Source organism: Tympanuchus pallidicinctus, unplaced genomic scaffold (genome assembly GCF_026119805.1).
Source record: "Tympanuchus pallidicinctus isolate F22 unplaced genomic scaffold, pur_lepc_1.0 scaffold3, whole genome shotgun sequence".
In the NCBI taxonomy this organism is placed as follows: Eukaryota; Metazoa; Chordata; class Aves; order Galliformes; family Phasianidae; genus Tympanuchus; species Tympanuchus pallidicinctus.
In genome coordinates this window covers 103,591,634-103,724,256 of record NW_026294747.1, presented here as the reverse complement: position 1 = coordinate 103,724,256, position 132,623 = coordinate 103,591,634, and the positions used below count along the sequence as shown (strand labels likewise).

At 41.2% G+C, this 132,623-nt stretch overlaps 1 protein-coding gene and 2 long non-coding RNA genes across 5 annotated transcripts; 2 read left to right on the top strand and 1 right to left on the bottom strand.

Moving 5' to 3' along the window:
* The first annotated feature begins 48,867 nt into the window (after positions 1-48,867).
* On the top strand, positions 48,868-53,077 carry LOC128087337 (uncharacterized). Its single transcript, XR_008209795.1, has 3 exons — positions 48,868-49,010; positions 49,814-49,907; positions 50,605-53,077. It is a non-coding gene; the product is annotated as an uncharacterized LOC128087337 (long non-coding RNA).
* Positions 53,078-53,147: 70 nt separating this feature from the next.
* On the bottom strand, positions 53,148-126,243 carry STAC (SH3 and cysteine rich domain). 3 transcript variants are annotated; one of them, XM_052696773.1, is made up of 11 exons: positions 125,754-126,243; positions 103,093-103,369; positions 82,180-82,280; positions 79,628-79,709; positions 77,773-77,888; positions 73,028-73,100; positions 68,111-68,175; positions 67,118-67,206; positions 63,141-63,192; positions 62,873-63,010; positions 53,148-56,178 (listed from the first exon to the last, which is right to left on the bottom strand). In XM_052696773.1, the coding sequence occupies exons 1-11, from the start codon at positions 125,868-125,870 to the stop codon at positions 56,080-56,082; spliced, it is 1,209 nt and encodes a 402-aa protein (XP_052552733.1). In that variant the 5' UTR covers positions 125,871-126,243; the 3' UTR covers positions 53,148-56,079. The 3 variants fall into 3 exon arrangements, with proteins under 3 accessions (XP_052552733.1, XP_052552735.1, XP_052552736.1); XM_052696775.1 differs by lacking the exon at positions 125,754-126,243 and adding an exon at positions 107,785-107,865; XM_052696776.1 differs by lacking the exon at positions 125,754-126,243 and adding an exon at positions 103,650-103,763.
* On the top strand, positions 82,898-108,390 carry LOC128087336 (uncharacterized). Its single transcript, XR_008209794.1, has 3 exons — positions 82,898-83,877; positions 95,047-95,177; positions 106,990-108,390. It is a non-coding gene; the product is annotated as an uncharacterized LOC128087336 (long non-coding RNA).
* Positions 126,244-132,623: the final 6,380 nt, after the last annotated feature.

Genomic DNA, 132,623 nt, shown 5'->3' with positions numbered 1-132,623 from the left:
TCAGTGTACATTATAAGCATTATGTATTATTCACTCTTCCTGGCCAGCCAACGGCACTGCAGTGAACTCGAATCAGAAGAATGCTGAGCAGATCCACCTGGCTTTGTGCATCCAGTGTGGAACTCCTGAACTCAGCTCCCTCCTTGCACTTCCCACACCCTACACTCCAGTGTTTGAAGCCATGTGCCACAGCTCCAAGGTGTGGAGAAGGGCAAAAAAGTCACAAAGGCCTCACCTGATCTGGCAGAGGTTGCCAAGAGGAAATCTTGGGCTTGAAGATGTACCTTAGAGCCTGTTGTCTGTCAACCCACCCTTGGCCTTTAATGTGACTCTCCAGAAGGCAGGAAGGCATTTCAGGAGGTCACTGCTCCTGTTCCAAGGTAAGATGTCTGTGCCATCGCTGACAAGCACTGGTCAGCGTCTTGATGAAGAAGATCACGTATGCTTTTCAGGCAATCAGAAATAGAATTTTACCCTTCTTGCTGTTGGAAAGAGTTTTCTAATTTTCTGAAGTGAGTATTCTGACAAAATCTTAGCTCACTGCTCCCACATACAGAATGGGTTTGGAGAGCAGCTTATTTATTCCCTTTTTCTTTGCAGCAGCCTCTCTGCACGTCTTTGTTCCTCCACAGTCACTTCTTGGGAGACGTAACAGGGCTGGCCTTAGGTAGGAAATACAGGGGAGATGGGTAAAGTCTGTTCTCCTGCAGGATTGCTATCACTTTCTGAGGTATTAACAGTGGCTTGAGCTGATCAAGACTCCTCATTACCATTACTATGTAAAACATCCACTGTGGAGCAGCTTCTGGAGACCCTCCTGGGTAAACTTTTCCTGACGGATATACAAATGGATTGTAAACTACAGCTCACAAATGAACAAAAGAATCCATCAACTTTTCTCAAAATGTAGCTGCTGAAAAGTAATCTTTGTGGAAATTCACAGTGAAAGTGAACAACAAAAAATATTTCTGTAGTTGCTGCAGTGGAAACTTTTTTTTTTTGTCTGCATCATTGATGCAACCTGCAAACCTGGCTTTAAAAAATAGATATGGCTGTAGACTGCTGACAGGAGTTTCAGTATGAAATGCAATATGAAAAATTATGTTTAAGAGAGGGCATACCTTAGATATTAATACTGTATTAACTTGCTGAAAAATGTTACGCTGCAAATATTCTTGAAATCACAACTTGTGTCAAAGTAAAATACAATAATGCTACTGTGTTTTAAAAGCAGATGATGCTTTAGTGATAACTCATCTCTTACCTTCAAGTTAATGGTGTAGGACAGAAAAAGATATCTGAATAGATTTGCACATAGCTTTAAGAATGAAATAGATAATTTGGTGTTTTCTCCTTCTCTCTCTTGCTTGCTTTCTTTCTTTTTTTCTGTCTCCCTTGTTCTTTCTCTATTTTGATATTTCTAACATGAGGTTCATCATACACCTGCTAACGTCAGGAAAAAACATACTCAGACTTCCCCTCTGCTGTCATCTGTGACATTGAAACAAAATGTAATGGAATATTGGCAGGAAGGTTCAGCCTCTTCTGCCATACCCCAACATCCACCTTTGATGTTGTGAGCTGACATAATAAGATGCAGGACTTTCAGAGCAGCCTTTGTATGTAATGTGTTATATATAATAACTTGCCTGTTTATTTTTAATTAAAATATAAAAGGGAGCAACAAAGACATGGTGGGATAACTCACCCATCTGGTCAGATGGGGCTTATAAAGGTCTGGTAAAGAGAAATGATCAGAATTTTGAGTTGAATGATTGCAACTGTCTACATTCCATTTGAAAATGTGCAGAGAATGCATTTATGTTGGCTGCAAATGGAGTTGCAATTTTACAAAAAATTCTTATTTTCAGTTCAAGCATTTCTATACGTTAACCACTTAATTGTTGAGGTGAAATACTGTGAGCTTTCTGATTACCTGATTTACTTTTTCTACAGTTAAAGGGGGCTCTTGACTGTTTTCTTGATGATGTGTGTGTGAAATATCCCCGCCACGTGGCAGAGGGTGCTGAGGCAGGGCAGGGGGCAGCCCCAGCGGTGTGTGCAGTGCGGTGCTGTTCCTCGGGCTGGCAATGAGGGCAGCGTGTCCTGCTGCGGGGTGCGTTCTGTGTGCGGGAGGCAAGGAGGGGACGCGGGAACCTACGTGCAAACTCTAAGGTTCCTAAAGCACAGACACAATCAGTGCTTTTCTTTTTAAAAAACTATTTATTTTGTTCTGCGGTTTTGATTTTATTTTATATTGTCCTTTTAAACTGATGATTGTCCAGGCTTGACAAAAACGTCCAAATGCAACACCTGGGCTGGACCTTCTTGCTGCAGTTCAGCACTTCTTTGTGTCTAAACCGAAGTGTGGTTCTCCCCAGGAGCAGCTGCCTCTGTCCCTTCTTAGGCTTCTCCTCTGGCCCTGGGCAGAGATGAGGGAGGGGGGCAGGAAGGATGGGCTTATGGAGCCTTGTTCTGTCAAGAGGTGGACGGATCCTGGCGCCCCTGCGATGAAATTTGGGGCGCGGCCTCTTCCTGGTTGGCCTGGCAGCAGCAGAGAGATGGCCGGTCTGCCCCGATGGAGGTGGATCCACTTCCATCAGCTCTTCTGCCACGGGTGGATCCACCTCCATGGGCTCCTCTTTGCTGCCAGGCGGGTCCACCTCCATGGGCTCCATGTCATCAGCCTCTTCCAGCAGCCCCCTCTTCTTTAAAGGTGGCTGCTCCATCCCGTCCTCAGAAATCACAAGAAATACCAAGTATCTCTTTCTGATACTGGAAAGTGCTGCTGTCTCCTGCTGTGCCAGCTGAGGGACTGCAGTTGAGGGCAGTTGGGTGCCCATGGCGACAGGATTCTGAGTGCCACTGCAGGCCCAAACATGGCGGCTGGCAGTTGGGGCCTGCGGCCATTTCTGGGAGGCAGTGGCAAGGATGTAGCAAGAGGGTCAGTGGGGGCAGGGGCTTCTCCAGCACCCTGCAGCTGCCTGGGGTGGAGGAGAAGCAAAGCGTGCTGACACCCCACAGGCAGCCGAGGGAGAGGCGGTCATTAAAAGCAGTGGAGTTGCTGTGTTTGTATCGGCCGTCCTTTGCCATCCCTCAGCTCTGGCCCCGGGGCGTGAGAAGGTGGCATCTCTTCTGCCCTGATGCCAAAGGAGAGGGGTGTGGAGGAGAGGGCCTGGCGTCCTCTGGGCGGCCGCACTGGGACTGCAGGGGGTGCGTTGGAGGGCCTGTGAGCTCCTTGGGGCCTGGTGCTGGGGTTTTGCACCTGGGGGATGGAAGGCTGATTAGGGCTGCTGTCCTCAGCCTGTTCTCTCCTTGGCCACAGAATGAGTGGTTGGAGGTGAAGCCAGGCCCTTCATGGCAGTGCACAAAGAACAGCTGGCTATCAGCTGTGCCTCCTGAGAAGTAGTTTGGACAGGTTCAATCTCTGCAGTCTCTGGTATAGCAGTCTTGGGAAGAGAGCTTAGGGGCACAGGATTGTAGGTGGCTGTTCCCCATCAGTTGACCCTACATGCCTCAAATTGTGTGCAAGTGTTCAGATCCTGCCATCAAGTGAGGAGGAAAGGGAGGTATTTGTTTCCTGTGCTCGGAAGAAAAGAGATGCTGCCATGACACAGGGCTGGGGTTTTGAAGTAGATGATCTTAGAAGTCATTTCCAACCTTAATGATTATCCAGTTCTACAAGTTTGCACGTGACACCAAGCTGAGTGATGCAATTGATACACTGCAAAGAAGGGAAGCCATCCAGAGGGACATGGACAGGCTGGAGAAGTGGGCTCATGAAAACCCAATGAGGTTCAATAAGGCCAAGTGCAGGGTGCTGCACTTGGGTAGGGGCAATCCCAGCTGTTTATACAAACTGGGGGAAGATCTCTTTGAGAGCAGCCCTGTGGAGAAGGGAGCTCTTGGAGCGTGTCCAGAGGAAGGCCACTAAGATGATCAGAGGGGTGGACCACCTCTCCTATGAGGAAAGGTTGCCCAAGGAGGCTGTGGATGCCCCATCCCTGCAGGCATTCAAGGCCAGGCTGGATGTGGCTCTGGGCAGCCTGGTCTGCTGGTTGGCGACCATGCACACAGCAGGGGGTTGGAACTGGATGAGCATCGTGCTCCTTTTCAACGTAGGCCGTTCTATGATTTCAGTGTGTTCTTACTTCAGGCAGCTTGTGAATACACACAAAACCCTGCTGCCTTGACATGAATAGCTACTGATGCTATTTTCCCTGATTCTAAACTCCCAGTGTTAAACCTCAAGATCTCCAAAGTTTAGAGATATGAACTACAATCCTGCAACACCCTTCTGTAGAAGCGAGTTTTCTGTGGTCTTTCTTATACGGGATTTTGTTCATTGCTCTTTGTCTGGATGGGTTTCATACAACGCAGGACTTTTACTCTTTGCACAACCTTGTGATTTTCCTTCCCCTTCAGGTCTTTCAGTTGTATTAGTTTCCAGGGGAAGGAACGATGATCGGGGCAGGCCACCTGGTGGTGCTCTTGGTACAAGAATGAGAGCAATTGATGCTACGGGGTGCTAGTCCTGCCCGGGAACTGGCTTCGCAGAAAGGTTTTGCTTTGGCAACAGCATTAATTTGTAAACGAACTGTACCATGAATAGCTGTTGCTTTTATGTTTTGTTTTGCCCTTTTTTTTTTTTTTTTTTTTTTTTCCCTATAGGTTAACTCCGACTTTGAATCCACTTCAGAAAAAAACAGTTGAAATATATAGCTATTCTTCCAGCATCTCCAGAAGGCAGAAGAATGACCAGTTTAAAATTGAAATCTTCTTGATACCTCCTTTGCATATCTGTGGAAAGAAGGCCAACGTTGCAAATGCGATCACTAAGGCAGCCTCCTCACCTCTTCCCTCTGGTGTCTCTCAACTGACACCAAACTGACATCAAACTGATGGGGACCAGCTGAGGGAACTAGCCCCCAATTTCCCCCATTTTTTATCTGCTTAGAAGATGGCCATCAACATCTGTGCCTGTTGTCCAGACAAGATGAGCTGTCAGCGAGATGCCATCCAGTTCCATTAGATGCCAGGCAGGAAAGCAGGAGGATGGTCTTGTAAGTCATAAACAGATTGAGGGCGGACAGAGATGGTAAAGGTAAGGTGTGATATTTTGTTATTCATCTTCCTAAACTGTGCAGACTGTGTCCTTTCCTCCGAGTCAGAGATGAGGAGATTTGTCCCTGCACCATACTGACCCTGCTCTGCTGGAGCTTGGATGCCATGGTGCTGCCTTTTCTTAGTTGAGATACGCAGCTAAAAGAAAGGATTATTATCTCCAAAAAGGGCAACCTCAGCCAGAGTGTCCCCGTGCCCCCAGTTTGCTTTTCTTTCCCATGTCATCCTGTTAGGAGCAAACACTTGGCGTTTTTTTTTTGCAGTCTTCCTTGTCGAGTTAATGCAATTTTCTCCAGAAGACTCCAGCATCAGCATGAGATGATGAGATGCCTGGTAGGGAAAAGCTTTTGAGGTGCTGGTGAGCACTCCTCTGCTCACCACAGGAGGTGGAAGCCAAGATGTAGTTGGTAGCATTTCAGGCATGGTAAATTTCATGGCACTGTGACAGCGATAGCTTCTCCAAATTACTGTCTGTTTGTACCTCAATATAGAGAACAAGGGTAACCAGTACCATTGTCATAGTGGATTATATTAAAAATGAACAGAAACTGGAAGGGAATGCTGAAGCATCTGTGCACAGTCATCCTGAAACTGCTTACCGCTGCTCTCATATGACATCACAGAGAGAATTTCTTTCTTTCTTGCAGGCTGCACTTGGGGAACCTCAGTTGTTAATATTTCACCTTGGAATGGCTAGTAAAATAATTGCAGCCACCTCTGGTACCCAGAGACTGCAGTTCTTTGGGCCGTGCCAGCTATTCTAACAGGTGCTTTTAGCCCAAGTTTTGAGACTTGGTCTCTCAAATCCAGCATTTAAGCCATCCCTCTGCTGCAGCTCAGCTGCCATCCAGGTCGTGGTGCACTCAGAAGTCAGAGTTTGAACCTGAGGAAGAAAGGACCATCACTGAGCTTGGTGGAGTGTGTTTGCTTTGCACGGCTTGGTAACTTAGCTTGCACTGTGTAAAAAGCTTTCTGTGATGCCAAAGAGGCTGTTTTGAGAGTTGGTTTAGGGCATAGGAGTTGTTGGAGCACTGATACACAGAACGTGCTTGTTGCTGTTGTAACACCCTGTTTTACCAGAAGTGTATGTTTTCAGATACTTGGTGAGAACTTGATTTACTGCAACACTGACCACTTTTGCTGTCAGTATGTAATGCACTCAGCTCTGCTAGAAGCCAGCTGAGCCCAAGCTTTGTATGATACACAAGAGCTTTTCATATTAGAGAAATTAAGTTCATGTGCTTTTTTTTTTTTTTTTTTTTTTTTTTTTTGGCTTTTTCAGTGTCTCTTTCTTGTAACCAAATATATATTTTCCCCTGCTCTCTGACACACATCTTTTTGTTGTTGTTGCTTTTTTTTTACATTCTTCTTTCTTGAACCAAAACCAAAACAAAACAAAAACAAGTAAATCAGGTGTTTGTAAGCATTTTGAATGTATATATATATGGATCTGATTTCAAGCCTGTTGATATAAATTTTTACAGTGGATAAACCAGCAGGGAGAATAAACATTCAAAGTGACTATAGGGATGCCTTTCTGATCAAGCAGGACAGGGATGAGCAGGTCCTCTGAGGGTGGTTCCCTCTTATTTGAGCATGAAATTAATTTATAGGAGCTATTGGAGTATCCATACTTGCAGTGCGTTGTTCTTACACAAGAGGTCTCTCCATCTACTACAAAGCTCCCCAGAGCTGAATCCGATATAAAATAGCTCTGCTTTGTGGGAGCCTCTCCAAAGGTCTGGATAGCTGAAATGGTGCCAGAGTAATATGAGATATATTTTGTACATCCCTCTGATCTTTATTCGTGGAGTATCACCTCGTAGCAACATACGTGGTTAAAATGTTTAGATTTTAAACTCAGATGGAGTTAAAGAAAAACTCAGATGGAGTTAAAGTGATCCAGCTTTGACAGCAATAGCTTATGTGATCTAATAGGTCCTCTATGTCTTCTAGCAAATCAAGGCTTTCCAGTTCTTGAGACTGAATGTAACTAGTGCAATTCAGATATACACAAAGGAAGACAACCCTCCAGGAAAATAATGAGTAGAGAAAATATTTTTATATTGACCAATTTATTTAAAAGTTTTTGCTCTCAGGTGTGGAAGCTGAAGAGCTTCTTGTGAGGAAATGCCTGCAAGGCTTAGTCCTGAGACGCACGGTGAGGGAGGATTCAGGCTGTGGCCTTTGGGGCAGCCTCCTCCTGCTCTGGAAGTGGATTCTGCCAGCTCAGCTCCATCTTCATCTTCCTTCATCTCATCCAGCTTCTTGACTCTGCTGATAGAGTCTTGACAAAAGGCACAAGACTGGGGTCTTGGGGTTTCCAAATCCTGTGGTGGGCACTAAAACTTCCTGAGAAGTCCTACAGTAGGCATTAAAAGCTGGCTTTAAAGGCAGGAGCCTATGTGTGCATGAGTGGGGCGTGCATCAGTCTGGAATTAGTGAAAAGACTCACAGTCACTCTGATTTGGTAGCATGGAAATTAAGGGGTGACCTGAATTGTCAGTAAGTAATTTGCTTTAAAAGAAATTTCCTGTCTAGAGAACATTTTTAATGAGAAATTATGTTACTGCTGATGGTTTTGAAAGAGGTAGGAGGCTCTTCACATACGCAGCTTAGGAAAAATAAAAGCCACATATAAAATGTAATTTGCTTTAAAAGCCTAGGGGCAAAAATATTTGAAATCACAGAGGAAATATCTGCTTTTGTGCTATAGGCACTTGCTATCTGATGCAAATGTTCAGGGCAGGAAAATTAAGAGAGTGAGCTTCCTGAATTTGCCACAGAGATATTATTCAAAAGTAGGTTAGTGCATGCCACAGATTCACTATTAGCTGCAAGGTCAGCTGTGTCCCTGCGACAGGACAGGTGTTACAGGAACAAGGCACAGGTTCCTAATTTTGTATGGAAACTTGGAATTTGCTGAGCCTCTGCTCCTTCTGGAACTGCTGAAAGATGGATTTGATCGCCTACTTTGCAGAGCACTGAGCTGCTTTCAGGGTACACATTTTGGAGGAACGTTTTTTTTCCTCATTCAAGCGCACCCAGGACTGAGGAGCTTTAGGGATCATATAGTTTTCCTTAGTTTAATAAGAAATCTTGGGAATAAGCATTTTATCTATTTATTTATTTATTTTGCAGTCCTTTTCATGCTTGCCAGGACCCAGAGGAACTTAAGAAGAGAAAACAGAGGCTCCTTTCCTTCTTTCATGTCTCAATCTGAACCTGTGCTTCAGGCTCTGGCTTTGAGCAGGGTTTGAGCTGCAGTTCATTCCCTGGGTCCTTTAATCTGAATATACAAAAGTATTGTGGGAAAATAAGGCTGCTAAGTAATCTGCTAGAAAACATCTGATTGCACCAGCTCAGAAAATGCCTGGCTTATAGCAGACTTTATTGTCTAGTCATACTTGAGTTTGGGACTATATTTCTCTTGCCTTGAATGGAGCACAAATGGCAATATGGCTCTGCTCGAAGCTACAAAAAAAACCTAATCTGACTTCTTTCAGCTCTTTAAAAAAAAAAAAAAATTAATAAGTATATTTGAAAGGGAATCAAACATAACATTAGAAATAAAGTCCTCTGGATGGTTTCTGGTTTTTTTGTTTTGTTTTGTCTTGTTTTGTCTGACTTGCAGGATGAAAACTTAAGCTTGGATGGGTTGACTTATGAGATAAAGTTGTAATGTGTTATCCTTCAGATATCTCTGATTACCTTCCACTCCATGGAATGTCACACCTGCCAAAGAATTAAACATAAAATATACTTTTATGTATAGCATTCTGTGAAGCACTGAACTTCCAGATGATGGGTGTCTTTACTGCTGGATGAGTGATGATTTCAGGGTGAGTGAAACAATTTGGATTTGGATCTACAAGTCTGATCTTCCTCTTATTCTGTGCCCTGCAGTCAGGAAAATTTCTGGTGTGTTGCAGGCAAAATCTACTTGACTTACATGGTTTAAATAAAAAAAAGATTAAAGCATTTGCTTGATCTGTTCCAGACATCTAATAAACTGTCTGTCTGTGAACTATATGTTCAGTGTCAGTATTAGCAATACAAAAGGTAAGCCCTGTTACTAGATGTTAATTAATGCCTATAAATGTCTAAACTCCCTCTTAAAACTACGTCTTCCCCCCCAACTCCTTTTCTGAAGCCTCATAGGGATTCTCTCTCTTCTGATCAATCTATGTGATCATGCCTGAACCAAACTTACTCTCTTGTTTATTTCCTTGTGGCAAGATGAATTTCTGGGACAGGCATTCTCTCAGCATAGGAGTCTTTATTCACAAGCACTGTTAACTTCTGCATCTCTCTCACATCATCCCTTGTTGCCCAGGTCCCTTACCAAGGAGACTGCGCAGGAACCTCTATAATGAGCTAATTTCTGTTTCTTCTCAGAACTGGAGGTTTTGGCCTTTGTCTCAGCTGGGATCAGCTGGGTTATCACTCCTTGTATTGATTCTGGGGCAGGCACAGCTGTGATGGTTAGGTGGCTGCCTCAGAGCTGCATACTCAAGCACATGTGTGTTATTGAATCCCGCTGAACTGGTGTGGTGATGTCCTGCCAGAAAAAGCAGTGAGCTTTTCTACTTTGTGTGAGTATGGAGGCAAACAAAAGCAAGTTAAGTAGGTGAGTACCTGTACGTCTACCTCAGACCTGAGCTGAGCTTGAGCACAGTGCTTGTCAGGGTGACCGAGCAGTTCTGGTACTCACCAGGAGAAATGGGAGCCCATTTGGTGCTAAGCTACTTTCCAACCCCCAGCCTAAGTTAATAGTAATGAAGAGCTAATCTAAAAGCCAATGGTAATCAATGAACATTTTCTGTGACTAACAGAGAGATCCTTCCAGAAAATGGTATCTACTTTTTCACTCCTGAGATGAAATGGAGTATATGTTTGTATGGATTGCTGAATGGGGACCTTACTCTAGGGAGGGTGCCTTGTATCTTCTCTAGTCATGACTGGAGCCATCTCTCTCCATCTTCCTGCTTAGTGGCTAGTGACTTTGCCCCTTCGATGCAGACTGGGGCAATTTTGAGGAGCAGTGATAATGAATTTTCCCTGCAGCTGAGGTCAGGATGTGCTATAAACCCTGGCTCTCTGCGTATCCCTCAGAGGTTCTCACAGAGTTTAAGGCTAACCTGCCTAAGAAGGAAACACTCATTGTATCTATGCTATAAGGTGAAAACTGGGTGTGAGGGCAGGGTGAAGAAGATTGTTTGCTGGCTGTAGTTCACATTCAATGCATATGTACAGTGAGTGGAAGAACCAGACATGGAATTAAGTCACTCTGGTGAAATTCAGTCACTTTGCCTTTTTTTTTTTCCCCCTGTTAGAGATGTATTCCAGTTGGGTGAAAGCAGTCTGATCCCCTTTTCTCACAAAGAGGTGTGCAGAACCTGGAGTCCTCAGTGCAGGCAGAGGCACGGATGGAGATAAAACCCCAGAGTTAGATGGAGAAGACCAGAGCAGCATCCCTGCTGTGGGAAAATTCCTTGTTTCTGCTCTGTCTCAGCCTCTAGGAAGCTCATCCATCACTAGTGTGTTGAGAATACTTGTCTGCAGGGAGGCTAGCGTGCTGACCACTGACAGAGCAATTTAACTGTTACAAAAAACTGTGTTTGATAGGAAGCCTATTTAATCTGTTAAAATGAATGCTTGCAGCACTTAAAATGGCTTGATTTTTGACCTTGCCATAAATTACAGTTTATTACAAAATGAAGCATGCTATAGAATATATCTGTGCTACCCCGTGCCAGCTGGGAGTGTTCCTTCACACTATCTTCTCCTGGAATACAGGGATTTTCAACATACTCTTTTCTTTGCAGTCAATATTCTATTAAGGTGATGACAAACCTTAGTGACCATAATTTAGCACTGACTCTGAAGTAACCATTATGCTTACCTAATGATGTAATCGATAGGTGCAGAAATGTGCAAGGGCAAGTCTATGTTTTTCTGTTTGCTGCTGGCAAGAAATGCAGTGATGTAGTCGGGTGAATCACTTAAACTGCCTGTTGTGTGACTTGAGAGTCATTAAAGATTAAAACAAATCACCTCTCCTTTGAGGGAAGCTACCAGGGTGCTTTGGAGGGCAGAGCAATGTCACTTGTCAATTGTCACAGGCAAAACACCATATTGCATTTCTTATAGTAGTCTTGTAGGACTCGTTTTTTTTTTCCCTATTACATCTGTGCTCAGTGAGAGACCTGCTGGAAACTCGTCTGGGTTTCCCAATGCTGAGACTTTTCTCAAAAGTAACTAAACCAATAGTCAGGGCTTTTATTGCATTTCAGGGATGTTCCTGATCACTTGAAAGCATTAACATTGTTCACTAGGAACTACAGAAAATACATTAAAATCCTTTTAATTCCTTTCTCTGCTAAATCAGCAGAAGCAGATTATGCTTCCTCAGTGCCTGTACCAGTCCAATACACATCATCATTTGGTAAGGCCTTGCTCACTTCAGTTACAGCTGTTAGTGAAGATCTTTAGTCCTATCATTTTATTGGCCATTTTATCAAATCAGTTTTAACAATTAATTGGTGCCACATCTATGCCCACGGATGAAGAGAAGGTCAGTGGACATGCACTTCCCATGGCATACTGTAGTGACTGCAGTTGCTCTGACCATCCCTGAGTCAGAAACAGGCAACCAGATCAGTCAATGGAGAGGCAGGTGAGCTTCATAGGATATTAGAAAATGCTCAGGTCTTTGGCGTTGACTTCCTCTGACCTCCTATTTATGACATGGCACTGTCAGTCTTAATGTGCCTGAGAGGGAGGTGAGGTATCAGCACCTTTCATGGAGGAGCTGGCTCTTATGTCTCACAGACCATTCTTAATGCTTCTTGTCACACATTTCTGTTTTTCCAGCTGGCTCTCATGTCCTTCAAGGCCAAGATGTTCTGCAAAGCTTGTGATGTATTTGGGCATCCTTTCAGAACAGCACTGACACCTAGTCCAAAATTAATGAGACTTCAGCATGTTGTAATTTTAATTGCATATTTATGACGCTGTATTTAACAAGCACATGTTCCTGAATGGTGCCATTTTTTACTATCTTATTTTAATAGACTACGATAATTTCATAGGAATGTGGAATAGGAGAAAGGAAGCATGTTTCAGCTGACAAATTCTTGCTGAGTGCAAAGAGAGCAACTAGAGCATTTTTTCCACTTATTTGAGAAGATTTGTCACTGTCCAACCCAGGCAGCATACAGCAATTATTTTGTTTTGTGTTGCTGTTCTTCCAATTAGCTGCTAAAATGTGGGACAATTCTGTGGAGATGCATCAGATCAGGTTCTAAAAACTCTCTTAGAGGGGCAAAAATACCCAACAAGTAGATGAGTTCTAGTGGACTTTAATTCTAGTTGCTATTATGCTATTGCATATTGCCATCAATCCATATTGTAAAGGGTTTATATTTTCATTCACTGTAATTCACATTCATAGTAAAAACATTATTGCTGGAAATCATGTCATTGCCTGTGTAGAACAACAGAGTCCTGTATCTTGTAAGGTCTTGGTAGGAGATGCAGCCTGTATGTATTTGGGAATTGCACTGTGCTTAGTTCAAGTGTGGTTTGAACTTTCACTTCTTGTTCTGTAATTACATTGTTCCATTTTGTTCAGTACTTAGTTCTGTTTATTGATTACAAATGAAATGAGTTCACAGAAATTTTACATTAAGCATGTCTACCTTCTATTTTTTTTCTTAAACTGATTTTTGTGAAACTTTTATATTTTTAAATTATATTTTCCCCCCAAGGAGTCAATCTAGCATTTGTGGCTAGGACCTCTGTGTTGAATAGAGGTGAAGAACTATGACAGGCATAAATTTCAGGCCAGAACTCTACTAGGATGTGTGATCTAATCTTTAAATATGTGATGGTACAAGCTGGAGATTGCTATGTCTCAGGACATTTTAATGAAAAGACAGCAGAGTCTTGTAAGTATGGAGAGGTGACAGATGCTTAACTGAATTTCCACATCCCTGTGGTTGTGGAGATGAAGGAGTATTGAGTCCTTCACACTGAGCCACATCCACGCACAGCAGGATATGGTCAGTGTCTGGTTTTAAGCACTTGGTGATGGCTCCTGCAGCAATGAGTGTAAGACCAGCAGGTTGTACCACTTATGCACCTAATTACATTTTCTGTGCTAGAACCACACTGATATGTTGGTATGAAGCAGAAGCGTGCTGGTGAAACAATACTCTTGACTATCTTTTCCAGGGCTGTAAGCTTTTTGCAAACACAAGTTACAATTATTTCCATCCAGAGTAGAGCTGATTCTACTCAGCCTTGGTCGTGCTGACAAGGCTGTCCTAAAGTTAATAAGTATACCACCAGTTGATTTTTCTGAGGTAACCACCACCAAAGTAGACTCTAGCTGACAGCAAGGAAAGAATGCCAAGGATACGGAAGTGTTAGCTGGAAGAAGCAGAATTGTTTTAGTATCAGACCTGCACAAAAGATGCACTAAAAGTACTTGGAAAGATTTCCTGCTCTGTCCCATCCAGACTAACCTGGGAGCCGTCACAATGCATGCAGCAAAACACATGTCTAGGGAAAGCAGTCACCTGCAGTCTCTTTTGTACCTCTTGCTTGTCTCCTTTGTGTGTCCTGGTTGGTTACTGTGCTAATATCCTCTCCTGTATGGCTTGACTTGGTTGAGCCTGCAGCTATTTTTGTAGTACTGCCTTGAGTTATCCAGTTGGAAGCTGCCTGTTTGCCTTGTATTAATGGAAGTCAGGTTCAATTATATGCATGTTGGGGAGAAGTTGTTTCCTTTCACTCGTAATGAATCCTGACCTTTCCCAGGATCTGGCTTGTCTGTTTATTCAATGACACACTACTCATCACGCTAAGGAGAGAAATGGAAAAATCCCTAAACCTACCCAAGGACTGTCATCTCTCTTCTGTTTAAGCAGTTAAAGATAATAAAACACATGTATTAAGCAAGCAGATACAACTGTCCAAGTGGATGGGCTTGACCCTTTGGCAGAATTTGTTGCAAAAGAGAGCTTCCACACAGCCTGGAGAAGCAGCACCAGGCATGGTGTGAAGCTGTGTTTTTGTTTTGGTTGCAGTGGTTTTGTTCATTGGGACCAGTTTCTGAGAGGTCCTCATCCTTGCAGGGAGCATGTCTGTATGCCAGATCTCCTAGGGCCAGAGAAGGATGGTTGTGGGTAGGATTGTCCATTTGCCTTCGTGACTGGAAGCTGTGGTACCAGCAGAGAAACTGGATTCCTGCACAATGATTTGCAAGAGAATTGTAATGGAAAGCTCAAAATTGTGCTCTTGGGTAGGAAACAAGTGTATAAATCACATAGGCTTGTTTGAAAATTTTACCCTCTAGCCTTTGGCCTGGTAGCCTTAAGCCCAATTTTTCTCTCATTGCTTAATCCCTCTGTGCGTGTGTGAAGATGAGGCAGCTGCCAGCTGCTAAATTACTGGAACAAAGGCAAAATTTCTAAAGCATTTTATATAACACTTGTTCCCTTTCATTTGATGAATGATTCATTAATGTCTCTGTTTGAGATAATTATTGCAAAGGCTATAACCTTTTTCATGATTTGAATGAACACAAAACATCTCAAAGAGAAAATCTGGAAGGACAGAATTTCCACCCAGCAAAAGAGGTTTTGTTCTCAGCAAGTTGTCTATGCATACATCAAACAGTAAAATCCTGTTTGCTTCCTGAATTACAGATCAACAAAGTCTTCCTAAATGTAGGTTTAAGAAGCTAATGCATGTTTGTTGTTGTCTAGAAAAGATATTCAGTCATTTCTTCCTTGCTGGTGCTTGTCTGGATTTTCCTTGGCTGCTCTGACTCTGCTAGGCATATGTCTGAATGGACCACAACAGTAAAACCATAGGGGCATATCCAATGTATGGCCACTGATCTATCTTTAGTTCCCATACTTTCTCTCACTTTCTTTCCAGTCCTGGGAGTAAAGGTTTGCCCTGTGGCTGGCAGTGATGGGGTCGGTCTCACCTCAAGAAATGTGAGCATGAAGGGGCTGACAGCTCTGCAGTCTGTGTAGAAGAGTGAAGAGGGACTGACCAGGAGGAGGTAAGGATGAAAAATGGGTTGAGCAAGAAGAAGAAAGAAGTGATGTGACCAAAGAAGAGGTTGCAGGAAAGCCTGAAACAGGAACTTTAGCTCTTTTCATGGTGCCAATGGAGCCTTCTTTTCTCTTCCAAGTATGATAACAATAGACTACTCCATGAGAATGGTGCTCTCCACAGGAACTGCAGTTTATTTTTCTTCTGTCCTCTTTCACTGCCCTCCATATCTACTCAATCACATGGGTAGCACGGTGCTTCCAAGGGTTCTGAGGTGCCAGGCTGGTCCAGTGGGGCCACCCATAGTCTTCCAGAGGAGAGTAATTTGGTTTAATTGGTATATCTGAGTGAAGCAAGAAAATCTCTGCTCTGTTAAACCTGAGCTGGGCCTCTTTGTTTGTCTGATGGTTTCTTTGCCTCCACAAGAATCATGAGGGAGCACAGCCACTTCAAACGCGATGTCCCCTCCTGTCAGTTCAGGTTTCATTTTACTGCATATATTAACAGTTAGAAATGTTTTGAAACATTAGCATCCTAGTTGGTTGGAAAAATAAGAGGTGACAGCATCACCATTCAAAACCTTAATTGAGAATAGTGTTTTCTAATCTGCTGCACAATTTCATTCACTTAAAATATTTCCCCTTGCTTTTCAATGAGTTTCTTGTTTAATATCAGTTCTGAGTCACTGTCTAGGAGGCCAGGAGGGCCATTCAAATAGCTATCCTAAGGCCAATTGCAGTGAGGTATTCCTTGAAGATATTCTTTTTGAAAACTGGAATCTCAGATAGTGACATAATTTTCTCAAAAACAGAAAATCTTTATGTAGTTTCTAAACTTCTGTTGATAGTTTTGCACAATTGAACTTCTCAGAATTCTTCCAGATGAAGCACTTGTCCAATGGTTTGCTGTCATCATTCCATAGTTTGCTTGTATACTTGCCTACAGCTGTGTAGTATAGCAGATTGATATGTTACTGACACAACATCAGTTAGAAAGTCTGTTAGTGGTTTTAGCTACTTGTAAATGGAAATTTAATGTTAAATGTAATGTTACCACATTCTGCATCATGAAAAGTACAGAGACTCATCTCATTTTAATGGATGCTTTCTACACCAAGAGTAATCAGCATTGCTGCAGGTGACTGGGCTCTGGATATAGGGACTCTGGGATGTAATGCCAGAAGAAGCACTGATCTATAGCTGAACACCGTGATTGCACTCTTGCATCCATGATGATGAAGGTTCTTGGTGTGCAGCTCTTCCTTAAATTGCAAGAGCAGTGCAGCTGAAAAAAAAACTCTATGGTCCTTGTGGGTGGAGGCATAGGGCTCTGCAGAGAGCAGAGCATGGCGGCCTTGATCATACAGACACGATAAGAGGGCTCTGATCGACCCTTGTTGAAACTTCATAGATGGAATTGGTGTTCCTGGGTATCGGCCATGGGAGCACAATGTGCAACAGGTGTCACCAATTTGAACTGTGTTTTGAAGCTTTCATTCAGTCACCTGCTACACCTTCCCTTCCCTTCCCTTCCCTTCCCTTCCCTTCCCTTCCCTTCCCTTCCCTTCCCTTCCCTTCCCTTCCCTTCCCTTCCCTTCCCTTCCCTTCCCTTCCCTTCCCTTCCCTTCCCTTCCCTTCCCTTCCCTTCCCTTCCCTTCCCTTCCCTTCCCTTCCCTTCCCTTCCCTTCCCTTCCCTTCCCTTCCCTTCCCTTCCCTTCCCTTCCCTTCCCTTCCCTGTTTGTTAGTCTGTAGAGAATACTAAGAGAGAACAGTCCTGAAATGGGATGGGAGTACAATCTATTTGATTATATGAACATTTAAAAGATTTATTTCTAAAGAAAATTCATCCTTAGTTTATCTATGAAAACAGCTCTCAAGGTTGTGTGAGTTTTTTGAAGGGTATGTATCCCTTGAGCATCTGTCCTATTTAATTAGTCATACTGTTGACTATCAAGTTCAACAATAGACAGAGACAATTAGTGACAGGTCCCAGCAGGGTGGGAAGTGAAGTCATGCATGAAAGCATAAACGAATCTCTGGTCATAAGTAAGTAGTGTACCTGAAGTTAGGGTAGAAATAATAATTTTCCTTGTATCCTCCAGTAATGCCAGAGATGTCAGAGTTGTGAGAGTTTTGAGATAGATGAAGTATCATTTCTTAGAACTGTTTGCAGAAATGCATATAATGCAGTATACTTGCTGCTACTTTTTTCTTTTTTTTTCCTGGTAGTTATTGGGTTTGTTATCTTATCCCAGTATCATGAGTGGAGTTTTGTATGGAGTTTCTAATGGAAGACCATCACTCTCTAAGCTTTTTGGGAAAATTCTTCAAATTGCTTGACTGGGACATAGAAGTACACATTAAGACCTTTGTGTGTGCTGAAAGGGGAAAAGGATATCAGGAAAAACACAGCCATGAATACCTTCCAGCTTGATTCAGTATCATTCTTCTTTACTGTAAGCTCCAGAAATCTCTACAGAAGGAAAAGGATCCCCATCCACTTGTCAAAATGGGAGATTCAGTAGCACCTTAGTGCTTTTGCAGTCTGTATTTATTGTATCTGACAGAACTGGATTTCTGGTTGGAAAACTAATAGTTCGATTAGTTTGGAAGCAGCTAAACAAAGAAATAGATGATGCTCAGTTGGCCAAGAAGGCCAATGGCATTCTGGCTTGTATCAGAAATAGTGTTGCCAGCAGGAACAGGGAGGTGATCATCCCCCTGTACTCAGCAGATGCACTCAGGTGAGGCAGCACCTCAAGTGCTGTGTTCAGTTTTGGGACCCTCACTACAAGAAAGGCATCGAGGCCCTGGAATGTGTCCAGAGAAGGGCAGCAGAGCTTTGAGAGATCTGGAGCACAAGTCTTATGAGGAGCAGCTGAGGGAACTTGAGAAGAGGAGGCTCAGAGGAAACTGCTTTCTACAACCGTATGAATGGAGGTTGTGGTGAGGTGGGGACCGGCAACTTCTCCTGCGTAACTAGTGGTAGAATGAGAAGTAATGCCTCAAGCTGTGCTAGGGGAGGTTTAGGTTGGCTATTAGGAAACATTTCTTCTCTGAAAGAGTGGTGATGCAGTGGCACAGGCTGCCCAGGAGAGCGGTGCAGTCACTGTGCCTGGAGGTGTTCAAGAAAAGGGTAGATGGTACTAAGGGATGTGGTTTAGTGGGGAAACGGCGGTGGTAGGTGGATGGTCAGACTAGATGATCTTGGAGGTCTTTTCCAATTTGAATTCTTTCTTCTTGAATTTCCTTTTGAATTCTGCCTTCCACAGGTAGAAAGCTAGCTATGAAGGTTCTGCTACTGTTCATCCACAAAGCAGGGTTAGAAATGGATGAACCAGTTTGCCTATCCTGAGAAACAGTGCAGCTGAGAATTTTGAACTTGAGTTTTAAGCTTTAAATAAAGCTTTAAAACTCTTTATGTTAAGGAGTTTTTTTTTTCCATTTAAACCATTTTTTTTTCTCTCCCTTGCCTTTTTTTTCTGCTTGCATGTGTGATGTGTAGATGGACAGCAGCAAAATTAGGGAAATATAATAAAGTATTTTAGACCTACATAGTTTCTTGCCTTCACTGCTGTCAGAACATGGCTGTGCCAGAGAAAGTGGAACTATTTTTCTGATGAGAAATAATTTCTGTCCTTTCTTAGTCTTGTTGTGTGAGATAGGAAGGAGCAGATCAAAATTTCAGCGTACTGCATATGTCCAATGAAAGACTTGTTTCAACTTGTGGTAACTGATGGGAGAATATGACTCCATGTCATAATCCAGCTCAGGAATATTTGCATGTTGCACAAGGATCATACTGAGAATTGCAACAGCCCGAGTTTGTTCTTCATTCCTTCAGAAGCTGAAATGAGGCAAACTCATCTGTCACCTTCATGCTTCTGCAAAATGAGGAAACATGTCTTATTTAGGATGAACAAAGCTAACTCACTGACATCTGAAAAGCAATGGAAGTCTCTAGACACTAAGTACTGTATGAAATACAAGAAATGTAGAAGAGAGGCACTATTATAATTGAGACCAATCTTTCTTTTCCCCTATCAACAACCTTGATTTGCTCTGAAATGTCATTAGGATGTATGGTATTGCAAGAGCATCTTTAGCCTGAGTTGGAGTAAAGAGTGGCTGGTAAGGGACAGAGATGTGTGGTATGAATTAACGAGTGGCTGGGAGCCTGGGAAAAGGCAAGGAAAGTTTGCTAGAAGAGTGAAAAGTTTTCTGGCTCATTATGTATTAGTTGGAAAAAATTGAAGTGACACACTAGCGACAGAACTAATGCAGAGCATCCCAGCACGCTGTCAACCATGAGTGCTTCTGCTTCCTAATATTAGCACTTGTCAGTTTTCATCCACTCTGCTAAATACATATTTACTGAATGTTCCTGAGAAACAAAAGGAAAAGGAATAAAAGTTGTACTTCTCCCATTTGCTCACTGCAAACACTAAAGCACCTCTGTGCCTTGCAGAAGAATGACAGGCACAGTTTCCCATAATGGCTCTTATTGGTCCTCCACTGACAATTGTAAGGTACGCCCGCTGATATTCTGCCAACAGCTTGCTAAATCATCATTGAGAGCACCATCCCGGGGCTCTGAACTGGGTCACTGCTACTGGAAGAAGCAAGCTAAATCAGCACACAGACAGTGCTCTGATTGCAGATGTTACCTCTGCGTAGGCCAAGGACACCCTGGAAGGGGCTGCTCTCTCTTCTGTCAACTGGCTTTTGTCTGTAAAAGCGCCAGTCTTTAGTAGCTCTCGTTCAGCTCCTGGCACATTCCTGGCCTGAGGACCTATCAAATCATGTGCCATTTTTCTTCACGTCTTAAGCAAAGACAGGATGTTCTTTCACCGTCAGCTCAAACTAATTCTATATTTGTACATTTTCTTTCTGGTTGCCCGACTCCTCAGATAAGTTTGCCTTGAAGCTAACAGGAGTCAGCTTGCAGTTTTCCTTCAGCCATGGAAAAATTACCTTAGTGTTCTTAGTCTTTTCTGTCATTGGAAATGCAAGAATGGGTGGCCTAGATCTACACAGTTACGGTTTTAATGACAGGTGAGTTGGCAGATCCACACAAGAAGGTTTTACAAGAAAGGGATGTTCTTCGTGGCACAGATCTCCTTCTCCCCTATTGCTTGTGGCTCACGTGATGTGCAGTCATTTTTTGCATTGGAAGCTGAGATTCACTTTGAGTGACTCAATTTTTAATGAATTCCTTCTAATTGGTGAACCCATCTCAGATGCTGACACAAAGTGAGCATCTTTGCCTTTGAGTCTACATTTGCCCCAAACCAAGTTCTACCTCAGAATCATATTTTTGACCATTTTCCATCAGAGCTGATTTCCCATCTTCACTCTGCTTGTTATGCTGAGTGTGTGAAGACTGTGAAACTGACTTGTAGTTTTTTTATATATAGGTAGTGTGTTTAAATCGTGTCAGGATGTGGAGATGGATAAAATCCTGTTCCATAAGCAAAGACCTTTAGAAGTACCTGTGTTCTATTTAACCTTATCTGAAAGTTCAGCCACTCTGAGAGCTGGTGTAAGCTGCCTGTGAAGTCAATAAATTATACTGTTGATGAATCAGATGTACAAAAAATTTGCTTTGATTAAGACTTCACTGATTTGACTCTGGTGATTCAAAGGATACCTGGAGAGTTTAAGTTGTACTGAGGATAAAGTTGACGCTAGATGCTGGCTAGACAAATCAGAAAAGTGTCAAACTGTCTTGTTTTTTGACAAGTCTCCATGGCCATCTCCTGGGGGCACTGTTAGATTCAGGTTATTATGTTAGCTAGGCTTTTGGTCTGACCCAGTATCTCTGTTCTTATGCTTTTTATAGTTTCAGCATAGTTGTTTGCACTTCTTATTTGAAGATAGCTGCTAGAGTGTGAGCAGTATCAGGCAAACAGAATGCGTCTGTCACTCAAGTCCAGAGTAGCATTTTTTTACGTTAAATCACCTTAAATACTGTGAATGAACTTTTTTTCTTCCATAAAGGTAAAAGGGAGGCACCTTTGAAGAGTACTCTGGGGATAAATACCTAAAATAGGTTGAGATGAACTGCTGTAAGGAGATGATGCCAACTATAGAGGAGGTCCAAACCACTGCATTAAAATAGGTGCCTGAATTTTATATCATAAAAGTAAGGAGAGATTATACCTTTTTATAGTGTCATTTCCCAGCTGCTCTGTCTTGATGATAGGAAAAGAACTAGCATCAGTCCAAGACCTAATCTTTATCAATGCCATAATTTACAAGAAGCCCTATTCAAATCACAGTTATCCTGGGTGGAGCTGGAAGTTTTTCTGGTAGGTTCTTCCATCATGTCAACTATTTTTCCTGTCCGAAGGTTGAAATTTGCTGAGCCAAACTATCATGTCCTTGGGAGCATCTCATCAGCAACGCCCCCCCAGCAAACACTGGTGAGAGGTCGATGTTTATTTATTGCACTCTGAGAAATTGCTTGCACTAATTTATGTGGGGAGCTCTGCTAGATGAGTAAGCATGGCAATTCCATTGCTCTCAATGCAGCAGGGGGAGGATTAACAGACAGCTTCATCTGCCATGACAAAATTTCTCTCTGACTTCTGGGCTGTTAAAAGAAATGACAGGTTTTACTGCACTGTCCATCTCTTGGAGGGACGTTGACAATTTGCTGCTTAAAACCCAAGTCACAGCAGAGCATTTAGCTGACAGCTGAGACCTTGGCATCAGCAGCCGATATTGATAGTACACAGCACAAACGCCACACGAAGGGTGGAAAACATCACTCAGACATGCCTTGTTGGAGTAGATCAACAAATAGTGATTCCTTGTGTAATGCTCCAGGGAGAGAACCCTGTTGCTTAGTGCAAGGTAAAGACAGAAGGTTCCAACTTTGGTTCTGTTTTTATTTATTCCTGACAAATTTGATTTATGAATCAGGGAACTTCTTTCATTACAGAAAGGATCTATCTGCTTGATGACCTGACACAATGATTTCCTTTTCTGTCCATGCATTTCCTAGCCACGTTTGTATACTGTCTTGTCAGTTTCATAAATCTTAACACTAAGTAAATCCTTCTCTTAACCTTTTGGAGTGATAACATTAATAATAATTTCCAAACATATTATTCCAGGATTTTCTAGAAGAAAAGACAGGTTGCTCTGTTGTGGAGCACAATGAGAACAAACACCTCTTTGTTTCCCTTTTCAAAAATTGATGGAGTTTTTAACCCTTTGCACTGCTTGCACACAAACTCTTGTAACTGAGAAGTGATCCATCAGTCTTTGAAACTACTTGTGATGTGTATGTGTGAATCATTTTATTAATATTATCACTGAATACAGTTATAGAATATTGGTCAAAGCATCTTAGCAATTTCACAAATTGTAAAAAAAAAAAAAGAAAAAAAAAGTCTGTATTTGTACAGTCTTTGAATTCTTCTCTCTGCTAGCAAAATAATTTGCCGTACAGTAACTGTAAATTTATCTTAATTGTTTTTCTGTATTCAAGAGGATCTACGGGTATGCAACGTGATTCAGTTAATTTGACTTATAATAAGAAAGCAAAGCCTGGAGCTCAGAGTGAAGATTCTTCCAGGAAAAAGAAAAATAAAGGGAGGAGGCCAAAAATCAAGATAAACATGTCAGATCGTCTAAATAGCCTCTTAATCACTTAGTAAACAAAATGACATTTTGAAGTTTAAAAGGATTTTTTTCTTATGTGGTATTTGAGTGCCCAAACAACATCGTGATAGAAGGTATCTAATCCCATAGCTCACTGAAAGGTATTTCTTCTTCTATCCAGAAAGGAGATAACATGTTTTAATTTTGTTCCCATGACTGTTAAGTAAAGATGCAAGAGAAATATTTCTTCCCCACCTTTCGTAATGATATCTTGCCGCCCCCCTTCAAAATTTCACTTCTGCTTTGATATCTGTGAGTAGCTAGCTAATCAAGATGTCTGTGACATGAATTTATTCATAAAGATGAAAACAAGTCAAGAATGCAGATATTCCTTTAAGCATCAGCACCTTAGCAGAAACCCAATCACAATTTTATCCCTGACAGTAACATAATGGAAAACCGCAGGTATGTTGATTATTTCTCCTCTCCTCCTTTTTTCATTTTTATTTTTGGAACTTTCTAGGCTCAGATGGGTCGTGTATCACCCATGCAGAGACGTATTGCTGCAGTGTTTTCCATTACAGAAGTACATTCTAGTGGAAATTTTTGGGGGCAAGACGACTGCGCGGGCCAGATTCTGCTTTGCTTTGAAGAGGCAGGAACAGCACAGAGTGATTTAAGTCGTTATTTCTCCCGATGGCTCCAGTAGCAAGGTAACAGTCATTGTGAGCAGAGGTCACCCCTAACGAGAGCAGTTGCTATAATTAACTGTCATTATTCTGAAATAGAAAGCACTAAAAAAGTTCTCCAATTTCTCCAGGTTTTTTCTTCTTTTTTTTTTCCTTTTTTGGTCTCACTCTTCCAGTATGAATACGGCCTGCCTGAAATCTGTCAAAGGACTGTCAAGCTATGTTTCACAAGGTAATACAGCAGGTCTCTGGCTGTGCTGGACTATGTTCTCTTTTGTAGCAGCGAATCTTTCAACTTAGTGCATCTTTTAAGACTGTGACATAGCACCTTGTCTTTTTTCCTCCAAAGATACTGCATCCATATTTAATGTCCCCTGGAGCTTTATCTGTATCCAATTTCCTCTGCATGTCTAGGTCTAAATAGTTGTTATGTAGCTGCTGCTCACAGCAGTTTTATTCTATCTCCTGGATCTTCCAGTGTTGGGTGTGGTGATTCCTGCATCTAGGAGCAAAGTTTACTCAGTGTTCTCTATAAAGCTTACACGGATGATAATTAATATATCCCTTACTCTATTAATCTAATTGGATAGTGATGGAAAATGAAGGTAAAATAAATGATGGTTGTGTTTTAGAGATAGTTTGAAGTGAAGGATGTCTGTAGCCCCACTGCATAGGTGTCAGCCTGTTAGAGGACCTCATTGAGCTCTGGGACATGAGGACCAGTAACACATGAAAGCCATAAGGCTGTAATGATGTTATTGTCTTCTGGTTTGCCTACAGGGAGAAATTAAACATTGGGTATCCATGATGCGTGAAACCTGTTAGCCTTGAATTTTGTTATCTTGTTCTATGTTCTATGTGTCTTGATTATTAGGTGATGATCAGCTGGAACAACAGAGATATTTGACTCTGTGACCCATATATTAGAGTAATAAAGATGAATTTAATTTTCTAATGGCAAATGAGATGAACATCCCTGAAAAACAAAGGTATTTGCTAATCTTTATAATATTGCAGCAGGTAGAGTTCTGAACACAGTGAAAGGATAGTAGTTCATTCTACCTTTAACCATGGCAAGTTATTGCTTGTATTTTTCCCTTTGAGCAGGAAAGATCTGACCACGTTCTAACGCATGAAGCTGTCCGTGTGGAAGTAATTGTGGCACATTATACTGAAAAACACCCAAAACAACAATGAAGCAGAATTTTATTTGGAGAAGCATTAACTAATACTGACCTCTGAAGTATTTTTCATACTACTTCTGTTGCCCAGGGACCCATAAGAAATTGAGACTTGTTCTTTTGCACTACATAGGAAGGTCAAAAATGCACATTTGCAGTTGTGCCAGTTGCAGTCCTGGTGATCAGTCACCAGTGATGTGTTAGAGGGGTCTGGCAGCAAAGTTGAAGGTACTAGGAGATTAAGAAGTGAGACCTGGATTCCTCCTTGTAGCTGAAAGCACAAGGTAGGAAAGGACCAGCCATCAGGGCAGCCTTCCTGGTGGAAAGCATGTGCAGCTGACACCTGCATGTCTGGGAATGTGGACCAGTTAACTGGCTACCAGTCCCTATCCACATCCATCTCTGGATACAAAGGGGTAAAAACGTGATTTGCACTGGTGAAGTCTTCAGTGGGAGAATTAACCTGACTGGAGAGCCTAATACTGGTACCAAGAAAAAGGAAGTTTTAAATAACCACCACTTCACTTCCACTGTTTTTTTTAGCTGGTTTATTGTTTTCATGATTGTGTCCTAGATATCAGTCAGAGAAAGCAGGATTAATTACTCTCTAAGAGTACCAAATACCAGACTACCATCATGTCTGAATTGTATTAGGACCAGCACTCTGACTAATTACTAACATTACAGTCCCTGTCATGTAGCAGTTCATACATGCTCTGAAATAACTGTTATAATGCCTGCCACTGGAAATCTAGGCATGATATGCTTATATCTGAACTTGTTTATAAGGTTAAAGAATGTGCGAGTCATCTGGAGCAGACATTTTGTACTGACTGCAGCATTCTAATGAACTGTTTCCTGACAAGACTTGAAGGCTTCTAACAAACAGAACATGACATTCACAGTCTCTGACATGATTCTTAAACTCTCCACGTTCCTTACTAAATCTTCTTTTCTGTCACCCAGACCACAGACACCCCCTCTGTGATAATGTTTGTATTCTTTATTCCTCTCCTAAGTGAATCTGCTAGTACGCGACTCATCTTATTCCAGCTCTTCTCTTGTTTTAACATGTGAATAGAGTGGTTCAGGAACTCCCTGGACACTGATCTGTCATCAAGCACATACTCTGACAGTTTTTGGCACCATCAGTGGTAAATGTGAACTGCCCATACTTTCTCATCAGTCCATCCCAATTCACTGCTTGACTGACTCAAACTCCTACTCTGCCATCTGTCAGTAGGCCTTGCTTTGTTACTGGCTGATTTTATTCATATTTTCTTGAAAAGTCAGAAGTTTTTTCAGACTCCTTTTGTTTTGTAGCGATATTAAAAAATACCTGAATGTTGTAGAAATCAGAAGAGTAAGCCATGTAGGTGACAAAGTCGTGGTTGCCCCTCTAACAATGTCTGACCCTTTGATCCATCCTTTCAGCCCTTCTGCGTGGACTTACATAGCATTTCTGCTTCATGTTCCTACCACAGAGTCAAAGTCAGACATGTTTTCTCTTTCAAAGCTTCTGAAAGACTTGGAAGACCAATTCAAGGGAATGTTCTGGACTTTGAATGAGGAACATTTTAGAGCTAGCCAGCAGAAGCATTAGATTGATGTGCCTACAGAACCAAAGATGATGGAAAAGAAAAGGTGAAAGACGAATAACTAGGTTAACTGAAGATTACTCAATCTAACCTACTGCTTTTCTTTTTTTTTTTTTTTTTTTACTAAACGCTGGATTAAGACAAAAAAAAAAAAAAATAAAAGAAGAGGAGAGAGGAGCAGTGCAGAAATAACTTTTATTTCCTTCTTTCGCAATGATTGAATACTCAAGCTTATTCAAGGTGAGGTTGTTTCTACACAAGTCTTTTTATTTGCTCCAGTATTGGAGCAAATATAACTACATAAGTGTGGTCTTGTGCTTGGGTGAAATAGTCCTGTGTCAAGATTAGCTCAGGATCATATTGTTTTAACTGCGAGCATAGATTTCCTGGGAGGAAGCGAGGAGGTTCTCTCCACACTGCTCCCACATTTAAGCTGTAATCTTCCTTCCTGCCCCATCTTGGCTAAAGCTTTGCCTTGCTTTAAGCAAGGCAAGGCAATATCATTACTGTAGCTGCCTACTGATGCTGATGACATTAGTAGTTTATTCAGTAGATAGTATTCATGCTGGCAGTGAGATTTGGTTTACTGTCGGCATTCCATCCGCCAGCTGATAAACAATGCTCTGACACTTGCTAAATTTAGAGTTGTGGATACTTTTTTTTAGACAGCTTTTTTTGTTGTTGTTTTGGTGGCTTGCAGAAAGTGTGCTCTCTTTCCCGCAGGAAAATTACCATTCCATTTTGGTTTATTATCTCCACTTCTTTGTGGAAGGAGAAAGGGCAAAGCAGGATTGCAATTTTAGGCAGAACTACTCAGTCAACATGACAAAGATTGAAACCTGATTTGTGGATCTTGTAGGTGTTAGGTGGTCTTAAGGTCATGGAGTTACGGGATGCCATTTTTAGAATGTCTGCATACGTGTATCTTTCCTTGATTTCAAGATAGATGAGGTTTTAAAAGCTGCAAAATGGAAATACTGGGTACCAGGATGTAGACCTTGAAGTAGAGCTTGGGAAGCAAGGCAGAAGGTGATCAGAACATGAGAGTCTTTTCTGAGACTTGGTAGGGAGTTGAGCTGCATCCTTTGTCTTAGCATGAGGACACCCAAGTTAATAAGTATTTTGCACTAGGGCTGCTCTTTTTTCCCTACTAATCCATCTATTCCTTTCTTCATGCCTTTTCTGCAGCCACAGATGATCAGCAGTGACTTCTCACACATTCAGCACAACATCCCAGGTAAACATGTGTGTGCCCCCTGGAGCAGGTGGCAATGCCAGCTGCTCAGTTGCCCTCTGACAGCAAATTTCACTGTTCACACTGATTCTCCATGCTGCTTGGTGGCCTTGAAGCTGTGCTGTGCCACTCAGGCACTGGTCCCCTAGCAGACATTCCTGTTCCAGTTTGTTAGCTAGGGTTGAGGAAGGTCACTTGCAAAGGAAGAAGAAGAAAAGTAGTCATCTCTTAAAAGTCTGCACCACCCCTTTTCTCGATCTGTCTGCCCACCCAGCACAATAGAGAGAATTGCACATAGGAGACCAAGTAGCGAATCTACTTGGTTGTTTCTACATTGAGATGAGCATTGGGTTGGTTTAGATCTAGGAGGCAAAACTGCTGTTGCTGCAGGCACTGTGAGCAAGGAGAATCTGTGGATTTCCTTGCATTTGGCAAGGCAAATGGTTGAATCATTAGTTATCCTGCCTTCTTAGCACTTTTTTCTGTCCCTTTATTACATTACTTACAGGTTCTTCAAGTGGTGTACCTGCACCTTCTTTGGGTGCATAGCCTGATATGAGGCTGTGTGGTGACACTCTTGAGGTACATATCTCCCTACCTGCAGACTTCTGAACTTCTTGCCAACATCACCCACATCTGAGAGAGAGGTGTCTGTCTAAAAGACTGAAGTTCCTATGAGAGCTATGAACAATAAGTTTGAGTGGAGGAGAGCACTGCATTCTCAGAGAAGAGGCAGTAAGCCCTGCTATGCAGGCATCAGAGAATCTCTAAGGGATGATACTCTGGAAACCTTACTAACGTAATTATTTTTAGAGGGGAATCATCTCTGTTGAGGACAGGGAATTTCCTAATGTCACGCTTCTTTTCTTATGCCTTTATTTATAATATTGATCAGAGTAGTTGGTTTTGGTTTGTTTTGGTATTGTGAAATGGCAAAGATGAAAGCACACTTTTTCAGTGCTATTCAAAGCCTAACACTAGAAGCAAACCAAGGATGGAATAGAGTAAATGCTCTCCTTCTGCAGCTCCCTGTTAAGGCTTTTTTTCTTTTTTTTTTTGAAGTAAAACGTTCAGGTTATGTTTGGTGTCTTCTGTCTAAACACAAATACTGTCCAAAGGAGTCCACAGAATGAGATGTCTGTACCACTGGGATTATCTTGAATGCAAAAGCTTATTGATAGCCCCTTGCTACCTACACCACCTGACCGTTCACCAAATATAACCCATAGGACCTCCCAGATAATTTCACTTTTTCTACAGAACATGAGGTGACTCACAACATTGTGGGTTGGCGTCTCTTAAACCATTCAGGTCATCAAGGTCATCGAAGATCACCACCAGTGTCTTTGGATTTTATAAATGAACCAGTGTATGTGAGGCTAATGATGGCTGGCACTGCAGAACAGTCCCGTATTAAATAAGAGATTAATGTGGGTTCCCATAATCTGGTTCAGCACATAAGAATGTAAATCTGGCTTTCTCTCTGAATGCTTTGCACATTATGAGCTGTCGTTTGTTTCTCCATCTGCCTGAACTGCCCTCATGGGATCTGCAGCTCCGTGTCCCTCCTCCCTGTGCTCCCCTGCTCTCTGGCCAAGCGCCCTTTCTCGTGCTGTGCTCTTCAAGGATTATAACCATCATAAATTGCAGACCTCTGAGCTCAGCACCAGAGCATGAAGGTGAAGAGGACGAGCAGAGGGGGAGGTTGCATGTTACCCTGGAACCTGAAGCAGCCTTGCAGTGTGTCTGATTCCAATGCCAATTCTTCCTTCACACAGCTGCAGGCAAAACATATGCCTTTTCTTTTGCTAACAGCAAAACAAACGGAGAAACAAACCAAAACAGAATATTTCTCTGTTTACCAGTTCATCCAAATCCCATTTTCCAGTGGAAGAATATTTAATTCCTAAAGTTTCCAGCCAACCTTGTTATTGGCTGCCATTTCCAGTTCCCTTCCCACGATATGAGCAGCGTGTGTATTTCACCCTAAAGGTGTGCTTTCATCAACTCCTTAATGTACGTGAGTACATCTTACTGGAAATTACCCAGGCTTTTTGCAATTTGTCTTTTGGAAATGATTTGTAATCTTTTCTGTGTGGCCTCAGCTGCAAAAAAACCCCACTTAAATCTTTGTCAAATAGGTAATAATGAAGAGAATACATTTTTATGCAGTATGGACCTTCTGCCTGCAGCATGCTGTAGTCTCTGACTCTCCGATGCCCTTGCAGTGCATTGAAATGTCAATCACTAAAAGACCTGAAGAGCAGAAAAGAGGAGATGAAGAAAATTCTCATACTGAAGTGAAAGTAGATATGTTAGCTAACAGAATTCTAGTAATGTTTCATATCCTAATAAAGATCGCTTCAAAATGTCCTTAATGGCAAACAAATTTAGCAGCATATGCTTAATTTGGATCTGGTTAAACTGACATTTGTTCAGAAAACACAACCCTGCCTTGAAAAATCAACTTGCAACAGCATATCTGTTCCAAGCTGTCTATAGAGGAGCATCCATGCACCAATACTTGTATCCACAGCATGAAATTTCTGCCACTTAGTGTTCCTTTAGCCACTGTGTTGTTGAGATAAAGTCTTGATAACAAGTGTGAATGCGCTGTGCATATTTTCATGGCACTCGGTGCACAAAAACTGTGCAGCAACCTTGCCTTTTCCTGAAGATGTTGCAGGTGGAAGAGGCACCAAAGAAAGAGAGCAGAAGGGTAATGGCAGTGAGAATATTTGTTAGTATTGACTTGCTGGGGGCTACCGAGCTACCTAAATCAGTTCCATTTTGGTGGGTGCCAGCAGCAATGTTTCTGTAATGATGAACTAACCCCAGAGAGCTGTGGATCCCACCTTGTAATTCATTCAGCATTTCCTGAGTGTCTGCAGGAGCTAAAGAAACTCTGCATCCCATGCATGTGTTGTGTATTGAAAGAAGGTGTTCACTGTCAGTAAAATCAGCCTCTTGGCAATACAGGCCTATGCTAGAGATAGTTTCAAGGCATATTGGTGCATCTTGTCAGCAAAAAGGAAGACTGAAAGCTTCAGTCTCCAGCTCTGTCAGTAAGGTATAGTGAGGAAACTTCATTTTTTCTTTTCAAAGTGTCATATAAAATGGTTCTCACTTGCATGCAGTATTTAATATACAACTTATTGCTTATTGTTATTTGTACATCAGTAGCCATTTAAATTCCCAAACCTGCAATATATAAATATATATATTTCCCCCTGAAAGATGTGCTACTGTCAGTATGATATTTTTGTATTGCAAGGCTTCCCTGAAAGCTTAAGGCTATGGAAAATCTGATTTCTGTGTTAAAAGAAGAAAATGCTGAAGCAAGTGACATGAAAAAGCACACATTATTAGAAGGACATGAAAACAGGGAAAGAAAATATTAGCTCATATTGTGGGTCTTGTAGAGCTGTTTGTCTGCGGTTTCCTTTTCTTTTCTTGTGCACCTGACTCATCTGTAAATACAAAGTTAATTACTGTCTTTATATGGACAAGACTCAGATCAATCTCTCTGTTCCCGATCCATCTGCTTGTGTCCAAATGAAAGCTCAGCCTGCCTGTCTTGCATTTCCTCCTGTTGTGTCATCCTCAGCTCCAGTTCAAGGAAGAAAAAAACCTCAGCTGTTCATCCTTCATCACAACTCTTAGCTGTTAATCAGCAATCTCCCCCTCTTTTGGAGCAGCCCTGCTGTTCTGTAAGTTCTCATATTCAATTTCTCATATTTTTGGAATAGTTTAGGGCAGCTTCTTCTCTTTTGTCTTCACATTTAGGAAATATTAAGCATGCAAAAAAGAAATCTCAAATCTTTTGTTGAATCCTTCAAAAACACCTTCATTTGCTGTGAACCCAAAAAATCCCCTACCCAGCACCCTAAAAAAAAAAGCAAGAACTTAATGAATACCTAAAATATCAAGACTTTTCTGTGCATTTTCTTTCCTAAGATGAGGCTTGCATTATTCAGAATTTTCTTGAAACTTGGTTGTATTTCCATTTGAGCAAGAAACTGGCTCTTGTAAAAGCAGTGTGATTTGGGAAAGAGAACAGCCTGCTGGTTTTCACTATTAATCCACCTACTGTTAGAATAATAATAGGTGGAATTCTTCCTCCAAGGGACTCCCATGGCTAATGGCAACAAAAGCAGAACTCAAACTGGACAAAACACCAGTCTTTTTTTATTAAATCCATCCTTGATCTGATCCCCAAACATGTCTGTGATTTGGCAACCTTCTCTGGCTGGGCAAGGGAGTTGTGTGGTTGCATTAGATCTGCGTCACCTGTCACTGAATTTGTATGATTCTGCCTTGTATGGGGTTTTGTGGCTACAGTTACAATTTGCAAAGATCACTGTTTTCTAATTCATTCATTTGCTTGTAGCTGTTACCATGGTGCTTGTATTTGGCAGGCACAGAGCACTCTTAACAAGTGCACTGAAGTCAAGCTGGAATTAATTCCTGCTTTCTTGCTCTGTCTTTTCCTTCCCCCTCTGGTAGGGTGGTATGGAAGGAGACAGAGATGAGAATTTCTTGCAGTGTATTCCTCACTCAGCCATCAGTCACAGCTGAACCCCTGCTGCCTTACGAGGCACGAGAGCACAGGAATAGCTCTTTTCCATCCAGTGTGCCCTGGACTTTCTGAGCACTCGTAGGAGCAGGATTGAGCACAGCTTTCTCCCCAGCTCTGACTCCCATCTCTTGCTTTTGAGGCCACCAGGGTGTTTTCCCCAGCTTTGCTACATCACTGTGCTATCAGGAATCACTGTTGTCCTCTCTACCCAAGTGACTTTTCCCAGGTTTTTTTTCAATACTGGAAAAGGAATATGCCTGCAGGCCTGCTCTCATCAAGACATCCCAGCTGTGGTCCTACAGCACGTTCTGGGGCAAGGAGGATGAACCTTCCCTCACTGACCAAATCCTGTGCTAATGGAGAGGAATGGCATAGCTGAGATGTCAGCAAGGAGTGACAGGGAGAAGAGGAAAGTGTGAGATTGAACTGGAAATCAGAGAAGTGCTGAACCAGTTGGGAGGTGGACACAAATAAGTGCCACTGGAGGGTGGCTGTGCAGCTTCTGCTTCTGGACTGGCTCAGGAGGAGCCAGCTCAGACACCTCTCCAACAATGGGAAGTTGATCAGGCAATCTGGTTGTTACCCTGCTTGATCACCATTCCCAACATCAGAAAATTTCACCTTTCTGGAAGGTCAATTTACTAAAGCATATACTAAAATAATTTAATTAATGTGAATCTTAACTTTTCCAGCTAATTATGGAATTAATTAAGAGGTAATGCTGTCATATTGGAAGAGATGAAATGCCCTACGGTAAGCAAATTGCAAGAGGTCTTAAACCTGCCTCAGATGTGTGTGAATGTTGCACACTGTGTCCAGGAACTGTGACTTTTACAGGAAATAGCTGCTGTTGTTTCTTAGGTTTCTGCCTACTTAGAGCTACTGCAGAGTGAATGTGGGAGAACTGGATCTCCAAAACTTGGCCTGCTTGCATGTGCTTGAGCTACATATGTGGTTTTAATGTGTAGTCACAGCAGACTGCTCGTGAGTAGCAGACTACCAACGGACAAGTATCTGAGTTGGTTTCAGTGTCAGATCTAAACTATTTTAGACCTTATGATCCTTTCTTCTACATCATAATTACTATCCAATTGTAAGCAGTCTTCTAAACTCCTTTGGTATCTTGACACTGTGTCCAAGCTTTTAAAACCTCATATTCAGGCAGAATCTGACCATACACTTCATAATTTGGCTTTGTATTGCAGCTTGCTGTCATTAACCTGCATTCATTGTTGGCTGACCAAGATTTGGTCCAGGTAGCAAAGTTCACATCCAAAGAAACTGCAATTAATGTTGACGGTATGATTTTGTGACACAGTACTGGAGGTTTTACAGAACTCTAGTGTGTCATACTTTCTCTCTTGCCCTTGTCTGTAACATTTTTCTTGGTATTACCTTACCTCAATACTTCTTGATGTCTCTTGCATCCGATGTCTTCCTTCCTTTCCATCTTTCCTTTTTTTTTTCTTCTTTTTTCTTTTTTTCCCTGAGAACCTGCCTTGTGGTAATTATAACAGTAGGACACCTACTCCTGTGTTTATTATAATACAGTGGAGTAATAACAATTCTTATGCATCTAGATGTATTGACTTGCTTAATAAATATGTTAATAGAAATTACTGAGTACACAGAGCATGTCACAAAGTTAGCCCCACATCTTGTAGCACAGCCCTTAATTATGTAAACTATCCACACACAAATTGTCCCATTGGGCTTAACAAGGATGCATGAGCAAGTGAGGATTTCTTAGTAGGCATTCCCAATTGAACCCAGTGTACAATTTAATGAGCCTGTATTATGGCAACAATAACTAGCAAGATAAAAATAGGAAGAATAGATGGTAGAGGAAAGAAAAAATGATGAATACTTATCCTATTCACATTTTTGAAGCAGTTTGAGTCTTAAAATGAGGCCAAGGAAGGACAGAATTTCCTGGTAACATCCTTGCTTGTCTTAAGAATCTTCGATTTCCTTGGGGGATCAGCTTTAGGGTTTTTTGGTCATTAATTCAAATAGCAGCAATGTATCAGCTTCTATTATGGATAAAGTCACCTGAATATTTACTGTATGGGGTTCTATTTTCAGTTCAGTTCCTATCATCAGATCTTTATTCCAATTCCACATATTTATTGCTATTAGAAAAAAAAAAAAAGTATAGGTAACCAAAGTCTCCCATTGAGAAGCTAACCTAATTGCCTTTGCTCCTGTAAATTGATTATATTGATAGCAATTTCCATTCTGTAGCCCCTTTCTTGGGCCAGATCCTTTTGGGAGCACTACACAATTACAAATCTGAAGAGAGTTTTCAATTTAATGTCTCCTGGAAACGGGCATTGTGAAGCTATGTGAGACTCAGTTAATTTGCCAGGTTTGCTAGTGTTACTCTAAGTAGTGTGGTCTGTCATCTGTCCAAGGTAATTAGCTCAGTGTTTAGGGAATGAATGAGGAATCTTGAAATCCAAACTCCCAGTAGAGTGTGAAAAGGGGCACTGGGGACATACTATTTCCCTTGACTGTAATACTTGAAACAGCACTGAATAAACTGACTGACGGTGAGCAATATGAGACTTCCAGTGCAGCAGCCTGAAGTGTCCAGAGCTCAGAAAAGCAGAGTAAGGATCTTTCCTTGTTTTTTTTCCATATCTTCATGACCACTTGGTTCTTCTTGTCGGATACAAATCTGGTACTCCTATAAAAGTGAGTTTTGCTCATTCCTATTTAAGTGATTATTTACGTGATTATTTCAGTACAGTGTTGCTTTGTGTTACAGAACAACAAAGGTCTGCGCTCTTCTGGTTTCTGTCTTCCATTCCTACAGGACAGTTCTTCCCTTGCAGTGAGCCAAGTGGCTGTGGCAGAAGATAACTCAGCCTCAGGCAGAACAAGTTTTCTTTTCCTACTGGCCTTGCTTGACTTTTTCCAGTGTTTGCTCAAGGTCCAGCAGATACGGGACTCATTAAAGTGAGGAACAGCACAGGGCAGGTTTAGATCTAACAGCCACAGTTCTTGGGAAGAGTCAGTCTGAAAGCTTTACCAGAATTTCATCTGAGCTGGGAATTGTGGAATTCAAAGGGAGAATAGTTACTAGATTACAGTAAGAATTATTAGAAGCGAAATAAGAGAATTTCCATTAGACCAAAGGCTGCTTTTAATCAAATTGTTTTTGAATAAGAGGGGTGAAAAATATATCATAAAGCAAAAGATGTGAATGTGATTATTGTGGAAGTATTACAAATAACCTCCAGTCATTGGAAGCTGCCAACTTTCCTTAAGATTCAGGTATTTACAGCTTATGGGAAGGAAACAAGGTTTTCTATTAATTTTTTTTATCCCTTGCACTGTAAGCCACATTTTCTTGTCATTTATGCAGGTGGAGATCAGCTGCAGTCACAGAAACTGTATTTCATCTAGAAGTTTGTAATAAAATAGTCATTTTAAATACACTTGATGTTAAATGAAATCTTTTTCCATACCCAGTCCTCTTGCATTAGATCACACTCTTCTCTTTACGGTCAAATCATCTCTTGACAGCATGTAGATGGATTGTAAATATCTAGTATATTCTGCACTAATTTATTTGATCAGTGATCTCATCTATTTCCCAAAACACTGTAAGGGATGCAATTTGACCTACAGTTTGACTGTGATCAAGTGAATTAAAGTGATCGCTTTCAAAATGGCCAAATGTTTGTGCAAAGACCATGCAGCCCATCAGCTAAATTGGTTCTTCCCTGAGATCTTGCATGTCATAATCAATCTTAGAGAAAATACTTGTGTGTCTTTCATAACTTTAAACCACTGGAAATGTACTTTCTCCAAAGGAGAGGCAGACAATAATGGAAGGAATGGAGTTTGGCTCCGTCCAAAGGTCCAGGGAACTGGAGATCTGGATATTTCATGGTGAGCTGTTGGCTTTGATTTTTTTTTTTAGTGTCTTGGTCGTTTGAGACAATGTTTTATCGTCCTTGTTCTTTTAATTTCTTTGGTTTTCCTTTCTTCCTCTTACAAAGGATAAGGGTCACATAGGGCCACAGCTCAGATATTCCATGAGGCAAGTTGTATTAATGGGAGAAATGAACGAGCTGTGCACCTTGTTCATCAGCTTCGTTAAAGGAAAATTAAATCACAAATATGTTTTTTTCAATAGCCAAACCTGAAATGATAGATTTCTATCATGCCTGTCTTGTTTACTGCTGCACAGCCCACAAGGCATGGAGGTCATGTTGCAAACAGACTTTGCTTTGAAACAGATGCTTATCGCACACTCGCTGCCTCTTTACAGCAGAGAGATGGAAAAACAGCTCCTGAATTGAAGAATATCTCGTATGTCGTGTGAACTGACCCTGTTCTTCTCTGTATTTCAACAGGCTGCAAATCTAATTATAATTACTGGGATTTGTCAAGACTGTGAAGTGTTTGTGGATATGCATCGTCTTGTTGGACTGAAAAAAGAGGGCTATGCTTATCTTCCATTATTTCCAGCCCCATGATTGGGCTCACCGTGACAGGTATATGGCTGTGATATCTGGAAGAACAAAGTGAGAGGATGTTAGCAACAGGTCACCAGGCACAGAAAACTGTGCTGTCAAGAGGCCCAATGATCAAAGTCAAGTAAATGCTGAATTCAATCACAGATGCAAATATTTTATAAAGCTCCGTATATGGACAGTAGTGTTAATTGTGCACCTTAAGAAAATTGTGTTACACTTAAGATCCCAAATTCAGTGTTTTCGTATGACATGTTGTCATGCAAATATAGAATTGCATACACCTTTGGAAACCCATATGCTCATGGTTTGAATGATGTTAGTTCAGGGTCTCTAAGTGCCATGAAGTTAATTTATGGGTAGAAAAACAGTCATAGATTTCCTTTCTCTGGGATCAGCACAACTTCATGGTCAATGATGTTCATTCTTTTGACTTCTTGCTGCTAATGTATTTTACAGTGCTTATGTCCAGAGACCCATGAGGCTATATTTTCATCCCATTTGCACAAATGAAGATAAATCACAGCTGCTAGGAAAAGATGAGTTAATTCTGAATATGAACACCAGTATAGGCAATGCAAACTGAGCTACTGTGGAAAGGCAGAGAGGAGAAATGATAAGCATGGCAACTCACAATCATCTTTTTTAGTCATGCTTCAAAGATTTCTGCCACATTGAACCTGAAAGGAAACAGCTATCGTTCCAAAAGCTTTGGATAAAGGTATGGTCATGATGTCAGAAATGTGTGGGTGTTTCAGGGAACCAACACAATTCAAAGGACAGACGTTAAAATACATTTTTAACTATGTGGGACCTGCTTCCCCACTCCCATATGTTTCGTAGATCAATATTAGCTCCTCTGCAGTCAATAGAGCTCACTGATGTAAAACTGCTGTGTGCATGTTCTTAATGATTCATAGTTTTGAAGCCTAGCCAGTTCTATAATTCAACCCTCGCAAAGGCAAACAGCCTCCTGCCAATCTGCCCTTTATTCTCCCATCTTGTTATTTGTTAGGCATCTGTAGCCCATTAACTGGCTTACTATGGTATTAGTATGTGGTATAATTATTCATAGTCAGATCTGCTGATAAGAAATCGAATGCTCCAGTAAACAACTGACTGCTTATTTTCCATGACATCAACAACAAGTTAAATGGGGTACTGGAAAAAAGATAATTCCCAGGATCATGTTAAAAGATTACGTAGTTCTGTAGCAGAAGGGAAAATCTGTTTCCAAAGCACGCATTAGGAATTTCCAGCAGACACACAACAGCGTATCTTCTGCTCTCACCAGGGGCAGATAAATACATGTGGCTGATGAGTACGTACTGGATCTGTCTGACTTACAGAAACAGGTGGAACTTCATGGTGTAATCCTCTTTTTTTTCAATCTCCCTCTTCCCCCTCAGTGGCAAATTTATCTCTGGCCAATACTTCCTCACTCCTGTCCCCTTAAGATAAAAGATTAAGTCTGTGATGACTCTATTAGCATAGATCAGTTTTTCAGTGCGATCAGTGATATCCGAGGTTGCAAAATGTAACTGCAAAATTAATATACAGTATACAATCCAAATGTTAATCTCACCCACTCTTGGGTTAGTTGGGGCACACATAATAGCAGTGACAGAAAGACAGGCATGCATCTGACCCATGGGGACTTCTATTCCCCTTGTCCCTGTGCTTCTATAGGCTCACATCTGGCCAGGTCAGCACCTGTGACTCAGAGATGGTGGTTACACCTGCAGGGGTGGTCACAGGGCTGGCCATAGAAGGAACCTGCTTAAGCTCATCATCTTCTGAATAAAACTAGTTCCTCAGTGCCTATTGGATCGGTTCCTGTCTCTTCATTTAATGCCTCTTTTTCAAGTGCTTGGTGCTGCCCACCAGCTATTAGAGCTGGGTTTCTGTAAGCCTGTTGCCTATGCAGAGGTGGCTGAGCAGATGCCTGTTTGCCCAGATAGGAGTGTTTCTCACTGCTCTTTGTCATTGTGCCAGTCATATTGGCATAAGTACAATCCCCCGAGTCAGAACATGCCTTCCCACGTGTTTTGCACTACCATGGCTCTTCTGGCTTTGTCAGGGCTGCTGTGCACCGACACTGGTGTGACATGAAGATCCCTTCCCTTTGCTTCCCATTGGCTGGCTAACTAATAACGGTTTTTGAGGTTGAGATTAACGTGATTAGACAACTGAAAACTGATTAATGCTGCACACACTTGGGCAACACTTACTGAAAAAATAAGTGCCATCTTAAGGCTTAAAATAATTTCCAGTTCTTGTTCCTGGATAACACGATTGCTCCTTTTTGTTTCTCTGTAGTGTGGCCAGTAACTTAGTGCAAGGCTACCTCTAATGGAAGATCTCTTGAATACTTTGAGTGATTCACTCCCACTTTGTACTTCATGTTAATGGTGATTTTCAACAACAGTTCAGAGACTTCAAGTCCAGTTTCAGAACCAACCCTTATACCACCTCCCACGTATCCTTTTTTTCCCCCTAGTTTTGTAGCGTTACTTCTGTCTTGAAGCTAAAGTTTTGGTACTGGTACTTTTTCTCTGTCATCTCTTTCCTGGATGGAAACTCTGCCATTCTAGCATCTTGTCCAAAGGCCAGCTACCCTTACTTCTCAAAATGCGAGTTTTATTTCTAGTCTGAATTTTTTTCATTCATCTTTGAGTCCTTGGTGCTTTATTATGTCTGTCTTGGAATAATGACCCTGTCACTGGCCTTGGGTTTGTTCTCTGAAAGTAATAACCCTAGAGGAGGAGATTTCTCTGAAACTATCCTTTCAGAGAGCATCTGAAAGACTGGGAGTCATTTTTAACATCTCCAGTATCATTTTTTGATGCCTTTTCCAGCAGCAGTTTTTTCTCAGCACCTAAATTGCAGGAAGTTCTGCAGCTCATGTTCATCTTATCTGTGTTGTCTGCATGAGTAACACAGTCTCCAACACAGTTTCCCTTACAGTTGGCCATATACTCTATTTTTTTTTTAATGAATCCTTGTATCTTTCCTAAAAATCCCTATTGCATCTCACTGAAGTTTCTTTTGTGCTGTGTGTAAACTCTGTATACCTTAAATCCTTTTCACTGTGTTTTGGTATGCAGCTGTCCTGATCTGTAGGTTTGTGTTTTCCCTAAGAGAAAAATGTCTCTGTTCATCAGTCTGGGATACAGCTTGCACCTGTGGGTGCATGTGCAGAGCATATTCAAATTCACACAGGGCTGTCCAGCCTCCCCAGAAGCCTTTCTCAAAGGAAGATCTCTACCCTGTCTATTGATTTCCCCCAACCACTACTTTTCATTGTGTTTTATTGGAAACAGTGCTATTTCTGGGTGGGTAGAACCAAGCTGAATAGTTTGGGGAGCAAACAACTGTACAACAAAGGTTTTGAACCAAACTTGTATTTCTCTCCAGGAATGAAATCAGATTTAATATCCAACAGACTTTTTGCTGCTGGTGATTAGAAAAACATTGCAACTCTCATGTGAGTGAAGTACCTTTTGCCATGTAATTAATAGAATTGTAGAATGATAGTCACAGAATCGTAGAATGGCCTGGGTTGAAAAGGACCACAGTGATCATCCAGTTCCAACCCCCTGCTGTGTGCAGGGTCACCAACCAGCAGACCAGGCTGCCCAGAGTCACATCCAGCCTGGCCTTGAATGCCTGCAGGGATGGGGCATCCACAGCCTCCTTGGTTGTAGAACATCTCCAAACGAATGAGATGTGCTTGTCTAGCACTGAGCTGAAACCTCAGCATTGACATTAGCTCCAGTTGTTAAGAGTATCACTCCCACTCTGGCTGTAGGATCTCCTGAGACAGGTATACATGCATTTCACCAGATCCACTATATTTTGCCTTAAGGAGAGTGTATGCAAGCATTCAACTTAAAACGTTCATCTAATTGTAATAGTGTGCATGTTGCTCATTATCTCAGTACCGTGTTTTCTTCCAAAAGCATCACCTCCTGTTGCTTTCTTCTTTCCATCCTCCATCATGTATTTAAATTTACTCTTAACGTATCCTGTTTAACCTGCTCCTTAATTCTTTCTGACTCTAGAATGCAGACAGTGGGTAGCTGAATAGCATTCTTACAGGGAGACTGCAGCTGACTTCCATGGGTGCAAGACTAGGATCAGTGCAACTTCCATCCTGGAAGCTGGACCTTTCTGTTCACAGAAAAGCCTCCAATACCACAGGGGATCAATTCACTGGAGATGAAGATAATCATTTAAAACAAGGATGGAGTCTACACATTTAATCTACTCCCCTGGGATTCTTCTGGGATTTACATCTATAGGAAAGATGGTGACTACTGCTGGTGCCCAGTTGTTTCATGGGTGCTGATGAAGTGCTGTTTACATAGTGAAAGAGACAGTCTTTTTGGTGGTATTTATTCAACAAAAGATGTCTGTCGGGTGGGAGGACATGTGGGTGTGCCAATACCAGATGATTTCCCCGTGCACTTACATCCCAGCATTACTAACAAGTGTCTCTGACTTGCTTCTGACTACTGAAAGTGATACAGAACAAAATGGCAGATGGCACACCCTGTGCAAGTCTAGTATGCCCAAGAGATGACAAATAATACATGAGTTGCATGAATCTTTGCTTGCAGAGCTGTGGCAATTTGAGTGTGAAAGCTTAATGCAACTTACAATAACATCAGATTATCTTTTGCTGGAATGGTGCCCTTGTTCTGGGAAAAGCCATTATGAAGCTATTGTCTTCTTTTAATTTAATTTGAAACCATCCACTCTTTTATAATGTCAGCCGCTGCATCTTACTACCGAGAGAGTCAATTTGAAAGAAACCCACAAAATGATTATGTATGTGTGTATGTATGTATGTGTGTGTGTGTGTGTGTGTGTGTGTGTGTTTATCTACAGATCCAGTGCATCAGCAAGACATTTTAGAGGCCTTCTTTCTCTTTGCTCACTGATATCTTCCTGATCTCTTCCTTGTTTTCCTCCCAGTTGCCAGACTAGACTTGGGCTCTCAAAGGAAGCAACAAAGATAGTGAAGTGTGATCTGCTCTACTTGTGCATTTGTACAGACATAGACACAGGAAGGATCAATCTTTTCCTTAAATCAGAACAGTGTTATCAGGAATGTATTTATTAGTTGTAAGCAGCACCTAGAATCATCCAGCAGTATAAAAGACACCAATTACTAAATACGACACTCATGTCACAAACTACAACAAAACTTCTCACAAGTCAGACTTGAAAGTAAATAACAATAATAAATAGGTAGGAATGCAGTGCTTACACTCTACTGAATGACTCTACTGAATGACTGCAAGGGCAAAGCAGCTTTTGTCCCCACTGTCCTTCATAGAGCTGAGCTGAGTTTGAGGCTGCATGGGGCTGCAGGAACTTTTGGCACAGTGGGCAGTGCCAGAGAGCTACTGGTTTGGCTGTGAGGAATAGAGATGTGTGGGAGGATAACTGACAGCCCTTGAAAAGAATTGTGGGAGAGGTGCTGGGGAAAAGGCTCTGGGAAAGATGGGGAGTTTGGGAGAGAGGTGGATGGAGTCAGGATGCATCTGAATGCACCCTGGATCAGAAGTCCTGGTAGACAACATCTAAGGATCATAGGGGTTAGAAGGGACCGTTGGAGATCATTTTGTCCAGCTCCTCAGCTAAGGCAGGTTCCCTTCAGCAGGTTGCACATGAAAGCATTTGGATGAGTCTTGTATATTTCCAAAGAAGGAAATCTCCCACAATCTCCCTGGGTAGCCTGTTCCAGTGTTCTGTCACCCTCACAGTAAAGAAGTTATTCCTCACTGTCCAATCAATGAATATACAGATGATAAAGTATATCCAGGAGTTGGCTGATGTAATTATTATACTAGAGTAGGAAAGAAGGACACGCACACTATCCTAGGCTTGTGTGATAAACTCCAGTAGAGAACTGGGCACAGCATTCCAGATGTGTCCTCACCTGCGCAGAGTATCTGGGGAGTATCACCTCTTTTTAACAAACCCAGGATATCATGGGCCTCCTTGGCCACAGGGGCACACTGCTGTCTCATGGCCAACCTCTTCTCCACCAGGACTCCTGAGACCTTCTCCGCATGGTTTCTTTACAGCAGGTCAGCCCTGACCTGTACTGATGCATGCAGTTATTCCTCCCCAGGTACAGGACCTCACCACTTGCCACTATTGAACCTCATCAGGTTCCTCTCTGCCCAACTCTCCAGCCTGCCCAAGTCTCACTGAATGGCAGCACAGACTTATGGTGTGTCAGCCATTCCTCTCAGCTTTGTATCAGCAGAAAACTTGCTGAGGGTCCATTTTATCCCTTCATCCGAGTCACTGATGTAGATATTGAACGAAACATCACAGATACTGCAGACTCAGCTCGTTTAACTGTGGATACAACAAATTTTTCTGCACCTTTCTCTCTCTCTTACAGTGTGATTTTCAATTTAGCTATAACTCCTGGTTCAGCTGTTAAATGCTCCAGAGCCATGTGGTACATTTACAGCATTTTACCCTCAAGTTTTCCTTTGGTAGCTGCCCATGAGTGCTCTGTGATTAGTTGCACCACTGAGGTATTGTTGCCTACCGTTTTTATTATTCCAGCTTACCAGGGACTGACAATAAGGCTGTACTGGGGAATATACAAGTCTCTGATCCTTAGCTATCAGCACATCTTGACTTGGTATCAGACAGCCTCATGCTTCACTTTTTTTTTAATTATCATCTCACACTTGCCATAGGATATTAGGAAGATAAAGTGTGTCCACAGTCCATTACCAAGGGCTACATAACAGGCCAAAACCAGCTCTGAGACATCTAATTTGTATGCTCTGGCCCTATCTCTCTATACTATTATTTATTGTTGTGGCTTTCCCCCTTTAATCTCAGTTTTCAGAGGTTCAATTTTCCCTAGCTATCATGTGTTGTGATGTATCGTGATTCACGCTCCCTATACTGTGCAGTAATAGTGCATGAGTAGAGAGTTGAGTGTGCCAGCCTTATCTGGAAGAAGCATTGTTTTCAGAAAGCTGAGTCTGCCCTGCTGCAGCAGAGCCAGTTTCAAGTTTCCATTCCTGGATGAAGTTGCTACCTGAAACTCTGGTTTCTTTTGAGATTTATTTTGAACAGATGCCACTGCAACAGCACTGGTATCTTTTATGATGGCAGAATCATTTTTTCTCTGAAGCCAGCAGCTCTGTAATTAGTTTAATGTCCACTAAATGACAGTCCAGTGTGTGAACTTTAATCACAGCTGCTCTGGGTGTTATTGGTCCTTCAGGACTTAGACTGAGCCAAGCCATGCAGAAATGGTGTTAATCTTGCACTGCAAATGTGATTGAGAGCTTATTATGAACTTCTCCAATTTCCTCAAGATTGATGCTTTAGATCAGCCTGGCTAGGTGCTGAACTGGGTATTTATACAAGGAAATTATCATACCAAATACTGAACTTTGATTAGAAGTCATCAAAGATATCTTAAAACTGGCCTTTTATTCAGCAAGAATGAAAAAAATCAAAACTGGATGCTCCACACATGTGGCACAGGGAGCAGTTGCCAGCTGCAGGAGGTAAATTATTTTTATGTATTTTGCCATCTCTTGCAAAGGCAAGGGTGCCCTTTCAGAGCAGTTTGTTTCAGATGAAGGTGCAAGGGGGGATGATGCTAAGAGGCTGCTAGTTTATCTGGAGACCACCAGCTGGAATAGACTGTTCCAAGGTGTATTTACCAAAAACCTTCCATGGCTTGATGTCAGGATTCACAGAGAGGATGAAGACAATTCTGGGTACCAGTGCCCCACTGTGAAGACTGTAAGTTGCTCTGTAATAAGTAAGAGAGAAATTCTGACTTCTGAACGCATGGTTGTCTCTGAAATGAAATTTACTCCTGTTTCCCTTCTTAACCCACAGAGTAACAATTCATAGCCAGCTGATATTATCAGCAAATTTAATTAATTTTTCGTTTGGAAATCCTTCCTTTCCTCAGTTTTCCTCGGAGATAAAAGCTTGTTTTGACAGCTGCTCAGGTGACAAACTGGGATCCTGTCTGCTCTCTAGTGTGATTTCTGCCTGTAGCAAGTGGACCTCAGCCAGAAATCCAAACGGGCTCCATTGTGAAGCTTGGCAGACCCTGCCAACAGAGCCTGACACGCTGCAGCCCTGCTGCGTTGCTATGAGGTCTGGGTATTTAAGAAGCAGCACTTGTTGCTATTGCTGCTGAACAAGGTAGAGTTCTCCTAATGCCATCTCTCCTACAGAGACTGCAATGTGTAAACACTGAAACGTTTGCTGTGAGATTTTGTTTACCTTAATGAAACTTCAGCTCTGAATGTGCCATGGGGAAACTGTCTCTTGGGCAGATATAGCAAGCTTAACAAAGAGGTAGAAGTAACCCACATGGAAACTGAAAGACTTACATGTTGGACAAATCATACCTCTCAGAGACTCCAATGAATTCAGGCTTTTCACCATAGAACACCTGTGCTCTACCCTACTTGTACTGATCATATTATTATTCTGTGTCAGCTCTTCAAAACAGGTCATTTCCCCACAAGCTGGGGAAAGCTCCTTCAGCAAAGCATCAGAACTTGACGGTGTTCTGGTGGTACTGCCTGCCTCTGTACATCAGCAATGAGTGTCTTCGTCCTGACCTGAGAGAACAGTGTGGAAGCAGAAACTTCCTGGGATTTCATTCACACATGGGTGTGTGAGGAATATGGTGGAGGGGATAGTGAGTGCCAGAAGGCCAGGGTGGATTGCATGTGAGCAGCAGCTTGCTAAAGAAGCATAGTGCTCAAGCAGTGGAGTCTCTGACGCTCCCTGTCATACACAGTACGCCTTTAACGCAAGCACACATCATCAAAAGGATGGCATCCCTGAGAGATCAAAAAACGGATTGAAAACACATTTGTTTATGCAAACAGCGGATTTTCACATCAAAAGAGGTAAGCAGAAACATACAGGCATAACCTTGCTGTGTGGTAGGGAGACAGGATGCACATAACCAGCAAACACATAATGAGAGCTCATGCAACCCTGCAGCTGCAGCAGTCCAGGGCATATATCTGCACTGACTCCAGAGTCCAGCAGAGACAGAAAACTTTGTCACAGAGATGTATAATGCAATTATTGTCTGAAGCATCCTTCTTCTGGAGCCTCAAAGTGGTTGACGTTCAGCTGATACTGCTTTGTCTGCGCAGTGCTGACATGGCTAACACGGTTAGGAGGAGAGATGGGGCCAGAGGGTTCCATTTGAATAATTTAAAGCTACAAATAAACTGGGGATTATCACCTTGAGCATTTTTCTCCATTTCTGTATTGTTGGTTTTTTTTCTTTTCATAACTCAGTTTTTACTTTTCTTTCTGTCAGCCAGGATTCCTCACTCAATTTTTCTTAATATCAATCCAAATCTGCTACCTATCACCTGCTACTTAGTTCTGTATAAAGAGTCTGTCCTCATCTTACTCATTTCAGTTAATTGCCATGCTTAAATGATCTTTTCCAATCCGTGCTAACCCTAACGCAACTCTTATCTGCTGTCTCAATAGGTGATTAATGACTTTCCATTCCTGGAACCAACGTGAAAGACAAAAGAGAAAGAAGACAAACCAGAAAAGACTCCTCCTAACCTTCCTTTCATCTCAGTCTTTCAGGAAGGGAGGCAAGAAGGGTAATAAATGTTTTGCTCTTCGGGGAACACCGACTCTGCTGGTGCTCAGTGTTAATTACCCAAGGAATATTTAAATGAATGAACACAACTGATAAGAAGAGTCATTTTCTCTTGCCAAGTTGAGCTGGTGGTAAAAAGAGATTTCGTGTGTGTTGATACTGTGAGCTTGTTTTGCCCCCTTTGAGGAAGATCTTAGCTGCTCCCCCAACCCAGCCCAAGAGCAGGAACAATGCATCTTACAGGTGTGATTTTATGCCTGTGTCTATGACCCTGAAACTAAAGTAATTTTGGTCTGTGGTGATCTACAAAGTGCTTCTTGCTGCTGCCAGACATCTGTGTTGAGATCATGCTTTGGACTCCAGCACTACCTTGGGTACAAGATTCTCAAAGTGCTTTGCAGCCATAAATCACTTTAATGGATTTTTATCCAGACTGCTCATTTGTTCTCAGCTCCCGGTTGCATGAATGAAGGTGGATCCAAGCACAAATAAAGTCCAGTTGTTATTATGGTATTGCACTTGAACTTGCTCCACACAGTCTACCTGGTTCCCATCATCCTCCATAGTCCAAAGTCAGGTCCCCAAATTTGTTGATTATTTGTCACGCAAGGCTTTACAACAGGTGCCTGGCTGTGATTTCACACAGGTGCTGTTTTTCTGCACTCCTGGTCTCCCTGTATCATTCTGACTGCAGTTCTTGTATCCAATCAGGCAAACATCAGCTGGGACTCGCTTCTTACAGCAGCCTCAAGCCTGAAGGTAGCCAGCACATCCCTAGTGTGCAGATCAGCATGGAGTCACTGTTCCTCTGCAGCTTCATGCAAATGTGAGTTTCTGCCTGAAGTGTTTACCAGCGCTGACAGAGGCTGTTCCCATGTCCTGACTTGGGATTTCATGCAGTCCCAGCAATGCAAAAGGTGTGAGATCCAGCTTCGCGTCCAGAGGAGCTGGAAATGGACTGAGAAGGTACTGGGGTTGCTGCAAAGCCACATGGCTGGGGAGAGGAGGACTTTGGTTTGGAAGTAAGGGGCTTGTGATGAAGTACAAGCTTAGAGGCAGAGTCTCATGAAGCAAAAGTCGCATATCTATTTTATTTAAAAATGATTTATGATCTCATTTTCAACTCCTGCTGGGACTCCCGCAGTGTAAGGGCAGCCGTAAGGATGGCTTTGATATTGCCTAGAGGGTTTTGGTTTGAGCTATACCAGCTCATTTTATGACAAGCTGTGTCTGGTGTGGCTAGGGGGGGTATCATGCAAAATGGCTAGCAGGTGTCTCTAATAAAGCAGTGAACCCTGAAAGCAACATCTGTCTCATCCTACTCATGTTCTCAGATGATAATTGCATCACCTGCTCTGAGCCTCATTAGCACTGACAGCCCTTGCTCCCAAGACAGTGGGGGAGGCACTTATCTAGTTTGTGTTTTTGGGGTTCTGCTAAGCAGGCACTGAGCCTTTGCCTTCCATGGAGAGCATAAAAGGCTACAAGAGCACAGGAAGTGCTGCTCCCTCTTTCTCCCAGATCTGTCCTGGCTGGACTGAGGCCAGAACCATGGTGGTGTTGTTTAAAAGGAGTTCGGATCATGGAAAGCTGGCTTAATTCAGACAGAGAATCACTCTGTGGGAGTTAAAGCAAAGATTGCCATTCCTGTCTGGACCTGACAGGCAGAGGAGCTTGTTGCAGAGGCAGCAGTGCAGGCAGGATGCTGCTCTGCCTCTGGCCTACTGGAGATTGTTTCATTAATTGCTGTCGTTAAATGTGACAAGCGTGCTAAATCTATGAGGGGGGTTAATTGGGACAATGGAGCTTCAAGATATTGTGGACTTTCCTTCTCAGTTAGCAACTTTTGTGTAACAAAAGACTAGGAGTGAGCACAGCGCTGTCAGAGAAGGACCACCTGTCTGCTCCAGCATCCAATCACATCAGCAGCTGTGCTATTCTGAGTTAATGTGGTTTGCTTTTTTGTTTGTTTGTTTTTTTTTTTTAAGGAGGGAAGGGATATTACAGACAGGCAAACTATATTTTTGCAATCTTTACCAGCACCATGCAAACCAAAATAAAGGCTCCTGGGATTTTGGAGAAGCAAACCTAGAGCACTGTGACCTGGGAAAAAAAAGGAATGCAGAAATGGTTTTGGTAGTCTTCATGAAGAAATCCCTCTTTTGTTTTGGGAATGTGAGACCTTTGGCTCTTCTAAGAAAGGTGGTGGAAAATGTCATTTACTTCATATTATGGGAATTAAACTGCTTATCCTTTCCTGGGAGTTTTTTTTTTTCAGGATGTGAGAGAAGCAGGTTTGCCTGTCATTTGTGCTAATGGTCCCTATGACAGTGGCCTCTAGAGGTCGCAGGACCATACACATCTCAGAGGAAGTCAATCTACAGCAGTTCAGGAGCTGCTGTGTAAGATGATGGCTAGGAGCCAGGGAATAATTTTGAATTGGGCTACTTATATGTAGAATAATGCAGTAAAATGCTGCAAACTAGGTAAATACTGATGTATGTGCTCCAGTCTGCTTTTCAAGGTTGTCTCACCACAGTATTAAATCTGTGATAGCTCCATTACTATTGGATGAAGTTCCTTATTCATGGTTAAGGATGAAGCTGAAGCCATGGTGTTATTTTTATAGGGTAACCTTCTCCTTGGACCATAGCAGCCTGGGCTTGCTTCTTCTTGCTTCAGCGAGACATGCTTCTGATGCTGCCAGCTTAGTGTCCTGTCTGCCTGCTCATGTAGGACAACGTACTTCAGGCCTGGATGCAAGCACGGAGAAGTGGTGAGCAAATCCACTGTGTGTGATTACACTCAGCCCCACCAGTTAAATAATTTTCCTTCCCATTTGAGGTCTAGTGACTTCTGATTGAGGTGTGTACTGAGGTTTATGGTTTAGGAAAATGAAAGAGAGAGGGGAAAGGGAAAGAAAAATACTCAGCATGAACCTACAGTTCAGGAAGGATCCCACACAGCAGGAATGAATTGCAAAGAATTGCTGTGCTGGCCATTTTCAGACCTGACTGCTTACAGGTATGTCAGTGGGGCCAGGCTCTGCTCAGCTGGAGGTCAGTCTCTTTACACTCCAGTATTCCAGACAACAAAAGCACTAATGAAGGTCAGTGCTCCTCTCTCCCATCCTTCTGCTTGGACACTGATAGACACATAGCGAGAACTGTGTGGCAGGGAAACTTCTGCTAAGCACTCTGAATGTAGATAAGCCAAACCCAACATCTTGCAATGTCTGCAATGTCCCATTGCAGCTTGAATTGTCTCTGGAAGAAGTATTGCCTTTGGTCACAGGAGAAAGGCTTGGGAGGAGAGACCTTTGCAAGACACAGGGATGTGGCTGATGAGGATGTGGAGTGAGTGCAAGAGACAGCAAGGGCAATTTGCATTTATGTTGCATTTTTGGAGTGAAATATGTTGACAGAGTAATAAGCAACATGAACAAGCTGGTCACAAAAGTTTATTTTGTTTCCCATATTTAGTATGACCCAATAACACTTGGGCCTTAGGGAATCAGACTTCTCTCAGAGGGTAAAATAAGTAGCATCTGGTTTTCCCCTTCCATTCTTGATCATACAGGCGTGGTCTCTCTCCATCCCCACCTTCAGTGAGAGCTCGTAACCCGCCTGCAGAGGGTGCTTCTGTGGGAAGGCTGCTTGAATTTGGAGAGAGAGTGAGTGTTAAACACTGGGTAGATGGCCCTGAAAGGCTTTTCTCAGTGGGACAGAACATGAGATGCCCAGAGTGCTGGTGACAGAGGTGCTGCAGGGAGGTACCGGGGGGTGGTCACTTTGCAACACATACAGGAAAGACTGTGCTTTGGGGAGCAGAGCCACTCTGTCTACTCTGTCTGTCTTCTGCTTGCTAGGGGTAATTTTGGCATTCTTCTTCTGCCCTGCACAAGGGCATGCAGTGGCTGGCCAACACCACGACCATTTGCTGAAAGGAAAGTGGTGGACAGAGGCTCTGCCAGCTATGGTTGGGCAGGCTGGGAAGGGCTGGGGCCAGGGTGTGAGGCTGGGGTTGATGCCATCCTCCCCAGACCCCCACCCATGACAGGGCTGCAGGAACCCAAGGCACGTTGAAGGGGTTGCTTCAGTGCTGCTATTGGGCTGTGTCCTTTAAGTCAGTTTTCGCACTCAGCTGCATCTTGGTTTTTCCCTGTTTGTGATGCAAAGCTGAAATAACTCCCACAGTCTTGCAGTTTCATATAGTCAACCTCTGACCCTACCAGCTGGAAAGCCACTGGTAGCATAGTAATTACTCAGACGATGATTTTCTTTATTCTAATGAAGGTAATATATGATCTCTCTTCATAGTGTGACTGACTGACTGCTTCTTTTTTGTTGTTGTGTTTTGTTAATTTGAAGCCTCTGGGAATGCACCCAGTCTCTTCCTCCTGCCTTCCTCTCTTTCAAGTCTTCAAGGAGAAGTTATCCTTTATTTTCCATACCTCATTATTTGGAGGCACCTGGGTCAAAGAAGTGTGATTTACATCTTGTTCTGACACCTTTTCCAGGCTGCCCATTTGTATGCAGCATGCAGCCCTACCTTTGCTGGATAGATCACACACAGTTTGGAGCAGCAAGTGTCTTGACTGCCCTCAGTGCATTGCACATTTGCAGTTCACTTGCTGATAACTCTGAGTTTTTATGCTATATGCTTTGTCTAACACAGCTAATGCTTGACAGGGCTACACTTCTCTGCCTGTACAGCTCTCTGTCTCAGTACCTGTAGGGAGCTGACAACCATCCCAACCTGGTGCTGAGAATATTAAGATAAGGAAAAAAATCAGTTGTGATAGATTTTTAAGGGAATGTCCTCTTGCCTTCAGCTTCACATTACTAAGTACTGTTAGTGAATGTAATGAACATATGGAGAGAGATACGCATATCAACCTAGCCTTGTGTTTATGTAGTGTCTGTTTGTACACATATATGAAATACCAAACGAATGTCATCTTATTTGATAGAATGAGTGATGTTAATTTTACTAGAGCTACTCAAGAAAAGGACATACATCAGAACCTGACGCAGCCCTGATAGAGATTTTCTGGGCCTCTTTGTGGTGAGCCTGCCAAGCGCTCATTCCCCAGGCACATGGCAATTTTCTATATAAAGAACAGTTTTAAAAATAACTTATATACCCCTTACGTTCAGATTATTTTATTTTTTATTTTTTCCTGCTATGGAAAACTCAGCATTGTGATGACATGTAATCCCATGGGGGAAAGAGTATTCACCCTGCTTTACAACTTCAGTGCGCACAGTCTGGATAATAATTTGGGATTACATTCTTCTGAAATGCTTGAAATAAGAAATGAAAACTCGAACCAACCTTCCTGGGACTACAATCAATGTGTGTTACTTTTGCTTTCAGGACTTGTGGGCAGGCACTATACTTGGAGGCAGACTTAGAGCCAGGCTAATATTTCCTGTGTTCTGTGTTTTAAATTAAGATGCTGTTAGGATTGTTCAATATTGTATTAAATGCAACATGTCCTACTGAGAAGGCCACTCTTGCCCACCGGCTACTAAATGAAATTCTATAAAGAGGAAGCAGGGACAAAAATGCAGCTCTTTTTTCATTCTTAATAGTAATGACTAGTAACTTCTGAAGTGTTATAAAAAGCATAAACAAGCACACAATACTCACATATATGTATTATACCTACATGTCCAGAAATGAGGGCTAGGAATTCCTCTGTCCTGATACAGAGCTTTGCTCTGCAGAGGTCTGCATCCCACTGGCTAAGGCTCTCATGATTGTTGATGCGTAGAAATGGGCACTTGAGAGGCACAATAAAACTCAAGCAAAAGCAGAAGGCTTCCGTAGGTCACATGGACCATAATACTGAAGTGCCCATAACTCTCTTTTCTGGGGAAGGAGGAAAGCCAACTGATTTACTAGCTTAGTTGTAGACATTTTCAGTTAGATTAGATGAATTGCATCATAGAGTTTTGGAAGAATGATAACAGTGACCAGCCTTTTCCAGTGTAATAGATGAGCTTCACTCCCTGTGGCATTCAGAGATTTTTTTTTTTTATGGTGAACTTAAATGAGAGAAGATTGATAAGCTGAGCTGCATTTATTCAGTATCCTTCAGGGAAAGAAATGTAATTTGAGTGCTCAGTAAATCAGACTTGTCTGCATACATTTAGGAAAAACGAGTAGGATTCATTTTCCAAATATTTCTGCTTAATGCCATTTTGGACAATGTACATGGTCCACAAAGGTTTCTTTATAAGGCATCGTTCTTCCAAGTCTCCAGTGTCACTGCCCACTACTCTTGCAGTCTCCTCAGTCTATAGTGGTACTTGGTGCAATATTTAGTCAACTGAATCTCAACCAGTAATTACAAAGAAAAGGCTGGTGCTAAAGACACGTGGTGTTTGTTGGAGTAAGTGTCCTAGTCCCCCTGGTGCAATGAGCCTGCGTCTGACCATGCACTGCAGCATCTGTGACTGAAGGAAATGACCAAGACAAAGTGGCCAGTTGTTAGAGCAGGATGATGATATGCTGAGAGAGATACCGTGCTGTTTTGTGGATGGGAATAAATCACGACTCAGGCAGTTCACCCTCAGCTCACGTTGGTCAATCTCCCTAGCGCTTATGAAAATATTCTGCAGCCAATTTTATGCTGTGACGAGATGCTGAATGGATTAAAATATAATCTGATCTGCCAGAAACAAATGATTGGGATAGCTGCACTGCAAAACTTCACTCTGAGTCTATGCATGCTACATACATTACAGAAGAACCACTTTAGAAATGGTTTGCTAAATATGGCAAATGCGAGTGCTGTAGATTTGAAATGGCAGTACTCAGTGATGTCTGTTGCTGATGACTGTAGTAAATGCTCTCAGAGGTGGCTGACTGAAAATGATAGCAGCTGAAGCCAAGAAACATACACTTCTATTCTCCTTCCAACCATTGCACATTCTTTATTAAGCAGAATATTAAGTGTGAACAGTATTCATCTCCTAAAGTTCAAATTTTCGGAGGAAACGTCAGATAAATTCCACTCCAGCTTCTTTTAACTGCTTGCTAATTTAGTATCTATTGCAAACTGCATATGGTAGGAAAAAAAAAAGGGATACTCATCTGGATTCAGAGTAAGGCATCCAAAATTAATTTGAGGAAAATGTCCTCGATTCAGCAAAGTGCTTCAGCTTTAAGCGTGCAAATAGCTAATGAATCACATGCTTAAAGTAAGACTCATGTATGTGCTTCTTGCTAAATTAGGTATAAATTACATCTCCATATCAAACAGCAGCAAAAACCCATTAAAAAGGCAAAACAAAATACACAAAGAAAAGATAACCATGAAAGCTTTGGTTCAGAAGCAATGCTTACTCAGACGTAATGCAGCCAACATAAGGTTTGTTTTGTTTTACTCAATCACTTTATTATTTATTGCTCAGTATCAAAAGGAATCAAACTGACATTGATTAAAGGCCATTGTGAGTTGTAGGTAATATTCATATCTTTGAATTCTTTGAATTCTTTCTTTCTTGATGCACATTGTAGGGATAAATCAAAATCATAGAAGACTCAAATAGGGAATCACAGTATGATGCAATCATGTAAACAATAGCACATATGTATAGATTAATATTAATTAATATTCCTTTGCCCACTTGACAGGTCTGATCAAAAATAGCAAATATTTCAATACTAACAAACATTTGAGTTTTTTTCTTTGAACTAGTGAATATATATATAAAAATCATATAAAGCAGAGTGGATTATCATGACTTTACTTTTTGTCTTGATCTTTAAGGCTTGTCAGAATCCTCCCTCTTCCCACTAAGTTCACTGGTTACTTAGGAGAATGAGCTGAGCAAATGTTCGTTGTTTGCTCTGTAGAAAAGCCATTTATGAATTGCTGATATTCCCATAGAGGGAGATATGAAATCAGATACTTTTGGTCAGCCAGAAGGATGTGAATTATTGGTGTAGACCGTTTGTATTACGAAGGACGATGTTTCAACAGTTGACACCCCTGTAACTTCCTCCTCAGCAATTAAGTGATAAGAGCTGCAAAATGCATCTGGAGAGGCTGCAGCCTGACCTGCTCTGAGAGCTTCTGGTCATGTGTAGCACAGCGCTGGATTTCATAAGGCTTTGCATAAGGTCAGCTGTTGGGCATCCCAACTATGAGACCTGGGCTGTGCAACACAGATTCAAACTGCCTCAGTATAAGGAAGCAGACTGGACAGCATCTTTTTAGAAACAGTGTCAACTTTGCAAAGGCGTGTACTAACCTGGCGGCATCTGGATTTCTTCTTGCAGCATTGGCATATAGGACATCCATTTGTGGCTAATTGCAGTGGTATTAAAGACTGGCACTCAATCTCAGGCTGGTCAAATAAGGCGTGAATTCACCAGGGAGCTTTGGGACAGGACTTAATCTCTATGTCATAATATATACTAAGCTGTTTAAGTGTATTTGGTGCAATTACATCCAATCAAATGCTTGGAAATTAGGTTCACTGTTTTGAAACATCATAAGGCCCCTGCTCAGCAACACGATTGGCACCGGCTGACTTGTATAAGTTGGTGAAAATCCACAAGTCCCACAGACTGCTCTCCAGATCTTATACCCTAAACATATTTGAAGATGGAGGCTTACATGGACAAACCAGACATGTCTGTGCAGTTGCACTGGGACTGAGAAGGCTTATGGGAGGCTCACAGTTGTTAATGCCAAGGAGGTACTCATGTGAGTGCATTTACTGATGAATCTGCAGAACTATTAGCAGATGAAGACGACAACTTTGGTGGGTGACCACAATGCTAAGACACTCAGTGCCTTACTGTCACAAGTTCTGGGTTTAGGTACAATCTTCACTTCTGTGCGCAGTCTGTCCTTTTCCTAGTGTTTTCAGTCTTCCAGGGGGTTAGTTAACTGTCTTTTTTTTATATATATATAAATAGGATTAATATATAAAATCTCATAAGTGCAATAAACACAGAAAAATACAAAACGTTTCAAGCCTGTGGCTCTCTCTCAGCATTCTTCCCATTTTCTCCCTCACCAGATAAGGATGCAGGAAACACAGAGGGACACTTCCAAGAAGGCTCTTGAATCTCAGGGCAGGCCATTTTTGGGAGCTATGAGAGCAGCCGTCACACCTGGCACACACTGAGAGCTTTTGTTTGTATACAGAGAAAACAAAGGACATACAAGGTCGCTACTCTTTCATAAGGTAAGATTGCACAGAAAGAGAAAGCTGCTGACCTCCAGGGCACAGTGCACTTTTTTGAACTGACGTCCACATGGTGACTCCAAACTGCTTTGATATGAGACTAACATCAGGAATAAACGCTTAAACTGATCAGTTGATACAGGGGACAGAGCTGTAGAACCACAGCCACACTTTACTACAAGCATTGGGCTGTAGTATGAGGACAGTTTGACTGGTATTCTTCCCTCCCTCCCAAACACACATCTCCAACAAGAAAGTAGTCCAACAGTTTTCTAAGACATGAGACTTGAGTTTAGTCCTTTAGAACAGCTGTCCATTTCCATCAGGGTTGCAATAGCCATCTTGCACCAGAAATCACCCCAGACTTCTTTTTCTTACCTTATTCCTATTAGTTTCCAAGGGCCTCTCATTTCCCTAGAGGTTTCTAACTATATTTTCTTTCAATCATTCCACTTTTCTTATTTCTTAGTGTTGCTGCGGCAGTCTAAATGTCTTTTTCTTCTTGTAGTTGCAGTTTTCCCACTGTTTCCTTGAACATCTGCAAGACAGCCCATCTGGATTGACACGGTGTGAGATGAGGCAGACAGGCATTGCCAACAAAGGGCTCCTACTGCAGCAAGCGGGCTGTTGCAATCAGATGTTTTCTAAGACGTCTATGGGGACAAAGCCTTTCTTCTTCCCACTGTATACTTTGATGAAGCCATCGTGTTCCTTTTCTGAAGTCACGCAAATCTGGATGCAAAGAAGGTATAAAAATAAAAATCTCTTTGCTATGATGAAGAGATAAATTATTGAAATCTATTTGGCTGGTAGGCTGGACACTGTGCTGGTTGCTTCTACAGGTAGTTTAGAATCACTGCTTTGACAAGAAATTCAAAGTCATATGCTCAGAGCATTACCATTCCCCCTGACTCTCTGAAGTGCCACGTATGAATGAGAAATGTTAAAATCATTAACACCCTCCTACAGGATCAAATATTTTGAAGCTTGAATTACGACTTCAACCTAGTGTAACTATCGTGATTTAGTTGTCTGTGTATGAGAGATGTGGGTAATTCAGATCACGAGCTACCAGGCTCCCTCAATAGTTGATGAAAAATAATCACAATGCCAAGGTGGGTCACTCGTAGCAGCTGATCTGAATGCAGGCATATTCTCTTTGGCATATTTAAAGAGCCAAAGTGCTTCTCAGATGGGCAATGGGTCATTTTATTCACTCAGCTCTCTCACCTACAGGTGCCTGTGTCTATTTTGGATACCAAAGTATGTGACCTGAATACAGCTCAGCGAGTGTGTGTGCACAACTCCTGTGCCTAACAGAGGTAAGCATGATGGAAACGGTATGGTCTTCACAATAGTGCAATATATCACGTTAAGGATCTGCATTTCCTGAAGACCTTTGTGAAGTCAGGTATTTCCTTCCATTTTAGGGCCCATCTGAGGCTACTTTGGCAATGGATGAGCCATTTGAAAGCACTAGTACTTTGACTGGGCACTTGAGCACAGAGGCATAAAAATTAAGATTTTTTTTTTTCAAACATCTGTGCTAAAGAAAGATACATTTCCTACTACAATTCAATTACAGTTGAAAAATAGGCAGAAAGCTAATGGTGCTATTGAGATCATCTCACTGATTTCTCATGATGAAAGTGCCAGGTCTTTTAAGCTCTGTATCTGGATTAATACTCACAAAGGCTTTATCTGATGGGTCTTTACAGTGTTTAGTTACAAAAATTCAGAGAGTATGAAATGACCCCAAATGGCTAAAAATGTTCCTGACTAAATGCATTTCAGCATGACTCTTACAAATCGTACCTAAATAACATATCTCAACTGTGGGTCGTATTGTCCTCTTATTGCTACATGCCTAAAATTTGCTTGCAGTACTGATGCTGCTAGTTGGAAATGAAAGGCTATATGAAGGAGGTGAAGATGTTTCATATTTGCCACCTCCGGTATTTGGAAATGGTCAGATGTATCTCTGTAGCTGAAAACAAGGGTTTGAAAAACATACATGCTCATTAATATTCTTAACATTCTCATTAATATTCTACCTACTTAATTCTATCTGAACTGCATTCCTGGGTCAGAATGACTGAGCACACCAATAGAGTTGACATCCAATTAAAACAAAATAATATATTGTGGTTTGGGCTAAATCACACAGAAGGGGAGAGAGAGAAGTATGCAATTGATGCTGTTTTTGTTCAGGTACTGTTGCAAAAGAGCCAAGCTAATTTTGTGTGATGGATCTCTAGCACAGTAGCAGCTCCCTAGGCAGTCACATCATCATTTGAAGCAGAAGTGCGTGAAGCAGAGCTATACAGGAAGGTTCTTCTGAGTATTATGAGATGTTGCTCTGTCTTTGAGGAAGACTATGAACACCTCAACAACTAGAGAAAAAGCCTACAAAGAAGCACCAGACTAAGGATAAACGAGCACAGCAGAGTGTTCAAAAGTAGGGAAGAGCACCTTGTTTGAAAGATGCCCATTCTCAGTTGATCCCTGCATGGGAAAATAAACTTTTGCAGGCTCTCTGTAATGGGCCTGGCTTGTTAAAAGGAATGCCTGACTCCATCACTATGTTACCTCCTGACTAAAAAAGTCTGACAGACCTCTTCCCTGATGTCTTGCACTGTCAGCAGAATGATTTGTGGGCAAAAGGAAAGTACAGAACTTTCTGAACAGAGGTTTTCTTTATCTTTGGAGTGGAAAAAGGACAGCAGATTTGAACTTCAGAAATTTTTTTCATTCTGCTGCTGTTATTCAAGCTCTCCCTGATATCAGTGGGAATGCTTTGCTATAGCAAGAACTTTAGATCTTCACTGGGTATGTGGAAGACAGGGTCTTTCTGCAAGATTTTCTCTCGCTTCTCATACTAATACATTAATACATTCATCAATCTGCACTCTCACAAACTGCAGCTGAAGTTCTCTCACACTAATACTCTAAGCCCTGCCTTTGCCAGCCCCTGAATGGCAGAGGCTTTTCCCACTCTTTCCCAAGGAAGGGGTTGAGTGAAGGGCAGGTTGATCCCGGCTGCAGTATAACACCCTTTACTAATATGGTACAAGTCAGGAGGTCCCCAAGGCTGTAGCAGCTGCTGGAACTTTGCACAGCTCTGGAGATTCTCCAGATTCTGCACTTTCAGAAAAGGGGGAATGCAACTCCATCTTTGGGCACGTTTGTCCTCATTGCCTTTTGTGAGTATTGCCAAGGGTTTCATCCACAAGCCTTGGGATCTGGGTTTCTTAGGTGGGTGTGAATCAGGAGGAGTACATGGTGGTGTACAGAGTTTTGGGCTCCACCTGATGAATCAGCTGTAGCTGAGGACTAGTCCTGGTGACAGCAAGTGTGGTGGTTGTGAAGGCATAGCATGCCTAGCTGCCATCAGACACCCACAGTTCACTGCATCCAACTGGAAAATGCTTGAAATGACAGCTGCTCAGGCTGGTGTGTTCTGGGGGCAAGGTGGCTCAATTCCTCTGTGAATTCAGCAGTAACACAAATGGAGACAAACAGTGTGGTTGTTTTTTTTTTAGAAAGAAAACAGAAAGTGCCCTGGCTCAATGGAGTATGAATGGAGTAAGTCATGGGATAAGCAATCACATCTCAGGCTATTTCTCAGTTATCAAGGGATCTACAGAAATAACTGAAAGTGGGGTCTAGTATTATAAAGTCACTTTCTCATTCTTTCATCTCATTTTTCTTAAAAGAGAAAAACCAAACAAAACAAACACATGACAAAAATAAAGCAAACTACTGCTCAGATCCTGATTGATGTCTGAACTTGTCAACATCTGCCCTCGGGATTTCTTTATCCCTCAGCAGGGGAGATAGAAGCAATCAGGAAATGATCCTTCAAGCTGCTCTCAGAACTCTCCAGTGCTTCTAAGTCCTGTGGCAAATTCTCTTTGTCCCAGAGTAACTTTGAACTTGCTCTAGTTTTCTGTTGCTGTCTTCTGCTTATCTTCTCCCTTTCACATATTTAACCTGTCAGTAACAGGCTAGTTGTGATGAGACAGGAATTTGCTAGGGTGCTAGAAAAGGAGGAGCAACAGACATACAAACAATAGAATGTTATTTCTTCTTTAAAAACAAGGCTAAGTCTGCCTTTCTCCTGCACTTATCTGATTGAGCCCAGCCACTTCTACACTGGTTTCAGGCACAGCACACCCTGAACTCCAAGATGTTGCTGTCTCTAAGTACTGCTTATTCCCAAGCTGAATTTCCTATTTCATAATGAATTTTTCAAGGAAACCTTTGTGAAGATAAACCCTTGCATCTTGCATAAGACGTGCAAATGTGCTGCTTTGTTTTTGCCTCCATTTTCTCCCTGAGTATTGGCCTTGACAGAAAGGTCTGCATGAAGCTGAAAACCCAACACACTATTCATAGGACATGAAAACAGCAAATGATTCCAGAGAAAGCCTCACCTACTGTGCTTCAAACTTTGAAAATGTCTCTACTCACATGAAATGGAGCCACAGATTGCTTTGTGTAAAAAAATACCCATCATTTTTTTTGCCTCTTTCCTTACAAATACAGACTCTCAACCTGAGAACATTCATGTAAGGTACAAAAGAGATGGCAACCTGCAGTATAAACCATGGATGTTATCAAGCATTACACTGAAAATTCATATTAAAGGAACAGGATAAGTTTTCCTGTTCGCCTTCATTGTAAGAATGGCTCTGAACTCCTGTAAAAACACTGCAGAATTTACCCCAGTGAATTAACACAATAAAATGAAGACAATCTGCCATACTACAGTTACACAAATTTATGAGACCAGTTAATGAGTTTTTTCTAGCTAAAGTGAGACTTGACAGGAATTGGTAGCAATGAATAATTTCTCCTCCTTGCTAATCTAAAACAAGTCAGTGCTTTGCATGTACTACATATATTGTGCTCCCAGGACTCTGAACGCTGTGAGACAGCTAAAATGGCTGCTTAGACCCACAGAAATCCCCAAGCAGAATGCAAAAAAGAAAGAATTCTGCAAAACTTTTTCCAGAATTCCTATTCAGATTATTTTCCTTTTCTTTCTGTGCCCTCCCTTTTCTTCAACTCTCTCAATGGGAGAAATAAACACTGGGGAAATAAAGGATGGAAAATAAGAGAAACAGCTGAAGAAAGAAGGAAGGGAGGAAAATTGAGCCTGGAAATATAAAATAAATGTTTGAAGTAAAAAATTCCTGGTAACAAATACATTTTCTTTCACAGCACGCAGTGTTGTTCCTCAGGAAAGGAAGGACTGTTCTGCTGAAAAGAAGAAAAAAATAAATGGTACCCTTGAGGAAGTGATCTCTGAGGCAGGCACACATCCTGTGGTCTGGTCTGGCCCATGGCCCTACGCTGCTACCACATGTTGGCCCTGTGCAGGTTGCCAGCTCTCACTAGGAACTGTCATAGGGGGCTCAGTACCTGTATGGGACTACAGGAGCAAGCAGATGAGTTTTTGGAACTCATTCCATCTCAAAATTACTCAAAATGGCCTTGAAGTTCTTTGAGCATCCCCTTTTTAAGATAATCTGTGCAAGGATGGAACAGGCTCTTACCACCCTGAGCTCACCTGCTGCTTCAACCTTGTCTCTGCCCCCCTGCTTTAACCAGATTTTCATTTCACATTAACCCTCAGCATTTGTTTAAGATAGATAGGGATAAATAAGAAGGGAAGGGAAGAGATAGACAAATAGGATGGTTTCATAATCCCATTTTTACCCCTACCACAGACAATGCCTCACTCCTCACTGCAAGCTCCCTTGTGAGCCTATTAGGAACTAGGAAACAATAAGAAGCCATTGTGCTCAGATGCTGCTGCCAGACCTGCCCACTTAACAACTGTGGTCTTGTGAGAAATGAGGCAAGAAACTGCACCCTCACTGCCTGTAGGAGCAGCCACACTGACAGAGAGGATATGGTGTGCCTGCTGACAAGAAAGGACTCAGACTGCAGTCCTTCCTTTGTGCTGGCAAGCAAATCTCCACACTCCCATTTCCTCAAGCTTCTGCATTGTTAATCCTAGAGCACAAAAGGTGCCAAACCTCCAGCCTGGCTTTGGTAATGACTTCTTCCCTGTGTGCACAAATATAAATAATAAAAAGAAGAGCAAGGTGAAAAAAAAAACAAAGGCACATTATCTCTTTCCAGTAACTTGAAGGTTGCCAAATGTAGTAAGTGCACAGGGCAGCTGAAATACATTCCTGTTACTGTATACTACGCCTTCCTTACAAAGCTGTGTATACTCAAGGACTGTTAGCATTAGTACATTATGATGTGCCACAAGGCAGCAGCAAAGGCACGAGTTAACCTTACCCACTGCTGGAGTGATGTATTACAAAAGTTCTGAGTGGAAAATGTGTAATCCTGGAGTTCGCTCTAATGCTGATTTCTGCTCCACTTTGCTAAAATCAATGGCTTTTCAGGCACTGAAAGGCAAACACCTCCTGGTGACGTTATATAAACTGCCAAAGGAAAGGAAGGTGGAACAAAACTGGGCTTCACAAAATACAGTGATAGAAAGCCAGCTTCCTGTTTTGTTCAGGGTTTGGAGAATTTAGCCTGTGGGTGGCTGTCAGCCAGCCATCCTTCTATCTGCATGACCCTATGCCACGAAACTTACTGTTTTGAGCCAAATTCTTCTTTCACTTTACCGCAGCAAACATTTATAGCAGTATTATCAGATATACGGAAAGACTGGCAAAAATTCTGTTTACAAGTGCACTTAAAATCAAATCAAAGGCGTAACAGTGGCTGTGGTTTCCACCTTGTGAACCCACCCGAATAACCCAAGCCAGAAGGAACTGCTGAAAATATGCAAGGTGAATGGACTTTGTGAATCTTCACTGTATGTGGTGTACTATAACTCCCACTTGCTGCTTAAATTATGACTTGTAGAGAGAATATGCAAGTAGCATCACAAGCTATTAATGACTAAATATATTTTACAACCAGTGAATAAGGGATAAATTTAAGATTTACAGTTTTCTCAGTGATGTCTTAACTCTGCTCCTGCTGAAGCTGAAACAATGTGCTGTGTTTATGTTTAGGAAAGGTAAGGTCTGGGAAGGGAGCTACTCTGTTTTATTAGATTAGCTTAATAGCGTGGAGGAGAGCAGACCATGTGTTAGGCACTCAGGCCTACCCCTACAACTCTGTTTTCCAAGCTGTCCCTCTGAGGTGACATATAAATATCTTTATGAACATCTGTAAGCCTGTAAACTTAGACCACAATAAATAGGAAGAATGTGTTAGCTGGTTAGTACATCATTACCACGTTAATGGTAAATCTTGAAAACAGCTGAACTGCAGTGAACAGCATCTGTCTGTGTCCATTTTGCACCTTCCCTCTGGTCACATCAATTTGACTGTGGGATGCTCAAGTCTGCTGGGAATTCAGCCCAGTGGGTCTCCTTGCATTTACCTGGTTCTCTTTCAGAGTTATCTGCCCCTGCTCCTTGCAGCCAATGAATGTCCTGATACATCTGTAAATCTTCTCATCATGTTGCACTCTTTGAACGAAGTTAGCAGGAAAAAATCCAGTTCTGTCATCAATTTTTCCCTGTGGAGAAAATGTATTGACAGAAGAAAGCTGTTAACAGCAGTAGCTTTAATGCAAGCTCAGTATTGAAAATAATGTATTTTTTCCCTTTGGAAATGAGAGAGATAGATGCACAGTAATTAGAACATACCTTCCACCAGTCTTCATTGGAATCTTCCAGAAGAGTAATCATATCCCCTGGCCTGTAATTAAAAGAGGAAGAGTGGATTAGGATGACTCTTAATAGCTATGCTGCATCGGCTCCCACAGTTACCTTCTAATAGGTAGGTGGTCCTTCCTTGGTCATTTTATCTGAGCATTTATTGCAGGTAGACTCAGTGAGGCAGAAAAGTTTTCTTAAATCATACTAAGTAAAGTAGGAAGAGAATTGCTGTATGCTGGGGCTAGAACTTTATTGTGAGACAACACCTTCTGTGAACAGGAATTTCTGCTTCCTGTTTAATAAGAAACTGTTTAAAATGCAATCCCTATTTGTTACAGGCATTATCTTGTTACTTCAAGACATTTTGCATTGTTGGGACACACTATTTTATCATCTGTGTTTTCAAGCTGTGATTGCAGAAGGAAGGCAGCAGGAAAATGGTTCTATTTAACTGACAAAGGCAATTAGTCAGCAGGGATATAATTTTGCCCAGGAATCTTTTTCTTTCTTTTTTTTTTTTTTGAATGGCACATATTTACCTCTATATACCTCAATGCAGGGTTGTAATTGCTAAGTATCAGCATCCAGCTGACTAGTTCCAAAGCAGAGCTAAGAGAATAATTTGGCTGGAAATGCTAATAGTGAAACATGCCGCGCTGATTTTGTACAGGTAGTTGAACAGTTATTTGACTTCCTTTCCCCATTGGTGGCACTTCATTAATGTTATTGTGTAATTATAATCGCACTGTGTTGCAGAATGTAAGTGGCAGCCCATTTGCAAATGGATTAACCTCAGAAATCTGTCTGCTTGATAAGAGGCATCTCTTTGATCTTAACAGAATTAATGGTTGACCCTTAATTATTTAGCTTTCCTTGCATATCATGTTAGTCTCTTTGTATCAGTGAGGTATCAGCACAAGAGTCTGACAACACACTGAGGACATGTGATAAATAGAGAATTTAATGGGCTCTTGCAGAACACATGTAGAAGACATGCACTTGTCCAGCTGGAGAGCCTCTCTGGTCTATTTGCCCAACAGTTATCACTGCTGCTAACAAATGGAGATACAAGAATTTAGTCTTTCCTCTAACACGGCGGGGTTTGAACCTGAATTTTTAGGTTTCAAAGGTGCTATCAATAAGGCAATAGAGTAGGCTTTTCCTTCTTTGGGAAGCTGTTCCATTGTGCTTGGAATAATTAAATGTTCTTGCTGTGAGAAAGGAAGCTAGAAAAAAGAGATGACTTGGTACTCTTGTGGTAAAAAAATTCTTCCAAAGGAAGAATTCTGTCCAAAGGAAAGGACATCCAAGTCCAGTTAATATTTAGTATAAGATACTTCGGTTTTGAAGGAGCCTAACGTGTCACTCCAAAGTGAACAGGCTGTAATGTTACTGGCACCCTGACACTGCAAGGAGGAACATCTTCAACAAGAAAGATTTAGAGAATTCCAGCTTTTAAATACCTTCCAGCCTGTTGAGTAGAAAAAAACTTTGAAGAAGAAAAATTTCAAGTTGTCAGAGGAAGAGGGCAACTGAACCTGAAGTCTTCCACATCTGAGTGATCTGAGCACTGAGATTTTACATACAAGACCTGCAAATTCAGCTGATACTTTTTAGTACAGGACTAACATTGATTTCTCTAATCTGAAAGGATTCATAAATAGAAGTTCCAGGTGAACCTATATTATATTTTTCTGCATAGATTTAGGCTGCAAAATCCCTAATAGGGGGCAATCTGCTGGGTGTTTACTGCTTATTGAAATGGTCCTGTGGACTTACCCTATTTTTTTAATCCCGGACAAGTACTCTGCTCTACCTCAGTGTTCTAGACGTCAGTAGGTGCCAAGATAGGCGCTTATAATGCAGTATCTGAAACCCTGTGTGCCTTACTCCAGAACTTACTTCAGGCACTGTAAAATATGGCTATCTCTTAGAATAAGCTTGTTACTGGACTATCCCTTTTTACTGAAGCCAGAGCTCTGGAAAGCAAGACTGATTGCTTCTGCTGCTGAGGAAGGAATCAAGGTTATGTCAAATACAAATTGCTGCTGAAATCAGGACTGTCATCTCTCAGCTGCAGCAGTCTCCTGCCCATTGCATGCCCTCATATGAGTGCTCAGATCTCCACAAATCTCCCTTAACATTTCCTTCCAGCTCACCTCCTTCCTCTACAAGTTCTCTTCCTTCTGTTAAGATGATCAGCGTCCAGTCGATCCCTGACTTGGGCTGCCAGGACAGTACATATCAAATCTTCACAATACTGCTGTGCTGAACCCATCTCCAGAAACTCAATTTTGTTGAATAAAAATTCATCCAAATGACCTGAATCCTGCCCTGCAGATAGCAAACTGCATTACTAGCTATTTAGCATCACTTACGAAACAGTGTTAATCCATGTATTACTGAATTTCTGGTCATGGGACAGATAACTTTGTTGTAGCCTAATGATGATATTCCAAAGCCTGACTCTTTTCTCCATGAAAAGAGCCTGTCACTAATGACCATTCAGGTTGTAGGCCATAGGTTGTTTGGGCCTTCCATAGGAGGGACAGGGGAATTTTGGAGAATGATGCATTTTCTGGTTTTCTGTGTCTGGCTGAGGATGCCAGAGGATATGTGTCTGAATGCACTTCCTCTCCAAGGGAAAATTGCTCAAACTGAAATACACCTATTAAGGACTAGGATGCAAAGAGGGATCCCTCAACCAGAGTGGCTGGCAAGTTGCACTAAAGGTCACCATAGCCTGTGGTTATTTCCTGAAGAGCTGTCACGCCTAAAATAATGATCAGAAAATGCTACTAAAACAGAATGACAGGGAAACTTGTTATTTCTGCCTTACATCTCACCCATTCTTCCCAGAGCAATGAGAAGATACAGCTGGGAATACTAAAAAGGAGATGCTGACAACAGGGGCATTTCTCTGGCAATTCCTTAAATTTTGTGGCAAATGCACGACTGTTATCATGTAGAGAATGCCTTGGAGAGAACTGACACATTTAAAGTCAGCAGCTCTGAGAAGGCCCTCAAAATATGAACAGCATGAGTCAAGCTTATTGCACTCAAAGAAAAGTTGCTCTTACACTTCGGTGAGTTTGGATTAGACCATGAGATGCTAGCAACTGATGCAGAGCTGAGGCAGGAAGTGTTAAAAACTAATAATTGAGAAGGACACTTTGCAAAGCTCAGGATGCATTTTCTAGCATGAAAAAAATGCCATCCATCAGCTGGAAATCATTCTTTTTTTCTCATCCATAATCTGAATGAGGGGGAAAAATCAAACAAATTCAGCATTAGCAGGACAGCGGGCGAGGAATTCCTAGTTGAAAATTTATGTTTGAAAATGACAAAGCAACTGAAAACTGCATATTTTCTAGTGGAAAGCCCCCTTAGTCCTTGCACAGGAACTGCCGAATCAAGGCCTGAACCTCTGATTGACCACCTGAGGCAAGCAATGAGTCAGCCCTCAGAGCACAGGTGAAGGCTGTGCTATTGCACAGCTGTGCTGATGGACGGGGTGGAGCCTGGTTGCACCTCTCCTAGACCCATTTAAGAGCTGACTACCACGTGGCAAGGGTTTCTTTTGGAGACTGCTTCTCTTGGAGCCTTCTCAGCAAGCCCAGGACAAAGGTAAGCTTTCTGTTTATTTTTCTTTGGTGTGATAACCTGTTTAGCCTAACTTTCTTGTATATTTCTTAATTATAATATCTGTATAGTCATTGATTATACGCTTCTGAAGTGACATAAGTGCCTTTTAAGCATTTCATCTGTTGTGCCTTTGCCAAAAAAGAAGCGGTTGCTGGATTTGTTCCTATGCCAATAAATTTGTATCTGCACGTACTTATATTTAAAAATGTCCGGGAAAAAGTCAGAATAAATCTCCTTTCCTTCTCTCTCAAGTCATATATAGCAATATAAGCCTTAATTTGCATGCATTAAATCAAATAATAAATATTTGGGGGCTTTACCTCATCTCCAAGTCTTCATTTTCTTGTGGTACAAATTTGTACAAGGCAACATAGGTGTTCATTTGTAACGTGCTTTTATAAAATGGTCCCTTGAAGAAAAAATAATAATGAGAAAATGTAAACATCTGTTTGTCAAATATTTAAGTGTAATATATGGCCCCATATCTGGAGCTTATTGATACTGGAAAACCCAGGGATTTTGTTCACACTGGTACAGTGAGGAATCAAGTTCTGTAATTCCAAGAGATGAGCCAGAATCTCACAATCTTGGAGGACTGTAAATGTCTTCATGGAGAAATAAGAGTTGTTGAACCCCCAAATCAATTTTCTGGCAGAAATATTAACTTGGTCTTTTGGGTGAGACTGAAAATGTGAGCTTGCTTTTTACTCATTAACATATGAATGTTGCAAGCCCAGCAGTATACTGGGCAGCATTATATAACGTGTCTATTATAAAGGTCTCATTATGGATGAGTTCAACCTGTACAGTGCACAAGTCCAATGAATAGAGAGGGAAAATCACTTTCTTAGATAGAAAGTTATTTGCACTGGGCTTCCTGCAGAGAAGACTGGCTACTCTTTTGCCTCTCTGCTGGGAATCTGCAGGGGAAAAAAAAAAAGCACTGAAACCAAATGCCAGATAATCTTCCAAATTATGTCAGGTCTGTGATTTTTATGTTACTGCTGTTCTGTTGGATTGACACAGCCTCCACACTGGATATTTTGTGTTTATAACATGAAATCATAATAAACACAGGAACATAAAAAGGTCCATTTTTAGTCAACCAAAAAGCCATCCAGTCCTGTATACTGCTTCCAACCAGGGCCAGGGGCCCGGAAATGGAACAATTACATGACAGGCAGATATTGATGTTTGCTCTATGTAGTGCCCCCTGCAGTTCCACCACAATTTAACAGCTAAAAGTCCTCCCCAGTTTATATTATACATGTCTTCCCATCCACACTGCGTTCTCAGAAAGTTTTTAGCCGTACCGGGGAATGTATACTTTTTGGTTCTTCTCCAAAGTGTTCTGTGCCATTTTCGGAATATGTAAACACTAAAATAAAGCAAACACATGACATTTTAGAATAGGTTAAGGCTCTTCACTTCACCAACGCCAGCTTAGTTTTTGTTAAGCTCTTCCCTCAACAAAGCCAGGTATTCCACTGAACTGGGCTCATGGCTCAAAACCATTTCTATCCTGAAGAGTTTACGGTCAAGCTACATGACCAGTTTTGATCAAAAGACCTATAGGTAGGTGCAGCACAGAACTTAAGTCTCTGAATTGCACTACTATTTAAGGTCCTGAAGCCTTTTCTTCACATTTGATGCTGTGTTTAAGAGCGGAAGAATTTCCATTTAAAAAGCAAGTGCAAAACATGATGGTTCTATACAAACATTATTGAGAGAATTTTGCAGCTAAGAACCCTTCTTCCTGTATCCTCTGTCTCCACATATTTGGTGGGCTTCTTTGCTCTTTCTCTTCAGCAACCTCTGCCTGGGTGCACTGGCTGTGCCCTCTCCATCTGATCACAGAGGGATACTAGAAACACCTCAACCATAAGTTGAGATGGGTTGTCTGTTTGAAAGATATACATATGGTCTGTATGTTTGAAAATGTGCTTCTAAGTTACTAAATCAGAAACTCCTGGAATAAACCAAGAATCACAGATTGTAACTGACCTGATTGGTACCTGATACAAATCAATTATGCTATATTCATAATTGCTTTGCGATATGACAGATATCTGTCCTCAGTTACCTCCTTGGAAAGACCATTCTGGCTTTATTAAATTGATTGAATCCGCCTTTATGTTTTAACAATTGCTTGGTGTTTTATGCTTCTGGATAAAGTCTGAATATGATTGTACTACCTGGAGTCCTTTAGCAGCTAGAACCACCAGCCTCACCTCCATCCATTTACCCCTGCAAGTGTTTCAAGTGGTTTAGTAGTCTCTAACAAGAATTTGGAAATCTCCAAAACAGTAATAAGTAGCAGGATGATTGCTAGAGTGTATTTTCTTTCTTTCTTTGTGAAACGCTTTCATGTATTTAGAGAAAAGAAGAGGCCAGGAAATCACTGAATGGCTGAATTCCCTTCTCTCTCTATCCTCTTCCACATTCTCACCTTTCTTCCATGGAAACATATTACTGTGGCTATTCTACACTGACAATGACAGCCAGTCAAGATCTTTGAAGAAGTTTTTTGAGTTAAATAGTAAGGCTCCTTGATTATAGGCAGTTGTTCTTAGATTTTGTACTGTTCTTCCTTGTAAAGGAGGAGATAGATAAAACAGTAGACACAGCATGAGTGAGAGATTTCTGCAAAGGGACACATAGCTATGAGAACACAAAACCACACATACTCTGATAAAATGTAATACAATTTTGAAGTCATAAAGTTTAATGTGTGAACGCCAAGTCTGTATATGAGTTGATGCATTAGCCTGAAACTACCCCAAGTTGTCTCCAAGTGCTTTTGATTGTAGCTGACCTGGAGGCCTCACTGTGCCTTTCACCAAGTCCTGAGATGGAGGGACACTGACTGTGCACACTGTCACCAGCACTAGAAGGGAGAACTTTTAAGAAAAAAACACTTTGCAGTATCCTTTAGCATACGGGTATGCATATTCCTGGCATCTGTGTGGAGAAGTCCTACTTATGTTTCTATGTTCCACTTTTTTTTCATTCAGTGGAGAAGGAGGTAAGAAAATTGGACAAGCTCTAGTGAGTGAGTTGAGTAACTAGGAGCCATTTTGACTTGCAGAAAGTCTTTCAGAAGAAGATATAGAGGCATTTCAACAGAGGATGTTTGGGAAAATTTCTGCTTGGTTCAGAAAACAAAGCCTGGTTACTCACGTGTACCTTGTGGTCGGTGAGCCCTCCACAGCTCACATCTTTGTATCACAAGGCCCATACAGAGTCATAGAATGATTTGGATTGGAAGGGACTTTTAAGATCATCTGGTTCCAACCCCTAGCTATAGGCAGGGACACCTCCTTCTACACCAGGTTGCTCAAAGCCCCATCCAGCTTGGTCTTGAATGCTTCAATGGAGGGGCATCCACAGCCTTGCTGGACAACCTATTCCAGTGTTTTCACCACCCTCACAGTGAAGAATTTCTTCCTAAGATCTAGTCTAAATCTACCATCTTCCAGCTTAAAATAATTTCCCCTTGTCCTGTCACTTAATGCCCTTCTAAAAAGTTCCCCCCCAACTTTCCTGTAGGCCCCTTTTGGTACTGAAAGGCTGCAAGGTCTCCTCAGACCATCTCTTCTCCAGACTGAAGAGCCCCAGCTCTCTTAGCCTGTCCTAAAAGAGGAGGTGCTTCAGTCTTCTGATCATCATTGTGGCCCTTTCCTGGACCAGCTCCAACAGCTTCATGTCCTTTGTGTGTTAGGTGACCCAGAACTGGATGCAGTACTCTAGGCAGGGTCTCATGAGAACAGAGTAGCAGAGCAGAATCACCTCCCTCAACCTGCTGGTCACTCTCATCTTGAGACAACCCAGGATACGGTTGGCCTTCTGGGCTGCAAGCATGCACTGCTGGCTCATGTTGAATCTTTCATCAACCAGCACTCCCAAATCCATCTCCCCCGGGTTGCTCTCAAGCCATTCTCTGCCCAGCCTGTATCTGTGTTTGAAATTGCTCTGACCTAGAGGCAGGACCTTGCACTTGGCCTTGCTGAACTTCATGAGATTGGAATGGGGTTCACATCCTTGTGTATGTAGGGAAGTGCTCACCAAACCTGGCTGTGCCAGGAAATTGTCCCAGGTTTGCTGAAATCCCTGCTGATAGCAGGCTCGTACATACTTTTTAAAGTATAATTTGGCCTGGGGGGCTTCTGATACAGATAGCAATTGACAGCAGTGCAGGAGCGTAACTGGCTTAGAAGAAGCTGAAGGGCTGGTGATTAGGTATGTCATCTTAGAACTGTAAACCAGGCAAGTTTGCTGGATGGTTTGTGTGCCAGGGCCTGGAATAATCCATCATCCCCTGAAGTTGCTGTCACATGCCTATAGAGTTGATTCCATTGCCACATGTGATGAGTCCTTTCTGCTTTTTCTCTTTAAACAAAGAGGCTCAAATGTGCGTGTTCCTGAAATCTTGTTTGCAGAATGCAGGTTTTTATTGGAACAAAAATAACTGGAATAACCTGATTCATCAAAGCATTAATGTGGAACTGCCTCATAAAGAGACAGTGGACAACAGAGGAAAAAGGAGTGTTGAATCACCCTGCAGCAACATTTTGAATTTACTTTGTTAAATTTTTAATCTCTGTTTAGTTCATGGTCTCTGGATATTTCTAGGAGGCACTGGAGTCTGAAAGCCATGCAGCTCTGTTGTTCATGTCTCTACAAAACATAAATCCATCTCCTTTCATATTTGCTTGCCCTAGCAGCAAAAGAGGAAAAAGGAAAGAGGGGAAAAAAAAAAAAAAAAAAAACACAACGAAAAGCACCCTGAAAAGCCGAGAGATTTTGACAGTCTGAAAAGTTTTTTTTACCATTTCCACAGCTTGTGCAAACAGCACGGGCAGTTTATTAAAAATCTACCAAGGGGAAATTTTCTGGAGTGACTGATGCATAATTTATATTCCGAGCCTCTGAAGGTTGGATTGTAAAAAGCCAGTGCTGATCAAAGGAATTGTTAATGTGCCACGGAAGTTATTTGGGGGTTTGACACATGCTGGGTTTTTAAACTAATCTCTTTGAGTAAGTTCCTTGAATGCCTCTTAGTGCATTCAGTGAAGGCAGGTCTTACAGCAAAAAAGTTTCTTTTGGTTTCAGAAATTAAACTGTTGCTCAACAATGAAGGAAAGTTATCAGGAAACTCAGATAAGGCCAAATTAATCTCAGGTGGTCAGGATTAAAAAATGTGAAGTAGGTTAAATTTTTTATCTTTAATCGAGTGAGATCAACACACATTGGTGAGATAGAAAACCTAAATAAATTGTCAGAAGAAAGAAGGTAACATAGAGGGGATGTTCATAAAACAGAAGGGAGGAGATGACTGAACACGGTGAGGAGAAGTGAAAGGAACACTTGGAAAGGAAGGAATAAGAAGGAGACAGCATGAAAGGGGAATGAACAGTGATAGCTGGCATCTCACCTACATGAATTGCCAGCTGTATGTAAGGAGCGCAAGGGGTCTAACAGAAGAAAAGCTATGTTCTGTGTGATTTATTTTTGCAGTGCACATCTCATGTTAAATTTACCAAAGTAGCCTCCTTGTGCTAGAGAAGACATTGATGGTTTGGGCCTGAAGTTTTATTAAAATGCTCCAACCCGCTTTGTACTTATTGCTTCCCTTGCCATGACTGAATTCAAAAAGGAGGTCATGTACAGCCATCCCAAACCAGCTGAGATTTCATCACTCAGCTCTGGTCTGCTAATGTAAAAGCATTACTTCCTAAAAAGCAGACAAAGGAATTGGCTATTAATATTATGGGGGCATGTTCTGTGGCTGTAATAAGAAGATGCAATTATAATCAGGATTCATTGTGATGTATATTTTACAGACATAGGGATATTATATGATTCATTTCCTATACCAAAGAGATTGTGGTATATAGAGAGATGTAGACAAGTCAGACATATGGAAAGAGGAAAAAAAGTCTTATTTTTGTTCCACTTTACCAATGTGAAACTGAAACTTTTTAAGTGACTAGTCTAGAGTCACAAAGCACAGGAGATAAGGAATAGACCTGAACATTGCCCAGTGTCAGGTCTGGACAGAACAAATGGTGGAAACCAGTGGCTTGGATCTCCCCTGGCACTCAATAAAGCATTCCCCAAATTTTTTCACTAGCTCGTTGCCTCACCCACCTCTCCCTTCCAAAACCAGGAATAGGTTCTGCACAAGGCCAATGCATGCAAAGATGCCATCCTGGCCTAGCAGCACTCACCACTGTTGCTCCGTTTCCTGCTTATGTCAAGGCTGCTATCGGCTTCCTCAGGAACTTCAGCCAGATCAGCTGTCTGCAGAGACAGAGCAAATGAGATGGGAATCTGGTGGTGCACAACAAATACCTGCTTCATAGAGAGCAATAAAAGCAGACAAAGGACCCTAGAGAAAATTTCCTGTCTTCAGTACAAAACATTTCTGCAGAGTAAAGTAAAAAGAAAGTTAAGGAATATTTGACTGTCTTAAACAATCTGAGTGTCTGTATAAAACAGAAGTTTGGGGAGATTGGAGATGATGAAGAATTTTAAATAGTTGACTACAGAAGAGACTGGCCGTGAATTGAAATTATTGACCAACAATTTATTAGTCCTGAACACATTTTTCAATAATATAACTGTAAGAGAAGTGTGATTTTAATTCTGTTAACATTCTGGGGGGAAAAAAGAGGAGAAGTACATTGGAGTCGTGCAATCAGCCTCGAAATATCACAGAATCACCCGGGTTGGAAGGGACCTCAAGGATCATGTAGTTCCAACCCCCCTGCCTAGCAGGGACACCAAACATACACATTCAGATCAGGTTGCCCAGGACCCCGTCCAACCTGGCCTTGAACACGTCCAAGGACGGGGCATCCACAACCTCCCTGGGCAGCCCGTTCCAGGGCCTAACCACTCTCCTTGTAAAGAACTTCCCCCTAACATCCAACCTAAATCTTCCCTCCTTCAACTTGGATCCATTTCCCCTAGTCCTGCTGTTGTCAGCCCTTCTGAAGAGTTTACTCCCCTCCTGGGTGTAGGTTCCCCTCAGGTATTGATAGGCTGCAATGAGGTCACCCCGCAGCCTTCTCTTCTCCAGGCTGAACAAGCCCAACTCCCTCAGCCTGTCCTCATAGGGGAGGTGCTCCAGCCCCCTGATCATCTCAGTCGCCCTCCTCTGGACCCTTTCCAAGATCTCTACGTCTTTCTTGTACTGAGGGCTCCACACCTGGACACAGTACTCCAGATGGGGCCTCACAAGAGCCGAGTAGAGAGGGACAATCACCTCCCTGTCCCTGCTGACCACCCCTCTCCTGATGGAGCCCAGGATCCCATTTGCCTTTCGAGCTGCCAGAGCGCACTGCTGGCTCGTGTTCAGTCTCTCGTCCATCAGGACCCCCAGGTCCTTCTCTGCCGAGCTGCTCTCAAGGACCACTCCTCCCAGCCTGTACGGGTGCCTGGGGTTCTTCCGGCCCAAATGCAAAACCTTGCACTTTGCCGTGTTGAACCTCATTAGGTTCACCCGAGCCCAGCCCTCCAGCCTGTCGAGGTCTTCAATTTCTTTTTAAAATCTGGCTGGTATAGTTAGGGATAAATGAAGCTCAAATATTGTTGTTGGAATTACTATTATTTCTTACGTGTAATCATGGTTAGGAACCCATTGTTCTAGGGCACAGGAAAACACGGGATGACAAAATCCCAAGCCTCTCAAATGCGCTCTGCGTAAGGCGCTGGATTCCTCAGCTGGATAGTTGGCTTCTGCATGTATATATAGCCTGACAGGAACCAGGAGCCACGCCAAACAGCTCTGTCCGAATCTAACCTTAAGGAGCTTCTCTTTCTGAACTTCCCACCTACAACTTTTGGATAAAACATCACCATACGAACAAACAAAACTTTAAACTGAAAACTAGGACTGAAGATAGTGTAGCCAATATGAAAAACTTTAAGTCCTCATATGGTCCTCAGCATTATTTACTTCTTGTTAACAGACTTTTAAGACAGACAGAAGGATTTAACTTAATTATTCCATGACACTCTACAATTGTATAAAATACACTCCTGTATCTGGTGTTTTATAGACCTCTGCTTGCATTTCATTAAAAAAAATAAAATTGAGGAATATCCACTGCATTTGTGTAGGGAGTACAGAATCTGAATTGCTTCATAGTTTTTTATATTTTTTTTTCCTTTCACTAGTGTTGACAAAAATACTTTCATTTTAGAAAATATATTCGCAATTTATTATATTTTCTAGGAATTTTATTTCTTAGCTACTTCTCACTGCAAGCATATTGCTGAATGACAAAGTTAACAGTAGATTTATGCTGTAGGTATCCTGTGATTATCATGTCTCTCTTACTATTTTCACAGCCTTCCACTTTATTTTCTTTCATGCAATGTTTTTAGACTTCACCCGTTAGGAAAAGGTCATGCTTGTCTTGCACCCTTCTCACCCCTGGGTGAGAAGGGATAGAAATGATAACGATGAGTCAGAGTAGAGCATAGCCAGGGCTTGTTAGTCGCTGGGTGAGGGAGGAAAAGACTGGCCTTGGTGAAATAGAAAGTTGCAACTATTTTTCAGCCTGTTGTTGTGGTATTCTCCTCAGTTTTCGTGAACTAGCATCAGAATTACTGATTAGCTTCATACTTTGTTGGATACTACTGTATATGGGATGTGCAGTGACTGTCTCTTCAGCATACAACTAATCCAAAACCTCCTGAAATAACATCACTTACATTTAAGGACTTTTCAGACAAGAAGTATATGACAGTGTCTAGTGGAAATGGTAGAGGTACAGAGCTGCTTTTGAGAAGACTAATAAGAACTGGAATCACATTTATATCACCTCAAGTGACTTTCTGTATAAATGTGGGTTGCAGAAGCACATTTTGAAGGAAGCAGTAGGTAGTAAATCTGGAACATATGGCTACTTTCTTTTAAAGGAAATGCAGAATCCAGGCTGAAAATCACAGTGAGTGCATCCATACCGCTCAGTCATATTAAAAATACCTTGGCTAGTTCAAAGCAAGATGATATCTCCACTCTGGGCAGACATGAACTTCAGTCCTGGAAGTTGTAGAAGCAGGGCACGGCTCCTGGGCTTGCTGCCTTTGCTGTTAACTATTCTTGGCAGTTACAGCTATACTGCTCTGAGCCTGAGCTAACCCTCTCGTGGCTTGGACACATTTGTGAGGTGCGGTAGGAACCCAGTTATCAGCATGTCCCTGGTTTATCCCATGGCAGAACGCTGAAGCACTCTTCAGCTGCCAGGGTCGGAGCACAGTTGTGCTGCAAAGTCTCAGTGATGCTGTGAGCCTCGCAGGTGCATTACTGCTTCTGTTTCCAGAGGAGAAAAGCAGCACAGAAGTGAGTAGGGAGGACCACAGGGAAAGAATTTTAGTCCCTGCGTGTTATTAACTGCATGGGCACTGATAGCTTGCTTGCTCTGGTGCATTTTCACCTGGGCTCTAAGGGCTCTTTGTCACCCTCTCCTCTGGCCACTGGTCAGTGCCTGCTCCTCGGTCACACATTGCAGTTGTGAAACTCTATGTACTCATCATTTTGATCAAGGTTGGGTCCCTGTTTTTTGTTCTTGACTTAATCCACAGGCTTGCACCAGCAGAATTTGTGGTTTCATATGCCTGTTTATTCAGTTCTCTAGTGTTTCGTATTTCCTGTATGCTGACACGTTTTACATTCGCTCTCAGCCTCACTACCCTGCAGAAATTCCCATAATGAACCTGCGTTCCTCATTCTACACCCACAGCCTACTTAGTTACGATCACTTCTCTAGGGAAAACACAGCATTCATGATTTCTACGCTTGAGTAGTCATTCATAATTCAATGCAAGGCTTTATTGATTTAGAAAGCAATAACTGCATTTGTAGAACTTCTGTTTCAAGTAAATGAAATAATTGAAAGAAAGAAGTGTAATCACAATGTGACAGGTGGTAAAGTCACTTTGGGTTTTAAAAAAGAATGAAAATTACCAAATTCCTTCTAAGGCGCAAACCAGAGTGGATGAAGGACACGTCCTTTAATAAATCCCTTGCAGATTTCACTTAGTTCTTGGGTAAATTTGTGTTCTTCCCATCTGAGAAATGAATATCTGTTTAGGGACCACCTATGTCATCTGAAGTTACCACTCACTCATGTGAGTGAGTATACTTTTAAATCCTAGGAAGACGCTCTACCAAACGTAACTATATTTTAGCTCAACTTTAACTTAAACATATAAATATTTGCACAGAGGCCTGGAGACAAAGTCTTACCGTTTTCCTGTGCATGGTAAGTTTTTTCTTTGATGTGAGCAAAGGAAAGATTGTCAGATAGCTTGGGTGTAATTTTTAGACATGATAATCAGCTCCAGTCTGTGGAGCATTTAGTTGTGACTGCTTTTTGAGATGTGGGAGAATCTCTTGGTAAAAAAAATGGAAGAGATAGTCTGACCTCATGGACACCAGCAGTGCTGAAATATTGTTTTTCTCTTTTGTCAAGTGGTAGTGTTGAACTAAGCAGGGATTTACAACGAGCAGAGCTAAAGGAACTCTTTCTTCCCTTGTCCTCATTCTCTGCTCTTTTGCCATGGTCCTGAAGAAACTGACTTCAGTGATGGGGGAGAATGAATGATAAGTTTTAATAGGGAGGTGAAAATCTCTTTGTCTGGTTATAACAGGTTGAGAATACCTGTCAACATTTGAGGTTTGGCGAGAGAAGCTTAAATCTGTGACATTTCTCTCATGAGAATAAAAGATTATTCACTTAGCTTGTATTTTTCTCTTTTTCTCAAGAGTCATCTAAAAGATACTGAGTTTATATAAATAGTGTTTTCTTGTTTCGTCTTGGGAGCTGGGAACGGGTTTGTTAGTGTTTTCTTTTTGTGTGTATTCGTTTTACAGCTTGAAGTACAAGTTTTGTAGACTCTTGTGAATGAATAAGTACTGTTTCTCCACGAAGAAAATGGCAGAAAGATGTGGGATACTTACAGAGTTCCGATTAGGAGAATCAGACCCACTTCCAGAACTGCCTTTCTTGGTTTTCTGGGCTAATGAAGTCCCAAAGCGAAGAGTTTCATACACAGGATCAACCTTATTGCCACAGGCTGCAATGGAAGGAGGAAAACATACATCAGTGCATCAGATATTTCTGCCCTGGTTCCTGCTCCACTGTAGAAACACCTGCTTGTACTGACGTGTTGGGATACATGTTTAGAAATACAAGTTGAGAGACCATCCTTATAAGAAGCATTTGAAAGTCTTAGTAGAATTGGCTTTTGCTAGTGATTTTTTGCTGTATCTTTGCTCACATTAAGGCTATGTTTCCTTCAGGCTCTCTGAGTCCCTGTCATTGCCTCATCTCAGTCCGTCTGCAATCCTCATTCCCTAATCTTCACCAATGCTGTCTACATTGACATGAGTGAGTCGACATACCAGGAGGCTTTAATCCATGGTCCCTGCCTATTCCTACCACTAACTTCTTAGATTGCATATCCGTGATGCATATTTGATGGAAAAAAACTTGCATCTTCCCTGAGCTTTAGGTGGTGTGTGCAGCCTTTCACCTTTATGCCATTAACCCTCACAGTGCTGTTACTGGGATAATGTGGATAAATAAGATGACTTTGGATCTTCCTGGGAAGGTGTTGATAGCACCAGTGTGAGACCAGGGGGGATCTGGGGGTAGTCATAAGAAAATAACTGCCATAGGAAATGTGTTCCAGGTTGCTCAGCATAACCTAGGAGTAGTCAGAAAGGTCACCAAACCCCACTGGCATGTCTGATCATTTTCACTCCCATGCTCTCCCTCTTAGCTAGTCCCAAAGTAATCTCTCATGAAAGAGAAATGAACATCTTCAATTGGCATGAACAGATCCAGATGAAATTCTTCTATACATACTGCCTTGTTAGATTTCAGCTTCCTATGTCATACCAGGCAGTAGGTGCTTAGAATACAGCATCTTAGTAACATTGTATGGGAGGGAAATCTGAGCAAACTACTAAAAAAATGCTTGGGATTTTGATTTTTGATGGGAACAAAGTACATCTCGTTTTTAAGTCAGAGATTGCTCAGAATGCTTCAATTACTTATGACAAAAATGACAATGATGGATGATTTTTAGAAAGAGAAACTTAAATGAAATCTATGTAACTGACTTCCTTTTTTCTAAACAACAAAATAAGTGTTCTTGGATAAGCCATTTTAAACTGTCTGTTTACTTCTGGCATTCCTCTTTTTATACTGCCAGGTTTGCCTGTTCAGACTACTTCTGACTGGGGAGAAGTATTATTGAGGACCAACTCAATTTCTCCATTTCAGAAATCTTTCTTTCAGGTATTACAGTGAGCAAAATGTGGTCTTTTAACTACTTGACAAACTGCAGGAACATTTTGTAAGAAAAAAAAATTAGAAAAGTAAGAAGGGTGGGTGAAAAAAAGAACAAGAACTTTACAAAGTCCTATAAGGGCAAGGCCAGTGGTTTAAATGCATCCACTGTTGTGATCTTTGTCTCTCACGTAGCTCTTCCCAGCTCCGACCTTCACTTCAGTAATCCACAGTTTCTTCCTAAGTTCCTTACTTTGAGCTCATGTAGTTATTATTATAAACAGAATGACTACTAGGAGGTTACATGTAGGGGGTTTTGAGTGAAACACAATAAACACACCCTCTCCTCTTCCAGCTTTGTATCTTTGAAGTGGTCCTTTCCTGAGATGGCAGAAGGACATCCAGTCACTGAAAGGAGCTGGAAGGCAGCTGAGGGCAAATACCATGGCTGGAAGTCTGCCGCTGCTGTTGCAGAGCACTGCCAAAGGGAGACTGAACGGAAAAGCAATCAGAACCTACCAATAGGCATCACTTCCTTGATGCAGCCAAACTGTTCATGAATGAGAAGTGGTGAGCTGTAGTACCGTCGAAATCCCTTTGGCTGGAGGGAGAGAAAGCAAAAACATGTGAAGCGCATTGCTGCCATGATTGACATAGTAGAAATAACCTCAGCTCCTTGGCTAGAGGCATAGCAGAGCTTTTTTATTTCTTCTGCAAAGTGTGGTGAGACTGGAAATTTGCCTTCTGTTGTTGAGTCACTGTGGGGTGCAGAGATCAGGGTTTTATTTAATTTTTCTCCTGGAAAAAGCTAATTTCCCGTATTTGTGTGGAAAAAGGAGGAGCTCATTTCCAGCCTTTCTTTTCTTTTGTCTTACACAAAAGCAGCACTAATTAATTACAGTAGAAGTGCTGAATCATTAGATGTTCTGAGAAGTTTTATGTTCCCTTCTCCATTTCTTCTTATGTGATGTGCATTTGCACTGTTTTGCATTTGCTAAATGTGCATCTATTCTTCCCCGTGTTTTCATGTATCATTTCTTTAGGTTTTTCTAAAATTTGCTGCTGACTGACCACAGTTTCCACTCTTTTTTTTTTTTTTCTTTTTTCCCCAGCTTTACAAGGCCTAAAAACTCCCCGGGTCATCACCACATGCCCCCTAAACATCTGTTTGTAGAGAAATGCACTATAACAACTCAAGCTACATCACTAAAGAATACCCAGCATGGCCAGTGGTGCCCTATATCACTCTATAAATGATTCTAAGAAGACTGAATATTTCTTGTTATTTTCCTGTTTACCATCTCAGATTGGGAATGCTTCAGGCAAAGGCAAATGAAGGTGCTAACACCTAAGTCATTGGAAATGCTATTCAAGGCATTAGAGATTCACAAAAGTTCTCTCTGATCTCTGCAGGCTATGAGAACTTCCAGCCATAGTGAGAAGTGGGAAGGCAGCATGAGGATGTGCATCTTTTCTGTATCTTATATTCAGTATGAAAAAATTATACAGTACTAGTTCTTTCACTAATGAGCTGCAGTATGGAAGGAGAAGGAGCAAGGGGGCTGATAAATTTGGTTACTGACAGAAACAAATTCCAGATTCCCCAGCTTCAGTTTAAACCCAAACTAAATTCAGACACCACATGAACTCATAAAACTCCCATGACTCTGCTGGAATTCTTCCTGCTATAAATTTGGCCTCTTGTTTTCTGTTTTTGTACACTGATCTCCACAAGAGTTGAGGCTGGAATCAGGCAACGTGTGAAGCAATTAATGTGATTTAATATTTGGTTTGTCCCAAGCCTGCAGTGAGATACTTCCTATACCAGAAAACACCAAACCAAGACTATGATTATGCTTTAAAAGCATAAAGATTTGCTTCAAGACTATGAACAACAATAGCAATAACTGAATATACTTGAAGAGACAGTAGGTTTTCTAGTCTTTCTGAAGACAAGGCATGGGCTTTTTTAATCATTGAACATAGCAAGGCTGTTTATGCTTAGTTCAGATTTGCCTTCAGCTGACATATGTTTGCAGGAGAACCGAAATCATCTGAAAAGCAAACTGGACAATTACCAACCAACAAAGCTGTACAAGAGCAAGTGCCATATTCTGCACTGGGAGTGCAGCCCTGGACATATGTCCTCCCAAGGACGTGGGGAGAAGAGGCAGGAGAGCCACCCCCACAGAATGGGGTCTGGGGGGGTTCAGGCTGATGGGCAAGTTGAATTTGAGTCAGCAGCGTGCTCTGGCAGTCCAAACCATGCCTGGGTCAGGGAAGGGTTAGGGGCAGATTCTTCATCAGAGGGTGGTGGGCATGGAACAGGTTCCCCAGAGCAGTGGGCACGGTCCTGAGCTGCCAGAGTCCTAGAAGTACTTGCACAACACTCTCAGACATAGAGGGTTTGGATTTTGGGTGGAGCTGTGCAGAGCCAGGAGTTGAGCTTGATGATTCTTGTGAGTCCCTTCCAATTCTTGATATTCTATGGTTCTATCATTCCATCAACATGTGGACTCAGTTTTTATATTCCAACAATTTTCTTAAGCCATATTGTCATTTTTTTTAAGTCTTCCCCCCCCCCAGGAGTAACCAAATGAATCATTTTCCTGTAAAAAGCCACCAAGGTAGAATTTTTTCAAATACAGTATCCTGCCTTTGCCAACAACACAGGCACTAAAGTGCTGTGCTCCTTACAGGGCAGGGCTCCTCCAAGCCTCTCCTACGGAAAGACTTCTGCAATCTCTGTAGGGTCTCACTGTGAAATATTTTTCAGTTTTCTTTTTAAGCTGAATGATGCTTATTTTTCAGACCCTAACAGTGAAGGGAAAAAAAAAAAAAAAAAAGATTTTTCATTTGCTAAAATCCACTGAAATATTTCGACTAATTGGTAGCTTTCCCCACAGTGATTTCCGCTACAGTAAGTGTAGTTCAAATCATGGGAATTAATTCTAATATTCAGCTCAGTTTAGATTATGTAACTGTGTTTTCAGCTAAAAGCCAGCCAGGGGGTCTGACCCACAAAGCAACGTGCCCCCAACTGCACTTGCAGCCCTGGGCTGCTTACTTACCAGCTTGCCCATGCAACGCTGTTGTCCAATACTGTCTGCACACTTGTGGTGGATGCTCATCTTACAAGCCTTACAGCGCAGTCCGTGCTTAGCATTTGTCCCTGTGAAATGCAAGGAAATGATTTGATTAGACAAAATCAATAGTTTCCGTGCACTTAACAAATTTCCATGCATTTAATGAACGATCTGAAAGAGCTAATAGGGACGTCAGTGGTGGTAGTGTAAATACTGATGGCTAACTTTGCCTCGCTTGCTTTTTAATGCATGTTTATACATGTTCTTTTTTCTTTTAAAGTCTTTTCATTTCAGTCACTTATCCTCCAGGCTCCTTCCCAGGCTAGTGCTGCCTTTAGATATCTATTAGATTAGGCTCTGTTGTGTGATAGTGTGAGGATGCTGAGCCAGCTTCCTTAGCGTTGCCTATTGATGTACCCAAGGGACTGCCACTGTTGCTTCTTCAGATCAGTGTCCAGTGGCGTGCAGGAATTGCTCCTTGCACATCTGTGAGCTGGGCAGCAAGGATGACATAAACCTGATTTCATTCTCCTTCACTGGCAATGGAAAAATCTGGTGACACGGCAGGGAGCTTCGGCAGAAATACTGCCATGCAGAAGCAGAAGACTTCTCCCAGTACTGGAGAACAGTAGCTCTGAATTACGCTCACTGTGGACCTACTCTGAAATAACACAGTATAGTCTGTCTTCCAGGAAGAAACAGTCACTCTTATTCACACACCCATAAGACTTCCTGAACTACGTAATAGCAGTTAAGCTGCAGCAACTCTTTTTCTTTTGCCACAGGACTGTATTAAATGGGGTGAGTAAACAGCATGTCAGTTCATTGCCATCGACTGAATAAGAAACAAGGTAGTAAAAATAAAAACAAAAAAACCTCTTGACATTTTAAACTGGCCCTCATTAGTCAGACGTGATAGGAATATTAGTCAGAGGAGTCAGAAAATCCCACATCTGAAAGTACTCATGTAGATCTTGATTATTTGAGTAGTTAACATCATGTACACGTTGCTGACTGAATTCAGCGAAATGCTGCTTCTAAAAGAAGCACTCCAGGGTAAGATGTATCAAGTTGGTGCCAGAAAATGAGCCTTATTGAGACCACTTTCAGGGGAAGAGGTCCCTGAAGTGGCCACTTCCAAGTCAGGTGGAGGCAGGCTGCAAGAGCTGACGGTGGCTGCGCTGAGACAGGCTTGGATGTATGTATCACTTGCATGCTGTTTGCAGGTCAGGTAATCAGCAAAGTCACTGCTTTCCGGCTGAGACTGCTTAAGAGCTGAGCAGTGAATGAGGCTTGGCATTTTGGGGTGCACTCCAAGGGCCCCTGGGTGCAGACTGCATGACCCCTCTTGGCTGAGTCAACACATAATGCCTCACTGCTTGGTTAATGTGCAGTTAGCTTCACCCTGGGCTCTCTTTCCAGATTTACTGCAATATAGCCCTGTTGGTTTTTATTTTCTTTCCCCCCTCAGTGGTTGCACTTGGATTACTGTGCTCTGACAATTTTTCTTCCTGTTACACTTTCTTTTCAATAACAGATGCTCAAACAAATATTGACTTCTGTGGCTTTGTGCTTGTGTTGCTGAGAATGAAATGCTGTATCACCCTTTCTGATGGTCTATGGCAAACACAGAGAGCTATGAGAAAACAGGACTTCCTCCACATTGTCCTATTAGAGCTACAGGTAAGAATGAAAAAAGCAAAATGCCATCATATTTTGCATATAACAGGTACTCAAAATCAATGTTTACACTGAGTCTAATTGTCTTAGGCTGATCTGTGATGCATAGCTCTTACCTTGCTTTACATGCTGCTCCTGAGATTCAGCTGAAGGGGCAATCAGTGCCACAGTCCTTTCTGCCAGCTCTATTACGCTATTCTGCCCACATTAATATGTTACAAGCTGGATATTGGTCTTTATGTGTCATTACTGTGTGATCACAGGAGAGACACATTCGATGATGTAGCAGCACATCCAACTGATGCACAAAATGCACACAGAATGTGCTATTTAAAAAAAAAAACAACATTTTGGAAGAGGAATCTGTGGTCATGTAAGAATGAGCTACTGTCCGTCTTATACAATAAACTACAAAAAATGTAGTATTATATTTCAGCCTACAGGTAGGTAAACAGTTGCTTCAAAGAGAGAATTCAGTCACACGTTTCAGTCTACAAGAAAGATTTTAAAATCAAAATGAAACTGCCTTTAACCATCAAAAGCTTCAATCATCAATTCATTGTCACTTCTAAATACTTGGTTTACTGTGGGAATAAGCAGCTTGGAAGTAATTTGCATGTGTCTCCCTCCCTCCCTCTGAGGAATAACCAAAAGGCTTAAAGAAGAAGAGTTAATTCCATATTTACTTACCCATCATACCTCAAGCTCTGAAAAGGACATTTATATGGGAAATATTTTAATTTTCCCTCAGGATAACTCTTCCTTCTCCAGTTTCTGATCTTCACCACACTAACTCAAACCTCCTCGGAGGATTATAGCTAAGCTGTTTCAAAAGCATGCCAGAGGTTAGATAACTGCATATTGACAATGTATCTGCCCCCTGGATGCTGAGATTCAGAACTGAGGTGGAGCCACAGCTCACAGTGCAGAGAAGGACCGATATATGTGTTGCATAGGTGTGAATGAGGCCAGGATTTATACTGCAGTTAGGTTTTGCATGCAAGGCTCTGCAGTCGCTTGAATGGGCTTGTTTTTTGTAGGCATCTCTGTAGTTTGAAATGAGGAAAAAGCAGGTAGAACATGGGTGTTGTAAACAAGTTATGTGGTGCTAGGTAAGCATGTTGACAGTCATGCCAAAATAAGAGAGGTGTTTTTCATTAGCCTAAAGAGGTGGCACAGGAGATAGCAATGTCTTGAAACCCTACTGGCAAATACATTCCTCCAGAGAGCATGAAAAATCCCTCGTGAAAGTGAGGGATTTGTTCTAGGTATAATTTAAATAAAAAAAAATCTAAGTGGTATTAATGACTAAAAGTAAAAAAATGATAATAATGATGTTAATAACAATAATGATTCACTGGGGCAGACTATTTGAGGGGAACTTGGGCAGTTCCACTTGTCCTCCCAGAAGGTAACAGGGTGTGTGTGAAGTTAAAAACCACTCCGTGGTCTGCTTATTCCCACTGGGTTAATCTCTTTGCAGACTGAAATGTGGGGATCAGAGAGAATTCAGATGGTCATAGCGGTGTCTGGATGTGACACTACTCCTGTGAAGCCTGGGACACTAAAACACTCTCCTCTGGGGCTTCTGTTGGCCGTATTGCTCTCTGCTTCCTGTCCCTAAGTAGCTGGCAACCTGACTGCAGCCCGCCATTTATTCCCACTAGCAGATATTTCTCTATGCTAATTTAACAGCATAGCAGGAAGCTACTAGTATAAAGTACTCAGTGAAATGCCTTTATCCACATGGAATGTGCCAGTCATTTCCATTTGTGATGGATCAGAAATACAGGAGCTGAAGGCTTAGCAATTATGCTAAACTTTGAGCACACTAGCTTCAGTTTGCTCCAGTATTCTTTCAAAGGAGGAGGAGATTAATAGCTTTGATGGACTCTTTATCATTACCTTTAAAATATAATTATCTCCATTCATTTCTCCAAAGGCCCTTATTATGGTTACTTAATCAAATTATTACAGGTTGAGCACATTAGAACAAAAGTTCTGCTTACTCTTTTTTTTTTTTGCAGTCTTGGAATGTGAGATTTTTTTTATTCAAGGCACATTATTACCTTCAGTGAACACAGCAGTCAGTGTTCAATGAGTGGCCAGCTCTATTCAACACTCCTTCATTGGTCTGTATGCGTTTGCTTTCATCACCTCTGGAGTATCATATTTGCACTATTTCCAAACAGCAGATGATTAGTAACGTCACAGGCTTACCTGTGGGCTCACTATTTTTGTCTCTTTACGCCTTGTGATATGAACACATTTGCCAAAACTCAAATAGCATGGACCCCATTTGATGAATCAACGGTAAAATCATCAGAGGCGTCACTGATGGGCATATTTGGCCTAAATAATTGCAAACTGTTAAAACTGGGCTTTAGAATGGGAAAATACTGGATCATGTTCAGCAGATTCCTACTGCATGTAAACTTAGTAGACGACAAAGTCATGAAATACTTATAGGAAGAAAGCACACGTGCATGTGTTTTGTATTCTGTTTATTAAAGCATTTATTCATTTTCTCATAGTCAGTAAAATCTGGTATTGTTTTGCAAATGAAAAAGCCAAAACTGTCAAAAGAAACCACGTTTCGCTTGGAAGAAAATGAAGAAATTTCATGTCAGGACACTTGAGTAGCTCTTAGACTTACAAATGAGGTTCTGTCACACTCATTTTCTTCAGATACCAACTAATACATCCAGACTCCCAGTACTAAAAGGACACACTGTTTTGAGAAGCAGGCCATATTTAATAACACCTTGCTAGAAATACTCTACGACTGGGTCAGCTCCCATTTGAATATCTAAACCAGTGGCTAGGCTTTTCAGAACAGGCATGGAAAATTCAGTCTTGAACTGTTCTGATAATCTGACCCTGAATATTACCCAAAGGACACACGACATCACTTTCATAAATCTAAGCTTTTTTTGGAGGAAGCCTTAATGGGATCAGAACACTTTAACTCAGGTGAATGGAAGAATTTGAAGGCAGAGAGAAACAGATGAGACAGAAGGGGCAGAATTTGATTTCAAGGCTTTATGCCTGTCTCTCCAATAAAAGCAGTTTAGAAAGTACACTGCCTTTCAGGAGAGTGGCATTTATCTCAAGGAATGCAAATGAGAATTATATTAGTCACAAGCTTGCAAAAAGGGCACCTTTATCATCCTCTTGGCCAGCACAGCTATGGCCACAACACTGCTGGCTGGTGCTTTTTGCCTGTTGTTTAAAGACTCAGCATAAGATTAATAGCTAGTGAGTGAGAATGATCTTTGCAGCCTAAAGAAATCTGAAAGGAAACCGCAAATGCTGGTAACAGCATGACATTATGCTGAGTGTATAAAGATATCTATATTAGGCACTTGGGCTAAATTTAAAAAGAAAAAAAAAAAAAAAAGAAAGGGTAAAAATATTCAGGTCTCTATCAGAAAGAAGGGCAAAGGCATGGACTGTCATCTCCAGCTAATCAGCTAATCCAACTGCAACCCAATGAATATTTGTTGTTGTTCCAGCTGAGACGAACATGCCAGTCAGAAATGGTTTTGATTTAAAGCTTGCATAAATAAACACATTTAAAATTACATATTTTCCACAGAACTTCAACTTCTGCTGTGGGAGGCTGATAAAAATAATGAGTGCGTTGCCCCTTTCTCCCAAAGCACATTTGGAATTGTCACTGGAAAGCTGTCTCTGTGCCAGAATTTCTGGGAGATGGAGGATTTTAGGCAAGCTGGGCCAGTACTATAACAGTGAGAGGTTTGGGATGTCACCTTAGAAGGAGAAAGAGAAGTCCCTGCAATGGCACTGGTGCGTTTGTATCCATCTCAGCCTTGGTCCAACCTCCCTTCCTTCTCTCTAATTCATTTTTTCAATTAATTGTTTTTGCATAACAGCCCTGTTGCTGAAAGGATGGAGATTATCTTTACAAATTCATCTTTGGCTACTTCCTGTCCTCTGAGCTGGCTGCTGCTCACCTTCCTCCTTTGCACGGCCTCAGAGTATGAGAGCTGTGGGCAGAACAGATGACAAGAATGGCATTTTCTGAACAGGATACCCATCCCTTAAAATTAATCTTGATTCTCCCAGCTGACAGTGCAGAGAGAGCAGACATGCAAATTCCCAGCTGGCCTACAGACTGGAGCCCAACCCCATGCTTCCCAGACATCCCAGATGCTCACCACTGATAGTCATTGGAGCTGTATATTGTTGACTGACACACAAATATTCACATTACAGAAAATTACCAGTACTATTACAAATTGCCCCATTGTGCTTTCTACTGCTAAGCCCTTGACCAAATGGATTATTGAAAAAAGGGATAAGGAAAGGAAATAATCAGTTTGCAGTCTGCTGTGTATTTTTTTTAGATCGCCTACAGATAAATGGATTACAGCAGCTCTTGGCATTTCCATTTCAACAATTCAATAGGATGTTTTCCTTTTCAAGGAGAAGAAATTACACTTCACAAGTAAGCTTCTCTTTTGACCTGACTAGGTGGCCTACACTCATTTCAACACTGCAGCAAAAGCTCTCCATGCTTGACAAGTTAGATGAAAGAGTTCAAAGTACATACAGAAGAGCAGGCAAAAATCTTATTTAGGCAATTTTTCATGAGTAACGAGAACATGGGATTGACTTCAAAGATTCTACCTCCTCGTTGGTATCTTTTTTACAGTCAGATTTCCCAGTTCAAAATGTAAAGAGCTGCAAGTAGGTTAAACCTGTAGTTCCTCAGGGATGGGTACAATGTACAGGCAGATCTAAAAACACATAGGATCTATAAAGGGAATCCCTCCATTTGCATCCAAGCTGCCAGGTCTGGACCTGACATCTCATCTGGTTGGTATGAGCATCCCTTTGTCATGAGTCCAACTTGTGTCAGTCTAAACTGAATTGGTGGGAGGAGAAGACATTTGTTTGTAGAGTAGAACCTGATATCCAACCACAGTACCTGTTCTGTCCAATTAACAAATTTTAGACTATATGCCAGTGAGCAGTATGGGCCTGTTTGAATGCCCACCCCACCCAATTTCCCTGTAACAATATCCAATGTTTAAATAGCACAGAAAGTTGTCTCATATGTAGGCAGGCTACAAAGCAGCACATAAAATTAGAACTGACTTCCCAGTGACATAGTTTTCTTTAGAAACAATGTGCTGAGGAAAAGAATCTGAGGCAGTAGTAGGCAGGTTTTTCTCCAGGGGCTGTTCCAGAACAGAAAAATATGCCTGCTAAAGTAAAGTTCTTCTAACTTCATGGTTTTAAAGCATACATATCTGGAAGAGAAAATGCCTTTATTCCTCTTGCAAGTCAACTTTGTAATTCCTTGACAAAGAATTTCCAATGCTGCAAGCCTTCTTATTCTTTGGTAAAGGAACAATGAGATTTACTTACAAGGGAAATAGACTTTCCCTTTGGTCTTTTGGTCCCAAAGAGATTCTCATTCTTAGTGTATAGTGATAAGAAAAGGACAAAATCCACTGCCCTGTACTGAAAAATTTGGCTGTGAGAGTTTCTATTTGCAATGCACTTTTCACATATTCCGCAGCTTAGCTATAAATGTCTGCCCCTGAAAGGAAATATCCACCTCCGTATTTCTTAAAATATTTTCTCATGTTTTTGATCATCTAAATGTTAGTTAAGATGCAGGGACATCATGATAAATAAACTAACAGCTAACTGCATTATCAGAAGAAAAAAAACGCAGTCCTCTAAAACCCAAACATAAATTGTCTGTAGCGTTCTTCTCTCTAAACAAACTGACAGTGATATCTCAATAACAACTACTTTATAGACTATTGCCAGCAATCTCAAACCTGTGTTTGTGGATTTTTGCACTGGGTTGTTTGGCTGAAAAAGAAAATAGTTCAGAGGTGATAGGCATGGACTTGTCAATGAGGGTTGATACTAAACTGCACCATGATGACTGTACCAGAGCTGAGCAGGACAAGGCAACAGGAAGAAATTAAGCCTGGCATAGCGCCTCAAAGAAAGACTATCAGAGATCAGTGGCTGATCTTAGTCTCAGTAATATTAGCAAGTATAATGTGGTGGTCAGTAACTCTTCCTGACGTGAGGACGATGAAAGATTTCAAACAGGACTTTCACATTGGCAAGCTTAAGTTATTTGTACCTGTGTTCTTACATATGCTGAAATGAAATCCAGTTACAACTTTTTTCTTTCTGTTTTAAAACGCTTTGAAAAAGGATTCGCGTATTTTAGGGCCACTTAGAGATGCTGAAATTGTGATGTTTTAAGGGTTTTGTGCCCTTGAAAGAGAGAAGTTGGAAAGTAGAAAGCCGATATCTGAACAAAGACTGCACTGCAAAATGAAGAGAGTAGCTCTGGACTTGCTGGAAATGTGGGAGAAGAGTTATAGAATAAAAGAACAGCCTGCCCTCAGCAAAGGAATTTAATATCCTCTCTGCTCTACTAATGGATTTTTAACATTGCTTGTTGCTTACAGAGCACCATCATCAATAGGCTTGAAATGAGAGGCTGCTGTGTGCCAGAAGATTAGGGCAATCTGACTATAAAAGGTTTAGTTAAAAAAACCTGATATGTAAACAGCCAACTGCTCTCTGGCCTTCTGCTCTTTCAATCTTACCGAGGGCTTTGGCTCTTTCATCCTGCAGCTCTCTCATCAGCGCAACCTCTTGTCATTGTTCCTGTTCTTCATTAGTGCAAACAGACTGGCAACATTTGCAGCAAAGGGCCTCACACATAAAACACTGATGTGCAGCTTGCCACAGACAGAATTCCTTTCCCTTCCACCCTCTTTTCCCCATTTCAACTGGCAATGGAGATGGAAAGCATAGAGACAGGATAATTGTGCTCTCCTCTGCCCAACACTCATTGCATAGACAGGATGTGGCCACAAACAGGCTCCTGCTCCGGAGCCATTTATGCCCTTGGATGCACATGTAGCTGGGGAAGACCTTGTCAGAGGCTGCAGGTGGAGGTAACAGCAGGATATGGCAAGGCTAGAGATGACTGAGGGCACACCATGGGTAACTGGGCAGCTGTACCAGTTTCGTATGGAAGTTATTTTTGCAGTTAGTCACAATGTGCTGCTTCTTCGTAGAATTTTACAATCACATTTCATAATGAGTTGTTTCAGTTCCTTTCTCACAGCATTTCCATAAGCAAAAACATGAAATGCTAAACGTGGAGAAACATTCAAATGAAACCTTTCAACTCACGTGCAAATGCTTGGAAAAATCTTTTTTTGAAACAAACTTTTGCTTAAACTGACAATTTTCAAGAGAAATTCTACTCATTTCAGTGACATTGACGTAAGCTGGATAGAAAAACACTTCTGAATACTTCTGTCATCTGCTCAGAGAGGCTCTTGCAGCCTTCACTGTTATGACCTGAGACCAAATTTAGTCCCTGACTCATAGCAGTTCTGGCTTAAAGCACACTCACAAGTGCACCTCTATGTGGTATCAGTTATTATTTAAAAGAACAAGGAAAACATCCGCCAAATGATCATGAATAAGCTCTTGCAGCTCAGTAAAGCAAAAAGAGCGTTATCTGTGCTGGGATCTATCTAGGAATCACAAAGAAATATGAACATTTCGTTGGAACTTTACAATATTGCTACATATTTAAAATTTTAAACCAAAAATGCCAAACTGCTAACATTTTACCCATCAACAGGAATAGCTCCAAGGCATCATTTAAACTCTCTGTGGTTAACAATGATTTGCATTATCTGAATTCAGCCTAGACGCAAGCAGGAAGAAGCCAAACCCATCCAGGTCACGACTTCCCTCATTTACACATGCAACTTGCACCAGCACTTATGTTTTGTTATGGTTTTTTTAATGTTTTTCCATGACTTTATTTGTTATCTGAAAGTCTGAATTAATTAATTAACAATTAATTAATTAATTAACAATTACTGACTGTAATTGTTACGGTACCACTATCAGAGATATTGAAAACGACAAGGATAACAACACAGTGTAGCTACAACCGACTGGCCTGCAGAACAACATGACCTGTAAAAAAAAAATGCAATAAATTCCAGCAGGCAACTTTGCTTTTAGCAAAATGATATCCAGTGCTGTTTGTTGGGAAGGCTCAGAAGTCACAAACTTTCTGGAGGGATGGTGGCAGAAGATCTTTATGTCAGAAGGCACCAGCAAATATCTAGATCTCACTAATGGGCAATTGAGTCAATACATACATTCAGATTTAGGAACTGTCATGAGGAAAACATAGCTGAAATAGTGAACACCATCAGGGAACAGATAACTGCATATGAACATGACTAAGCATCCAAAAGTGAACTCGTGAACTCTAAAGCTTGTTACTTGCAAGCTTCTACCAGTATGGGCTGCTTGAAAATCATGGCAACACAGACTAAAGCCAAGTGGCACAACCAAATTTTTCCAATTAATAAAAAGACATGTGGGGGGCATCTCAGTTAAAAGGTTAATAGTGGATTGTGCTTCTTTCTGCATATATGCTACTTGGACTGGAGAAACTGCTGGCTTTTTTTTTTTTTTTTTTTCTTCCAAAAGAGCTGCTGCCAAAAGATGAGCATAAAGAGACGCTCTCAAAAATAACAAGGTCAACATCCAAAGTAAAGAAAACATCCTGGAGACGACCACAGAATAATGTAATCATAGGGGTTGGAAGGGAACTCGAGATCTTCTAGTCCAACTCACTGCTAAAGTAGTTTGATGAGTAGGTTGCACAGGAAGACGTGGAGATCAATGCTGTAAGATGTCCAGGGATCTTGGTCCTAGATCATTCAGTGTGGGCAGTATCACTACAGGAACATCTTTCAGCCCAAACTTCCTGAGCCAACAGTGACCTGACTGCAGGGGAGGGAGATGAAGATCTAGGGAGTAAAACATTGTGGGTGTGGGAAGGATGCAGGGAGGGAGGGAAATAGTAAGCAGGATAAAGGTTGTAACATCACTGGTTCTTCAGTAAAACCCAGTATCCAGATCTATGTTGGCATTTATACTGCCTTGCGATAAGAGGTCAGCATTATTTCCATTTCTTTGGTTTAGAAACAGCCTAAATTTTACAGATAGGGCACTTTGAAGTGCATCTGTAAGAAATGTCCCCAAGAGATGAATTTTCTGCTCTCTTCAGAAAAACTGTTTCAGCTAACAAAGAGTTCAATGCCCTGCAGGCCTGCTACAGTGTTCCTTCAGCTTATCTTGGAAAACAACTGCTCATCAGAGGTCATCGCTCATCCGCTGCTCTTCAAAAGAAACCATCCTTGTTCCCACTCTTGGTGACATGTGAGATTTGTTATAGTCAGAGGTTGTCCCATCCAGAGATTACAAATACAAAAATGGACTTACATGCTCAGCTGCATTGAAAGACAAAGTTTATCAAAACAGATTTTTGGTATAAATTTTCTATATTTGTTAGCTCTAACAGACACTGAGAGACAGATAGCTCAGTAAGCAGCTGTAAACAGACGTGCAGATGAGCCCTTCACGATGCCAGTATGCTGAGTTCGTGCTTACAAAGGAAGGCCACGCATCACTTTTGTCCCCCCCACTTTGTCTCTCTGTTTCAGAAAAAGACAGAGAACTACAGAGTATGTCTGGAAACTTCCATGTAACTCAGATAATCATGGGATATAAGAGCTTGCTACACTTTTGAGAGGTGCAGCTTGTAAAACAGGCTGTATTAGCACTGCAAGTACACATTCCCACACCAATAATCCCAACACTCATTAATGTGAATGCTGAGAAAGCGTAGCAGGGAAATACTGACTGTAATAGTTTAGTTCACAGTAACTTAAAGGTTATAGCAGCCATACCTTATTTCCTCTCTTGGCTAGGAAAGTGGAATTGTTTTGGAAGGAGGATGATGGACACTTTCTTTTTCCTTCCCTCTCTTTCATTACGCAGGAAGTAATGCCATGGTCTAAACAAAGTAGGGCAGGGGGGTTGGACTCGATGATCTCTGGAGGTCCCTTCCAACCCCTACAGTTCTGTGATTCTGTGAAAGTACTTCAGGATTCTCAAGATCATACATCACATGTTACAAAGGAAATTACAATGAAGTCACAATACAGTTGGGGCAGTGTGGTTGGGTTGTTGTTGGACTTGATGATCTTTTAGGTCTTTTCCAACCTGAGCAATTCTGTGATTCTGTGATCTCGCTTCAGAGCTCATCTCCTGAATTAAAAGACGAGGTAATCCATACGTATGCAACATGCTTCAAAATATGCTGTCTATTGTACTCACATCAAAGAGGAAAAAAGTTAGACTGCAAATAAATTGGAAAATTAAAGTGAATGCAGCTTGGAGTAGATAATTCTTTGAACTTCTGTTCCTTGCATTCATGTTACAAAAACAGAAGGAAGCTGGCAAAAGTGGTAATTCTCAGCTATCAGTGCTCTATATGAGCCATGAGAATCATTGCTCTCCGAGACATCCTTTGAAGTCAAAGAAAAGTAACAGGCAAGAGTGGGCAGGGATTTTACTCTATATAATAGCAATATTCTATTTCTTACAAAGGCATTTCTACCGCTTGCCTCATTTTATGGCTTTTGCAACACTCTGCATGGTGAAGTTTCTAATGAGTTTCCTTCCTGATAATGCTTTTGTCAGCTATGTGCCAATTTATTCTCCACATATCAGTGATTCTCTGGTAGAAAAAGGCTATAAAAATAATATAGATATATTTCACTAGAAGGCTGGCTTCAAAGATGCATTTAATTTGCTTATCTGAATATATCTGATCTCTCATATGAGCTCAAAAAATACATAGCAGGACTTAAAGGTGTTTTACATTCTTTCTCATCCCCATAAAAACTCAAGTTTACCATAATGTTCTTCTCTAGGTCTGATCTCAGGAGCAACAGACATTACTGAGCAGTCACAAAGACAGTAAAAGAACATAAGAAAAGCATTACTTCAGCTATGTTGGCTTTTCTCAATATAGTCTTGTCAAAATCGTGTAGGTTAATATCACTTTGAAATATAGATTGGATACGTACTGGAAATGTTTACTGTTTTCCATCTAATTAGGAAGTAAATGCTGGTCAACATATTTATATAAGTTGCTCCAAAAGTAATGCCTCCTATTTCTTTCCAAAGAAACTACAATAGATATGAAGAGCACAATCTCAGCTACAAAACTGTCTTTCAGCATTGTCAGCACCACTAACTATACATCTTCCCCAGTGATGGACAAGAGCCTGCATGCTGCACCCATAAAAATCTCTGTGAGTGGAGCTGTTTCACAGCTGCTATGAAGACATGTGGTCCATCTTTCATCAGCTTGAACAGATGAAGTCAGAAGGCACCAACATATGGTAGGTATGGTAGCACAGTCCATCCAGGATCTGGCCTCTGCACTTTCATCTTCAAACTGGTATGGGTCCTGGTGTTATTGCATGGCAAGTGAGAGGTTGCCTTCTTCTCTGGCCTAACTCTGGAAGCTTCAGGTTGGTCAGTCTCACAATGTAACAGTCTGAGTTGAGGAAATCTAGAAGGATCACTCCTTCCCTTTCCCAACAGACAGTGCACATCACTTGATCTGTATGGACTGCATCCTGACCATTTTCTTAGATGTAGGAATTCACATGCCATCACTCCATGGACTGCTGTTTTGGCTCTGGACTATAATGGTCACACCATGTCTCATCACCAGAAATGACACAATCCAGGAAACTATCACCTTCAGCCTTTAGTGTTTGTCCAGTAGGTCCTGACAAACTTGCACAGTGTTTTCTGTTCCTGTGTGAGCATCCATGGGACCCACCTGGTGCAGACTTCACAATATTCAAACATTGCCACCATCATTTCCTACACACTGAAGCTGATATTCAGCTCTGTACACAGTTCCCTGATTGTAAGCTGTCAGTTCATACAAATGTGCTGACACTTTGTGTGACAGCTGCGCATGGCCATCCAGAACATGGTGTGTCTTTCTGTCACCACTGCTGAAATACAGCACCCACTGCCTCACTGCACTCTTTGGCCTCCATAAACATTCAGCAAGTGTCAATTGATATCAGCGGGTGCAATTAATTCCACATGGAGGAATTCAGTGACACGCCTGTTTCATACAAACTTCCATGTCAGATGCCATTTGGTCAGACTGCCCCTCTGCTGCCATCTGTTACATGGCAACAAAATGTAATGGAATGTGGGTGGGAAGGTTCAACCTCTACTGCCATACCACCAGCATTTGCCTCTGATGTTGTGGGTCAGCATAAAAAAGGAAGCATTACTTTCAGAGCAGCCCTCATAACATCTCTTTTCACTAAGCATTAACTGCAAATTCACATTAATAGCAATTTTTCAAAAACTACAGTGAGCTTGAAAATTACGTAGTAACAAATGTGAAACACGCTTAATGATGTTCAAGGACAAATTAGAATTTAAAATATACTTCCACCCTCTTTTCTCAACTAAGCAGTTCCTGATTATCCAATTTAGTGTTAACATTCTTGCCTCATCTCAGAGGAGGAAGCCCTCCCAGAGGATAAACAGACTAAATACTTGCCTTTCAATATTTGCTTTAAAGTAAGATTAACTATTTATTACCAAAGAAAAATATTAATTTAACAGATGGATAACGTTTAGCCCTCTGTAGCTACTTCACAAATACGAGCCCGCGTGGATAGGATATTTCTCATCATGTTTAGAAAAAAATGGGAGAGGTATCCACAGAGCACATCTATAGTACATATACCTTGTACGCATCTACTCTCTTTCCCTCTCTTCATCCACATCTTCAGTATTTTTGATGTACAAACTGTCCACTTTCTGAAAGTTTTAGAGTCCAGATGTCATTGTCTATGTTTGAGTAACGTAGTTGACCATGTGCTGCATAAATTGATTTGTGTAACACTTAATCTCTAATCTCAGCAGAGTTTTGCTTAGCACTTGTTATAAGGTTCCTCCTGGGAAGCATTACTGAGTTAAGAAAGTTGTCAGTGGAGAAGGCAGGCTCAATGTCAAGCTAATAAATAAATTAAAATCATTATTTTGCATCATCTTTTTTCCTACATTAAAAAAAAAAAAACAAAAAATGCACACATTTCTCCTAAACTCTTGCCCAGAAGGTCAGAGGGGATTGAAGTAATTTTCATTTACCCACTGATTCTCAGAAGAAGGTTTTGGTGGCCAGAACTATTCAGAATCAATTGGAGTGAGAATCTAAGTCTCCTAAATCGAGGACTATCTTTACAGAAGGGAAGATAGAAATCCTTGTCTTTTCATCCATTTAGATAGGTCGGCACCCAGTACCAGTCATTGACAAGGCTACACAACTGCCCCTTTCCCTCACAATCAAAATTAAAAGTCATTGAATTCCAGGGAACCAGATTTTGGAGGGAGGTTGGACTAGATGGTATCTCCAGAGGTCCTTTCTAACCCTTTGATTTGCTGATTCTGTGTCTCAGATGCTTTGAAAACTCCTTTCCATAGGGAAACCTGCTGCCCGCTTGTATCAATAATAAATAATACAGACAATGTTACACTCCACTATAATCATCTGGAAAATGCATTCAGGAAGGCTCAGCTGTGACCACGTAAGCCCACTTGGGGAGGTGGTTACAAACTGATCCATGGGCATCTCCTGTATGGTGGTGACAATATACACCTACTGCCTTGGTCATCTATGATCGAGAGATGGTAAGAGGGACTGGGAGAAAGGAAAGGTAGGATGAAAACCAATACTTTTTTTTTCCTTTCACCTGAAAGAAAACCTTCAGAGGGAAAAAAAAAAAACCAAAAAAAAAACACCAAAAAGCTCTAAGGGAATCCTCTAAACTGCGAGCCTTGAACAACATACCCTGCGTAGATGTCAAGCAGTCACGATCGGCCTGTGGCTTTTTATTGCATCCTTATCTACCTTTACAGGCAGGTTTTGGTGAAACCAGAATATCTTCTTGAAACAGTAAGTCAGGAAGTTGCAATGCAGAAGTCTTTCTTTCCTTCATTCCTGCATTTGAAAAGCTGGGGCCAATTTAGCAGTGCTGATGATGCTTTGAAGGGAGAAAAAGGTTGAAGGTTCCAAAAGCTGCAGCAGCACAATGAAATAAAGGATTTATTTTAAAGATGTGTCCAGAAGGAATTATTCATTGCACTTGGATGGTCGGTTGGAACTCCAAATACCCTGGCTAAGCCAGAACAGACAGTGGCAGAAGTGAATCAGAACTGAAGATACAGCATAATTTCACCATTGAAGTGCACTAATTAGCAGACTGGAAGTGTGGCAGGGAGTTATTATTGGTTTTTATCTTTTTGTTGCTCTGTCTGGAACTGAGTTAGCTTCCTGAGAGTGAAGGTAGATGAATTTACATGTAAAGGGACTGCAGTAGTCTAGAGAATCTGCAAGTGATCTTCTAAATAAGAAACTCATCTGTCCCAAGATGAACTATAAATGCATGTATCTAAGTCACAGGTTCAACTTGCTCTCTTGAAGTTTCAGACTAAGTTTAATCTCTGTATTATGTCTATATGTGGACAATCATGGCAGCACACAGTCTGTGAAAAACAAACACTTACCCAAAAAATATTGCCTATATTATTGCCTATTGCCTACTTTTAATGAAAACATTGTCCCTGCATTTATCTGTAGTCCTGTTACTGCTCCTAGTATAAATACTAGAAAATGTTTAAGGGCAAGGTGTCAGTGGCACAATCTAAAAAGACACGTTTTTAACCATTGCTGGACATTGCAGACCAGTTTCATTTGGTCATTCTGAATCTTTGTGGTCATCCACCATGTCTTTCCAGACAAAGATACCCCAGTAAAATAAGTGAAGTGAATAAGGTCAGAAATGTGTGTCAGTGACAAGATCAAACACAGAATGAACCTGCTAAGTACACTTCTGAAACACAGAGACACACAAGGATGCTTATAAACAAGCAGGAATTCCCTCAAAACACAGTTTTAAAAGGATCAACTTTCAAGTCAGCTATTTTTGAAAGCAAAGTGGCTTACTTTTTTTGCTACACTACTTATATTTGACTTAGATGGAAGCATATTAATTATGTGTAATATGCTTGGAATGTGTGGAAAATAAAAAATTTTCCATATGAGTCAGCACAGGAAACAAACTGCAAATGAGTAGAATGGTGAGAAGTCTACAGATGGAGATTTTTTTTTTAATACACCAGAGCAGAGTACTGACATCATGACTTCTTATAGAGCAAAGTACCACAGAAATGACTGATGACACACCAGAGACTGAATAAGAGCAAACAAGAACTGCCTTCTGATCTGCATAGTTTAAGCTTCTCATCTGATGCAAACATTAAGAGTTTCTGTCTCTGTTGATGTCAGACAGCTTTGCCTCCTTTTACTTGCCAAAGCTTACCACATTCTTGCTGAACACAGAACACTGCAGATAACACCAAGCCAAAACATCTCCAAATCTGCCTCATTTTCTTTTCAGTGATAGGAAATAAACAAACCAGCATCTTCTAAATAATGACCTACTGATACATTGCATGAGATACTTTGGCTTCGAGATTTTTCCCTTGTTGGAGTTAGATATTAGAATCGTAAAAGAACAGTAATAATAGGAAAATTAGGAGCAAGAACAGCAACTCTATCAATTTCTACAAGTCATGCTGTGAGAGGATGTTCTTAAGCAGACATACTTAAGAAAATACATAACCTATCATGGAGCTGAATCCTCAGTCCTAACCCTACCAGTGCCTGGAGCTCACAGTGGCAGAAGTGGGGGAATACAAAGCGGTGTAAGAGTGAGTGACAGAAGTGAACATGTATTCCAACAAATTATTGAGTTGCTCTGAAATCACGTGAAGTATTACTACTGACTTCAGTATTAGAACTGGAGATGGTATCATGGTATCTCACAGTAGTGGAAGGCCCCATTAACAAATGGATGTTCCATACACATCATAGTATTGCTTTGGATCCAAAGTTATCTCACATACTGTATTAGGCAGCAAATTACTGCTTCTGTGGCAATTTTTTCTTCTCCTTAGAGAGGTGGAACTTAAGGCACAGCCTAGTATAGTTAGAAGAAACACAGCCACTCCTGTCTTTAATGTAAGGTAAAAAGCACAGTGTTAATATTAATTAATATTGCTTTTTCTTTTGAGAATGAACCAGAGTTTATGAGCAAATTTGCATTACAGTCATCCTAGTAAACACCTTCCTTTGAGTGCTTAAACCTATTCCATAGATTTGCCCTTTACCTTACGACTGTACTTCTGTCCAAGGAACAAACAGGAACACGTGCTGTGTTCCAGTGGCAAAATTCAGCTCCTGGTGTCTTAACAACCAAGGAGGGATGATGTGCGTATTTTTTGTAGGTAGATAACATTTCACACATTTTAATTTTGCTGTCACTGAAAAGGGCAGCACGGGGATCCTGCTGTCTCTGTGCCAAACGTCCTGCTCTTGTTGAAGCTACAGACAGGCTCTGCCATGCTAGCGAGTCCAAAGTGCGTGCTGCATGCTCGTGCCATGCACAGTTCATCATGCTGCCCCAAACAGAGCTGCTCAGTTTGTGAATTGGAGAACCATTTAAGGTGAACCTGGAATCATTCTTGGTGGCAAAACTGAAACCATCTAAAGTCAAGCTGGGATTTTCCTGGACACTTTCCCCCAGCCTTCAAAACACGCATGTAGCCTTTGCCTTTACTCTCATCAATAAGGAATTTAAAGCCGGAGACACATTACTCTCAAATGTCACTGCCCTTGAAAAATGCAAATAGAGGGAACGAATAGACTCCATGTTGCAAGCATAAATACAGGGTTCCTGCACAGAAATTACTTTTTTTTCTCCTGTCTGCTTGAGGGAGCAGGCTTGACATAATTTCCTGAAGAGTTGCCTGTTTTGTTTCACCAACCCCATGACCAGCAGTTGCGCAAATCACGTGGATTAACTGAGCTACAAACAGCTACACCCAAGTCTCCCATGCTGCTTAAAATATAGTACAGAAAAGCCAAGCATGACTGTAGTAAGGATCAAAGATAGAACACAATGGAAGTAGACTTCTGTCTATGAAAATAAGGGCATTTGACTCAAATGCATTATGAGGTAACATTCTTAACATCTTTTCTTCTCCACTGTACCTTCAAGCAAAGATACGCTACAGGAGATCAGAGAAATTCACCTGACTCAGCCTGCCACCAGCCAAAGTAGGTTGCATTAGCTTCTTCAGCAATTACTAAAAGCTTCATTGCCTAATTAAGAGGCTAAGACAGGGAACAGCAAATGGAAGCCCTCAAATGATACAAAAGAAAAGGAAAAATTCAGAAAATTGGTGGGGTTAAAGCTGATGTTTTGAATCTTAGTAGATATGCTTCAGGACTTTCCTACCTCAGGCAGGACATAGAGAACCTAGCAAGGCACAGATGTTTATGAACTGGAGTTGCTCTCTGCAAAATTTGCTGCCAGTAATAATCTGTCTTATGCAGCAGTGTTTTGGAACAGTTTTGCTGAGTCATGCAGATTTGTGATCATATTAATCTCCATACAATTTTCATGAGAAGTTGCCAGAAATGAGAAGCACTTGTATTTGCAGTATACGCTTGTGAAACTGAGCTATGATAGAATATTCATTCACATTATAGGAGGAGACAAGTTCTGAGCCTGCTTCCATACAAGAAGCTGTTTTGTCTGCCTATCTTCCAGACATCCCTTCAATCTCTGGACTATACAGTTTCCCTGATATTGATGCTTTTATCTTTCTCCCTTTGACTTTTTCTACCCCTGAAATGGAAGAAACAAATATATGAAATCAAAACTCCTATTCCCCTGACTTTAGTAAAGCTGGGGTGGACAAAACCAAGACTCATGTGTTTGATTATTTTATTTACAGAAGCAGGATTGTCTTGCATTGGATTTAACATTCTGCTGACTGGCAGCTGCCTTATGTAAAGAATACAATTCCTCAAACAAGCAGGGGGACACCAAGCACCCTTGTGTGGAAAATAAGGTACCATTCTTTGAGAAAGGTCAAACAATCCTATCAGCATCTTTCAAGGGCTTACCAAGCTTTCACATGCAAAGCAGTTCCACAACAAGGAGCATTGCTTCTTACAGTAAGCTAAACAAACTGCAGACAATAGTTTGCACTCATAGACTTGCTCTACTCCTATACAAAGCTAAACCAGCATTTCATTCCATGTGCTGCCCCAAAACATGGAAGTTGTCACTCACTTTCACACTGGTACACTGCCACTTACTGTGCTGGGGCCAGATGATAAACAATGAGGCCAGATCATGTGCATACTAAACTAGCAGCAGAGACACGCATTTGTAGGACTGCGTTACTGAACAGCAGCTCTTGCAGCTTCCCATAGCAGTGACCACACATGTAGTCCATCTCTAGTCACTTGCCAGCATTTCTTTCCTGATCTCTACCCATACAAATAACCTGCTGTGTGAAGGATGCCTTTTTTTAGATCTTCTGCTCTGTATTGAAAAATACTTTATGAGCAGAGCTCACCATGAAGTTGCATTTTGGAAGCTCAAGAGAATAATAAATGATTAGTTCTGTCCTCTATTTCTGTCAGAGAGTTAGTCCATGGCAGTAACTTATATTAACATGGACATTTTCAGAGATGAGGAAGAGAGATCCTTCAAAGGTACGAGGTTTTTGGATTGTCAGAGACAGCTAGAAGAGACACACCTAAATCAACAAGCCCAAGAAAGCCTGCAGCATGAATTCAGTTCTTATTTGTTCAGTTGTCCTACTCTGCCAACGCACATGTTCTGAACAGCCAACATGCACACACAAGTGGCTCAGAGCCTACCACCCAGCAGATGTTACTTCTTGCTCAGCTGTCAGCTGAGGTAGTTGGGCATTGTCATCATATTTAATGGAAAACGAGGGGCAGCAGGGTTGGGGCAATCATTAAGAACAAGAGTTAGAATTATTGCTGTACAAAAGAGAAAGAATACCAAACACAAATTTTCAAGATGAATTTCTGCAGTTTCTAGTATAATATATAACAAGGCTTGCACTTGGTGCTCAATATACCCTAAATGAGCACAGAATTTAATGCTGGTAGAAACCCTCACTTGTTATTTATGACTACACACATCACCAAGGAAAGAGAACCATGAGTGAATATAGATTCTACGTTCGTTTACAGCAGATGTGACTTAAACGCAGACCCTTTTTGTATGAGAACCCTCAGTTGGACATCTGGGCTCTCACAAATTACGGAAAGTCATCCTGCACATTCTAACATGGATGCCCACAGAGAGTTTGAAAATTGTTTCTTACCAACAATCATGTGGTTGCAGACATCACAGAAGGTGGGCTTTTTGAAGATGTGCTCCTGGAAGATGTGAGCCTTGTTGTTTTCTGACAGCTGCTGGGTTCTGGTGGGTGAGGACGCCTGGCTCTCTGAGCTGGGGAGCTGCCCTGTGCTCGTGCTCACCTCCGGCATCAAGTCCACTTGCAGCTTCACATCACTGTTAGTCCTCTGGAAGAAATTGTCTGCACTTTTACTCCGCAAGCTTTTGGTCTTGAAGGAGAGTGATCGTTTAAGTTTCTGCAGCTGCAAGAAAGAAGCCAATCACAATTAGTTCCTCTTTCTTTTCAACAGCAAGGTGAGGCTCTTGGTTTTGGCATTTGCTGCTGCTAAGTAAGCAAAAGACAGTTTCTTGTCCCCTGGGCACCTGGGAGCCATTAGCAAACCTGGAGCCACCTGAGAAATAAAACTGACTCTAAAATTTAACTAGCAATTTCAAAATTAAAAAAAATAAATAAATAACAGATCCCTACTTGAAAATAAACCACTCTTCATATATTTTCTGATGTGGTAATAAACTCCATACCCCTAAGGAATGCTATTTTTCTTTCATGTATGACCACCAGGAGATACTGTAGAGAGCTGCACACACACTCCCTTGGAGAATATATTCTTTGCATTCAAGCATAAGAAAAGTTAGAGCCATTGCATAGCCTTCAGCAGCCTTTAAAGCTATTTCAGGAACAGATGTTAAATAGCATTACAAGAAGAGTGGATTCAGTAAATAAATTCAATATAATTAAACGCCTTGAATTTGGCAGAAACAGACTACACACAGTTTTGATGAAGGAATACTTGTTCAGTTTTTTTTAAAAAGGTTAAAAGGTTGAGGAGCAATAACAGTATAGTTAACTAGTCAACTGCTAGCTAATGCATTAATTAATTCATACTAATTAACAAGCAGCCATATAATTCCTTATAAAGAGCATTGTATATTCATCACCAGATGTTACTTCTGGAAAGATTACTGCGGTGAAAATTGGGAAGAAACAAACAGGGAAGGAATGCTCACCTGTATCAAAAGACCCAGGTTCGCAGAAAAGACTCCCCAGAGAAGGGATCTCCAGAAAAGACCCTTCCTCTGTGGCAGTCAGCCCTTAAATGGGTCTAGGAGAGGTGCAGCCAAGCTCCACCTCTTTGGTCACACAGCTGAATCGCCTTCACCTGTGCTCCCAGGGCTGACTCAGTGCTCGCCTCAGGTGAGCAATCAGTGCTTCAGGCTGTGACTCGACAGGTCCATACACCAGAATATTAAGTATCAGAATTAGACATAATCAACTCAAATTTATACTGTTTCTTTGCCCACAAAGTGTCTTGTACCCTATCAGAGCTCCTCTCATCCTTCCCCCAAAGAGTTTTATGTAAGGCTGAGAAGGGCACAGAGGTGACCCACAGAAGGCATCAGATTATCAACCACATCATTTTGCAGTTTTGTCAACTCACCCATGAGTAGGATAAAAGGAAAGCATCCTGGGAAAGCCACCTTTTATCCACTTTCTCTTTGCTGTCTCTGAAGTGTAATACCTCCATCCCACCTTTCTCCTCAGCAATAAATCAGCCATCACAGAATCACTTCAATCTCTGCTGCAATTATCTGGATATAATGTGATATAACATCTGATGTTTTCCATGCCTCATTGGCTGGCTGTGGCAAACCAGCAGGAATGGTTTATATTAGAAGCTGTTTATGTTAGAAACAGTGACGATTGGGAATCATAATTCACACTGATTTAAAGGGAAGAGTTCACATGCTTTCCCAAAAAAGCATAGGACTGTCACACTGACATAGTGGCCCCAGAGTACTTGTTCTTCCCAGTTCTTCTTTCTGATCCATCCAGTCTCTTTGCAGTGCAGCCATAACTGCACTATGGGATAAGAGCCTGCAGGCATCCTGAGGGAAACCTCTCTACCACTTCCACACATAGGCAGCTTGCCCTTGAAGAAGGGAGGTTCTCCAGCTCTCTCCCCACTTTGCACAACACCGAACTCCCCAGTCCCAATAAACGGGCAAAAACCATCACATCTGATTAACAGCGTTTGCGTTTGCTACATGGAAGATTTCCCACATCCTGCTAGAGAAACCTTCTGCTCCCTGAGCTGCTTCTCCATAGTGGATTTGAGAGCCAGGGGGATCAAAGCTAGGGGCTTGTCCCACATCTCTCTCTGGGCACAACAGGAGAAGTCCTGGGTGTAAAGGAAAGAAATTCCCACCAGTTTGTCAGAAAGTCTCAGTGGGGAAATGGCTAAAGAAGAGTAGTTAAGTAAGTCAATAAATGCCAACTTTGAGGCAAAAGTGACTTCTGTTTTCTGAAAATCATTCAGCTGAAGGATAAGTAGAGGACTTGCTGAGCCTGAAAACCACCTTACAACAGCACCAACAAAATGTGAGATTCTTCCTCTCCTGCTTAGATGTTAAGTCACTGGCACTGTGGTTACTAAGTGCTTGAACTACTTCGTCTTCCCAGTGACAGCCAGAAGCTCAGTAATAACTTGCTCCCTTGCTACCGAAGTGCTTCCCACCAAAGTCAGACCTAATCAGTGCAGAAAAACACAGAATTACACCACCACAGGGTGACTGAAATGGCATTCATTATTGATTTGCCATCCGTTTCTATAGTGTCACATGAAGTTAATTAAATTTCAAAATACTGCTTCTGCCACAGAAAGAAGAGTAAGCTGTGCAATACAGTATTTGTTGTATCATGAATCAACTGTTTTTTAAGCTCAGCAATGCAGTATGTTTCAAGGAGTTCTGCTTTTACTACCTTTATAGCATTCTACCTTGCAGACATTTGCCAGTTTAGATATATTCCAGCACCCTTTTTTCCCCTGGGCAGAAAAGTCAGTAGTTTTCCAAAGGGGGGTAGTATAGCATCCAGGCCATGCATGTCCAAACCTATGCATAGGCACTCAGGTGAGTGTGCAGCTGTGCATACAACAACTACAGCCTCAGTGTTGAGAACAGAACACAGATATTCATGAAAAATTAGACCAAATTACATCTACAGGCTTGGCAGGCATCTCTGCATGAGCTAATAATCCTGAGCACTATCCTGTGTTAAAATCATTTTCAAGGTGAGCATTCGCGCTGTTACTCAAATGGAGAATTCTCATTGTGAAGTGTGCTATGGCCTGGCCCACTCTTTAACTGGATGATTTCAAATGTAAACACTGGCTTATAACAGGCTTGGTTTTGATCTGCCATTAACTGATTTAATGTATTTGTGATGCTACTCCTAAGGGAGAAGCTTGGAATTCAACTGGAACCAGCTCTGTCAATAGAGAGAGAAGTATGCAAATTTTAGTATGATTAATTTCCTTCTGCAGAATTAATTGAGTCCAAGGTTACGACATAGGCAAAAACACTACCAAACTTTGCAAAAATGTAAGACTGTAATTGCTCTGTGTTTGACCCTACTCCAACTCCAGTGAAATATCACAAACAAAATCATGGACTGAACGAAGACCTAAACCAATCACTAAAAGGCTCTAAGAAACACACTGGAGATAATTCTCCTAGGCCTTTCACATTTTCTGTCCTGCAGGGAAGGTTTCAAATAAGCTTTTGCATAAATAAATAAATAAATAAATAAATAAATAAGATCAAATTAAAATTCCCACAAGCACAAGAACTTTTCTAGAATTACGATAGGATCACAAGGCTTCACAATACCAATCCTTCAGAAATGCAAACCTTTGGTATCAAATTCAAGATGTTCTGGTGGGTTGGAATTAGATGGGGAAGAGAGTTTGTCTCTAGTCAAAAGCTTTTTATCGGTCACACAACTCAATATATTAAACTTGTGGACAAGGAAGAGATAAGTGAAATAGCTAAACCCTGGATCTTTATTAACCTTTTTTTTCAGCATTATCCAACACAATCTCCATCTTCTTCAGAGTTATTGAATGTTCGTGCTTCAAGGAATCAGGAAGCCCTGATGAACTACAGCTTATCAACACCTCCTCTTCTTCTGAATTCCCTTTACTACAGCTCTTCAGCTGCAGGCTGAAAGCAGCAGGCAGAAAAAGAACAGCTACTGAAATTCATTCCTAGTGTGGTGTTGTTGCCAGTGATATTGATTTCAATGGGAGTTGCACCTGCCCTTGCTGTGGATTTATTTTACGTGGAAAGCACACAACTCTTGTCTACGATTTTGGTTTAAGAACTTTGAGGGGAAGCTGGAAAGATATCAGAGGTTTGAACTGCTTTATGTAACTAACTTTGCAATTGAAAAGATAAATATATAAATTTCCAATTGTATTCTGCAAAGAATAATTTGTTTGGGCTCCTAATCATTTCCCTGATGTCTAGAAGCTTCTTTCCCAAGACTCTCTGGCTCTGCCTACAACTGCAGACAATGTGGCTCAGTAGGAGCAGATCAGCAGAGTGAAATGGAGGGTGTTGAAATGCATACAGCATGGAAACATTTCAGATCACAGAATACTCTGAAAGAGAGCAGCCCATTAGCCCTTCTGTGCAGTAAGTGTGTACGTGGAGCACAAGCAAATCCCCAAGAGAAGCACTCTGCACTCAATGAGGCTGTGAGTTGTTCCACAACTGAGAGGTTTGCTTTGAAATTGTACTCCCAAACCAAATTAAAATGCTAAGGTAAGTTTCTTCTCCAATTCTCTAGAAGAACTTCTCCATCACAGCTTCTTACCATTCAAAGCTCAGAGAAAGCCCCGCTTCTTCCACCTGAGTGCTTCACTCCTCTTTCATAAGCTCTCTCCTTAGTGATCTCAAGGTGAATGGTAGTTAACTGGAAGGACAAGCAATTTGATTATATTGTGTTTGCTTGGACCATTAGCTTTGGCATTCAGAGCAATCCTGATGGGAGTTATTTACTTCCCAACATGCTTAATCTTGCTCCCTGCTCAGCCACTGCTAGCCATCCTTGGCAGTAGTAGAGGCTCCTGGATGGCACAGGGCCAACAAGAAGGTTGTTTTTATAAATTTCCACACTCAACTTTATCTTCCACAAGAAAAGAACAAATGAAATAAGCTTATCCACTGTGCTTTCTGACAGACCACATGACAAAACCCTCATTTTCAGATGTCAGCTGTGCTACTGTCCTAGTAAAAACAACAAAAAAAAGTGATTGCTTGCTCTTCTCTATCCCTTTCTTCACAGTAGAGTTAGCAACATCATTAGATGGATTACAAGTAACACGAGGCATTAATGGTGTTGGGATGAACCCTTAGGACAATTTGATTGCTGCAATTCTTATACAATGTACCTCATTTGTTTAGCTATGGAGACTGTAAGTGCTGTAAAATAAACATCCACCTTCTATAAGGAATTATTTCTTCCTTCTTTCGGTTTTTTAAAACAACTTTCCAAATTATTTCACTCCTGTGTTATTATAAATGAAGGACTTCAACGTGCAGAACTGTTGCACTGATTAACTAGAGATCATATCAGGTGCATTACCAAAAGGGACTCAAACCAAAAGTGTTTCAAAAAAGGGAAAGAACAACAGTGTTGACAAATGAAATCTATTCTACCAAATGCAATCCATTTTTCTGGGCCAAAGAGCATTCATTTTGTACCAGCAACCCCCGGAATATACTTCAGATGTTAAATGGATTTGTTGAAGGACTACATGTTACCAGGGTGTCAGCCAGCCTGAAGGCATTGCTGGACTTCAGCATGCTGCATTGATTAGAGCAAATAAGGAACTTTCTCCAATAGAAATGCTGCTATTGTGAGCATGGAGGCTCACAGTTTTCTTCTTAAAATTGAGGGACACAAAAGCAAGTGATTTTTGAGCACAGATGAGAGTGGGATCGTTGTGTTCTTCTCTAGTTTCGATGTAAAAATGCAATGCCTTGGCATTTCAGTGAGCAAAATAAGGTTATGACATGTCCGAAGCCAGTATGCAGTTTTATAAATAATGTGTTTGTTATCTGTTGATGAGAGAAATACCATGTCTCATAGAATTAACAAGATAAAAGGACATTTCAAACACTTAAGGGGTTGGTGTGTTTTTTGGCAAAGTATCCACGATAAAGTTTGTAAGCAAAGCTGATTCCTTTTCTATTTTCTCCTTTCTAAATAATAAATAGTACAAATACACTGCTGTACAATAGCACAAACTGAATTAGCTAGATTGACTTCAATTGCTGCCAATTTATACAGTCTGAGAATCTAGCTCTATCATGTATTTGCGGCTGCCCTAGACAGCTTTCTTAGAAGCCTTTAATTCCTCTTAATTCACTACAGACAAACAGAGAATGCTCATCACTGCACAATCTGCTACGTAATATATCTGTGTTTTTTTCCCAGAGAGATTGCAAAGCCATTAGAACAAATACATTTGTTATTGCTGTAAAAAATAAATAAATAAATAAATAAATAAAAATCATCTGTCTTCTCAAATACTGTACTGGACTTCTCAAAGGTAAAATCTTTTCTGTAATACCTAATAATAATGTTACTGATTTCCCAGGTACCTCCAGGTACTCTGATTGGTTACTGTTGCTCTGACCATCATCCTGTTGCTCTGACCATCATCCTTACATTACCCTCCCTGAACTCCACTGTTTTTGATACTCACCCACTGATCCTCACACCAGTTTAGGATATAAACCTTTCCATGCAGGTCTCTTACTGTGATTTTCTTTCACATGCTGAGTCCTAACTACAATGAGATGCTCTGATTGGCACATCAGAGCATAACAGCAAAAATTCCTGAAAGAGCCTCAGGGATTTTTTTCAGAGCACGCAATCTGAAGAGATGCTCAGTTGTCACCATTCCCACAAATGTCACTGTGAATCACACGTTCTCAGCCCTCTACTGATATACTACATCCTTGGCAGCTGTGTGTTTGCATATCTAATTGGCAGACCTCTAAATTATCAAGAGGTACAGTCTGCACGTGTAGTCAAACTGTGTTTGCTTAGCAGTTTTGTCCCTTCTGTACAACTCTCTGGCTTGGTTTAAACCATCCTGAATACCTAGATCTGAACAATTCCTTCTGCTGTTGGTCCCAAAATCTGTAGTTCGAGGTACATTTTCTAACACTGCGAAGAACCAGAACTAGAAAAAATGTGAAATAAAATGCCTGACAATATGAAATGGTTTGCCTTTTGCTCTAAATTCCTTTACATAGCCTTGAAATTCAGCATAAGCTGTAATAGGACAAAGTACTGCCTTCCAGGGAGTGGCACACTTGAGGAAACACACACAGTTTATTAACTACAATAATTTCTGTCAAATTTCAAGGAAATTCTTTTTGTCTTCATGATATTCTGAGCAGGCTACTTAGTCATAAGGCACAAAAAAAGTAAACTCTATGTGAGATATTCTGCAACTGTGACTTACCCTGAGCTTATATCATCTTCCCTGCCAAATATATTTTCATACTAGCTTCTAAAGACTCACTGTTCTTTAAACATTTTAAAACAGCTTGTAATAAGGAGGCAACATATGCAAAATAAATATAACAATATTTGTATGCATGTGAAAACCAGAAAATTAATTTTTTAATCAAACGCTAAGCAATTTTTTCTCCCCCTGAGAACAGCAAAATTAAATACATTTATTTATCTAGCTAAAACTCTCAAATGTTCTATCTAAAAGAATTTTTTTCAGTTAAGTTTTCAAGCAGCCCTATTTCAATGTACTCAACATTTTTTTCTTTTAATCTAGCTACACTAGAATCAGTAATCTAAAAAAAAAGACTTTATGTTACACTTCTGTTCCCAAGAGATTTCATCTCTATTAGTATTGCTTCAAATTTCACAACAAGTTGAGTTTGAGAAAAATGCTTGTGAATGAGTGGTTGTTTTATCATTGCATTCGTGTCACTCAGTCATGGTTTGAGCTAGGAACAGGTATGAAGCCTGTTTCTAGCAGAGAGGAAAACCAGTGAATCTTTCTCAAATCTGAAGCATTGCAAGCTCACAACTCACAAGAACATCTTTCAGAGAATCTTCTCATGCAAATCATGAAAATCAGATTTAGAGCCCCAAAGTCAGATATGCTGAGTTCACTGTGTTTAGCCCAGTGATCATCAGTTCTTCCTCCTTTGTGAACTCGTGCACAGATCAAAACATGTTACAGATCAAACTAAGCAATGCTTCATCCATTCCCAAAACGTGTTGATTGCTTTTTGTTGGGATTGGAAAATGCCTTGTCCCTTCTCTTGCCTCAGCTAGCAAGGAGGAGATGCTTCTTTCCAGAGAAGGCAGCAAGACTATAAATTCTGTATTTAATCACAGGAATATATTCTCCCTTCTACCAAACAGCTGTTCCAACATGGGTGGTATCAACTGTGGGAGATCTCCTGTAATGCAGGTTATGAGAGGTGGCTGGTGGAAAGACTGGCTACAAACTTTCTCCATGGCTCCTCTCTTCATGGCCAGGCAATTTAATCTCCAGTCTTTCCTCCTGGTGCTAGCAGACAAGCTTACAACACAAGCAAGAGATGATGAGGAACAGTCCTTCCATTTCTCTAAAATCCTCTTCTAACTTTAGGTTTCAAAATGGATGTTTCCTACTTCTTGGTTGATAACCCTGGGTTCACCTCAGGCATCTGATTGCTAAGCATCTGGTCATCTCCATACTTTGTCCCTATTACAGTGATGTGCACGTGTGGTTATCTCCTAACTTTTGACATAAGAGGAATTTAGACTGTTGTCTCTGAGGTCTCATCCACAAATCCTGCATTTTGCTGCTCCATTTGGATATCTCTTTTCCATTTCACCTTCTAAACGGAACAGTGATTTCCCTTTGGTAATTCCTGAAGTACTCTTGTAATAACCTTTGCAGCAGTGGAAGAGGCACAATGAATTTTGGATATTAAAAGGCTGGATTTCAGAGTAATGTAAATCCAGGCAGCCCTGCTGAGGTAAGTGAAGCTACACTGCACGCACCTGCTGAGTGTCTGCAGCAATAATATTAAGGCCCGAGTTTTGCTTCTTTTTCTTCTCACGAATAATCTGTGATGAATATGATTGTGAATGTAGGATTAATCATCTACGATTGTGCCTTGTATCTGTCCACCTATGAAGCATGCAGCATTATTTTCCATTATTGTTCTTTTGTGAAAGTAAAGCTCACTCAGATCATCTTAAAAAAGACAACTTCTGCTAAGAAGTGCTGGTCTACCTATGGTATAAATTTTCACCAATTCATTTTGTTCATGTGTTCTTTTTTTCTTTTCCTTTTTTTTTCCAAGCAGAGCTGTTTAGCTGTTCAGCAAAAGCAGACACTACTTTAAATGGTAGTATGTCTCTTGAAACAAACATGGAAATACATCTGGCAGGGCGGCTGACAGTAACGGAGGGGGACAATTAACATCAGCACCAGGTCCCACGTACCATATAATCACATTTGTACTGTCCACAGAAAGGAGGAATGAGATCTACTGGGAGTTGTGATAGTTAATATTTTAGCGTATCCACTCCTCCTTCTGGGGTTCCAAAATTAGGCTGTTAAAATTGCTTCATGATGAAAGCATATAAGTGCTCAGCTCTAGAGTTGTTGTCACTGGGCCAAATCCTAAGGTCTTTGCTCACTCCTAGCTCCAGCTGACTTCAGTGAGCATGGCTCCCAAGTAAAGGTTGGGGATTTGGCAGGACTATTGTATTGCTTCTTTTGAAGTGAAACTTTTTGTTTTTACTTTTTTGCTTTGTGCATTAAAAGCAAAGGATTTCTGCGTGTAGCATGAATAGCCACCTGAACACATGTGGCATCCTGTTATCTGAAGGACCTTATTCATCCTTCCTATTTCTGAAACCCTGTCAGTCAATCTCTTCTCCTCCATAACCAAATGCTGACAGACCCATGGAACACCTATGCCTCTTGCTTTTGTTTTTCCCAGATGTTTGTTTCAAATTTGTACCTAGTGTGACTTTATTCTGCCTAGATTTCTTGCTTAACTACTGTGCTGTTAGTCTGAAACAATGCTCTCTCATTTTCTGATCACAGAAAGAACAAAACCATAATGCCAGGATTTGGTTGCTATATGGCCTATTAGCTTAAAAAAAACCCTACCCAACACACAAACAAAGCTATTCTGGCTTATTTGATCCAATAGGTTTCTGCACCTCCTTCTTTCCTGTCAATCCACAAACAGATTCACGTCTGAATTATACAGCTTGTTCCCTTCTTTCCACTTCAAACTCTTTAGTGGGAAGATGATGCCTTACAGAATATTAGCAGTGTTTGTTGGCTCATTTTCAGTTTCTCTGTTTTCACAACCTCCTTCCCCTCCAAGTGCTTATTTTTACAACCTGGTAGCAAATTTTCTTCCTCCTCTCTTCTTTTTATTCCTCCCAAATCCTGACACTGTCCCATTCCAGCTGCTCTGGAGACCAGGTTACCAGCACGGTTATTTTGGCAATGTCTGTTCTGAAGCCCAGCAGGACCCCTGCTGTCCTGGTGTGCAGATTTAACACAGCCTTGGCACCACTTGATCTGCAGCCCAGGATCTGGGAGGAGCATCAACAGCACAGGTCGAGCAAAGACAGTTAATGCCTTCTCAGCGCTCTACTTGGGGCCCCAGTGAGTTTCTTTCATTCTTGTTTTTTCCAGCTTTAGAGTCCTACAGCAGCTACCAGATACATGGCGCATACTTTCATTTATAAATCAAAATCTTTTTCCACCTTGGTAACATTTTCATTGCTATACATCTAATTACTTTACTATCGACCATGGCAGAGATCTGTTTATTTCCAGATCCAGTTCTGATCTGGCACAGTTTTCTCACTACAGGTCTTCTCATAATGCAATTTAGGGCATGCATTTATACCTTCCAACACATCTACTCCAGTCATTTTCTAATTTTCAAACCACACTCCCAAATCATTTGAAGGAAAATTACTCCTGTATTACTCAGTTTTCAAGGAACCTTTTAGTAGTACAGAAAGTTTCCATCTAATTAAGTCTGTCCTTTGTCTTACCTTCATTCCAGGTAAGTGATGCTCAGCAAAAACTGCATTCAGTGTCATACATAAAGAATAAACCAAATATCCACATGAAGAGTTTATCTTGATGATGATGTTGTTGTATATATGGAATTACAGTTACTTGGCACTTGATGGAGATACTTTAAGCACTGAATAATGCATCAAGTTTATAATGTGAATGTATATATTTGGAGGTGTTAATCGGCAAGTTTTGTATGAGATTTATGGTACATCTTTTACTCCTTTTACCTCAGGCTAATCTGTTTCTTTTGTATTTTTCCTAAACTTCCAAGCTGCTGAACATCTTCAGCCAGCTATTGTTTCAAGATCAACCCTGCAAAACAAAAACATTTTATTTTTATCCTCGCCAGCTGCACAACTTTCCTTCTCAAATTATCTCTATCAAAGTTTCAAGACAAAAAAATGACTGACTGCACTGTTATACTGAGACATCTAGCTTCTAAAAAAAAAAATAGTTATACACAGAACATCACAAACAGAAAGGGAGAATTTAAGACTGTAACTTTGAGGTACTACAGCTTTTACTCAGTATTAAAAGGGATCTTTAAGACCCTCAGAATCTAAGTTTAAAGTTTAGCTGCTGCTACTGAAAGCCTGTGCACAACGAGCTAAGAATTAAACAATAAATTAATAAAAGACTTGTAACACAGTCACACAGGCTCTCCAAAAAAAAAAAAAGAAGCATATTTAAACTTCAGATTGTTGGTGTTGAGAGAGAAAAGAGCTTGGTATTGACATACGATACCAACAGATTTTTACAGTAATTGTTTTTATGATAGGAAAGTGAGGGATTTCAAATGAGTAAAACACTGTTGTCTGACAGAAATAATGGGAGTGACTTCAGTGGGGTTGCGTGAAGGATTCAAGCAGGCAAGAGAGCAGTGGGGAAGAAGAGGAAAGGAAAGCCAAGTGGGGACTGAGCACGTTTGGAAAAACGTGAACATGAATCCTGGTTACTTCCATGAAATGCACCACTTTGGCTAGGCTGCTGTCAGAGTAGCTACCATTCTTGTATCAGCAGAGTGGCACTGATCCATGAGGAGTGTGGCGTATTATAGCAGATATCAGAGGCTGAAGAGCAAGCAACCACTGTTGAATTGAAGAGCAAGTGCACTGATAACTTCTAAGATTTATACCTGCTTTTTCTCATCAACTGATTTTTTTTATACACAGCAGTGACTTTGAGTATGACTGCGCTGGAGGAATGATAACTCATGGAAAGGAGATCTTTTTCTGGAACAGAGCAGCTGGTAGTAAAGGCCAAATGATGTTACCTCACTTGCAGTAAATACAATAGTCCTGAAGTAGCAATGTGTTCCCTGCAGAGTCAGAAAAAAAAAACAGGCTGGTTTCCTCATGTTGTTTAAAAAGGATCTGGTTCTTTTTATCTGACCTGAGGGGCTCCTTCCTGTGGCCACCATCTATTCACAGCTGAATTCTCCTCAGAAATTTTAGGTTTGGTTTTCATTTAAAAAAAAATATATATCTTTGTAAAATGCTTTTAATTCACGTACATTCTAGCAAGCTTCAAGTAGGTTTGTTACAACTGTTGGAATTAATTTTAGATTTCAGTATCTACAGATATGTTTGTCCAAACATTTTTCTTAGATGCCAGGTAGGAACTGCTGAAAGAAAAAGTGGTATCAAGGGCAGAATAGGAGCCCAGGGTTGTATATAGGAGACTACAATGCTCCTGGACACAGGAGCTCAAAAGCCCTCCATTGGCAACAGAGTTAAAAGATATCTCCTGAGTTACATTACTATCTACCTAGATAGGAGACCCAGACAAGTGGAGATGAAGAGGGTTCGATTTCTTCTTGCAAAAGGAATATTTCCTGTTACCTCATTGTCTGAGTTCTAAATTTATGTATAGTTTCCTTCATATACATTATGAAGAGAGCATGATGTTACATTGAGAGATAAATAGGCACCCACACGCAGAGCCCAGACAGTATAATGCCAGACAACACAGGGAAACTAAAATGCAACTTGAAGAATTTATTTGTGAATAAAACAAGCCCAGCCTGGAGACAGATGAAAAGGAAAGTGCAGACAGTAAGGTTTGCTTTTTTCCAAGAGTACTTATGGCATGAGTGCCAGCATCCACGTTAATTCTAAGAGGTCCCTTCCCTGACTGAAGAACCACCATGCATTTTCATAACTCGCACGTTTAAACTTGGCTAACCTTGGAAACCTCGAAATCTGCTCCCTAAAGACAAACCTTGCACTGTGTCAGAGAGCCTAGTCCTGGATTAAAGCATTTGGGTGAGAAAAGGTGCAGAGAGAGAAGTATTGAAAGGCAGAGAGAACAAGCCAGCAAAAAAAGTTAAGTGTTCATCTGGATCTTTTGGATGGCCATGAGAGTGAAGTTCATTTGTCATTATGAATAACTACAGGAGGTAGATCTAACTGCTGTGCACCTGCCAAAGACTACTCTGTGCCCATACTTCATGAAACGAGTACATGATTGATCTTGTAGCTAGAATTTAATAGCAGTGCTTCATATCTTGAAGCCTGGATAGGCTCAATTTTTTTTCTCTTTTTGTCATAGGTGCATAACTTTCTATTACAGGACTGGCTGCAGAACAGCAAAAAACGTTCTGATTTTGAATGATTTTTTATTTTTCACATTGACATAAAAAAACAACTGCAGCCTTTCAAAATGTCTATGAGAGGACTGTGAGCAGAAGAGTAAACTTCCAGGGAAGGAAACAGTTAGCCAGTTTTTGTCTGTAAGGTTCAAGACCTTGCTCTGACAGATTCAAAGAGGTGTTCACCCTACTTAAATTCAAGCTCTTAACTCAGCAGTAGCTGTGTACTGTTGTAAAAGGAAAGTGATTTCGTCTCAAAGAGGCTAATTCAGAACACATTAGACAGGCTTTTGCTTTAAATTATACCTGTGATAAAACTGCTTCTGTCTGTGTCTGTTTGTAACACAGGGAGACTGAACTACTAACTGCCAAAAGTTGGGCTCTGATTACCGGTGGGTCTATATGAATTAACCTATGATTTTTCTCCTCTTTTGACTGTTTCATCTGCAACGAGGGAAAGGTTCCTCAATAAAGTGTACACATTCAGTAAGTACTTCTCCAAAACAAAGGCTTTGACCAAAAAAAAAAAAAAAAGAGCACTTGACAAACACACTTAATCAAAACATTCATTATCAGGCATGTCTGGCACATCATCACAAGTCACGTTACCATAGAATCACAGAATGATTCGGGTTGGAAGGGACCTTCAAGATTATCTAATTCCAACCTCCTTGTTATAGGCAGGCTTTTTCTGTTATAGGCAGTCTCTCTGCTCAATCCTGAGATATTTTGGTTTTCAGAGTCAGTACCACAGCTTTTAAACTGGCAGGAGAAAAACTGGCATATCAGTAAGGAATATTACACCTATACATATGATGTTCAAGGATTTCTGTGCCTCGGGTCAGGAATCTGACTTGGACTATAAAAGCTGGTCATTCCTCTCCATTTTGCATAAATAATTTTTGTAAAACTCAAATGAAATTAAATGTTGGGGGTAACGGAGATGTGAGTGCAGCTCTAAGACCATATTTAACTATATTTGCTATAAAAAGCTGCAGGATGACTTTGCTCTCTCACCAGAGCTATGTCATTCTTTGACTTACTCTGAGAAAAAAGCTATATATTTATATATATAAATAATGATTTTAGTAGCTTTGCGAACACCAGCTTGTAGTATTTTGCTCCTTTCTGAATCAAACCTAATCATCAGTTACCGTACTTCAGATGCATTTTGCTCTCTTATGCAGAACACTAGACTGCTAAAACGGACTTAATAAAGCAGTGCATGTGTGGCATTTCAATAAAGCTTTTAAATGGCACTCAGAAATGAAGCATATTGTGTCTCAAGAAAAGAAAAGCATTCAAGCAATCACTGTTAACTCACCTAAAGGCCTCTTGTCTGTAAATTCATATTGAACTTGCAGTGTTCTGCAGCTAGGAAACATCCTTTCCTCACAATTATTAATTGATTGGTCATTCGCCTATGCAACTGCAAATTGTGCAGGACTGAATACAGAGTCAAGGATATCAATTTGTGCATTCACTACTGAAAATTTAGTCCTCTGCCTGACAAATATGGGGAAAAATATCAAATATGAGACTAATGCAATCTTCTACCCATCATAAGCGTACAGTAATGGCTCAGATAGGCAACAAGAAAAATACTTGTCATAGGACTATCAGAAGCAATAGTTTGGGATCAAGTGGTTATGTGCTACTTTCATTTAAATTAAATAATTTGTGAGGGAAAAAATAAACGTTCAAGCAAAGTTTGGGACTTCAAGAGGATAGCGTTTGATGTGCTTCATTCTCTTAAAAAAATTCAAAGTCTTCAGCACTCTCAGATCCCTAGGGATTTATTTTATACCACCATGGCACCCTGGAGTGTGACACAGAAAGACCCAAGCCAGAGTCTGTCTGAACTAATACTTCCATCAAAAGCAGCATGGAGGTCTTAGCAGTGATCTAGAAAGCAGCATAGCTATGTAAGCAGGTTGCTACGTTGCTGCTAATGAGTGAAGGCTGTCAGCAAGTACTGAGAGCTGATGAATTCCTATGGCCGTGGGGTGTGGAATGGCCTTGGCCTTTGTTAGAATAAGGTATCAGGTTAGAGACATGCTTCAAAGAGAAAGGAGACAGAACAGAAACCATTAGATACTTGGACGTGCTTGGATGTGCAAGAGGTGTAGAATTTCTTCAAAGTAAATATGTTAATGCTACTTGTAATATGAAACAAAAAGGCATAAAAAGATCCCATTGATGTATGTTCCTGGCAAACTGCTTGAAAACAGTTACCTCAGAAAGGAAATCGGGAAAGAGTGGAATCCACAAAAAAAAAAACTGGTAAGGAGTGGAGTAAGAAAGAAGAGTAAAAAAGAAAACTGGTATGCAAATGAAATTTGAGCTTTCAAGTTGAGCTGCTAAGGTTTAAGCACATTAATTGCCAAGAAAAGCTGAGAGAGCCCTTGCAAAAGGTATTTAAGGAAATGTCAAAGGATTGATGCAGACTAGGGAATGGAAAAGAAGAAACAGACTGTGGTAAAGCAAAGACAAGATAAAAGGCAGACTCAGAATTTATCAAATGCTTCATCTCACATTCTTCCCAGAACAATGATCCTGGGGTAAAATAACAGGAATAATAGGAAAGTATTTGCAGAAATTGATGGTATGACATCAAAAAAGCAGTTCAATATACCTGCTGAGGTGAAAAGGAGAAAAATCTCTATTACAAAATTTTACTTTGCAAGTCTATGACCAAGTTTTCTTAACAAATTTTATCAAGCAGGAGATGACACAGAAAATCTATTTCAGGAGGGGGGAAAAGGGATCCCAGAAAATGAATATTTATTGATCTGATCTCAACAGTGCATCCAGCAACAACAACAACAAAAAAACAACCAGATCCTCCTAGACTAGTTATCTTGGACAAGATGAAAAATTTTCTAGTCAAAGAAAATTTGGTAGGTCAAAGGAAGATGTGGTCTATTTCAATGTTCTATCAAATAGGAATCTATTAGCCAAGACTAAAGAATGGAAGTAGTGGAGAAATTGTAAGATGTGAAGGAAGGTGAGTCCAACAGATGAGAGTTTCTGCTGAAGGAAGTACTATCTTGAAGGAAGACCATTAGTGGAGTGCTTCAAAGAATAACATCATCATTTTAAGGCTAATCTTGCTTTCTGTATTTTCATTACTGAATGTGATGAGATGAAGAACAGAGTTTATGAACAGAGTTTATTTTATATCAGCCTGACTTGTTTGGTCTAGAAAATGAAAGGCTTGGAAAGAATATAAAAGTCTACTCCCAAATGATGGAAACACATACTAAGAATGGTAAAGACCTGTTTCAACTAAAGTAGTACTATCAAAAGTACAGTGCCACACAAGCTAGCCAGAGATGAAGTTAGACTGGAATTAGAAGGAAGGAGAGAGCAGAGGGCATCCCTTAGCCATTAGAGCATCCAGGTGCTGGAAGTCTTTCAGAAGGAGTAGCAATAAATTCTGAGCATTACTTTAAGGCAAACAGTACAGGATAATAGGCTGTGATGCTGGATTTGGACTGTCTTCCAGCTTTGAAAACAACTTTCTTTGTTTCAGTGAAAATTCACACTTCTAGTAAATCCATTTCTTACCATGAAGACTTGATTCAAGTCATCTTTACTTGCTGAAAGATAATAGACATTTTCTTCACTTTGGCAAGATAGAAAGTGTGGATAGAGGAGAATGAAGTGATCACTTTTCTGTTTTGCCTCAGATATCTCAATGCACCTAAGAAATGATCTGACATATATCTCAAAGCAAAAACAATAGCAGTGTTTTAGTCAGGAGAAAGTCAAAATAAATGCAAAAACAAGAACTCCGCTCAAGAAAATATTGATAGACTATTACTTTCTTACTGTTAAGGAAATCCTCTAGTTACTTAATCTGCTACAGAAAGTAGCACCTTAAAAACACTTCAGCACATTTATTTCCCTTAGTCTTACTTCACAGCATGTACTCACCATTTTACGCAGAGGCATGTGGGTAAGATTAAGGAGAATCCTTCCACAGGATTTTTTTAAGCTCTTTGGTATTCCTTTGAAGACTGCAGCAGTAGTTTACATACTGGCTATTTAGCAGTAGTGTGGAGGGTGAAACACTAACTGCACACCATACTCTCTGCCTCTTTAAATATTCATTGTTGAGTAACCATCTATGGAGCCTCATAAAGAATTAACTCTTTAGATGGGGAAGATCTCTGCTTAAGCGCATAGCACAAATCCTACATGATTTAAATCCCATACAATCCTATTTAAAATCCAAACAGTTTCCAGCTGTTTGCGTTGTTCACTCTCTAATATTAACACCTGGTTTTGAAATCCTATGCAAGCAATATTGCTCTATTACACTAGAAAAACAGGAGAAAGTAAATTCAACCTTCTCCATTGATTTGGGGATGTAAGTAAATTACATCTAAATCTTGAACCTCAAGGCTGAATCAACTTCTTGGTCAACTACTTTTCAACAACTTCCACCTTATGTATTACGTATCAGGTTATTCATAGAGCTTGAACAATTGAGCTAGATCTCCTGAACTGACATTTATGAATTTCCTTGAATGCTGGCTAACGAATAGTATGTGTGCAGAAGTGCCAGACTGAGAAACTCACTTATTTTGCGAAATTCATATTCCAAATGTCATATTCATTGCGAGGATTAGTTTCTACTTTTTTTTTCCTCCATATTCAGCTGTTCAACTTACCTAATTGACCTGAGTGTAAGCAATTCGTTAGGCTAATGAAATTGTTGGTGTGAAGCTATTGCATCAAAGATACATGACTGCAGTACATCATAATTATGCCCGAACTCTAAAAAAAAAAAAAAGTAGATGGAAATGGGCAAAGCTGTGAAAGAATATTTGGCCTTCATAGATATTGACTACTATCTATAAATAAGTAAATTTTACATGAGAGATTGCTTCCAATGACAAGGGTCAAGGCTTACTACTCCTTCTAGCAAGAACCTGACGTGTTTTGCATTCTTTAAACAAGACACTAATGATCCAAAGACCAGCGCTGACCAATCCTGCAGGTACTAGCTTAACCATCACAGATGCTCAAGCTCCCTTAAAACTTAAAAACAGGAAAGGCATTTTCTAAGACGCAGTCCCCTGTCTATGAATATCCCCAGCCATTATTCACAATATAGCAATAATGACTTGACTCAAACCTACTCAGAAATCATCACATGGTCTCCTTCCTCTTCATATAGATGTGCAAGTTAAATGTAAAAAGGATAAAGGTAAAGGAGTTATGTGCCAATTATGCCAAAACATACAGAAATATTGTCAGATGTGACAATATTTTCTTCATACTCATCTTCTGTCAAATTTTAGCTTTCTTTACTACATTCAAAGTACCTTTATACATAAGAGACATCAGAAATGTGATTTGATTGCTGCCACCACATTTCTGCCTCTGTTGCTAAGTTAGTAGTTGTGCAAGTGTGTAGTGCGTCTTTAATTGCTACCAACAGGAAGAAATCATTCCTTAGAATTCATTAGCCAATGAATTCCTCACTCCTTGAAATGAAAATATAGAAAATTCTTTTGCAAATTGGCTATTTGCCTTTTGGAAGGCAGATGTGAAGGACCTAAGCAGCTAGAAGGTGAGATTACGAGCAGATGCATGTAATAGAATTAGCAACAATATGCATCAATTTGGTACCCTCATATTCTCCTAATATACTTCAAGTATCCACTTAAGTCATGCTTAGATGTGAAGTAAATGGTTTCAAGAGTCAACAGATTAATTTAATAAGTTCATTATTAGCTTTGCAGCATTCTTAACCATTCCAGCTCTAGGGCATTTAGCACAATAGCAGTACATGTAGTGCTACAGGATGGCCCAGTTACAGTGTTTACTACCCTTTGGATATCTGTTTGAAGTTGTATTAACAAGGCGTCACAATGGAAGTGCTATCTGTAAAGTATGTGAGGGCACTCAGTCCAAAAGACACATTCACAATATACAGTACTGTATCTACTACATGATAAAGTTAGCAGAACATTTACTGTTTACCATCTATTTACCATCTACTACTTAGAACAAGTAAAATGGGCTTGCCTGTAGAGACCAGGCAACATGGTGTAGTTAAAAGAGTGTTTGAATTTCCTTATTCTGAGCAGCTTTGTTGCAGTTCGGGCATGAAAATGCTCATGATGGGTAAGACATGCAGAAGAGAAAATGGCCTTCCAGCTTTCAGTGTCTGTGTGGACTCACCAGTAAATATGCTCCTAATCCATAGGAAAATGTGGTGGGAAATGTTAGGTTTTATTACAGGCTAGCTGGTTTCCTATGGCAAAGGTGTGTACATGCAAGTCATTCTTTCAAGTTTTAGGTCTTTGGTAACATCCTAAAATTCTGCTTCTCAAACTCATGCTAGTCAGGAATTGTAGTATCTCCCCTGTGTCATTATCTGAGTACAGCCTGGAGTGTGCTAGAAAAAACCCTTTTTCTGGACTTTGTTACTGTAAGGGACTATGTGTCACAGTCTATGATTACAAAAGGCTGGAAGCAATGTCTCTGCATTAGCTCTACATTAGGTTTTCAAAATTATCATTCCACTGAAATGTTTTCAAATGCATTTTGAAGATTGCTGTTATCCACATTGTTTCCGTTTCTATATTTGGAGTCATAATAATGTTTTACCTCAGAAACAAGCTATTATGAGGTAATTAGACCCTGCACAAACTGTTCTGCAGTAACTGCAGAAGGCATGAACTTGTTAACTTACACAACAGAGGGTACCTGAAGAAAGCAAAGCCCTCTGTGATTGACAAGACAGCAGCCTAGGCAGAAGACACAGTGGAATGAAAGCTAGTGCACAGGCCATTGGCACTCACTGACATATATCTCTGTCAGAATCTTTAGCTTCTGAAGTACATAAGCTCTCCTGGAAAAAAAAAAATAAATAAATAAATCCTGAAGTCATTGATAATTTTTCCATCCCTCTGCTTACTAGGACAAAAAAATCTTATTAACCTGGTCTAGTATTAAATGTAGAGGTTGGTGTCCCTGCATGTGGCAGGGGGGTTGGAGATTCATGATCCTTGAGGTTTCTTCCAACCATGGCCATTCTGTGATTCTGTCAACCTAGTGATCACAGGGCTTTTTTGACTCCATCTCTTGAAATGACAATACAGAACATTCTCTGTTCTTATGTGCAGTTGTAGACGTGAATACACAGATTACATGTTTACTTAAAATATCTGTGTGCAAGTGATGGCATCAAAAGCACAGTCACAGCTTTTGCCTACTGCAGTGTATCACTCGTAATGCTCACAAGATTGGAAAAATTGATGATGGTAATGTTTGATTAGAAACTGCCTACTGGTCTTTTTGCTCTCGGCTAAATGTGCCTAACTCCTGTTGTCATCCTTCTGAAAGCAGGCATAAGGAGCAGAAAGGATCCCCACGTGCAGCGCTTTGCTTTGTTTAGGATTCCTGCCTGTCTGTTCATTTTGAGAAACTTGGGTGCTCTGTGACCCAGTGGCAACATCCCTCATGTGAGCAGCACCTTAGCTCTGTAACAGCTTGCTTGGCTGTGCCTGGGAACAGAGGGAGCACTCATTCCACCTGGCCCAGACACAGGTACAGCACAAGTGAGAACCTGGTGTTGGCAGTGCACTGAAGGCTCCAGCTCCTACTGGGACTTCATTGGGGGGCTGAGCTCCCCTCTGGATAAATACCAACAGCAATTGGGGAAATGCTCTCTGTGAGAGGGTTTAGGTACATATCAACCAGATCCTTTTAGAATCTAGTGCTGAACCAATAACACATTTACTCTTTTCCTTCTCACAAGGGAGGCTGCAGCAGTGTCCCAGTAGTACTGAATGTATATATTGAACAACACGAACAGGGAATGATATTGTTGCTGGGAGAACTCTTCTACAGAGGTTGTTTTACATAGGGGACACCTTAGTTCTCCTCCCTGGAGTAAAGCATTCAAAAAAATTCCAAAGCCTACATCAGAATTCTACCCACACAGACTCTTGCCACTTGCTCTCTGAAAACCTAGTTTTAACTGCAGACTAACACAGCAGCTTTCATACATTATACCAGGCTCCTAGTGCCTTTTAAACTCAGGCCAACATAGACCTTCCCTGTCAGGCAGCTGATCTGCTCACATGGTATTTTTTAAGCCTCTACCCAGCTGTAAGCTCCAAGTGATAAGGACCTCCCCATTTTGATACATTTACCTGGCACATAGCATCACTGTGGAAGTCTACAGGAAGATCTGGCAGCTGCTGTCATGATATCGATCATAAGTAGCAGAGGATCAGTAAAATCATATTATCCAAGAAAGCTGCAGAGAACATTCATTATCTTCGGATACTACTTCCCTCCCCTTTCTACTCAATCTTCCAAGTCATATACTGGCAGGCAGAAAAACTTTTCATGGAGTAGTCAATTAAAAATTTAGGGGCCATGCCATTTGAGCTGGATGTTGGTTTTCAGTAAGATGCATTGAACCGCATTTAGTAATCAAGAAATAAAAGGCTGGGGAAAAAAAAAAACAAAAACAAAAACACTTTCTGGGTAGTGTACAAAAGGATTCTTGTGCCAAAGCTGTCACTTACATCCCATTTCAACCACTGGCTCGTTAAACAGTGAAAGTTCACTGATGGGTCTGCTAGAGGGGAAGAGGGAAGTGGAACATCTGAAGTCTCCCACCAAAATAGTCCTCTCTGGACAAGTCAGAAAATAAATCATTCCAGCCATGAACAAAAACCCTGTAAATGATCTGATGCTCAATGTGAAAATAGCTAAAATCACCTGTTGGCAGTGATCCCCTCCCCAACCCCCTTTCCTCCTCCAGGTTCCTAGCGTAATAAGGAGGTGAAAACACAAACCAAATTCCCCAAACCCACCCATCTCAAAAGGCAAGTGTTCCCCAGTTCAGACCCCGAGCCTCCTGGGTGACAGGGAGAATTCAGTAGTAGGAATGTCAGAGCAGACACTGCAATTGGAGGTGGCTCACAGCACTCCACTGCTGATCCTGCCACGGAGCTTCAAACACAAATCAGAGCAATACATCTTTCTTTTTTTTTTTTTTTTTTTTAAAAAAAAAAAAAAAAGGAAAGAAAAGAAAAGAAAGAAAAGAAATAAAAGACATCTAAGTACCTTAGATTCCTGACTGGTGGTTGATGCTGGAGATGGAGGCTGCTCTGTGCTCTCCACTTCATTCTCTTTCTCCACGCTGTCCACGCTGACTTCAGTCATGCTGCTCGGAGGAATCATTTTCCCTCTAAAACACTGCTAGTATCGAGAAAACGAGCTACAGACCTTTCTTGCTTTTTCTCATTTAACGTCCTCTTTCTTCTCTGCTCTTCTCGAGCAAATGAACTCTGACCACTCAGTTTCACTACATTTGCAGGACTAGAATTCTCTGGATTTTCTGGGTTTTTTTTTTTTCCTTCTCCTCCTCCTCCTCCCCTTCTTTCCTCCCTCCTCCCACCCCTCCCCTGTGTGGTTCTGCTGCACGGGGAGCAAGTTATCCACGGCTCCGTAGGGCAACTGTGTGCCAGCTTCTCCGTTTTCCCCGCTCCTTCTCTCCTCAGTGTGAAGCCCGGAGGTGAGGAGCAGAGTCGTGACCATGAGCCCGCAATCAGCTGGGAGTGAGGCAAAGCAGAAAGCCCCAGCCACACACATGCAGGGCACTGGAGGGAGGAGTTGGATTTCTAATGCTGTGAATAGCTTTGGGGAGCATGTGCTGTCATAGTAGTGTAAGAAAGTAATGCGTGCATGCATGCAGACACACACAGAGGCATACAGCATGCATGAGGTGTGGGAGCATTTTACCTTCTAATCAGGCTGAGGAAGGCAGAGTTTGAAGGGCAGCTTTATATTCTTACAGGTCTGGTGATTTTCTGAAGAAGGGCTCTAAGGGAAAAGCAACACTCTCCTTACCTTGACCCAAAGAAGATGATTAAAAATCCTAGCTTCTGTTGTCTCTTAAGCACCCATACTTTGCCTTATACCCTAAAGCAACAGGACAGAGCCAGAGAGGGGCACCTGTGGCTCTGAGTGCTTTTCACCCTTCTCCTAGGCAGGGCACCCCGGCTCTGAGCCATTCACACGCAATCAGGGCTTGCCGGAGCTCCCGGCGCTGCGCAGATCCGTACCTGGAGGTTGTCATAGTAATCACACTCGGTTGGGCTGCAGTGGGAAAGCTGTGGGCATCCCCAGGCGCCGTCTTTCCCGTGGATGCAGTGCCCAAAGTCACTCTTGGAGCTGCGGTAGCCCCGGCAGAAGGACGGCATGACTTTGCTGGCAGGCTCAACCCATGCATCTGGATTAAATCAGCTGCAAAGGCACCTGTATGCTCTCCTCCCTGCTGACTTCAGGTCTGCGTGGCAAAAGGTTGAATGGATGTGCTCCCCAACACGTGTATGCTTTGTGGAGTGGGATCCATTCCATACAGCTGGGGGAAGAAAAAATAAAAGCAACCCCAGCGTGTTTCCAACTATCAGTACTTACATCCCATAAAGCAAGAAGAAAAAAAAAGAAAAATTCTTGCTTTTTCCTGGAGGTACAGGCAAAGGTGTTCGGAGGTGATGCACTGACATCTGAGCCTGAAAGGAGCTCAAGAGAGGGTACTACGTTCACTTTAGTCCTACCCCTTAGAAACATTCTTGCAACCTGCGGCTGCCCTGTAGAACTACTCTAGCCCAAATGATCTGTGGGTGAAAGCAAAGCAGGATTTCAAGACACTAGGAGGTTGTACAGATGAAAGCCAGAGCAGAAAGTGCCCTGCAGCCTCAATGTTCTTTATAACTATGCTGAAGTCTGGAAAAAACTACACTTATCTTTGAATTTTTGGTTTAAAAAAGAAAAAAGAAAAAAAAAAAAAGCATTTTTCTTTGAAATAGAGCATATAAGATACTGAAATCTTTAGGAGGCAATAAACATGAAATGCTGCAATGCTATTTGTACCACCACTTTAGAGCAAAAGTGTGTCTTAGGAGTCTGCCAGCAGAATCCATTATTTGGTCTCAGTAACACCATTACAGGGATCAAAACAAGAGCTCTGGTCAGTGTTGAGGCAGTTTCAATGACATCTGAGATTGAAGCAAGAAAACAGAGCTCAGAGGAGCAGATTTGGCAGATAAGTGAAAGAATTGATTTCCAAGGGTTTGATATCTAAAACACAGCAAAATCTTTAGCTGTTCTCTTCAGAGCCAGAGCAACTCTCCAGACACAAAGCTCACTTCTTGCATCCAGTAAGTGAGATTTAGGTCCTAGCAATGACCAAGGACAACAGAGATCTTGACAGCAACAGAATGATCCAGCTCTGACTGTGGTAACCTTCCTGATGGTCAAGCCTAGTGCAGCCCATCAGGGCAAGGGCACAAGGACTGCCTGCTGCAAGGGCTGCTCTGCCCAATAATGCGATAGGTGAGAATCATGAAGCTATTTTTCCATCCCATTCCTCAGCAGTGCTGTGGATCAGTCTTTCCTGTTAAGAGACTCAAAAGCATCTTCGTGTGGTGAACTGCAGGCCACCTCTGAAGTGTGTCTGGAGTGGCTGGTTAACAGTTAACACTCTAAGCATTGTAAAATCCTGCACACATTTTGTATGAAGTGCCTGCAGCGTCATGACTGTGAAAGTGACTATCATACCACTCTCTACTCCTCTTTTTTTTCCCCCGTTTGTTTTACCAAATTAGTACTGACACCTGCTGCACTCCCTCTCTTCTCCCAATTACTCACTTGTCAACCATGAGTGATCTGTCAGTTTCTTGACAATTAGCCTGGGAAAGATGAGTCAAACCAAAAATCTTACCAAAAAAGCAAAAAGGGAAGGAAGCTGGATTTTTTACATTTTTATTTCCTTCCAAGGGAGCTGGCTATTGAAAATCAAATATTCGGTATAACAAAACAGACTGTTCAAATTAGATGAGCTTACATCTCCCTCTCTCTCCCACGCTTCACTCTTGAGAAGTTGGACTTGTGATTAGCACCGATCATTCTCTGAGTGAGGGTGCCCAGCAGAAATGTGAGCGCTGTGAGCGCTGCAGCACGGCGCTAAATGAGAGGAAATTGAACAGATTCTCTAGTGAAGAGATGAGTGTAGTTTTCTGGAGTGGGGAGAGGAAATTTGGATGAATAAAACATGAGGATGGATTCTCCACCCCCAGCTGAAGTTGTTGCACTACCTAAAGGTGCTTGGATGCTGCTTGGAGTCACTGCCAAGCATTCTCCTGCTGGGCAGAGCAAGGCTGAGAACATGAGTGCTATGCCTCACCCTCTCTCCTCTGTCCAAGCACACACATGAGGGTGATGCAGAGCACATGATGTGGTGCTGGAGATCCAGTTCTCTAGTGAGAGTATCCCAGAAGCTCCCAGAACAGGAAAATATACTCTGATTATTAATACATGTTTTTGTACTGCTGAGTCCTACCTGCTCTAAACTCCAAAGTGGCAAGGTTAAGTTGATGTAGATGTTTTGGCCTATACCACATTCCTTCACCTTCTTCCTCTAACATATTTAAACACCTTTCTGCAAAAAGAGTACATAAACACAGATGTATTTCACTGAGAGGAAAGTTATGAAATCAGCACTTATTTTATATATATATATACATATATATATATAAAAATAAAAAAGATGTTCTACCCACTTGGACACACCCCATGTAATTACTAGAGAAAAATAAGAAGTAAAAAAAAAAGGAGAAGAATTCATTATTCAGCAAATAACGAATGTACGTGTCATTATTCACTGCCTGGTGCATCAACCATCTCACAGTCCTGAGCAAAAAAAAGTATAAAGGTGCTTACAGAGATGATACTACTAATAAATGGCACTTCTAAACCACTATATACCTCTCCCTAACAGTACAGAAATCAGGAGGAATCAGGATGTCTGCCACCAAAGCAGAGCCCTCAAATGAAGGAGTATTGAAGTTTACTGAAAGTCCAACATCCAACTGGCTGCAGACTGAGTGCTACAGAAAACCATTAGCCACAGAATAAGGTTGACTTTCTGGCATTTGAAGTGCAACTTAATCAGCCTCTCTCTCAGTCCCTCAGTTCAATTTGTGAGTGTTCCAGGTGAGAAATAGTACCTTCAATTCTTATTCAATCCAATTTTGTCTTTGTGGAAACTGGCAACAGGCTATGCCTCTATTGCTTTTTGTGATGGGAATTTTACTTTTGGCATGGCGCATTTGGCCAGACATACTGGTGGATGTCTTCGCTAGGCTGTGCTCTCAGATTTTCACTATTGCCCACAGCTGGCTACCAGATGGCAAAGACCAGATCATTGTGCTAGCGGAGAATTTTCAGGCATTTCCAGGCTTGTGGGCACTGCTCTGCCAGCAAACACTGTACCCACAGAGAACACAGTGGTAAAATAGCAGAAAGAGGCTGTTTTTGTTGCTTTGTTTATAGTGACATACCTCTTGCTTGCTATCAATACAACCTTGGCAGTTCATCAGGTGGCTAACATGGTAACAACTGCAACCATCTCCCTCAGGATTTTGCTTATGAAAATGCCATCCAAGGGCTACAGTCACCAGCTCATCAGATTGGAAGCAGAAACCAGACAATGCTCTGAAAGCATTCCAAGAGCTAATGGGATAGTGATGACTTGCATTTTGACTACAGTGATCTCAAAATACATTTTCAAGTCAAAGTAGTAAGCCTCCTATCGCTCCTGGGAGTGATTATACTGCAGCAAGGGAGTAACAGAGGAGGAAGCCAAACCAACAGATTCGCACTTGTACTTAAGCACAGAAAAAAATGGAACCTCTGCTTGAACATAAATTTCAAAACCTGCCTTTTCTCCATACACTGCAGTGCTACAGGGATTGATGCAGAAACTGTGCTGCAGCTCGGGCAACTTGAATTTATCTTTCAGAGTGATCACGACGAGATTAAAATACTGCTACCCAGACATCTAGTTCAGGAAAACGAAGAAAGCAGCATCCTCTTGTGACAACAAAAGTTGTTTGAGAAGAGGAGAAGAGGATGTAATTACAAAACATGGAGTTTAGCCAAGATACAGCATGTAATGTGTTCGGGCTTACAAAAAGCTTTGCAATACCTTTAAATAACTAGCGACAGTCCCGACCTGATTTTACATCTCTGCTAGCAATGAGATTCCTTCTCTCTTTTTATAGGAATGTGATAAAAAAAGAGACCCATGGAATCAGTAGCACTACTTCATGCAACTCACAGATGCTCCAACAAATTCATGGCATTTAATAGCCATTTACTGAAACAGTCCAATATGACTGTAGTGAGAATGCCCTGACCCAGTTCAGTGAGTGGCTGTGATGGTGATTCATCCACACAAGCACAAGGTACTAAATCCTTTCAGAGTATCTGTGCTCCAAATATTTAGAGAAATAACAAAGTTATGATAACTAATATACTGATCTCTCCCACCCTTTCTGGACTCTGCTTTAACCTCACGTCTGTTCCCCAGGATGAAAGGCTTTATGGAAAGTAGGATTCTTCTTGATAGCTCTCAGAACAACTCTGGAGAATATCCTATCACCCCAATCAACTCTTTCTACTCTTCTTTTTCTCAGCCATTTCCAGGGTGAAGTGGGAGGAAATCCTCATAGGGTTACCATCCTGGATCTTGGGGTTATTATTTTTTTCTAAATGACTTTCAACGGAAGGGAACTTTCAGTCTCACTTTTCTTTCATTAACCTTCCCCAGCCTGAATTCTCCTTGAAATTCCCTTTTCCAGATGTTACCCTTTCCTGTCATGAAAACTACAACTTTCAGGGCTTCACTGGATTTGTCTTACGTACCTGCTTTCTCCATCACTCTGGTATTCAGTAGTGCATCATAATGAGCTACTTCTTAACTAATGCCAGTTAAAATGCATTTAGAGCAATGTTTTGCTTAGTCTGTAAATAGAATCTAAAACAAGCACTGGCAAACATTCCCAGCATAGTTAGTGGTGAATACAAGGATACATGTATGCTTTTTTTTTTGTGTGTGTGTGTGTGCAGATATCTTATGGCTATGCACCAATTCTTAAAAGGCTGTGCATGCACAGTATTTCCTGTCTTAGGCAGTTAGAGTGTGCCTGTCACTGTAATATTTAGGCACAAACATGCATGCTGAATGCAAAATGAACTTCACTGTCTACACAGTTGTGTTACCATAATTTGCACAGAAAAGAAAAAAAAGGATTTCTTAGTGCACCGCTGACCTTTGTTAGAAAAGCAGAGCTTTTCTACAGTGTGGCACAACTCAGTTGTTCACAGCAAATCTCTAAGAGCCTTTGGATCTGGTAGGATGAAAGACTTCACTGAAATATCAGAAATTATCATTATCAAGATTAACATTTTGCTCTATCAGATTAGTGCATGTGTCAAATGGAATAGAAGCGTGTATGATGAGGGCTGCCTACTATTACATAAGTTATTATAATGATCTATTACAGCTCTTGAACAAGAATAAAGCAAACATTCAGCCTGCTATGAATTGAATGGAAAGGTGAGTATCTTACAGCCCACATATATTGCTTTTGTTTCTTGAATGTCGATAAGATGCAAAGCTTGAAAGATACTGGAGGAAAATGGGCTGTGCTCTCTCTGCACAGTTACCAGTTCTAAATAAAACATGAAGTAAAAATTTAAAAGGGAAAGAAAAAAAAAAAAAACCCTTACAAAACTGCAAGAGATTATCTGTAATGTTTTATATTATTTGATTTTAAAGTAACTAAAAGTCTTACAATCTAATGCAAAATGGATAGAGGAAAGTAGGTTTGTCTTCCTGACTATTACTATATTACTATTTACTATATTACTGATTCTACCAAACACATTCAGTAACTTTTAAAAGGACTGACAAAGGTCAATTTATGTAGGTAAAAATTAGGTCTCAATATCTTGTCTAGAAGCAGTGATAAATCTACTGAGTCCTTTAGTTGAGAATCTTCCCAACTAGATTTCCCCACAGAAAGTCCATCCAATTTTTAAAGTGTTCTAATACATAAAATCATTATATTTTGTTGCTTGAAGCAA

Coding starts and splice junctions, on each gene's coding strand:
- STAC (XM_052696773.1), bottom strand. CDS start 125,870: ATGATTCCTCCGAGCAGCATGACTGAAGTCAGCGTGGACAGCGTGGAG. Junction 82,281..103,092: donor CTGCAACCACATGATTGTTG/GTAAGAAACAAT, acceptor TGCATTTCACAG/GGACAAATGCTAAGCACGGA. Junction 63,011..63,140: donor CCAATGAAGACTGGTGGAAG/GTATGTTCTAAT, acceptor TTTTCTCCACAG/GGAAAAATTGATGACAGAAC.